The 144,179-nt window shown below is 36.4% G+C and overlaps 2 protein-coding genes across 12 annotated transcripts in view; one reads left to right on the plus strand and one right to left on the minus strand.

Moving 5' to 3' along the window:
* The window catches only part of LOC115410286 (NACHT, LRR and PYD domains-containing protein 3-like), a 41,842-nt gene extending 36,880 nt beyond the window's left edge, over positions 1-4,962 (minus strand). For all 10 annotated transcript variants that reach the window (XM_030121873.1, XM_030121879.1, XM_030121875.1 and 7 more), the window contains exon 1: positions 4,842-4,962. The gene's annotated coding sequence lies outside the window, so the exon portion shown is untranslated. The remainder of the gene's footprint in view (positions 1-4,841) is intronic.
* A 21,211-nt stretch (positions 4,963-26,173) lies between these two features.
* On the plus strand, positions 26,174-117,697 carry LOC115410671 (transcription factor COE3-like). 2 transcript variants are annotated; one of them, XM_030122415.1, is made up of 16 exons: positions 26,174-26,790; positions 28,809-28,965; positions 29,997-30,060; positions 30,138-30,193; positions 36,695-36,768; positions 37,830-37,898; positions 71,808-71,889; positions 75,992-76,109; positions 81,670-81,803; positions 82,996-83,122; positions 92,965-93,053; positions 104,350-104,415; positions 107,347-107,509; positions 108,515-108,718; positions 110,803-110,973; positions 116,041-117,697. In XM_030122415.1, the coding sequence occupies exons 1-16, from the start codon at positions 26,669-26,671 to the stop codon at positions 116,070-116,072; spliced, it is 1,728 nt and encodes a 575-aa protein (XP_029978275.1). In that variant the 5' UTR covers positions 26,174-26,668; the 3' UTR covers positions 116,073-117,697. The 2 variants fall into 2 exon arrangements, with proteins under 2 accessions (XP_029978275.1, XP_029978277.1); XM_030122417.1 differs by having other exon boundaries at positions 108,515-108,706.
* Positions 117,698-144,179: the final 26,482 nt, after the last annotated feature.

The raw sequence follows: 144,179 nt of genomic DNA on the forward strand, positions 1-144,179 counted from the left end.
TTGCAGATGAAGATAACCACTGCAGCTGTCGGTGGGATGGAGAATGTATGCTGGATGGTGATGACTGCAGACTCCTGAGGCGAGCGGGGTGCATGGTCCAAGCGGTGGAGGCTGAAGGATTGCAAGTGCAGCGTTTCCTGGACCCCATCGAGTCCCTGCGACCACTGAGAGAACCTCCAGAGTCATCGGGAGCCGAATGCAGCCGACGGGATGGACAGAGTGATCGAGGCAGCAGAGCGGAGACTCCATGATCGGGAACCAGAGTTGGAGCGGATGACACAGCGGGCATCACAGCAGGTACAGCTAGAGCAGCAGTTGGAGGAGCTTCAGGTGGCCCAGGAGGTGCCACCATCCATCCGATCATCCTGACCTGTTGCATCCACAGGCTCCACTGGACTCTGTCAGGTCTGACACAACCCAGCTGATGTGGTCTTCGATCGCCCCAGATTCCCCGGAGGGATAAGTATAACCTAGGAGCCCTTGACCTCTAGGAGGGGGTGTCAAGTTAGGCAGAGGTCAGGGCCCCACAGGTCACACCAGGCACCAGAAGGCCTCATAAAGAAGTGTAACACCCAGCATTTTAATCAATGTTAAAGTACAGCTTAGTATTAAAAAGATGATTTGAACTGATGTATTGCATTAAATTAGATATATGTAATGTGATCAATAAGTATAGCTAAGAAAAGAATGTTTAAATGAATGTTGATTCATTTGTGATTACTGTGTGTAGAGGAGACAAGTTGAGACATGTTAAAGCAGTGAAGGGGCATGTTAGGGCAAAATCCAGCAGAAAAGGAGAAGTAAAGTAAGCAGCACCGAGCCATCTGCAGCTGAAGCTAACTGATAACGTTAAGAAAAGAGAAGTGACATAAACAATAGGCTATTTTCTGCACCCAAAACTGGTCAAGACCAGTAAAAAAGGGAAGTTCTGCCAGAGGCATTTAGACATTACTCATCTATCAATGAAGTCAACTGTCTAGGCATCAATGAGGTAATGCCGAGAGTTTGGTTAAAAACCAGAACCGCTATTATAGCATTTTCAGAAGTGCGAGACGCTCTAAGAAGTTGCGTGCCCTACGTTGTAAAACGTAGAGAAGATAACTCTGAGCGATGCTCTTTTGAGACCCGAAAGGAGCGTGGCAGATTGGCTTCGGAGTTAATCTTACTTCTCAAATAATGCTGGAGGTTCATCTGATAGAATAACTTTGCATCGACGGATCGAACTTTTAAAAGCAAAGACCTATTTCTTCAGATGACAAAGCACCAAAGACTCTTAAAGGCAAGAATTGTATTTTAAGAGCTTTTACCACCTTTTGGGGAACATTTGCCGACGGACCATCTGTTTAACAGACTTTTGGTATTTTTCTCCACTTTGGCCCGGACTGGAAAAGAAGAAGAATTTTTACATTTTCTTATTTCTTTTCTTTTACCCAGTATTTTAAGACAAACTCGGCAGCCCTGATCAAGCTGTTGAGGTTGTCTTTGCAAATTAAATTAATTTTTACCTTTTGACTTTTTACAGTAATTAGATTAAATTTGGTTTTTGATTTTTCTACATTTATTCAATTTCTCTAACTTCTTGACTTTTTCCTATTTACGTTTTTGATATTGATTAAGTTTTAATTTTTGATTTTTATCCGAATTCTCCGGTTTTGTAACTTTTTCCGATTAATACTCGGTAAGTGATAATCCTATTTTTCTAAATTATACAATTGTTTATTTTTACTAGGTTAGACCTTTTTCTATATTTAGTTGTAATTACTATTTTTACATTTTCACTTATTGGACTCCTTTTCCAATTTTTCAATTCTTTATGAATTTGAACCTTTTTCAATAAGCTTTTAGAAGTCATTAGTTCTTATTTCCATTTATCCGATTTTTCTCGGTTATTGGATTGTCTACGAATTCAGTCTATTCAACTTGTTAATCTAGATTGATTTTTGGATTCTAGTTTTATAGTTTTACTTTTCCGATTTAACCGGATTTACAACACTTTCTAATTTTTGATCTTTTTATCATTTCGGGATTTTTCCTTTTACAGAAGTTAGAGAAATAATTATTTTCATTTGAGAACTTTTCCAATTTTGATTTTCTTTCAATTTTTGATTGAAGAAAAGAGACTTTCAACACCATTTTATTTTTATGTTTTTCTTCCCCTTGAGGAGATCAAGCGAGGCAACAATTAGGGACATTTTCACAAGGCTGAACTGTGGGTTGACAGATTACAACAGGGATTGCGTTGAAGTAAGGAAAATTGAGGACAGTTTAGGTTTAATAATCAGGATATTGATTTATGGTTTTAGAAGTTCAGTTTAATGATTTTATTAGGGATTAATTGATTGATGATTTATGTATATGCTTTGCTTTGCTAAAATTGCCTACAATAAATTTATAAAAAGTAAATTCTAAATTCTCCTTGAGTTATTTCCCTGTGTGGCATAATATGTTGGTGAATGTAAAACGTTAGGTTTATTGTGTGCATAACATCAAAAGTCTCAAAGGTATCTTGGCCTTTATCCACCTACTATTTTATGTCCCGAAAGCCTATTTTTCCTGGCTTTTAAATTATTACCTGTCATGTAACAAGTGCACTAATCCATGTGGAACAGCTACCAAAAACCAACTGGACTGGTATTATTACTGACCACAGACTGGGTTTCTTCTGGCAGTTCTGGTACCAGGGTTAGCGGGGCAGAGGTTGGGATTAAAGGTAGTTAGAAGACAGGCGAGTGTTCCAAAATAAGTTCAGCTGAGTAGTACCTCTTCGGGTTAGTTCGTGAGGGTAAGACCCCAGTTCAGACACGAGAGGTCAGGACCCTATTTAAACGGAGTGCTGAACCACGGTTAGTAGTACCGGAGGATTAACAATACGTACATTCATACATACATACATACATACATACATACATATGTACATACATACATACATACATACGTACATACATACATACATACATACATACATACATACATATGTACATACATACATACATACATACATACATACATACGTACGTACATACATACATACATACATACATACATACATACATACATACATACATACATATGTACATACATACATACATACATACATACATACGTACGTACGTACATACATACATACATACATACATACATACATACATACATACGTACGTACGTACATACATACATACATACATACATACATACATACATACATATGTACATACATACATACATACATACGTACGTACGTACATACATACATACATACATACATACATATGTACATACATACATACATACATACATACATACATATGTACATACATACATACATACATACATACGTACGTACATACATACATACATACATACATACATACATACATACATACATACATACATACATACGTACATACATACATACATACATACATACATACATATGTACATTCATACATACATACATACATACATACATACGTACGTACATACATACATACATACATACATACATACGTACATACATACGTACATACATACATACATACATACATACATACGTACGTACGTACATACGTACATACATACGTACATACATACGTACATACATACATACATACATATATACATACATGTACACGCACACACATTCATACACACACATACAACCATAAGATACAACATACTGTCTACATAACCTACTGTGTTTTCATGCATTCATACCATACGTTTGTGATCCACCATCAGATCAGAAAACATGACTAAAATGCAAAGCTAATCCGTTGGACTGCTTGGATACTGTCTGTCTCATCTGGCAGATTGGTTCCAAGTCCATCCCAATAAAAGATTTTCCCATCAACACGCTGTTTTAGACGATAGCAAAGACATGGTGTTCACAGGAGACAGAAGTGAGAGGCAACCTGAGTTGTTTACTTCCTAGTTGTCCATGAAATTTAATGCAAATCGCTCATTATCATTTAGCTGTCCTGTAGGTTTGCCTGCTCAAAACTAAGAGTTTTAAAAAGACTGTATTTAACGTTGGTGCATGAGGCAACAAAGGAAACAGTTTCTATAGAGTTTGAATGATTTTTTACTATATCATCATTCAAAGAAATCACACACAGCTTCTCAGTATTGATCAAAAACGAGATATTGGGGTCCGCTGAAGAATGATTCTAGAATAATTACAGTCTTGCTCTGAACTGCTCTAAAATGTTCCATATTTCTCTACTGATGAAGCTCTCCCAGTAAACTCATGGACGCCAGTACTGATCAGATTCATGGTCAGTTCTGTTCACTGAAGCAGATGTTGTGTCTACAGAAGCTAGGACCTCACATTCCAATAGATCCACATCTAAAACAACAGTCAGGACACTTTACGTAGCACATCCCAGCAACAAGATGTGGACTGACGGTTGGCAAGTCACGTCAACAGGTGAGGTCCAATCAGAGGACGGAGTCAGATGACGTTGTGAAGTCCAACCCATTGTTTTGGGGTGGAGTCACCCAAGAAGAGAACTGTCAAACCACACCCAGTATTCAGCGCTCTTTGACTGGAGTTCCTGCGGGAGCTTTTGTCCAGAGAGACCAGCACTGACTTTTATATTTCATGTGTGATCTGAATAAATTCTTAAACTGAGACATGAGACGTCTTTGGAGCTTCCAATCAACAAACCCCACCACCTATTACCTCCCTTTCTAAAATACTCTGAGGGTTGTGTTAAACCGGTCCAACCAGTTCAACACAACCTGCCGATGCATTCACTGACTCTGTACACAGACAAGACAAACATGTTCTGTCCTTCACTGACTTGTGCTGTTTTTAATTCCAGTCGTTTCCACTTCCTCACCTGCTGAAGTGTCTTCACGTCGTACATTCTTGTTGAGGGAAGAAGCTGCACATTGAGCCTGTTTCCTGCTTCTGTCTTTCCTTTAACTCAGTCCATACTCTCTCTCCCCTGCTCCCTCCCCCACCTGGCCACGCCCCCGCTCACCTGCACTTTTCCCTCCAGTCACAGCCCTGCTCTTATGTCACATGTCCACATCCACATCTCATACTTCAGCTCTTTTTCAGACTGTGAGGATTCTTCTTGTTTTAAAGTGTGTCTGACTCTATATTTTATGGGTTTAATTCAGTTCAACACCTGAACACTGAACATTCTAAAACTTCAGCCCAGACTTAAAGTTCGACGTAGATGAACCAGATTTGGTCGACACTCGTAACAGGTCCAGACGAATAAAAAAAAAACTCTTGTACTAAAACCCAAAACCAACAGAAGTCCAACATTTTTTTAATGAATTTAATTAAATTTTATTTTCAGTTACATACATCATATAATAAACAAATAAAGACAATTTCACAATCAGCATCAGAAATAAGGAACAGGCTTAAACACAAGACTTATTATTGTCTATCCTGTACCTTCCAATGAATAAACAGAAGTGTTTGTCAAATGAAAGTTTACACTGAACTTATTAACAATCAAGGACGTTAAAATCATTTTAGTTCAGATTCCACATACAGAACAATATGATCTAAAGTGGGTCAGAACCAATAAAATATTGTCATAATAACCTATAAATGACAACTGCAAAACTATCTCTTTGCTTTAGTGTAAAAGTAAAACTATACAAAGATGTTTAAATTTACAAACTATCCTTTCACAAAAAATGTGACTAATATGAAAAAATATGAACAACCTGAAATGTCTTCAGAAAAATCAGTGTAATTGTACCAATATTCTGTCTGTTATTAATGTTTGGTGTATTTGTAGATCCACTGTGATCTGTCACTTACAATGCACATGTGTAAATGATAACCTGACAGATAATATTGTTAAAATTATACTTATTTTTATTAAGAAATTCCATTTTTTTCATGTTTGTTCATGTTATGATTATTATTATTTTTGTAATAGGATAGTTTGTAAATGTAAACATTTTCATCATTTCACATTATTTATAATTTTTTTTTTTTTTTGGTTTGGTTAATTTTTTCATCTCTTTTCTTCTCTGTCGTCGTATTCAAATAAATCCCAGACAGGACTCTGCTGCTTTCTCCCAACTTTAGTCTCCATGTTTCCAGGTAGAGCGGGGACCAGAAGACGACTGGAAACCACAAGTGATGGACTATGAAGTGCTGTATGGTGCCACCAGCTGAAATTGCTTGAGTGAAACAAATCAATTTCATATCAATCCGACAATGATAAAAATGAAAACGAAGGGAATTTATCCATAATATTTATACGTTTTGTTAGTTTTGTAAACACACAATACAGTTTCAATTGGTTATCATTTTTTCTTTTAATTATGGTTTTATTTCAGTAAATGGAAATGTTTTTTCAATTCTAGTTTTTGTCATGTTGTTAGTTTTTGTTAATGATAATAACCTTGACATCAGCTGGATTGATGCCAAAATAAGCTGTAATATGTGTGAGGGATGGGGTTTGTTGTGCCTGGCACCACTTGTTCTTCTATTATTTTACTGGTCCAACTGTATTCAGCCTCTGAACTGGAATGAGTGTGACAGCTCTGTCCAACAGACTCCAAGTGCAGGAGAGTTTAAAGGTCAGGGTTTAAAGGTCACACAGAGACGCTGAAGAACCGAAGTACATGTAGCCCAGTGTGAACCTGAAGCCAGCAGACAGAGGTTGAGTCAATGTGGTGCTGAAGGTGTGGAGGTGGATCAGATCCTCAGTGGACACTCTGTAGAAGGACACACACCCAGCAGGACAGTCCACAAACAGCGCCACCTGTCCAGAGGCCCTGGACGTGGACTGATGGAGGTCCGTCTCTCTCTTATTGTGATGGACAGAGTAACCGTCTTCGGTGCAGTACGGACTCCAGGACCCATGGTTTTCTCCAAAGCCTCCAGCGCCCCCATGGTCAGGGGTAGATTACTGCACAAAGGGAGAGGTTCTTTTTCCTTGGTCAGGATATGTACAGTCAGTCCAACTGTGATTTGGATGAACTCTGAATTATGAAAGAGCTGCAGCATCTGAAACCGACCACGATGAACATTTGACACAGAAACAGAACCACAGAGAAGCAGAACCACAGAGGTTCAGTTTCAGCTTCACAGTTTGTCATGACCTTTATGTATTATGGTTGTCTCTGTCAACTCACCATATATTGTTTTTTTAAAATTTTAATCAATTTCTAGGAATTTCAAGTGACCCCATTTGAATTCCAGTCGACCCCATGTGGGGTCCTGACCCCAAGGTTGAAAAACACTGACTTAAGGAAACTGACAAAAATACATGAGTTAAAAAAAAGAAGTTATTTTACACAGTGAAGGATTCCCAGATGACCATGAAAACATTAACATAATAATAATAATAATAATAATAATAATAATAATAATAATAATAATAATAATAATACTGATATTTTTCTGGATTTTTCCTTCACTGGGAACAGCCCCGCCCCCTGGCCTGTCTCATCACTGTGACCTTCGAACTTTTAGGCGGGCTTTGGAAATAAAATAGCCGTCAAATTCTCGCAGAAATGGTCGGTGTAGCACTTCAAATATATTTTAAACCGTCTACAATAGGACAAGAGGAGCAACCACACCGAAAATGGACGTTACCGAGACTAATGGATGTTTCGTACCTCTTCCACTCCAAACAGTTTGGCGGCTAACAGCTCACAAAGAGTGGAGCTAACAGCTAGCATAGGACGGAGCTAGCGGATCTGCTAGCATTAGCATTAGCCTCGCTAATGCAGCTGTGGCATTAGTTGGGTGATTTTTCCGGAAAAGCGACAAAACGTTTTTAAGACTGGCTTTGTCTCATGGAGTTGGACGTTTTCATTCATCTGAAACAGGAGGAAGACGGATGGAATTTATGTACAAATGATGGTGAGTGATGCTTTTCATATCATTTTAGAAAGATTAAATTTCCCAGAAAAGGGATTTTACTTGTGATATTTTGTCATAATTTGTTGCGGACAGTCTCTAATGCCACTTTTACTGGTGTAAAAATAAAATAGCTCAAGAGTAAAAGTCATGAAACTTGACCAAATTTTAGTAATGGATTTTGAAATTTAGGATTATATGTTGGTTGGCTGTAGTTTCACAGATACAGTCTTAGGTCAAAATGTGAATTAGTGAAAGAATGGGTTTTACATCAAAGGAATGTTTGTCTCAAAGCTACAAGATCTACTTTCAAATGCTGTCTGCACTTTAAAATACTTAGACTTTATCCGTTCTATGTACTGGAACATTTAGAAATCGAATGGATACATGGACGTTTACCTTTATATATGTGTAATAACACTTTATTGTATATATTGAAATTGTCAGATAACCAGTTCTTTGGTCATTAGTTTTTTATTCATCTTATTAAAGTATTTGGCACATTTAATCTATGAGTAACATAATGTGTAGGTTGTGATCTGATGATAATGTGATCTTTTTACGGTCTGACTGGGCTAATTGTAGATGTTGAAACTTATGGTGGATAATTACTGCAGTGAGTAATATATCAGTTCTTTAACCCTTTAACTGATACAGTGAGGAGTTTCTCGTGCCTTAAACGACCATGAGTTTGTAGAGAACATTAAGGCTGGATTGTGTTTCAATGGAGAAAGCTCATGTGGTCTGATGAGTTCAGATTGATCCTGTTTGGGAGTGGGAAGAGAGGTGGATAAAATGGTACCCATCACACCTAGTACCAGTAGTATTAGCCTATGGGGACAGTGTTGTGATGTGACTTACTTTATTTGGTCAGGTCTAAGTTCATAATGTTATGCCTGTCAAATGTTGGAAATAAATATTATGACATAACATTATAAGACTAATTAAGTACATCTATCTGTCTGTCTGATACCACAGTGAGTAATTTAAGTCAATGAAGTCAGTTTGTGTTAAAGATGGTAAAGAAACATCATCTCCTCTATATTAAAATCCAGATCAGTATTTGACCCATGTTGTTAGCCAAGGCAAGAAATGAATAAAAAGATGGCATTAAACTCAAATTAACAGATCAATAAATGTAGAAATAAATATCAAATTAAATGTAAAAAATCAAGGAGGGAGCAACCTTTCTTCTTAAAGCATTGATTTACAGTTTACTGATCCTGACGGGGTGTAAAACGCCAGTTGATTGGGCTTACCCTATAAATACAGGTCTGAGGAAACAAACGGTTGATCACTTCCAGATCAATAACAGCCCATTATAAAACTGGAGTATGCTTCTGTTGGAGTCTGAATAGTTTTATCGTTTGACCAGCAGGTGGAGACAAAGTCCAGGATTCAAACCCCCGTGTGTCAGGCGTTCCTGACTTTGACAAAGTAAAACCTCAGTTAATTGGGTTAATTTGATATTGTTGAAACATAGTTTGAAAGGAAAAAGTTAAACTTAGCTTTACAGGAATATTTAGAATATATGCCAAAAATGGGAATTTCTGCTCATTTTTAAGTTATTTCAGAAAAGTAAAATAGTTTCAGATAATGATCTATGAAAATATTCACATCAGGAGATTATTTTGTTAAATTTTGTCCAATTCTTTTTCAAGATTCACTTTTATTGTCATTACATGTAGTGTGTACATGACATGAAATCAGTACTCAGGTCCAGCAATGAACATGGTAAAAATCCTGTAAAATGAATCCTATATTAAAGATAATAACAATAAAATCTGATAATAACAGTAAAACCTAAAAATAAATAATGAATAAATATACATAAATACTACCTTGCAGGATTAAAAATGAGCAGCATGTTACACCAGAATAAGAACAGCAGTGTATTTCAGTAGCAGCATGTTCAACAGTAGTGCATCAGTGTTCCATGGAGTTTCATTTTGCTGATTTAGTTCTAATCTTGTCACTGAACATTAACTCAAAATGAAAAAATCTGTAGAACTTGCTTATTGTTTTTATTTTCAGCTTCTTAGATGGGGGAATGAGTGGTGTAAATACTATCTGAGGAGACAAAATGTACTTCTGGTTTATTTTACCTGGTCTCTACACAAACCAGATCTATTGGATGTTTTCATCGTCACCTGAACAAACAGCTTGTTATGTGTCCATTTCACGTGATTTGGTTGAAAAAGTGAGACCAGATGAATTAGACCTTTGCCAGTCAAGTAAAACAATAAAAATGAAAAACATTTTGTTAGAACTAATCTTAATCATTAATTCAATATTAAGTTGAATTAATCATTTTTCAATAACTTTTTATATTAAATTTTCACCAGTTTCAGTAGAAAAAAATAACATAGTCAACTTTAGTAATTTAAAAAGTTAGAAAATCTTTTATATGGCTCAATGACAGATGTTACTGTGGAAATAAAATGTACTGATTTATTTAGTAAATCAAACCACTTTTTTAAACCAGTATCTGCCCTTCATTTTATTCTTTCCTCTTTCTTTGTTTTTTTTGTTTTCAGGTTCAGGTTTTCATTCTTTTATCTGAAATTCCACTTTCAGATTGAAATAGAAATAAAATTAATCGGAAAAAGGGATACTGGAGCATAAATATTTAAGTTCTGTTTTCAGTCTGATGTACACATTTTCTTATTTTAATGTTTAGGATGGAAGGTCTAAAATCTTTGAGAAGCGAAATAAACATTCTTCCACTAGGGGGCGATATATCTCCATGAAAACATGAACGAACATGGGCTCAGGATAGTTTGATATTAATCATATTTATTAGAAGAAATGAGGAAATAAAATGAATAAAATCAAACATTGGCAATGAATACATCTTGAATCTTCTCTTTATTAGAAACATGTAATAAATCACACCATCCTGAATTATTATTTTTTTCCTATTAAAAGTTTGTAATACTTTTAGTGTAGTGAAGGATCCGGATGATTTTTCTTTACCTTTAAGTTGAGTCTGTTAAATATGTCAGTGTTATGTTGGCTTGTGAAGACAAAAACCAACTAGAACAAGGTGAAGAAAGAGTAAATGATGATCTGGAGGGGAGTGGAAGTGTAATTAGTCTTTACAACATGTTGATTGTTGTTTATGTTCTTTACTTTTGGACGGTAATGATATGTCGGTGTAATCACTCATATCGGTTGTGTAAAAATAGTGATTTAGACGCATTTGACTCTTGATATTCATTCATCACTAATGCTGGTTCAGGTTCCTGAGCTGCTGAAATAAAGACTTAAAACAAAAAACCCAATGTCAAAAGCGTGCAAAATATCAGATGTAGATATTTTTAGGTTTCAAATGATTACAGAGGCTTTTAATTTGATATCTGAAGAGAGAAAATAAAGAAAAAGACAGAGATGAACTTAACTAATGTTTTAGTTAATACTAATCCTCAAAGACCAGAACAGCCCCCATCAACCAAAAGCATTGACTAAATTAAATGTTTAATACCTGTTGATCCATTAATCCTATTAATTCATGTAAGTAATTGGTGTAAAATACAGTTCTTCATCTTGTCATGGTCATCAGATATGACCCATGTGGACGTTCAGAGGCTCCGTAGTGAACGTGGAAACACTGTCATCTTCTCCAACATTGATTCACTAGTAAAACCCATGCAACTGGATCAATGACAGTAGATGGACACACTGGGTTTATGTTCAGTTGATGAGAGATTTTACTGAAAAAGATCCTATTTCTTAAATTTTCTCTGTTTTGATATAATAACCTTGAACTCATGAACATACATGATCAGTAAATTATCTATAGAGCAATACATGATTTACACTGAAAAATACAAAATGTTGAAGATAACATTATAATAAATGATGATAAAACACTTGGGAAAGGTTAAATGGTAGAAAAAAATTCATTTGTAGGTCACCACAGAAATAGATTTAGGTCTTCAAGGGTTAAATGTGTCATTCAGCTACAAGTAAACTAATCTAATTAAATTAATTTAGTTGACGTACAGTACATCTTATCTAGTAAATAGTTAAAACATGCATTAAGTGTAGTACATTTTCTATGATCTAATGAAAAGCTATTCATTAAATTAGATTATGTTTACATTTACATTACAGTAGCAAAACAACAATACAACAAAACCGCTCTTCATTGCAAAAAATAAAGAAAATCAAAACAGAAGAATTACTTTTATTGAGAATAATATTAACAATGGCTATTAATTACTTACTAATAACATAACCAAATGATTAACTGACTCATCAAAGAAATTATCCTGACAGTAATCGATAGGAGATTCATGGTTTGTTCCAGATCTTGTTTTATCGGAGTGTTTGTACTCGTGACCAAATGAGGCTGGTTGATTTTTCAGAATAAAAGTCGTGTGACTTTCCTGCGTCCTGTCCTGGAGGACAGATGTGAGGACAGATGTGAGGACGAGTCAGCAGATTAAAATCAGAGGACATGGCGTCTGGACATCTGGAGCCGCCAGTCAAACCCGCATTAATTAACCCCCTCTTTTAATTAATTACAGAGACGTCATGTTCAATTAGAAACAGTTAAAGAGCGGGGATGGTTTTAATCGACGCTGACGAAGCGTCATCGTCCTGTCAGACCAGACTGAGGGCAGCAGAGTCAGGTTTCAGAAAGGGACAATGAACTCATCCAGCAAACATCTGTTACTGCTTTTATTTATTTATTTAATTTAGTTTATTACATTGATTTTATGCATATGTATATCAGTGAAGATACAGGAATTCTAAACATTATAACGCATCAAACATATTGTGAAATACAAGATTCCTTATAAAATGAATAGTGAAGTTACATAACTGAATAATTGGTAATATTTAGGAAGAAAAGTTTCATCAGCATCACAACACTCATACAAACAAACAATAAACACGTTTGAATAAAACAAAAAATAATCACGAAGTAAAACAATAAATAGACATGAAATGGAACATTAAAAACATATGGAAGAATATGAAACACATGAAACAATAATATGAAATGACAAAACACATGAAATAAAACATTCAAAATTAATGGAGTGAAATAAAGACTTAAAAGAAAATTATACAACAGAATAAAATGCAAGAAATAAAACAATAAAACCCATGATAAAAAACCCCATGAAATAAAACAAAACACATGAAATAAAAGACAAAATAAAACAATAGAACAGAACAAAACACATGAAGCAAAAACAATAAAACTAAACAATCAAATACATGAAATAAAACAATACAATGAAAACCCATGAAATAAAACCCATGAACTACATCAAAATACATGAAACAAAACAATAGAAAGAGAACAAGCAAAAGACTAAAAACTGCAAAATAAAAGAGCAAATATATCGAATAAAACAAAAATCCACATAAAATTAAATAAGAGAAAATTAAAATGGTAAAAATGGTCAAAACACTTTAAATAAGCTCTCGATAAATAAGTAAAACAATAAAAAACGGAACATTATATAAAAACAGAAATTAAAACTAGAAACATTAAATAAAACAAATGCATGAAATAGAAAAATAATTATAACTGTAGAGACAGGTGAAATGTCCATGAGTGTTAGTAAAAAACAGCCGTAAAGCATTGACTAGTATTGATAAATAATGATCAGTCATTGATCACAGCCAATCTCCTTTGTCTCCTCTTGGTGTCACTCTTTCATTGTCTCCCGTTGCTGCTGGGACGATGGAATTCTCTGAACTGGAAAAATTGGGAAAACTGGGAAAACTGACTCTTCCAAACACACAGAAACACAGTAAATGACTGAATAAAATGAAGTAAAAATCAAACTGGAAATGATCAGAAAAACATGTAAAGACCAAAGAAAAAAATCTGTCACAATGAAATAATAATAAAACTGTAATAAAATGAAACTACATGTAATTCTACAGGTAATTCCGAGTGTTGTTGAAATCCAGACTTACCTCATGAATCCAGAAAACATTTATTTATTACATAGTTTCATTTTCCAAAATCGACTTCACTAAGTGAGCAGCATAGACACAGTTAAGGCAAAAAAATAAACATGTTACAAACACTTAAATACCCTGCAAATAAATCAATGTAATATGTAGTTATGTTCAATAAAAGCTATGCAATGATTAGGAAGAAGTTAGAATGCCTTTGGATACTTAGAAGTAGTCATCAGGATTATTTTTATCCTTTTCCACAGAGTTCAACTATTTTAGCGTCTGTAAAATAATTCAAACACATATGAGCAAAAGCCGTTTTAACTGACTCTGTGATCAACTCTGACCGGTGTAAAAACTTTCAAGATGAATATTTTTAAACAAAGCAGAATACTGGAATGAGTTTTACATCTTGGTGGAGACTTGGCAGATGCTCCCAGGTGGAACATAATGAAACAGACTAGAGGTAGACCAATATATCGGCCGGCCGATATATTGCTTAATTTCAATATCGGCCATCAGCCTTAATTTTTTTTGAAAGCCTATATTTGATCATTATTAAAAATGTTGTAAGATATTTGATCAGGCACCTGTGTTGGCAGCACTTGAAGATTAATAAATGTTTAAAGGGTATTATGTGTACATGTATTAATAATTTAATTTATATTACAGCATAAAAGTCTTAATTGTCTGAGTGTTTCAATTGTGTTTTATGGTCATTGTGCTTTTAAAAAAAAAAAAAAAAAAAAATCGGCCTTAAATACAGGCCTCAAAAATCGGCTGTAGATATTGGCCATCACCTGACCAAATTTTTAAAAATCGGCACCAGCCTTAGAAAAACCCATATCGGTTGACCTCTAAAACAGATCCACAGATCCATTAACCATTAACAAACCAACTGTTATTAATGAACAGTAAATAATGACAAGACGAATCAGAAGTAATAGTGTGGATGTAGCTCTGGATATGAGTGACTAAAGCAGAAACATAATCAGTTTGGACATTTTTCTTTGTTTCTGTTATTTAGTTTCAGCTCTGACTTGTTTCCATATCGGCACATTTTCATTTAACACTCAATCTGTCATAAGAGATGCACTGATAAATTGGCCAATATTTGGTCAATATTGGTGTTTTTTTACTCAGTTATGTTTTACTTAAGGTTTTGTGTTTGTTTTAATCTGTGTCCTTTCAAAGATAATGTCATGAAGGACTGAAAGACTTAAAAATAACAATGATTTTATATTTATAATGACGATTTTTTGTTAAGGGATTTAACACATGAATGTATGACAACAAAAGTCATCATAAACTGCCATAGACTAAACAACTTCCTGATTATCTGATAATAAAATTAGCAAAATCAACAGCACAGATATTAACAGTAAATGGGAACAGGAATTTAACTGTAAAAGTTCATATTTGCTGAATGTACGGTGACTTTTCACCACCTCATAATGAACGAATGATAAATAAAGGCATGTCTGAAATTATATTTGACTTGATAAAACAAAAGCGATTCATTTTTTACCATACAGAAAATTTGAATGTTGGATATTAGGTTGGGTAGTATAAGTGGTTAAAAAGATCTTTCCAGATTTAAAAAAAAATCTCAGGTTTATTTTTGGTTTTGGTTTTGAGGAGGAGATATCCCATCAGTCCTCTGGAATCTGTACTTATAATGGACTGTAGCACGCCTGTTTTTTGTGCATATATGTTGAAAAATAAGACATAAACTGCTCTTGAAGACATGTATATGTACTGTTCCCCATAAAGTTGGAATAATTTTTTTTTTGATACTTAGTTTTTATTAGTTATTTGTCATTTTGTCATACAGAATAAACAAACAACAATCGGTAACAGATAATAGTCACAAATAGGGATGTAACGATATGAAAATTTCATATCACGGTTATTGTGACTAAAATTATCATGGTTATCATTATTATCACGGTATTGTTGAAATGTGCCCAAAATGTTCAAAAAGTACTGATACACACACTAAAATAATTTAACCACGTTGTATTTTGAAAAAAAAAAACAACAACCAAAAACTAATAAAATAATAGGCACAATGTACTTTCTGTTTGCAAAAGCATTAGAATATTAACATGTAAACATCAAACGTACAATTGTGCATTAAAGATGGAACTGTATAGCCATTGTTTGACTATTTTCCATATCAAATTTGAGTTGTTTTAGTTTCTTTTTCATAGATAGTCTCTCTCTCTCTCTCTCTTTCTTTGTCTTTCAAAGTACGGTAATCAAACACAGTTATCATGATAATTAGAATTTAATTGGTAATATTAACCATTGGGAATTTTACCGCGGTTTATCGTTATACCGGTAATCGTTACATCCTTAATCACAATCTAATAGTAATGATAATTTAAGTTACAGTTGTGAAATAGCAATCAAGTTACTCAGTTAATTAAAGTTTTAGAGCAGCAGTTTATATAACAATTCGCAGGACTATGAGACAAAACACCCATTAATTGTTTTTAAAGAAACTAATCCATCTGCTTCACCTTCTCATATAAAGTTCAGTTTACAGCCTCAGCATAAATGTTCATCTCTCCATTTTGTGAATTTCATCAACAATTTTCATCCAGTCCTCCAGCACCGGTGGATCAAGTTGAAGCCATTTATGAGTGATTGGGTTTTTTTTTTTTCTGAAGCACCAAAGATTTTTAGTAGGAATTTATCATTAACTGTCAAACCATCAGGAAGATCTCCCAACAAAAATGGTAAAGACAGTTGCTGTAATTAAAAACCCAAAATCTGTTCTATTCCAATATTTTTCCAAAAAGTTGTACTTTTTATACAGGACCAAAAATGTGGGTGTGGTTTGCTTCTGGGAATAATTTAGTTTTCAGGTGCATTCCTCTTTTTATTCCTATTTCTGCGCATCAGTAATCACTTTTGACCCGTGGTAATGAGTCCCATTTACACTTTATCTACAAGAATAAATCACACTGTCACAGACATTTCATGAGAACTGGTGAAAATACTTTATTCCAACTTCATGGGCAGCAGTATATAAATACTGATGTGAATGTAAGCAGTCGATGGAGGAGTTCTACAACCAGTGAAAAAAGCTTGAAGGCATCATGAACAACTGGTTCAGGTCCAGGTGATTGGTAAAGGCTAAATTGGTGTAAACTATCAGGAAATCAGGTGTTTTTTCACATGGATGGAGGTGAAATCCTCAAAATGAGATTAGTCTGTAAACCAGGCCCTGGATGTGTGTATTAAAAGGTGAGTTCTGAATAATAACTAAACATCTGTAGGATGTGACCAGTTCAAATCCTGAACAGATTAGATCTAATGACGGCTGGAAAACCCTCTATTGAGGTTTGGAAAATTGCCTTAATTGCAAAATCCATATTATTCCTCTGGATACCTCTCTTGCTCAAGAAATACTCCAAATCCAACTTGAATGTTTCCTGTAATATATTAACTGTGAATGTGTTTCTACAGACATTTATTACATGGTTTTAATAAATGAAGACTATTTTTGAATCTTGTTTAGTCTTCAACTCATGAAACCAGAAAGCAACTGATTAATATCATAAATTGTCTATAACACCAGCTCTAGATCTAAGATTAAAACTCAATAAAAACTAAAACTATTCAAAACAAACTCAAAAGGCAAAACTTACTCAAATTGTTCGGAATGCAAACCCAAACTTAAAAAAAAAAAAAGAGCTCAGATTAGTAAATTTGTCAAGATAAAACACTACTAAATATGGAAATGTTTGCATTTACGAATTATTCTTTCACAAAAATGTGATTTAACTGAACAAATACGAACAACCTGAAATGTCTTAAGAGAAGTAATTGGAATTACTTCTTTAACCTGAATGGATGAATGAGTGAATGTTGTACAGTGTCAGTGCAGTGTGTATTTGTGTGCGTTTGTGTGACAGGCGCTCTGTGTGTCTTGTGGATGCTGTGACGTGGGAAACTTGCCGCCGTGAACGCAGTGTGATGTCGCCATTTAGATGTAAATGAGTGTGTGTGTGTGTCTCATGTTGTCACACACACATTCAGACAGAGCAAAACACAGAGAACGACAACTTCACACACTCAAATCCAACAGCAAATCAGATAAAATAAACATAAATGTGACTGAAAAAATGAAAATACAATTAAAAATGTTTAATCCCAATGTGTTAAGTGTATTTAAGATTTAATTTGATTTACTCTAGATTACTTTGATATTTATTATCATGCATTGTTAATTCAATAAGTCTTAACTATATAAAAGTCTTGATATCTGCTGCTCATTTCACTGTTGTAAATCCAACCACTGACATTTAATTACTGATTAATTAAAGTACTTAGACCACATCCCTAAACCGAAGACCACAAAAATATATTTGTAAAGAAACTAAAATTAAACCAATGAATAATAAACAACAATAACTTGAACAGGATTAGTAATGTAAGGATGTATTAATAAAGGTGAGTTATTACTAGTATTAATAAGCATTAATTAATGGTAACTAATAGGTAATGCTTGAATTTAGTCATTTTTATGTGTGAATGTTTCAACCAAAGAATTCATACATTATGGAATTTAGTTTAAATGTGATATTAACATAAGTTTATATTAGTGTACTGTTAATGATTTTTGCTACTTTGATTATATCGATACAGTAACAACCATTAAAAGCCAATATTTATTAGTCAGTATTCTCTAATTCTGCTATTCATTAAAGATGATAACATATCTTAATTAAATGTTTACTTAATGCTTATGCTAATTACTGTGTTAATAAATGTAAATTTTTTAAATGTTACCAATCAATAGAATTAGGCCCATTTTCAATACTTTATTCATCATATTTTGCTAATGTTTTATGCAAAGGGATTCAAAAGTATTTTTGTTCTAATCTGGACCCAGTGATTGGTTTGATTCTAACTGAGACGCAGTGATTGGTTTAATTGTAAATGGGACACAGTGATTGGCTGATCTTCAGGTCAGACTCGCCACACAGGACACCATGGCCACAGAGGAACCAAATCTGATGAATAAATGCAATAACTGAAGGAGAATCATTCATCACCTCGTCTCATTACGTCACATGAGGCTCTCACGATGGATCGCCTGCATCTGATTGGTCGTCTTTTAAAGACACTTTAACCTGGTTTGGCGTCATGTAAATGAGATCAGAAACAACGAACTGCAAAAAATATGATAAAAATACACATTTGTCCTTTTTCACCTCAAATGGCTCTAACTTTTGTATCATTTTAACATCTGTTTATCAGATTTTAACACTTGGATGTTTTGTCCCTTTTTCCCCGATAGAAAGTCAAAAATCACACATTTTCTTCTGACATCCAGTGAGTTTATGTGTCAGTTATTGATTGACCGGTCGACCCTGTTTAGTTTTATTGTATTGTATATTATTTAGTCATCAGTCTGAAGATCTTATCACTCTTTTCCCAGAATAATCATATTTTTAAAAGCTAAATGTGCATGAAAACTCACTAATCCTTGCACATGGATGTTAAATATTTATTTGGCTTAATATCATCAGCTATAAAATGTAAATGATCGGACCCAACATAAGGTTAAATAGACGCAGACCCTGGATTTGGTTGACATATCAGGTCCAGATGCACTAACAGGTCTCTTGGATCAAAATCCTAAACCCATCAATGAGTCCATCATTTTAGTTTAAGTATGTCATTTTTCCCCATACCCCCCTGAATATAACAGACTACTTTTATACAATAAACCTGAGCAACTTCACATTTGGTCTTTTTTTTTTTTAGATGGAAAATGTGATGGAAACTTATCAAAATGTTTTGGTTTTTTTTTTCTTTTTTTTAGCTGTACAACATTGACATGGTGGTAACAGAAATTTGGGGATTGCCATTTCTAATCATCTTTCTAATCTCTCTTTTCTGTATCTTAATTGCTAGTCCTCCCCTTGCAGTTGCTTTGGAAAAAAGCGTCTGCTACATGCATAAATGTAAATGTAATGCTGGGTTTGAGCGCTGTTTTTATCAGGAAATGCATGACAAAAATATGAGATGTGAATCCATTTTCTTCATTGAAATGTATTTTCTAGAAGACTATAAAAGCAAAAGAGAGGCCTAAAAACAACGTAAAAAGATTAAGTAAAAATGTTGACATGTATTACAACAGTTCATGATGTCATTATTTGGGTCCTGAGGAGATGGAATACATTTTGGATTCAGAATGAGTAACGGCCCACAATAGAAGCACTGTTCTCATATTATGTGAAGGTGCACAGCTCCAGTCTCAACCTCAGATTTTGTATTATTGTCAGGTACATAACATGCACTAGACACGACAAAACAGCTTTTCTCTGCCCTGTCTACAGTAATGCACTCGTTTTACTAAATATCTCTGTCTACGGGACAAAATAAACCGATTCTAAATGTTTCCGATGTCTAGTCCCGTCCATAGTTGTTGTTCAACCTGTGGACAGAGTCAGTGACATACAGAATAATGTTGGACGTAGCAGAGGTTTTAATCTGATTATTGATTAAAACCATCAGTCTGTGCAGGTTAAACATAGAACTAAATACATCCACAGTAATTAAAAAAACGAGAATAATTTTCACAGATATGGAAATAATTCTTGTGAAACTGTGAATTCAGGTTTTTCTTGTGCAAATTTGCAGCTGAAGACAGATCACAGGCTTATTTATAACCTAGAACTACCTTTGTGGCAACTTCCAAATGAATGTTATTCAACATTTAACCTTGATTTATCGCCATTTCTCATAGTAGTGTCCTTTACATTTTGCATTTTTCAGTGTAAATCTTTTATTTTCCTATATTTAATTCACTGATCATGTAGATATTCATTAAAGCTCAGAGTAAATTTAAAGGTTATTATATTAGAACAGGGAAAACTGCAGAAAAAGTGACTTTTTCAGTAAAATGCATCATTAACTGAGGATACAGTCATTAAAGATTTTAGATTAGTAGATGATTTAGGTGGATGTTTAGGTCTTTAAGGGTTAATAAAGAAGTAAGATGTGTTTTCTTAGTAACAAATCCTTAAATGTCCCGTCCACACGATCACAGATATTTAATTAACTAAACAGGTTCTTAGTTTTACTGAATATGTGTCCACACCTCAATGTAAACAGTCTCCAACCGTGTCCTCCATTTAGTAATGTCCATAGTTGTACTGGTCCAACCTGTGGACACCATGGATAATACTGTCCATAGTTGTTGCTGTCCAATCTGTGGACATCATGATAATATAGTTGTGTTTGTCCAACCTGTGGACACTGTGGATAATTCCGTCCATAGTTGTGGCTGTCCAACCTGTGGACACTGTGGATAATTCTGTCCATAGTTATGGTTGTCCTGTTTCAGGTGCAGATTTATGACACACACTCATTACAGACATGAACAGAATGGGCTGAGATGACATCGATTAACAATCTGTAAGTTTTCCATGAACACACAATGCAACCAGGGTTCAGAAAATCCCAGTTTTTGCGACTTAAAATGCTGTTTACATATAGACAAAAGGAACAATCAAAGACAAAAATATCTGCATTAGTGTGTATGGTGATTAGCCTAGACCAGGGGTCAGCAACCCTGGTCCTAGAGAGCCACTATCCTGTATGTTTTAGATGTATCCTTCTTCCAACACACCTGCTTCAAATGATCAGCCTATCATCAAGCTCTGCAGAAGCCTGATAATGACCGTCAGGTGTGCTGGAAGAGGGAAACATCTAAAACATGCAGGATCGTGGCTCTCTAGTACCAGGGTTGCTGACCCCTGGCCTAGACGAATAAAACTCATCACAGAAAAACACTCCTTCCTGAAGATTATCATCATCAACCAAAAAACAAAAAAATTCATTAGACGAGATTTTACCAAAATGTGTATTTCAACAGGACAGCAACACAGTTTATTTACAGTATGTCTTCATCTTAATTAAATATCATTACTGTCATTATAACAGATTTACACATTTTATAGAACGGTTTAAAACTGACAGAAGTAGAACTAACACAATACAAAGTACTGCTTTGATGAATGAGAATAAATGGTTCATAATGACTTATTAATGTCACTTTATAAATCCTTAATGAGCTTTTATAACACGTTTACTGTTACTGATCCTCCTTCATCTCCACCAGTTTCACTCAACATTTGTTAATAAGTTAAAACCAGTATTTAACCACCATTTACAGATGTTTAACAAAATTACTGCACTAATACCTGCACATGACCTAAAACATTCTGAAAAGTTGGAACAAATGCTATGAACTAAAATACTCTTTTAATAAACATTAATTTTATTTTAATAACTTTAGAAATTACTGTGCTAGATAGCGTTATTTATTTATCTACAACAGTAATGATACATAAATACATAATGTGTCCCTGCATGTGTCATTAAAGCCTAGAGATAATTTTTCATTTTCTTTTAATGGTAAATCAACCAAAATAAACAAAATAAATGTTTAATTGTTATTCTGAACTCAGAGAAGGCCTCAGACTTTTCTTTTTTATTGGACTTTTCTGATTAATTTTTCAGTTAAAACACTGAATATTAATGGTATTCATTTTTTGTCCATTTCTATTTGATTCATTTGGTTGATTATTTTGTTCATTTTTTGATGGTGATTTAAACAAAAAATGTTCCTTCAGTTTTTGTTGATTTTGAAAATGTTTTTTTAGTGTTCTTTACTGTTAATTTTTGTCAGTTTTTTTCATTTTTGTAATTGTCTTCCATTATGTTTATTGTCTGGTTCATATTTTGTTTATTTCTGTTCATTTTATTGACTTTTTTGTTTTTCTGGTTTGTCTTTATTCACATGTTCTTGTTGCTTATCTGTTAATTTTTGTTCAGTTTTATTCACTTCATTTATTATTTTGTCTACTTCTATTAATTTTTACCCTGCCCCCAAAGGGGAGGCAAGGGGTGTTGTTTTTGATTCGGTTTGTTTGTTTGTTTCTTTGTTTGTTTACACTTAAGCAGCAAAACTATTGGTTGAATTCATACTGAATTGGGTTCATAGATTGCCAGTGACCCAGAATAGATTTGATTATATTTTGGGAAGAGTGGGTCAAAGATCAAATTTCTTATTAATTTTTTAAAAATCTTTTCTTTTTTTTGCATTTACATATAATGAGCAAAATTTCAAATTGCTATAAAACTGTAAATTTTTTTTTTAACTCTATTTACTTAAAATGCAGAGATATAGAAATGAATTTTAGACATTGCTCTGCAAAATATCTAAGTGATAGCTTGTTTTTGAAATCTTTTTTTTCCTCCCATTTACTTGTAATGAGTGAAGTTTTAAATGTCTATAAAAAACAGTTTTGTTTCAATTTACTTACAAGTTGGCACATATATAATTTTTAAAAAAATATTTAATGAATATCGAATATGGATGAAAGAGTGGATCGATGCTAAAATAAGCTACATTATGTGTGAGGGGCAGGGTTTGTTGTGCATGGTGCCACTTGTTTGTTAATTTTTCCTGTGTGAATGTTTCCTGTGAATGTTTCATTCCTATGTTCTTATTACGTATTGTTCAGTGTTATTCATCTGGTTTGTAATTTTGTACTTTTTTTAAAAATTCAGTTTTACTCATTTTGTTGTTTAGTCAGTTAATTGTTGTTCCTTCTCTTCATTTTCTTTTTTTTTTTTTAAATCTTATTTTGTTTGTCTTTGTCCGTTTCACTGACTTTTCTTGCTCTTGAGATTTTTCTGGTTGGTTTTCTTTGTTTATGTTTGTTGTTTTTATTCATTTGGTTTGGAATTTTGTTCCTCTTTTGTTCATTTTTATTCAAGGTTTTTCATTATTCAGTTCATTATTATGCCTTTTTCTTAATTTTTCATTGATATTTTTTTTCTTTAATTTAGTTTTCTTTATTTTTTTTTCTTGTAATTTTTCTGGTTTGTCTTTATTCTTATGTTCTTGTGGCTTATCTGTTAATTTTTGTTTGATTTCATTCACTTTGTTTATTATTTTGTTCAATTTTATAAATTATTGGTTAATTTTTCCTGTTGGACAATGTGTCAAATGCTCTGCCATCCTGAACAAAGCAGGACTCGTGGTTTGTATATTTCCAAGGTTCTTCTATCTGTAAACAGAGTGAAAAATAAACGGTCCTTTCTGGTCTTAAAGCGGTAGAATGTGAAGCTGATCGGAGGCAGAGGACGAGCTCCGAAACCCTCCTCCTCCTCCTCCTCCTCTTGCAGGTCGGGGGTTTGTCCCAAAAGAACGCTGCCTCATTTGGAAACCAGATTGCAGTCTCCTCCCCCCTCCCCTCCTGTAGACCCCCTCCTCTAAACCCCCTCCAGCGCTCCACATCAGTCCTCCTTCACACCTTCACACAGCTCATTTATCCGTCCTTTTAAATTGAATTATCATCGTTTCATTACAAACAAAAACCTGCAGGCTGAAAAGCACTAGTTTTTATTAATAGCAATGATGTTATTGGTAAACGTAGTAATATTGGTATTGATCAGCTGGTCTAGGATTGATTGATTAGTAATTGAGGCTGAAAAAGTAATAAAATGAGTAGGATAAAAAATAAATAACAGGAGCTCACCATGTCTTTCTCTAAGATACTCCTCATGTTCTTCTTCTTTTCTTCTTTTTCTTGTTTTCTTCTCTGATAAATTTCCATAAGTCTCATTTTCTTCCTCCTCTTCATCATCCTCTTTTCCTTCTGCTTTCATTTTTCTTTTCGTCTTCTACATCCTCGTGCCTTAAAATTTACCTTCAGCTGTAAAATGTGTTTCTTTTCTTTCCATCCTCCCTTGAAGCTGGGCCCTCCTCCTCCTCCTCTTCCTCCTCCTCCTCCTCCTTCGTGATCCTTCAGTCCAGACTCGGTCCACCCCTCCGAGCCTCAGAGGCCTTCGTCCCCAGAAGGCAGGAGCGCTGTTACTCTGAAAAGCTGCGGCTCTATGCATGTCTGCGTTTTCTTTTCTCTCAACGCTCAGATTCAGTCTGCACTCAAATGCAGATGTTTTAATGAGGTTTCATACTAATGTCCTGAAACATGAAAACTGGAACCTCCTCAGTGGTAGTGATGCTCAGACTCAGACCCAGGTCAGATTTCTGGTCTGGTACTGTAACAGTGGAATCGGCATCTGTGTTCTGAGCTTTGGCTCTGCAGTTTGGTGACTGTTTCTTTGAATTTTTTTGTTGCAGTGAAACTTTGACTCATTGAGTTGTTACCTCTTCACTGTTTGACTCTTTATCTCAACTGTGTTCTCATTGACTCTTAATATCATTGATTTAAAAAATAGTCTCACTCTGTTTTTACCTCATTAACTCTATATCTTGTTGACTCTATCTTGTCGACTTCATATCTCTTGACTTTATCTCATTGATTACATATCTCATTAACTCTGAGCTTGATTCTTTATCATGTTGACTCTTTACGTTTGAGTCTTCATCTTTGACTACCATTTTGACGCTGTATCTAATTGACTCTGGCACTGACTGCGTTTGACTCTGGATCTCTTTGACGTTGATTCTATATTCTATCTATATTGTTGACTCTTTGTGTTTGACTGAATCTCCTTGACACTTTGAGTTTGACTCTGTGTCTCTTTGATGCTCTCGTTGATTCTGTGTCTCATTGACTATCGTTGACTCTGTGTTTGACGCTGTATCTCGTTAACTTTGTGTTTGATTTTGGATCTTGTTGACTCTTTGTGTTTGACTCTGTAACTCCTTGACTCTTTGTGATTGACTCTGTCTCTTTGATGCTGTCGTTGATTCTGTATCTCAGACTCTAAATCTTTGACTCTATCGTTGACTCTTTGTGTTTGACTCTGTATCTCGTTGACTCTTTGTGTTTGACTCTGTATCTCATTGACTCTTTGTGTTTGACTCTGTATTTGTGTGAGTGCTGGTGGTTAAACTCGTGCCCCTTCAACCTCTGAGCATCTGAACGATATAAAAGTCACATGGTTTGAGCAGATTGTTCTGATTGAATAATACTGAGACCTTCACACTGATGTCAGACCTGGAATTAAAAACTGAAGATGATGACGGCACACGGACACGCACGCACGCATGCACACACACACACACACACACACACACACACACACACACACACACACACACACACCGGGCGATCAAGGGCTCTCTCTCCTTCACACACACATTAAGCACACACACCTGCTGTCTCTCTCTCTGGTTGGTCGGTTCGAGTGCCCTCCTCTTCTTCCTCCTCCCTCCCCCTTTTCCCCTCTTTATCTCTCTTTCTTCCTCTCTCCTCACACACACACACACACACACACACTCCTTCCGTCCATATATGGTCAGGCTCCGCCCCCCACTGCCGTGGCGTCATCAGCTCGGAGGAAGACCCCGTGGGGTTTTTGGGTTTTGGCGTCCAGTCCTGTGGGGCCGCAGGGCTGAGAGTTTCTGCTCCTCATCCCTCCATCAGCGGCCCGCCTCCGCTCCACGCTCCTCTCCTCCTTCTCCTCCTTCTCCTCCTCTTTGGGGAAAAGAAAAAAGACACTTTGCTCGCGCTCGATTCGCTCGAGTCGGACCCGGCTCCGTCTGCGTTTTTTGTCCTCTGAGGATTTTATTTTTCTTTTTTTTTTTTCCTCTCTTCGTTCATTCATTTTTCCAACATGACATTTCTCCACATAGAGAATTTTTACCATAAAAAGTATTTTTTACACATTTATTTTCTCTTTTGTTGAATAATATTGAAAAATCTGAAAAGTTCCGAAAAACTTCTTGTGCTACAAACATTCATATCTTTTTTCTTTGTCAGCTGATTTCGGACTCGTCTGGAATCTCGATATATCCTTACTTTCCAGTTTTTTGCTTTCTTGTTATTTTTCTTCGTGTTTTTACGTGGCGGCGGCGGCGGCGACGGTCGGAGCACCGGGGCTCCGGAGATGTTCGGGATCCAGGACAACCTCCCCAGAGGGGCGACGGCGAGCATGAAGGAGGAGCCGCTGGCCGTTCGCTCCTGGATGCACTCGGCCGGCGTGGTGGACGCCAACACCGCTGCTCAGAGGTAAAGTCAGAGCTGCTGCCGCTGCTACCGGCTCCCTGAGGGATTGTGGGAAGTGTAGTCCCAGTGGACTGTCAAGCGGCAGCGGCGATCGGGAGGGGAGCGCTTTAAAATGTAAAATGTGTGAGGCGGCAAACAGAGGAAACCTTTAATGCCGCATGCGTTCGAGGACAAACTGTGATTGAATCTGATTTAAGTGTTTTTAAACCTTCACCAAATCAGACAAAAAGAAAAGAGAGGAGAACAGGGAAGTTAAAAATGTTCAAACTGAAACTTAAGATAAAAAAAAAAACATGTAAAACTCAGAGGAAAATTATTTATTAACTTGGGTGAGAGAAAAGAAAAGAGATACGTTTTATCATTTTACATAAATTTAGATTTTCTTCTTCAGTTGCATTTCAGAGGAAAAACCTTAATAAACTCACGAGAAAAAATAAAAGATGAAGTTTGAGATTTTTATATTTTCCTAAACATTTAACTATAAAACATTTTTAACCTTGAAATTAAGGCTCATTGTGTTCATTATACGATTCACATTTATGAACCAAAATGAAAATAACTATTTAAACCTTTTCACTTTAAATCAAAACTGATCTAATTTTTAATATTTCTCCTCCTTCAGGTCAGAAACAGATTTTTTTTTCCTTTAGAATTTGTCGACAACTCATGCGCAAGAATAAAAACTATAATCCTTGTCTTTTCCCAAGGTGTCGTCAGTGTTTTATGCCGTCGCAGAAGAAACTCAGACTACGATTGATTAATTTCATTTAACAAAACAGTTCTACTCTGTGTTAATATTTCACAGCTGCAGAAACGTTTAATGCAAACACTAAATGTAACTTAATGTGTTATTAATCCTGGAATCACTTTGAACCTTTTATTTCAGATGGAGACAAATCTGATTAAAACTGTTTTTATCATGAGTCAATGAAGGAGTGTAATATGAAACTGTCACATTAAATACTGAGTTTAGAATGTGATTATTTGAGAGAGGAATGTCTTTTATCATCTTTGTTAATTAAAAATGATTCAGAATGAAATAAAAATGATTTAAGTCAAACATATAGGTTCTTTTAACCTGATTTTAGACAAAAAATTATTCAATTAAAATAAAGCCAAACTAAAAAGTAGAGACACTATGAAGCTCACAACATTCACTTCTGTATTCTCATCAATTAAAACTCCAAAAATATTTCCCACCTGAACATTTAACTGTTAATTAAATGACTGTGCTTATTATTGTGAACATACAGTTTATGAAGTCAAATGCATCACTAAGTTTTATTAACATCAGTTTTCTGTCAGCATTTAGTTCAGTTAATTCAGTTTCTTGTTCTTCTTTTCTGAATGAACGTGTTCATTATTAGAGACGAGACCAGGAACAGATTTGAGCTGAGGTCAAGTTTCAGTTTGACTTTTTCGACATGAATATTTATACATATTTGTACACGAATGTGCGGTTCAGTGTTTTTTTTAAATTTTATTTTCAACAGCCTGAAGCTTCGTGTCACGTTTGACTCAAACATGTTTATTCATATTTTCTGCTGCTTCATTTTTACCTCAAATGATTTGTTGTCTTTCTGTCGTTTATGATGTGAAGGTCAAACGTCTTTGTAATAAATCTGTTTTGATTATTTATTTATTTCTGAGGACATTTTTATTCTACTCTGCATCTCTTTTTACAATTCTGCTTCAGCTCTAAAGCTGATCTGGGTTTATTTTCTGTATTTAATGTGATTTTTATTTGACTTCTCTGTATTTAAAGTCAGTTTTTCACTGAGGGGCGTTTGATTTAACCTTCAGTTCAACATTCAGGTCATTTCTGCAGCTTGAATTTATTCATGTGGAATATTTAAATAAAGTTCACGGCCGTCTCCTCTTGTGGAAATCATATTTATTCTGATTTGTAAAAAGCTGACTCCATACAACAGAAGAATCCTGGTTTGGCTTAATTCAGGTCAAACTAATGGTAGTGATTTTATTTTATTTTTTTCTCCTTTTTTTTCCTCCTCTCCCCTCAGTGGGGTCGGTTTAGCTCGTGCTCACTTTGAGAAGCAGCCGCCGTCCAACCTGAGGAAATCCAACTTCTTCCACTTCGTGTTGGCGCTTTATGATCGACAGGGTCAGCCGGTGGAGATCGAACGCACAGCGTACGTCGACTTCGTGGAGAAAGAGAAGGTGAGACTGGGAGATAATGGGAGGGATGGGAAATGTTTTAAAGAATAAAATCACCTTAACAAATTGTAATGCATATGTTATAAAGAATCATAATGTCTTATAGAATTATATCTGATAGAATAACATCTTTGAAAATTGTAACAAGCATTTATAGCAGTTTTGAGAATTGTAACATCACAAAGAAACATCTCAAAGGTTTAGAATATCTGAACCAATTTAAATGTTACCACTGTCAATATAAATGTTAACACCCTAAAAGAAATTGTAACTTTCATAACATAATTACAACTCGAAGAGTGAAATGTTTTAAAGAATGTTATAAAATCATCTTAACAAATTGTAATACATATGTTATAAAGAATCATAACACCTTAAAGATTCATATCTATAAAAGTTGTAATTTGAACAATTATAACATTTCTGAAAATTGTAGCATCACAAAGAAACATCTTAAAAATTTGTAATATCTTAACCAATTTAAATATTAAGAATGGTCACATTTTTAAGAATTGTAACAGTGTTTTAACATTGTAAAGTGAAAAAACCTTTACAACTGTACATTTAAGTAACTGTAACCTTGCAAACAGTTGCAACTTTTTATTAAATGTAACACTTTAATTATAGATATCAACATCCTAAAATCAATTTTAACTTTCATAACACAATCACAACTTGAAGAGTGTAGTGTTTTAAAGAATGTCGTAGCAAATTGTAAAGTTAAGAGTGACGTTTTCTACAAATTGTAACTTGACATAATGTACCAATAAACTGTAACTCCGTAAAGGATTGTAAAGCTGTAAAGAATCCTAATGTCATAAACAATCACGTCTTAAAGAACTGTAATATTTTAAAGTTCTGTTAAATTAAAGAATAAGAACATCTTGAAGAATGATATTTTTAAGAATACACTCAACCAGACCATCCCTACTTTCACTCACACCTGCTACATGTGTATGAACCAAACGCACCCACAGATTTAACATCGACTCATGCTTCTGTTGATCTCTGATTGAATACATTTTCCGGTTCAGGAGCCGACTGGAGAAAAAACCAACAATGGGATTCACTACAAACTACAGCTGCTGTACAGTAATGGTGGGTGCACTCGTTTTAGTCCACAGCAGAGCCCTCTGGGTAACCAACCTTAAACTAATGCAGCATTTGTGTTTTAGGAGTGAGGACGGAGCAGGACCTGTATGTCCGACTCATCGACTCCATGACCAAACAGGTAAGATTTGCCTTTTAATTATCATCAACCTGAGAATAAAAGGTTTCCTTTGATATGGTGTTAAGATCTTAATGTTAAGGTTTCATTTTCATGTTATTTCAGAGCAAAATGGAGCCACTTTATGGTGTTAATATAAATACAAAGCCTGAGTGAAAAGACAGAATGTATTAAAAACCACCTGTAAAATACTCTGTTATTTGCATAAGGTCTTAATTTGTTAGTTGATTACAGAACTTTAAAGAGCTGTCACGTAGTAAATCCTAACACCGTAATGTCATAAAAAATCATACAGTCTTAATGAATTGTAACATTTTAAATGATCTTTAATGTTTTAACAATTACAAAGAATTGTCTTATTTTTTTATGCTGCGTTGCTGTAAGGCAAGTCATTATTCTTTGGGATAATTTTTAAGAATTGTTTTCAGTAATTCTATCATCTAAAGGAATTTGAACATCTTAGCGAATTAGAATTTCTAGAATTGGAACTTATCCTGAAATATCTTTATTGTAGCTTCAAAATATTTTGGTTCAGATATTGCAGCGTTTTAAAGAATTGTAATGCATCTTAATCGTAATCTATAAATCACAACATCAAAAAGAGTTTTGACCTAAAGATTTTGTAAAATCTAAAAAAAAAAAAAAAGCCTCAAAACATCTTAAAGTGTCCAAATTCTAATAAATTGTAATACAATGAGAATTGTAACATGAAGAATCATATGTTAAACAATTATGAGATACAAGTTAAAGCTCAGTGGCTTCTTCATTTTGACACTAGGAGGCGACTTTTACCACTACAGGTCTAAAAATACACTCACAGTATATTAAACATCACAATTTAACAATAAAACATGTTCATTTAGTCGGGTGTCAACAGTCTTATGGTTGAAATTAGTGTTACTGAGGCGTTGGTTCATGTGGAAGTGTTTTCTATTACTTGAAAGTAGACAATCTATTGTCTGTGTAGGTTCTCATTGGCCCAGGTCATTGTTCTTCTTGGTAGTTCTTCGAGGTTCAACTGGACTGGTTTAACTCTTTTGAAAATGTTCCGTCTCTCATCCAAGAGACTTCTTCAGTTCTGAGACTGTGTCAGAACTCTCAGAACTGAGACCGTGCAGTTGAACCAGGAAGAACTACCGATAGACGATCTATCCGTCAATAATTCAAACTACAACTAAATATATTATGCAAATATATAAATGTTGTGTTTTCCAACTTTGTCATGTTACATTTCTTGAGAAAAGTTGGAATGTCCTACAAATTGCAAGAAAAAAATGTCCTTGTTCCATGTTGCCACCATTATGTATCTGAAAATGATGAATTTAACAGTTATGACACAGTTTAAAGATGGTCTCGATCATAAACAGTTCAAACGGGTGTGTGTTGCATTAATAAATCTAGTTAATGAACAGGTTTCAAAAACCTCTTGTCAAAGCTTCAGAATAAATCAGGCTGAATTGTTGGTCTTCGACAGTGGCTCCTCCTCCTCCTCCTCCTCCCCCTCCTATAACTTCCAGTGTTGTGGTCTCACTTCAGAACACATCATGAACTTTTATATCACGGTGGATTTATCGATCTCAGACGCCTCCGTCCGATCTGCTCCGTGTGTTTCCGGGTTTGTTTTTTATTGTCGGTCTGTTTGTGAGTCTGTGAGAGTAAATGTGTTGTTACAGACGAACACATGAGCCGTCAGCAGATCATAAATCAGACGCTGAAGAGTCTGTTGGACAGAAGCTGCGTCTCTTTTATCACCTGGAAACAGACGCTGAGCAGGTCGCCGTCTGTCAGCGCTGATGTTTCACCGACAACCGACACTTTAGATAGAATTTAACCACGACAACAGTAATGTGTTCAGACGACGGCTGTCAGAAAAACACGCTTAGTTTGATGAATAATGAAAAATTAATGCAGAGTAATCTCGTTCTATGAGCACTGGAAGGATGGAAAGCAGTACAATTATTTCATTACGGCACTTCAGTTGAGTGTCTCTGACTTTTTCTTTTTACTTACTACATTTAAAGACAATTATCTGCATTTTTTAAACCAAACATGTTCTAAAAGGCTTGAGTTTTAATGCATTTGCAGTGAATTACCCATTATTTTTATTGAGCATCACTGTGTGTGTCATTGCATCCAGACCAATTTAAACAGGTGAAACAATGAAGCAAAGATACGATATAACGGAAAGACAGACAAAATAGCATAAAAGTCACACCAAGATGAACAGTTGAAAAGTTGCCACAACGTGAAAGTTGTGCAAAAGTTGTAACAATATAAAACAGATGGAAAAGTCACTAGAGGGTGAAAATGGTGTAAAAGTCGCAGCAAGAGGGAAGCAAAAAGTCGCAACAAAACAAAAATTACATAAAAGTAGCAACAAGATAAAAGTGGCGTAAAAGTCACAAAAAGGTGAAAATGATGTCAAAGTTGTTGCGAGACAAAAACTAAAAGTTGCAACAAGATAAAATGATGGAGAAGTGAAAGTTACAAGATGGAAATGATGAAACAGTTACAATAAGACAAAAAGTACATGTTGTACAATATGAAAATGACGGAAATTTGAAACAAGATTAAAATGATAGAAGTCTCAAGATGAAAATGACAAAAGTATTAACAAGATAAAAAAATGTGAATTCACATCTCAGTGTTGAAATTTCAGGACAAAATGATGCAAAAGTCAAGTCACATTTAGAAAAAACCCCATAAGTTTCAACGAAGTTAAAATGACGTAAAAGTTGTAATGCGGCAACAACAACAAAAATAATGTAGAAGACATAATAAGATGAGAAAGATGAAAACTTTTCATCTTGTAAACAGCTGTTGTTTTACTTAAATGACATCATTATTTGAGACACCAGATACACAGTCATTATTTGACGACAGATTAATCACAGGTTGATTTTTGCTGGTTTCACTGGTGTGAATCTGCTCCTTTTGTCCCCTGGCCTTTGTTCAGACTCTTCAGTCTGACTGTAATGATGTCAGCCTCCTGCAGGGGGCGCTGACGGTGAGCGTCAGTCTGATCAGTGACACTAATGGAAACCAGCAGCATTTAAACCCGCTCATTCAATTAGGACGATTGTAAAGAGCGTGTCCGTCATGAGATGTGTGACGGAGGCGTTTCATCACTCGGTTCCAGCTCTTTGATGTCGACGAGTCAGAGGAACAAATGTTTGGTCCAACTAATCGCCAATAATAATAATGACCTCTAATTGATCCAAATGGAAAGGCGCCTTGACGGGTTTCATACATGGAGAACATGAGGAGGAAACGGAGCTGACGGGGGACTGAAGTGGGTCTGTGAACTGGGCTCTGAAAATGGGGCTCTGCAAACCGGGTTCTGTAAACTGGGTTCTGTAAACTGGGCTGTGTGAAAACAGGTTCTGTAAACCGGGCTCTGTGAACCAGGTTCTGTAAACGGGGCTCAGTGAATGGGGCTCTATGAACGGGACTCTGTGAACCGGGTCCTGTAGACTGGGCTTTGTGAACCATTCTCTGTGAACTGGACTCTGTGAACCAGGTTCTGTGAACCAGTTCTGTAAACTGGGCTCTGCAAACCGGGTTCTATAAACTGGGCTCTGTGAACCAGGTTCTATAAACTGGGCTCTGTAAACTGGGCCCTGTAAACTGGGTTCTGTAAACTGGGCTCTGTAAACTGGGTTCTGTAAACTGGGTTCTGTAAGATGGGCTTTGTAAACTGGGTTCTGTAAACCGGGTTCTGTAAACTAGGCTCTGTAAACTGGGCTCTGTAACCTGGGTTCTATAAACTGGGCTCTGTAAACTGGGTTCTATAAACTGGGCTCTGTAAACTGGGTTCTGTAAACTGGGTTCTGTAAGCTGGGCTTTGTAAACTGGGTTCTGTAAACCTGGATTCTGTAAACTGGCTCTGTAAACTGGGTTCTTTAAGCTGGGCTCTGTAAGCTGGGCTCTGTAAACCGGGTTCTGTAAACTGGGCTTTGTAAGCTGGGGTCTGTAAACTGGGTTCTGTAAACTGGGCTCTGTAAACTGGGCTCTGTAAACTGGGCTCTGTAAGATGGGCTCTGTAAACTGGGTTCTGTAAACCAGGCTCTGTAAACTGGATTCTGTAAACTGGGCTCTGTAAACTGGGCTCTGTAAACTGGTTCTATAAACTGGGTTCTGTAAACTGGGCTCTGTAAACTGGGTTCTGTAAGCTGGGTTCTGTAAACCGGGTTCTGTAAACTGGGTTCTGTAAACTGGGCTCTGTAAACTGGATTCTGTTCACTGGGTTCTGTAAACTGGGTTCTGTAAACTGGGCTCTGTAAACCGGGTTCTGTAGACTGGGTTCAGTAAACTGGGTTCAGTAAACTGGGCTCTGTAAACTGGGCTCTGTAAACCGGGTTCTGTAAACTGGGTTCAGTAAACTGGGTTCTGTAAACTGGGTTCTTTAAGGTGGGCTCTGTAAACTGGGTTCTGTAAACTGGGTTCTGTAAGCTGGGCTCTATAAACTGGGTTCTGTAAACTGGGCTCTGTGAACCAGGTTCTGTAAACTTGGCTCTGTAAACTGGGCTCTGTAAACTGGGTTCTGTAAACTGGGTTCTATTAACTGGGCTCTGTAAACTGGGTTCTGTAAACTGGGCTCTGTAAGCTGGGCTTTGTAAACTGGGTTCTGTAAACTGGGTTCTGTAAACTGGGCTCTGTAAACTGGGTTCTATAAACTGGGCTCTGTAAACTGGGTTCTGTAAACTGGGTTCTGTAAACTGGGTTCTGTAAACTGGGCTCTGTGAACCAGGTTCTGTAAACTGGGCTCTGTAAACTGGGCTCTGTAAACTGGGTTCCATTAACTGGGCTCTGTAAACTGGGTTCTGTAAACTGGGTTCTGTAAGCTGGGCTTTGTAAACTGGGTTCTGTAAACTGGGCTCTGTAAACTGGGCTCTGTAAACTGGGTTCTGTAAACTGGGTTCTGTAAGATGGGTTCTGTAAACCAGGCTCTGTAAACTGGGTTCTGTAAACTGGGCTCTGTAAACTGGGTTCTGTAAACTGGGTTCTGTAAACTGGGCTCTGTAAACTGGGTTCTGTAAGCTGGGTTCTGTAAACCGGGCTCTGTAAACTGGATTCTGTTCACTGGGTTCTGTAAACTGGGTTCAGTAAACTGGGTTCTGTAAACTGGGCTCTGTAAACTGGGTTCTGTAAACTGGGTTCAGTAAACTGGGTTCTGTAAGCTGGGCTCTGTAAACTGGGTTCTGTAAACTGGGTTCTGTAAACTGGGCTCTGTAAGATGGGCTCTGTAAACTGGGTTCTGTAAGCTGGGCTCTGTAAACTGGGTTCTGTAAACTGGGTTCTGTAAACTGGGCTCTGTAAACCGGGTTCTGTAAACTGGGCTCTGTAAACTGGGTTCTGTAAACTGGGTTCTGTAAGATGGGCTCTGTAAACCGGGTTCTGTAAACTGGGCTCTGTAACCTGGGCTCTGTAAACTGGGTTCTGTAAGCTGGGCTCTGTAAACTGGGTTCTGTAAACTGGGTTCTGTAAGCTGGGCTCTGTAAACTGGGTTCTGTAAACTGGGTTCTGTAAGTTGGGCTCTGTAAACTGGGTTCTGTAAGCTGGGCTCTGTAAACTGGGTTCTGTAAACTGGGTTCTGTAAACTGGGCTCTGTAAACCGGGTTCTGTAAACCGGGTTCTGTAAACTGGGCTCTGTAAACTGGATTCTGTAAGCTGGGCTCTGTAAACTGGGTTCTGTAAACTGGGTTCTGTAAACTGGGCTCTGTAAACTGGGTTCTGTAAACTGGGTTCTGTAATCTGGGCTCTGTAAACTGGGTTCTGTAAACTGGGTTCTGTAAACTGGGCTCTGTAAACTGGGCTCTGTAAACTGGGTTCTGTAAGATGGGCTCTGTAAACTGGGCTCTGTAATCTGGGCTCTGTAAACTGGGTTCTGTAAACTGGGTTCTGTAAGCTGGGCTCTGTAAACTGGGCTCTGTAAACTGGGCTCTGTAATCTGGGCTCTGTAAACTGGGCTCTGTAAACTGGGTTCTGTAAAATGGGTTCTGTAAACTGGGCTCTGTAAACTGGGCTCTGTAATCTGGGCTCTGTAAACTGGGTTCTGTAAAATGGGCTCTGTAAACTGGGCTCTGTAATCTGGGCTCTGTAAACTGGGTTCTGTAAACTGGGTTCTGTAAGCTGGGCTCTGTAAACTGGGCTCTGTAAACTGGGCTCTGTAATCTGGGCTCTGTAAACTGGGCTCTGTAAACTGGGTTCTGTAAGATGGGTTCTGTAAACTGGGCTCTGTAAACTGGGTTCTGTAAGATGGGTTCTGTAAACTGGGTTCTGTAAGGTGGGCTCTGTAAACTGGGTTCTGTAATCTGGGCTCTGTAAACTGGGCTCTGTAAACTGGGTTCTGTAAGATGGGTTCTGTAAACTGGGCTCTGTAAACTGGGTTCTGTAAGATGGGTTCTGTAAACTGGGTTCTGTAAGCTGGGCTCTGTAAACTGGGTTCTGTAAGCTGGGTTCTGTAAGCTGGGCTCTGTAAACCAGGTTGTGTTTGTGTTTCAGGCCATCATCTACGAAGGTCAGGACAAAAACCCAGAGATGTGTCGAGTCCTGCTGACGCATGAGATCATGTGCAGGTAAACATTCAGTGACAGATGGAATGAAAACGTCTGATAGGAGACGGTTTTATCCATTAGAACCACAACAGTAAAAACAGACCTGAACCCACAAACCAGATCCAGAAGAAAACCACGTAGACATGGTCTGAACCGTCCCATTTAGGTTTTCACACATCACATGGAGTCTGGTCTTAAACATGTGGTCCTGAATCAGATCCACAGTCTAATGAATGACGGCTCCAAACTGTTTTACTCAGTGTTCATTCATTTGAAATTTCACTTGGATCTGAGTTTTTCTTTTTGCTAGGGCTAGTGAGTTGTCCGTTTTGATGACTGTGCATTTTTGTTAATTTTTTCAGATGGTTTTGTTCATCATTATCATTTTATTGATTATTTTGCCCATTTTGTTCATTTTTTCGTGCCTTTTTGTCCAGTTTGTTAATGTTGTTCTTTTTTTTTTGCATTTTTGTCCATTTTGATGAGTGTTTTGTTAATTTTTTGCTCATTTTATTACATTTTTGCTAATTTTTGATTATTTTGTTCATTTTTTGTGCATTTTCTGTCTATTTTGTTGATTATTCTTATTCATTTTTTGTGCATTTTTGTTAATTTTTTTGTTTTTTTTGTTATTTTTATTTATTTTTTTATTTTTTTACAAATTGGTGTCTATTTTAAAAATTATGTTGCTAATTTTTGTCTATGGAATAAATGAGATACTACAGGAACATGTGGACTAGTGTTTACTTCACAGACAAAATAATATGGACTAATATGGACCAAAATGATGCACAAATACACAACTCAAATCATATACACACTAAACCTCCACTTAAACCCAGGAAACTACAGGGAAACTGGAGATAATTTGGATATATTCCATAGAACCAGGATTCAGAGCATAAATCACAGCTTTTTCTAATGTTACTAATTAAAAACATGCCTTTTCGGCCTTAACAATCGGAATATGTGCTGTAAAAACGTCCCGACCGGATCCATCCATCAAAACCAGATCAGAGTGTTTGTGTTGTTTTTTTTGTGTGTTCAGACTTCTTATTGTGGCGTTGTTGTGTTTCCGCCAGTCGCTGCTGTGATAAGAAGAGCTGTGGAAACCGAAACGAGACGCCGTCGGACCCCGTCATCATCGACAGGTAACACTCCCTCTGTTTTATCATGCGGCGTGTCGATCCGTCCTGCATGGATTTCACGCTCCCTCTCACACATGGTTTTATTAGACTCGTATATCTGACTGTGTGTGTTGTTATTATTCAGACAGGTGTGTAAATGTGACGTGTCCCAGTGTTTCCGTGCTGTCGGAGTACGGTACAGGTGTGTTAAACAGTGATTAGAAATGATCAGGTGTGTGTCCAGGTTAAAGCAAACTGATGGAAAACTAAACCACATGAACACTGGAACAAAATCTAAATCTTACCAAGATAATTTTCACTTGTTCCATTGGCAGATTTTTTTTGCGTAATTCAAGATTTTTTTTGTTTAATTGAAGCAAAAAATCAGCCAATGGAACAAGTGACAATTATCTTGGTAGGATTTCTTGAAATCAGATTTTCCAAATTTATTGTCTAAAAATCAGTTCCTATATCTCACTGAAAAGTTACTCTTTAGGTGAATCTGTCTTATTTTTAGTGTGATGAGATGTTTTGACTAGAAATGACAAAGACACACTTGGTAAGAGTTAGATGTTTTCCAGTGAACTGGGAGTTGTTTGAGTTGTTTGGACTTTGTAACACAGCACAAGTACTTCTTTAACCCTTCGCTGTCCCGCTCATAGAGACCCTTTAACCACCTGAAGTGTGTAATCTGCGCAGCGTCCGAGTAATGTCAGAAAGTTTTTGATATAGTTTGTTTTGAACTTGTTTAACATTTTTTTGTATTTCAACAATTTGAGCCATAAACTGAAATACCAGAAGCTCAAAAACCATCCTATTTTTTTACCCTTTAAAGGCCATGTTTGTAATGCAAGCAAACCATGTTTTTTAATGGAAAAAACAAACAACAAACTTTTTCTTTTTCTTTATTTAAACTTCTATTTATTCAAGTTTTCTGACAACTTTACCAACAATAAACAAACAAACAAACATAAAAAATAGTTAGTAACAATTTAAATTACAATGATGCTACAAGACTGTTTTATGTAGTATATGCTTGTGGAACATCGCTAACACATTGAGGTAGTGCATAGTGTTTGCACAATAGCTCATATCATATAGTAAAATAAAACACATAAATGTGTGAATGAATTTTTTTCTTTTTAATCAACCAAATTTTATTTATGTACCATCACATCATAACAAAAGCTATCTCATGACATTTTACATTTAGAGCTGCTCTTAAGCCAATTCACTGATGCAAATTTAAAAAAAAAAAAAAAAAAATTCAATACACTTCGTAAAAATTGGATTATTTATTTATTTATTTATTTATTTATTTATTTATTTATTCATCCATCCATCCATCCATCCATCCTGGCATATGTCAGTGATTAACAGTAGCATTGGTTATTATACATTATTATTTTTTGTGCTAGGTCAAATGTGTCCATGTGCATTTTTTACTCACGTGGTAGAAGGGTGTTAGTGTAGGAATTTAACTCTGTTTACAATGGGATGATTTTAGTGGATGGGTCAGAATTTAAAAAATCATGTAAAAATGAACAACTTTTGAATTCTGACCTAAAACTAATTGAAAAATAATATGATCTCTAATGACATGAAGTGCAAAGTGTGCATAATATGTTCACCTGGATACTGTGAGGTTAATGGACTTCACTTTTCTTTATCCTCACTACATTTTAACACAAATGTCTGTACGCTCTAAATCTTACAAACTGTTGAATCATCTATTTTTATTTTGCATCCCTCTACGTCTGAAACAAAAACACTTAGAAAAGATGATCCATGGGTGAACATCACACACAATGAATGGACAAAACAAGACAAGAAGTGACAAAACTGGACAAAGTCAGTGCCTAATGATCACATTTGTATCCAAGTTTATCTGCACCAACACAATTAACTCCGGTTAGCGTTAAAGTACTCTCAATTTTTCCTTCATATGTTTTTTTTTTTTTTTCAAAGCAGGTTTGGCAGCTCAGAGTTTAGTTCATTTCACGTTTCTGTCCATATGGATCACACATTTAAGCTGAATTTTCAGAAAATTTGCAAAAGGAAATGCAGATTTATGCACCTTTTCCTTCTACTTTATTTATTAATAATGCACTTTTCATACAAAATGCAGCTCTAAGTGTTTCACAAGATCAATATTAAACTCAATGAAGATTTTGTGAAACTTCAAAATTGTACAATACAGATAAATAGTCCAACAACGGAGTAAAATGAACACAAAGAAATGTAAAAAAAAACACAAGTGTGGAGAGTATTAATAGAGCTGTTGGACTGAATTTATACTGAAAGTCACAGATGGGATTATTGTAATTTACAGCTGTTTATTACTGTAATACATGATCCATATGAGGTTGTTTTCCATCTTCCTAATCTGATTTAGGACAATAAAGAACTGAAGTAAAGTAGAAAATGAAGTAGTGGAAATCTGACAAAGACACATGAAATGCAAATCCACTGCTGTATGTGAACATTGAGATCTGATTTGAACAACTATTGGCATCATCTCCAGTCCTCACTGATGTTTATGATCTTTAATACCTTCACACATACAATAGTTGACCAAGATTCATGTTCAGTTTTCCACTTTTTTGTAGGTATTAGTACTTTAATGCACATCTTAAGTTCAGTCAATATCAGTCGTTTCAGATAAAGTTAAAGATAATTGATTTCTTACAGTGTTTAATTTTTTACTCTGCCTTTTATCATCTGGTTAATTCATTTATTTGGCTTTTTGTGCTCCAAAACATTTATCACAGTTCATCTACCTTTATTTCCTTATTTCTCTTCATTCTACACTCTATTTTGTTACATTTGTTTTTTTTTATTATTTGGATAATTTTTGTTCATTTTATCAATTATTTTACTTACTTTAATGACTTTTTTCAGTGGGACGTACAAGATAAGATGAGTCATTGTTTAAAAATGTAAAAATGAAATACTGTTCAGCAGCTCTAATATGACAGTAAGTGTAAAAATATAAAAAAAAAAGAAATAAAAGTACATGAACAATACGACACAGTGACGTAAATAAGCATCAAATACAGCAATGCCTTTATTTCCAGGTTTATCTTCATTTTATTGATTATTTGGTAGTTTTGTTGTTTATTATTTGGCTCATTTTTGTTGATTTTGTCAGTTATTTTATTCATTTTATGGACTTGTTTTAGTGTGATGTACAAAAGGAAGTAATGTTCAGCAGCTCTAATATGACAGTAAGTGTAAAACTTAAAAAACAATAATTTAAAAAATTTAACTAACAAGATAATGATATAAATAGGCTCCAAATACAGTAACAATGTATCTAAATGGACAAAATCAGTTCAGTCTCTTCTTATCCTGCTCTGCTGTGTTCTTTTTAGTCTTTATTTTCATCCTCAAATCACAAAATGTAGTTATATTTTGAAGGCAGTACGACACATGCACACGTTCAGGAATATGTTTTATCATTAATGTGTTCTACCTCGACCTCACATATGAACAGACTCTTTGTTTTTTTTATTTGGTTCAGTCTGCACATAAACACATAATCGTGTCAAAACTTTTCTGAAGCGTTTTGAGTTTAATTGTAATTATCGTGTGATTCCTGGTGTTAATTTTTCTGTTGGATGTAAAATGCGACTGAAAACAGCTGGATGGAAACGCTCTTAGTGAGGAGTGAGCTGAGAAAGTCATCCCCTGTATTTTCCTCCTCCTCCCCCTCTGTCCCAGGAGGAATCACACACTCTCCTCTCCTCTTTTCACCTCCTCCTCCTCCTCGTCTCCTCTCGTCCTCCCCCTGAGTATTAATCTCATTCCCCCTCCCTCCCCTCTCTTCTCGGAGGCTGTGGGGGAGGAATCGGGGGGAGATGTGTGGTGGTGGGGGGGTATGGATGGATGGATGTGACTGCAGCAGCCTTTTGAAAAGAGAAGTGGTGATATTACAGCCGCTCTTTTTTCTTTCTTCTCCCCCCTGCCTGCTGCTGCCGCTGCTGAAATGCATGATGGGAAGGTCTCCTGTGTTTTTCGGCGGCGGCGTCCAGTGAACAGGAAACATGTCAGGGTCAGAGACTGCAGCTCGGCTCGGCTCGGATACAAACACTGAGCTGCAGATCTGCCTTTGTTTCAGCTCCGATCAGTAGAGCAAAGCTTTACCAAAGAACAGCCGAGAATGGAAAGTAAAATACTGAAATATACGACGTCAAGTAGACACAAATATACAAAGGAACGACGCAGAATGGAAAGTAAAATACTGAAATATACGACGTCAAGTAGACACAAATATACAAAGGAACGACGCAGAATGGAAAGTAAAATACTGAAATATACGACGTCAAGTAGACACAAATATACAAAGGAAGGACGCAGAATGGAAAGTAAAATACTGAAATATACGACGTCGAGTAGACACAAATATACAAAGGAAGGACGCAGAATGGAAAGTAAAATACTGAAATATACGACGTCAAGTAGACACAAATATACAAAGGAAGGACGCAGAATGGAAAGTAAAATACTGAAATATACGACGTCAAGTAGACACAAATATACAAAGGAAGGACGCAGAATGGAAAGTAAAATACTGAAATATACGACGTCGAGTAGACACAAATATACAAAGGAAGGACGCAGAATGGAAAGTAAAAATACTGAAATATACGACGTCGAGTAGACACAAATATACAAAGGAAGGACGCAGAATGGAAAGTAAAATACTGAAATATACGACGTCGAGTAGACACAAATATACAAAGGAAGGACGCAGAATGGAAAGTAAAATACTGAAATATACGACGTCAAGTAGACACAAATATACAAAGGAAGGACGCAGAATGGAAAGTAAAATACTGAAATATACGACGTCAAGTAGACACAAATATACAAAGGAAGGACGCAGAATGGAAAGTAAAATACTGAAATATACGACGTCAAGTAGACACAAATATACAAAGGAAGGACGCAGAATGGAAAGTAAAATACTGAAATATACGACGTCAAGTAGACACAAATATACAAAGGAAGGACGCAGAATGGAAAGTAAAATACTGAAATATACGACGTCAAGTAGACACAAATATACAAAGGAAGGACGCAGAATGGAAAGTAAAATACTGAAATATACGACATCAAGTAGACACAAATATACAAAGGAAGGACGCAGAATGGAAAGTAAAATACTGAAATATACGACGTCAAGTAGACACAAATATACAAAGGAAGGACGCAGAATGGAAAGTAAAATACTGAAATATACGACGTCAAGTAGACACAAATATACAAAGGAAGGACGCAGAATGGAAAGTAAAATACTGAAATATACGACGTCAAGTAGACACAAATATACAAAGGAAGGACGCAGAATGGAAAATAAAATACTGAAATATACGACGTCAAGTAGACACAAATATACAAAGGAAGGACGCAGAATGGAAAGTAAAATACTGAAATATACGACGTCAAGTAGACACAAATATACAAAGGAAGGACGCAGAATGGAAAGTAAAATACTGAAATATACGACGTCAAGTAGACACAAATATACAAAGGAAGGACGCAGAATGGAAAGTAAAATACTGAAATATACGACGTCAAGTAGACACAAATATACAAAGGAAGGACGCAGAATGGAAAGTAAAATACTGAAATATACGACGTCAAGTAGACACAAATATACAAAGGAAGGACGCAGAATGGAAAGTAAAATACTGAAATATACGACGTCAAGTAGACACAAATATACAAAGGAAGGACGCAGAATGGAAAGTAAAATACTGAAATATACGACGTCAAGTAGACACAAATATACAAAGGAAGGACGCAGAATGGAAAGTAAAATACTGAAATATACGACGTCAAGTAGACACAAATATACAAAGGAAGGACGCAGAATGGAAAGTAAAATACTGAAATATACGACGTCAAGTAGACACAAATATACAAAGGAAGGACGCAGAATGGAAAGTAAAATACTGAAATATACGACGTCAAGTAGACACAAATATACAAAGGAAGGACGCAGAATGGAAAGTAAAATACTGAAATATACGACGTCAAGTAGACACAAATATACAAAGGAAGGACGCAGAATGGAAAGTAAAATACTGAAATATACGACGTCAAGTAGACACAAATATACAAAGGAAGGACGCAGAATGGAAAGTAAAATACTGAAATATACGACGTCCAGTAGACACAAATATACAAAGGAAGGACGCAGAATGGAAAGTAAAATACTGAAATATACGACGTCGAGTAGACACAAATATACAAAGGAAGGACGCAGAATGGAAAGTAAAATACTGAAATATACGACGTCGAGTAGACACAAATATACAAAGGAAGGACGCAGAATGGAAAGTAAAATACTGAAATATACGACGTCGAGTAGACACAAATATACAAAGGAAGGACGCAGAATGGAAAGTAAAATACTGAAATATACGACGTCGAGTAGACACAAATATACAAAGGAAGGACGCAGAATGGAAAGTAAAATACTGAAATATACGACGTCGAGTAGACACAAATATACAAAGGAAGGACGCAGAATGGAAAGTAAAATACTGAAATATACGACGTCGAGTAGACACAAATATACAAAGGAAGGACGCAGAATGGAAAGTAAAATACTGAAATATACGACGTCGAGTAGACACAAATATACAAAGGAAGGACGCAGAATGGAAAGTAAAATACTGAAATATACGACGTCGAGTAGACACAAATATACAAAGGAAGGACGCAGAATGGAAAGTAAAATACTGAAATATACGACGTCGAGTAGACACAAATATACAAAGGAAGGACGCAGAATGGAAAGTAAAATACTGAAATATACGACGTCGAGTAGACACAAATATACAAAGGAAGGACGCAGAATGGAAAGTAAAATACTGAAATATACGACGTCGAGTAGACACAAATATACAAAGGAAGGACGCAGAATGGAAAGTAAAATACTGAAATATACGACGTCGAGTAGACACAAATATACAAAGGAAGGACGCAGAATGGAAAGTAAAATACTGAAATATACGACATCAAGTAGACACAAATATACAAAGGAAGGACGCAGAATGGAAAGTAAAATACTGAAATATACGACGTCAAGTAGACACAAATATACAAAGGAACGACGCAGAATGGAAAGTAAAATACTGAAATATACGACGTCAAGTAGACACAAATATACAAAGGAAGGACGCAGAATGGAAAGTAAAATACTGAAATATACGACGTCAAGTAGACACAAATATACAAAGGAAGGACGCAGAATGGAAAGTAAAATACTGAAATATACGACGTCAAGTAGACACAAATATACAAAAGAACGACGCAGAATGGAAAATAAAATACTGAAATATACGACGTCAAGTAGACACAAATATACAAAGGAAGGACGCAGAATGGAAAGTAAAATACTGAAATATACGACGTCAAGTAGACACAAATATACAAAGGAAGGACACAGAATGGAAAGTAAAATACTGAAATATACGACGTCAAGTAGACACAAATATACAAAAGAACGACGCAGAATGGAAAGTAAAATACTGAAATATACGACGTCAAGTAGACACAAATATACAAAGGAAGGACGCAGAATGGAAAGTAAAATACTGAAATATACGACGTCAAGTAGACACAAATATACAAAGGAAGGACGCAGAATGGAAAGTAAAATACTGAAATATACGACGTCAAGTAGACACAAATATACAAAGGAAGGACGCAGAATGGAAAGTAAAATACTGAAATATACGACGTCAAGTAGACACAAATATACAAAGGAAGGACGCAGAATGGAAAGTAAAATACTGAAATATACGACGTCAAGTAGACACAAATATACAAAGGAAGGACGCAGAATGGAAAGTAAAATACTGAAATATACGACGTCAAGTAGACACAAATATACAAAGGAAGGACGCAGAATGGAAAGTAAAATACTGAAATATACGACGTCAAGTAGACACAAATATACAAAGGAAGGACGCAGAATGGAAAGTAAAATACTGAAATATACGACGTCAAGTAGACACAAATATACAAAGGAAGGACGCAGAATGGAAAGTAAAATACTGAAATATACGACGTCAAGTAGACACAAATATACAAAGGAAGGACGCAGAATGGAAAGTAAAATACTGAAATATACGACGTCAAGTAGACACAAATATACAAAGGAAGGACGCAGAATGGAAAGTAAAATACTGAAATATACGACGTCAAGTAGACACAAATATACAAAGGAAGGACGCAGAATGGAAAGTAAAATACTGAAATATACGACGTCGAGTAGACACAAATATACAAAGGAAGGACGCAGAATGGAAAGTAAAATACTGAAATATACGACGTCGAGTAGACACAATATACAAAGGAAGGACGCAGAATGGAAAGTAAAATACTGAAATATACGACGTCGAGTAGACACAAATATACAAAGGAAGGACGCAGAATGGAAAGTAAAATACTGAAATATACGACGTCGAGTAGACACAAATATACAAAGGAAGGACGCAGAATGGAAAGTAAAATACTGAAATATACGACGTCGAGTAGACACAAATATACAAAGGAAGGACGCAGAATGGAAAGTAAAATACTGAAATATACGACGTCGAGTAGACACAAATATACAAAGGAAGGACGCAGAATGGAAAGTAAAATACTGAAATATACGACGTCGAGTAGACACAAATATACAAAGGAAGGACGCAGAATGGAAAGTAAAATACTGAAATATACGACGTCGAGTAGACACAAATATACAAAGGAAGGACGCAGAATGGAAAGTAAAATACTGAAATATACGACGTCAAGTAGACACAAATATACAAAGGAAGGACGCAGAATGGAAAGTAAAATACTGAAATATACGACGTCAAGTAGACACAAATATACAAAGGAAGGACGCAGAATGGAAAGTAAAATACTGAAATATACGACGTCAAGTAGACACAAATATACAAAGGAAGGACGCAGAATGGAAAGTAAAATACTGAAATATACGACGTCAAGTAGACACAAATATACAAAGGAAGGACGCAGAATGGAAAGTAAATACTGAAATATACGACGTCAAGTAGACACAAATATACAAAGGAAGGACGCAGAATGGAAAGTAAAATACTGAAATATACGACGTCAAGTAGACACAAATATACAAAGGAAGGACGCAGAATGGAAAGTAAAATACTGAAATATAGGACGTCAAGTAGACACAAATATACAAAGGAAGGACGCAGAATGGAAAGTAAAATACTGAAATATACGACGTCAAGTAGACACAAATATACAAAGGAAGGACGCAGAATGGAAAGTAAAATACTGAAATATACGACGTCAAGTAGACACAAATATACAAAGGAAGGACGCAGAATGGAAAGTAAAATACTGAAATATACGACGTCAAGTAGACACAAATATACAAAGGAAGGACGCAGAATGGAAAGTAAAATACTGAAATATACGACGTCAAGTAGACACAAATATACAAAGGAAGGACGCAGAATGGAAAGTAAAATACTGAAATATACGACGTCAAGTAGACACAAATATACAAAGGAAGGACGCAGAATGGAAAGTAAAATACTGAAATATACGACGTCAAGTAGACACAAATATACAAAGGAAGGACGCAGAATGGAAAGTAAAATACTGAAATATACGACGTCAAGTAGACACAAATATACAAAGGAAGGACGCAGAATGGAAAGTAAAATACTGAAATACACAGTGTAAATAGACTGCGCATTTACAAAACAATAACAATTAAATTTTTTTTTCTTTTTTTTTTTCTTCTTTTTCTCCTTTTTATGGGCTCAGCTGGCTGACAGGCAGCTGTCTGTACCGATAAGGCAGCAGCTGAAACCAACTGTACTCCCAGTCATCACTGCCCATTTTTCTGACACCTTTGCTTGTGTATCCTCTTTTATTTGGACATTTTACCAGGGAGTATCTCACACTACTTTTTTTTTTTTTTTTCTTTCTACTTGTCTTGTCCACCGTCCGAACAGCAGAATGGTAGTCTGGTTCCTTTTGGTGCAGAACAAATTTGCTTTGCCAAGGGTAACTTCATAAAGTATATGAAGCGCCCTTTGATATTCTACTGTGTTTATTATGAGTTTAGTTGAACCACATTTCGATGCCGAACCTGACATGGAGGGTGGGGGGGGGGGGGGGGGGGGGTAGAAGAAGGGGAGAGAACAAGAGAAAAGGTGGCGAAGACCCTCACAAGAAAGTATCAACAATACAAACAGTAACAACCATGGAGACAATTATAATAGAAACAGTAACTACAATCAGAACTGTGTAAACGAGAGAAGAAGAGAGAGAGAAAAAAACAAAACAAACAAAACTACAGAAAAAAAAAAAACAGTAGTGAAATACAGAAGACCTGTGAAATGATGAATATAAGAAAAGAAAGCATGAACAAAATATCGTATACCACGTTCGCACAAATAATACCTATAACAAATAATACCAGTAACAAATCCACACATCAGTTCTTCACAACAATAACAATTTAAAATGAAATACTTAAAAATGTGATATAAAGTAGAACCACGCAGAATGTAAAATGAGATACTGAAAAAATACCATGTAAAGTAGACTACAGCTTCACATCAAAACATCACAGAGTATAAAGTAAAATACTAACATATACAATGAAGTGGAACCAGGTGGAATGTAAAATGAAACACTTAAATATGTGATGTAAAGTAGAACCATGCAGTGTAAAAAGACAAAAGTGAACTAAAAAGAGAATGTAAAAGATGCAACCAAATGAATATCATGTGAAAGACACAACAAAACTACGTATGAGACAAAAGTCCATAAAAGAAGGATGGACAAGAAAGAAAACACTGAAAACATTTTTGGAATAACTTATTTTACATCTTGTTGCGTTTGTTGTGTGTGATTTTCACCCACGGATTCACCAACAGATCGTTTTTTCCGTTTTTTGTTTTAAGCGTTTAGGGACTGATGTGCACTGATTGAAAAATTCTTGATCGGTGCCAATACTGATGTTAGTTTATTTGTTGTTTTTTTATCCTCTGGTTAAGAAAGAAATGTTCATTAGCACTAATTGAAAATAGATAATATTATAACATCTGTCAGACCTTCATCAAAGCATCTATGAATGAACCCAGATCAAAACATACACATTCATGGAAAAAACAAAAACACTTTAATAGAACATGACCCTGACATGAAAACACATCTGATATGACCATACCCATATCAGTTTATATCTGCGTCATATAGTGGTGCATCTATTATTGTTTCATCAATTCAGGTTTAATAAATAGTAAAAGTATCAGATAATTCACTTAAAACACATTAAACTAAAGTTAAGTTTGGGTTAAAGTGGAAAGTACAGATACTTGAAGGTCCAGTTTAAGGCGGTATTAGTCTGTGTTAAAACGCTCGACACTGAAACTCTTTAGTTTTTCATTTTCATTTTTAATGTTTTCCATTGATTTTTATCATCATTCACCACCCGACCCGCTGAACGGTTTGCACAGTTCAGGTTATGTGCTTCACCGCACCTGCAGATTTAGCATTTTTTAGTATGTTTTACTGTATTTTTTAGTGTATTTTAACATATTTTTTTTCACATTTTTATGTATTTTTGTATGTTTTAGTGCATTTTTTGTGTGTATTTTTTGTGTATTTTAACACATTTTAGTGTATTTTAACTTTTTTTTTTTTTTTTGCATATTTTAGTGTATTTTAACATGTTTTTAGCATTTTTGTGTATTTTTGTATAGTTTAGTGTATTTGTGTACATTGGTGAATAATAACTATGAGGCCTGTTGGATTGTTATTTATGTGAATGGAAGGTCTGAAATTTGACCAAATATGACGAGAAAAACATCTTAAAAAGACAGAAATTCAGCTTCATCATACCTGCAGATACCCTAATTTAGCATTATTTGCACATTTTAGTGTATTTTTGTATATTTCATTGTATTTTTGTGTATTCTGTGTTTATTTTAACATTTTTAGCGCATTTTACTGTATTTATGTATATTTTAGTGCATTTTTTATGTATTTTAACATAGTTTTGGCATGTTTTAGTGGATTTTAACATGTTTTTAGTATTTTTTGTGTATTTTTGTATAGTTTACTGTATTTGTGTATGTTGGTGAATAATAACTGAGGCCTGTTGGACTGTTGTTTATGTGAATGGAAGGTCTGAGATTTGACCAAATACATCGAGAAAAACATCTTAAAAAGTCAGAAATTCGGCTTCATCATACCTGCAGATACCCTAATTTAGCATTTTTTTTGTGCATTTTAGTGTATTTTTGTATATTTTATTGCATTTTTTGTGTATTTCAACGTATTTTTTGCATATTTTAGTGTATTTTAACATATTTTTTAGCATTTTTTGTGTATTTTTGTATAGTTTAGTGTATTTGTTTATGTCGGTTAATAATAACCATGAGGCCTGTTGGACTGTTACTCATATGAATGGAAGGTCTGAAATTTGACCAAAGACAACAAGAAATACAGCTTAAGAAGTCAGGAATTCAGCTTCATCATACCTGAAGATACCCTAATTTAGCATTTTTCGCACATTTCAGTGTATTTTTGTATCTTTCAGTGCATTTTTTGTGTATTTCAACATATTTTTAGTGTATGTTAGTGTGTTGTTTTGTTTGTTTTTTGTGCATGTTGGTGTATAATGATTATTAGGCCAGTTAGACTGTTATTAATGTGAATGTAAGGTTTGAAATTTGACCAAAGATAACTTGAAAACCATCTTAAAAAGTCAGAAATTCATCTTAAAGCTGCAGATAACCTGTATCACATCTGGACCATCTGGGTCAAACCTCACATCAGGGCTGATCTTTCATCTCTGTGGACACTGGACATTGTTGGCCAGTTATGATGCCAGTGTTTTATCAAAAAATTAAACTTTAAGAAGCAAAATAATAATCTCAACAACATACGCAGATGATATTTCAGTCGACATAAGGATCGACGTGTTACTGAGCTGACAAATCTTGACACGAACTCAATGAAACGTCAATGAAAAGAAAGTAAATAATGTGTTTTCCTTTAAAACAAGTGAAAGGGTTTCATTTACTTGAACATGGGTTATATTGGAGTGTCAGGGTGAGGTGCATGATGGGACGGTGCTTTAACGCGCTGATCTCCGTCTGTCTTTAAACGCTCATGTGAGATTTGATTGTGTCTTTGCGGCTGGTTTGTACTGAGGATGATGGTGATGATGATGGTGCTGATGATGAAGATGATGGGACCGGCTCTCATCTTTTCACGCCTCGCTCTGAATACCAGATGTGAGAGTTTTTTGGAGGGGGTACAATCTCCTGTCTGCGAGCGTCTCTGGTGTCTTCAGTGTGGGATTATGGGAGGACGACGCGCTGTCAATCATTTAGCGGGCGTAGGTGTGATTTCCCTCTCATGCTGCAGGTTGGTTTTGGATGGAATCTCATTACTGGCCGTGTTTCAGGGTGACTGACAGCAGAATAATGTTTGGGGCCCCAGAGGGCCCGAGCCAGCTAAATGTTAAATGTATGAATGCATGGGAGTCAATGGAGAGATGAAGTGGAGCTGAATATTTTTTCTTCCTGGGAAACAGTCGCACGGTGAGGAGAGTGACCCTGAACACACCGTCTGCTGCTGCAACACAACGCCAACCTTCAGACAACGTTTCACATGAAACACTCGACAGAGGGGGGCTAAAAGGCTTTATTTAAGGAGGAAGGACCACAGCGCGCCTTTATCTGCCGTCGAAATGTAACAGGATAATATTTAATTAACCCATAAAAACCCAGACATCCACCATCGAGCAAAACTGTCTACTGATCTAAAGTGTTGATCCACTACCCCTACTAATACATGTAAATAATTGGTGTAAAATGCAGTTTTACCTCAAATATTCATAGAGTAAAATGTAGGAAAACTTGTAAAATGAGCAAAATATTTGAAAAATATGAAAAAAATTTACCAAAAAACCTGGAAATATGGCATAAAAGTGAAGAAATACTTCTAAAGTGAGGAGAAAATGAGCAAAATACTTGAAAAATTAAGAAAACTTATCATTTCATAACATTAACAAATTTTTATTTAGTCAAACACTCAAAGACCAAACCATCCACTGATGAAACTGTTTAATACCTGATCCACTAATCTCATCAATTCATGTAAACAGTTGGTGTAAAATACAGTTCTTCATCTTTTCATGGTCATCAGATATGACCATATTTGGACGTTCAGAGGCTCCGTAGTGAATGCGGAAACTGAACGAAATTGAAGAAAAACATAATAAATTTGGCAACAAAATTAAAAACAAATAATTTACAAGTAAAATGAAGAAAAATGAAGAAAAATGAATAAGAAAGTTCACAAAATAATAAATAACATGGAAGAAAATGAACAAAAAGTGAAACGGTTTAATTGACTTGAACACAAATATTACATATGATTTCAACCCAGTTTGAAAAAAAATTAAATCTGCAGTTTCTTCATAAATTAAATTTGTCACAATATACATATAATGCATGCTTTTATTTATTTGCACTGAATTGTGGTGTGTTTAGTTCCTCAAAAGGAGCAGATGCTTTCTTCACTTAAATGCTCCTCAGTCTGTTTGTATGTCTATATTTGTGTGCACATGAGTGGACTGCCCACATCGAGGCCTTGGGAGCCCGTTGGACTTTGTGTCTGTGTTGTGCAGTGCAGAGGTGAGCTATTGATCGTGTTCATCATTAGACATCAGACGATCAGACGGGGCAGACAGACTTTACAGCGAGTATCTGCTCTGCTCTTTAACCGATAAAAGCCCACACGGACAAAGGAACGCCTGCACACCGATTTAGATTTTCACCAAGTCTGAGCTATTTCTGAAAGTCACTTTGAAACGCCGTACGTCTTTAGATTCAGGGGAAGCTTTTATTCTACTGCAATTTAAAGATACAGATACAGATCAGAGTTAGTAATTCATCGGGTTCACAACACTGACTTTATGTAACCAAAGCATTTTACATAAAAAAACAGAACACAAACAGCCTGAGAAAATAACCATATTTACCATAGTAACACCATTTCAACCTGTGAAGGGAGAGGTTGGATGTAGGTGTTATAGATCCATGTGAAGACAAATATAGTTTTTACTCAGTGAATTTAAAGCTGCTGGAGACGTTCGTGACCAATTTTTCATCAAACCTGTCAAACCTCAGTCATATGTTAAGCATCACGAATCTGTTTGTCTGTCATTACTCACCTGAATGTCTTGCATTACGGTGAACAATTTCAAAGTGTCATCCACCATAAACAAACCGTGTGTTTACAAACAGAACTCGGCCATCTTCGGAATTTTGTGCGTTGCGGGAAAGGGAGGTTTGCGCAGCCACCTGACAGCAGCAGTGCAACCATATGATATTACTGTACTTTCTATAAGGTGCACCGGAATATAAGCCGCACCTTACTTTAAGTCGTACCTGACGATAAGCCGCAGGTGTCCACGTTGTGACATTAGATATTTCCACAGATAGATGGTAAACGGACAGATTATTTAAATGTTTATTTCCATCCTTCACTGCTTTTTTCCACACAGTGTCTGGAACACGGCAGTAAACGGCAGGAACAGGCTGGTTCAAAAACCCACAAAAGTCATTCATCCGTATCTTCCTCTTCTTCTGCTCATTAAACCACTGCAGTCGTCTTCTTCAGTGTTCTTCAGTTGAACATCCTCAAAGGCTCCGTCACACTCCTTCTACGTCTCTCCTCTGTTGTTGCTCAATGGCACTTCGATGCTGCAGCTCTATTTCCTTCTTGGACAGACACATCGATTGCTTTTAACTTAAAAGCTGCAAAATATGCATTTCTTCATGTGTTTTCCATGATGAGGGTTTGTGCATGACACACAAAATGATTGTTAAAAGTTCAGATTCAAACTTCCCCTCTTCATCACCTCTTCTACCTGTCTGTCTCACTTTTGTGCTTCCTGCTAGAGCGCCCCCTGGAGGCTGTTAGCCTGTAAAAATCTATACTCAAGCTGCATCGCTGTATAAGCCACGGAGTTCAAAACGAGAAAAAAGTAGCGGCTTATAGTCCGGAAAGTACAGTATATGGATGAAACAAACACGCGGAAACGTCTGAAATGCGGAAACGACTGGAGGAATATGCATAGAGGGAAGGGAGCTCCTGACGTTTCCGCGTTGTGTCTGTTCCAGCTGCCGCTGTCAGGTGGCTGCGCGAGCCTCCATTTCCCACAATGCATGTTGTGACAAAATTCCTCAGATGCCTGAGTGACCTACTGGCTCTGAATGTAAACACACGTTTTGTTTCTGGTAGATGGAACTAAGAAACTGCACACCGTGATGCAAGACATTCAGGTGAGTAATCACATACAGACTAACAGATTCACGATACTGAGGATATGACTAAGTTTTGATGGATTTGATGAAAAATTGGTCACGAAAGACTTTAGCACCTTTAAGTTCAGTGAGTTTACCAAACTAAAGCCCTAGTGGAATCAAAAACAGCATTAACAATACAACAAAAACCGACCAAAGTTCTGTCAGATTTCACTGCATCATAGGTAGGGCTGTAAGAAAATATCGGTTCTGCAATATATTGTGATATTTCATTTCATGATACTGTATCAATATTAAAAAGCACTGTATCGATATTTTTAGGTATTTATTCAAATGCAGATATAGCGGAGGTTCCTGTTTTTGTTTTTTGTGTTTCCTTTCTTTTTATTTTCACATGGGTATTTTGCTCTGTTGTTCGTACTAAAACAGTAGTATTGTGATATTGCAGGTCATGCATGTAGTTTTTTTAAACTGATAACACTGTTTTGTTAAATAATGGTTATTTCAATCATCCTAAAAGCACTTTTTACTGTCTGAGAGGCAGATGTTAATTTCTTTGCTGGGATCGCACAAAAATAATGTTATGATGTTGGATGATTCAGGGACTGAGCACTAGGCATTCTGTTCACAACTAATAGAATATGAACATTTGAGCAGGATCTGAAACTGGAATGTCTGTAAACATCATTTTATTTATTTATTTATTGGTGTTATTTATAACAACATTTTGTTTTTACTGAGGAAAGTTTAGTGATATAGTATTAAATCATGTTCTAATCAAATAATATTTAGTTTAGTATTTTTGCATATTTCTGGTATAATTAAACTTTTCCAGGAATTATTCTCTTAGAAGAAGAAACGGAACAAACAAAAAATATTGCCTTGTTAACAGTATCTTGATATATTGTGATGTATCGTATTGTGGTCCTAATATTGTGGTTTGTGTCTTATCACCCGATTCTTATGATACACAGCCCTAATCATAGGGTGAATTCACACCTGGACAGTCCTTTGGTCCGCTTATTTGGTTCCAAATGCACACTTTAGTTTTTTCGTTGGGGTCGCATTCTCATTGCACTTTTTGCTAGTGGACCAGAATTTGTAAACAGAAGCAAGCCTGTGACGAACTACGCTGGTGTTGGACAGACAAGTTGGGGGCGGGGTGAGTCAGAGAGGGCGGGTGTTGATGAAAACAAACATGGAGGTCCTACGTGACCATTGACCAAATGTCCATGAGACATTCAGTGTCCTCGTTGCTCCACGTCTGTCCACGGCTCGTGGTTGCTGCTGTTAGCTCTGGCTACCCATGAGGCTTGGCTTCTTCCACAATGTTGTTTACCCACAATGCCACGCGGCTACGGTGGCTCGTCAAGCTCATAAAAGGGCCTGATTCCTGGGTTTGGGGCTGGTTATATTCCATTGGGAAACCGCTTTTTTGGTTTAATTCAGAGTTCGCATGTTTGTATTCACACCTAAAAAAAAAAAAATCTGGACTTTTCGGGGAAACAAACTCTGGTCCGTTTTAAATGGACCAAACATAGTAGGTGTGAATGCACTCATAATCTGTTCATGCAGTTCTTTGAAATACCAGAAATGTGGTCAATAAACTTTTGACCTTTGACCACCAAAATCCACTCAGTTCATCACTGAGTCCAAGTGTTGAACAATAAAATGAGGACAAAAACTTCAGTCAGATATGTCCAATGTCCTTGCATCATGTTTTGTTCGTGCAGTTCTTTCAGATACTAAAAATGTAGTCAATATAACTTTTGACCTTTGACCTCCAAAATCTACTGAGTTCATCACTGAGTCCAAGTGTTGAACAATAAAATGTGGACAGAAGGTTTAGTCAGATATGTCCAATATCCTTGCATCATGTTCTGATCGTGCAGTTCATTCACTTACCAGAATTCTGGTCGCAGTAACCTTTGACCTTTGGCCCCCAAAATCTAATGAGTTCATTGTTGAGTCCCAGGGAAACTTTGTTACATGCTCATAAGAATGGAAAGACATGAGGTGACACTGCCTTTGACCTTTGACCTTTTTGGTTGGTGATTCGTGCGCTGCATTAACGTGAACATTCCGTTTTGGAGGTGATAATTGACATTATTTTCTGAACCTGGATTAGAAAGAGAAGTGTGTTTATTCAGGATTGTTTTGACTGTTGAAGAATTAAATAAATATTGTAGTTGTGGCAGAAATTTGGAGGTTTTTGGGTCTGAAGTTGAAAACAGGAACTCTTCAGACAGGAGTCATGTGAGTCCAGTCCTGGTTTTTCCTCCGGTGTGGTGTTTAACTGTGTGTATTGATCACCAGTGAGCTTTGCTAATGAATCGTTATTGAACAGTGATTAAGCAGCAGGTAGAGGTGTGTGTCTGTGTGTGTCTGTGTTGCGTTTCATGATTGGGTTTGTCGTTGCATCACACGTCGCCTCATTAAACTCAGCCTGTTTGAGTGACAGCTGTGTTTACATGTTTAGTTTAGTTGTTTGTTTGTCGTCGAGGACGTTTTGTTAACAAGGCGTTCAGCTCAAAGTGCAATGCACAACAAACAGCAGTCGCCACGGTAACGGATCAGCTGTCTGTCAGCTGACATCTGTCTGCGTTTAACCTCCTGTGATGATGTGATTGATTTTACCTCCTGATGGTTATTTGTACGTTTTCAAACCCATGAAGCAGACGAACGAACTGAGGAGCCTCTGTCTGAAGTCTAAACACTACCTTCAACACACTCCTCTACTCCTCCTATGTGTTCATTCCTTCTTTCTTGTCCTTTTCATCCTCCTCTTCTTTCTTCTTCCTTCTTCCTCTTCTCCTTCTCTTTTCCTCCTCCTCCTCTTCTCTTTTTTCTTTGTCTTTTCCTCCTCTTCTTCCTCCTCTTTTCTTTTCCTTCTTTCTCCTCTTTCCCTCCTCTTCCTCTTCATCTTCCTCCTACTCTTCCTCTTACTATTATTCTTCCTCTTCTTTCTCCTCTTTTCCTCTCTTCTTCCTCCTCTTTTTCTTCTTTCTCCTCTTTTCCTCCTCTTCCTCCTCCTCTTTTCTTTTCCTTCTTTCACCTCTTTTCCTCCTTTTTCTTCAGCTTCTTCCTACTCTTCCTCCTCTTTTCTTTTTCTTCTTCCTCTTCTCCTCCTTTCTCCTCTTTTCCTCCTCTTCCTCCTCTTTTCTTTTCCTTCTTTCTCCTCTTTCCCTCCTCTTCCTCTTCATCCTCTTTTTTGTTTTTCTTCTTTCTCCTCTTTTCCTCCTATTCTTCCTCTTTTCTTTCTTCTTTTTCCTCTTTTTCTCCTCTTCCTCCTCTTTTCCTTCTTTCTCCTCTTTTCCTCCTCTTCCTCCTCATCTTTTCTTTTCCTTTCTCCTCTTTTCCTCCTCTTCCTCATGTTTTCTTGTCCTTCTTTCCCTTTTCCTCCTCTTCTCCTGCTCTTCTGTTCTTCTCTGCTGTAAATTAAACTTTGACATGTTTTAAATTTGCTTTTCATTTCCGTCACTTGGAGTCTGAACTCTTAATGAGAATCTGTCTTAACAAGGAGGAACACTTAACGAGAATCTGTAATGAGATGAAAAACTCTTGCACAGCGACACCACTCTCTGATTGGTCCGTCTGCAGGGCTGGCCTGTGATTGGTCAGAGCCTCAGGCCGGAAGACGAAGCCTGAGAGATGGCAGATAAATGCTAATTATGTTAATTAAATATGTAAATGAGCTCTGCCATCCAGTTGAGTCACTCCAGTCAAACGTCTAATGAGTTTTAGATTTTAGCACAATTTTTAGAAAATTGTCAGAAGAAAATTATCCAGCGTATATCGCAAAATGGAAAATGTTTTGTTTCAGTTGAATTCTGTAGTGAAAATTCAGTGTTTCTAATTGTTTTCCATTTATTTTGTCATCTTGTTGTGTCTTCAGTCATTTTCATCTTGTTTTGTCTTTTTCAAATTTTTGTCATGTTTTTATTCTGTTTTATAATTTTTTGTTGTGCACGTTTTGCTGCATTTTCATTATTTCATCATCTTTGTCTTAGTCTGTACACATTTTTGTCATCCTGTTTCATCTTGCATTATTCACACCTTATCGTGTGTTTTGTGTTTTTTTGCATATTTTACTTTGTCTTTGTCCCTTTGCATCTTTTGTTTAATTTTCTTATTCATTCTTTTGCATTGTTTTTGGTGCTTTTTTTTTTTTTTCATTTTTAAACATTTCATCAGTTTGTTGTGGGTTTTATGTTGTTTTTGCATGTGGTTTTTTGCGTCATTGTCAAAGTTTCATCTTCATCTTACATAGTTTTCAGCATCATTTGTTGTTTTTACCCTGCCCCGAAGGGGAGGCAAGGGTATTGTTTTTGGTTTATTTGTTTAACACTTTAGCAGCAAAACTGTTGGTTGAATTCATACCAAATTGGGTTTATAAATTGCCAGTGACCCAGAATAGATGTCATGCCATTTTAGGAAAAGTAGGTCAAAGTTCCATTTTTTTTTTTTTTTTTGATTTTTAAAAAATCTTCCCATTTACTTATAATGGTTGAAATATGTGCGAGGGGTGGGGTTTGTTGTACCTTGCAACACTTGTTTCACTTTGTGTTTTTATACCATTTCCATCATGTCGTTCATTCTTCGTTATTTCTTATGTGTGCATTTTATGCTGAGTCAATTTATTTGTCTTGGTGAATGTTCATTTTCTGTCAGTTGTTGAAGTTATTTCACCAGTGCTGGTTTAATGCTGCCTTCAGGCGCTTATCGGGAAGATGATCCTTTCCACTTGTGAATGCAAAATTATGAATGTGTTTTGTTTAAAGCAGCGTATGACTTTCATCACAAATTTTTTTTCAAATTTGTAAAACTCGAGTGATATCTAAATTATCACTTATCCATTAGTCTTTCCATGCTTCTGCACCTGAATCACTTCCCTCACAGTGAACAACTTCAATTGCGTTGTGGGAATGGCGACCAAGTGAAAGCGGTTTCTCACAGATTCAGGTAGAAAACAAGCCAGTTTGCCGCTACATAAACTTCTCCAGTCCATCAAGGTTATTTTACAGAATGAGTCTAGTCGGTGGATGGAGGTAAAGGACACATTTGGGTTCAGCACTCATGAAGAGACAGACAGACTGCAGCTGTGTGGAATTCCCATTCCCACAATGCACTTCGTGACAAAATTTCCGAAAATGGCCCAGTGACGTTTGGGTTTGTTATGTAACCAAGTGGACTGTGTTTATGATGGAGTCATCTATGAAGGTGTTCATTGTGAGGGAAGTGATTCAGATGGGTAAGCATAGAAAGACTAATGGATTAGTGATAATTAGGATCTGACTGGGGTTGGACACATTTGAACAAACATCTGGGATCAAAGTCAGATGACCTGATACTTGAGTAAAACAGTTTTGAATGTGTAAATTCATCTGATGCAACATTTTTTTTTTTTGGTAAAATAAATTTTTTTGCAAATCGTGTATGCTATAAATGTGCAGAATCCTCAGCTAACAACAGCAGCAGAACGTTGATAATAACATTGTTTTTCAATCGCCGTGAATGCCTTTCTCTCCCATGTTGAAAAGGTCAAAGGTTATTTTCATCATGTGGATCATTTTTTTCCCCCAGTTCTCCAGTGGAAAATACGACGTGAGGGGGCGTTCATGTGCAATTTTCGAGTTTGTAACTAGTATTTACCATAATTCCCATAGCACGTGAAGGCAGCATGAGTCTCTGGTGAACACTAACCCTCCAGGTCCTGTTAAAGACTAGCAGAAGAAGAGGAGGAGGAGGAGGAGGAGGAGAGTTGTCTGTTTTCATTTTGTGTAACATGATGAGACACGGAGACGATGGACTCTTCATTATCACCTCACTTTAATTTAATTGTCTCCTCCACCTCCTCCATCTTCTCCATACATCACAGCAGTGTGTGTCTGTGTGTGTCTGTGTAACTGTTGTGTGTCTTTGTGCGTATGTATGAACAGTGATTGGCAGCTGACATTCACTTGTTTAGCAGTAAAATGTCAGAGTCTGAATATTCCTGTGGTCGTTTTTGACCCCGTCTGTCTGCCATAGGAGGAGCTCCTGCCTCCTGCCGTCACATGGTCATGTTGAGTGACCACATGTATGTTTTTAATCTGTTTCTCCCTCACCGATCACTGATATTTAATCAATACAGGAGTCGCTTGGACAGGTTCAGAGTGTGATGCTTTATATGTCACATCTACCATATATGGACAAAAGTCTGTGGACACGTTGAATCCAGGTGTTTCTTTTCTAACAGGGGTCTGGGATCCAAAACAATATCAACTAATGTTAGAATAGAGTTTTATATTATGGGATAAATGTCATTGAATTGCATTGATTTGTTTGGTATAAATTGCCATCTTTGTTTCCAGAATGCCTCAGAGATGGTTTTTACTTAATTTCTCTCAACATTGATTTTGTTTTGTTTCTTTTTTTAAAGAAAACATTGATATTTGTAAACTATGTGGACATAAATATTGGGACACATGTTCGTGATGATTTGAGATAAAAACATCAACATTTCCTTAAACTTTAATGGTAGATGTTTCTTCCTCACTGAGATGTGAAGAAAGTAGATGGTTAGTTGTGGTAGAAAATTATTACTTACAGTTAGAGCATGAAAAATATTATAGAAATTTAGAGGAAGAACTTTTAAAATCAGTCATGGTGTATTTATGGGTCACTAACTCCTTGTCAGGAACCTTGTGTTTCTTCTTTGTTGTTGCTGTTACTTATATCAACATAAATTTCCTTTATTTATTGACCTCAAAAAGTAAAATGCCTCAGTATGTAGGATATTAGGACTGCATGATATTGGAAAAAACTGACATTGTGATTTTTTTTAACCCTGCGATATACATTGCAATATGAAAAAATACTCAGGAGGATATAATAGCTGTGTGGTGCCGACATAAATGGTCAAACAAATTAGTTGTGTTACCTCTTGTTGTGTCATGTGTTTCAGTTTCATTCTTCTTGTTGCCAAAATAATTCCAGATAACTGATGTTGCTTTTCTTTTTGGCACCAAGTCTTTGTTTTCAAGGATTTTCTCTTGTTTGTTGCTCATTTTTTATTGTTGTTGCCAGCGACTCACTCCATGTGCAGGGGGCGTGGTCTACTTCAGCTAACTGAATAAGAACGATTGCGATTGGTGGATCTCTGCATGCAGTGTGTGTCAGTCAGGTACCCTCGAAATTAGATGAGAACACGTTGAGTTCATTTGGCTCCTACATCGCAGGACCTGTGATGTGACGATTGCGCACATGTACATCACGATGATGGTGCTCAAACGATTTGCCATGCATCTCTGTAGGATATGCAGCATTCTTTTCTTCCCACAAAAAAAAAAAAAAAAATCCTGAAAAATAAATGATATCGAACTTTTTTGGGATCATTCACTAAAATAAAACTTGTACCTCATCAACCTGTAGGATTGTAAAATGAGAAATTTACTGTTAGTCTATTATTAGCAAATATCCAACACATTTACCAACAAACTAGTCAAAAATAATAGTTAAGTTTAATATTTCTAACAAACAATTGTATTGTAAACGTGTTGTGAAAATTTAATCTAGTAGTGAACTTATCATAGGCTATTATAGAGTAAACCTGTATTTTTGTATGGGTTTTTGTTGAAGCCGAACATCCACTGGGTGACATTGTTCGACTGTGACATCTTCAATCTGAAGCTGTGTGTGGGTTGGTGAAATGCACCCTGGGAGTTGTAGTCTACCTCTGTCCGTCAGTGTGTTTGACAGATATTTCCTAATACACCTGTTCATGAGAATTTGTGTCACTTATTGAGTCTGTGGGAACATGAACTGTTATCACACACAGCGCTGTCATTTTATGGATCACACACAAACACAAATAGACAACATAGGTGTGTGTGTACATGTGTGTGTCTGAGTGTGTCTTAATGGCTGTTAATTAGCTCCATGTTGAAACCAGCCACAGACACTAATTAACAGGAAACCTGTCCAGCATTTGGTGTTAATTAGAACAACAGGCCTGAACACATCTGATGACAGACACACACACACACACACACACACACACACACCAGTCGAGATGATCTGATTGGTCAGGGCGGACTGCTGTGGTTGGTTAACTCTGTTGTTGTCTTTTCTTGTTGTTTGTTTTTCGTTGTGGATCCATTAATTAACATTGGAAATAACATGAGCAGCGAATGAAGAACACGCAGAGAACATGATTAGAACACGCAGAGGTCATACAGAGAACACACAATTAAAACTCAGAGAACACACGACTCACACTGGGACAACGGGTAACGAATAAACAACAAAACATGAACTCAGAAGATGAAGGGAAACAAACGTTCAAAGAGCGTGTGAAGGGGAACACGCCAAGGACGCGTTCAGAGAACACGCTAAAAGACGAACACGCCGCCGTCTGACAGCTCCTCTGTTCCACGGTTACAGTCGGTTCTTAAAATGTAAAACCAGGACTCAGTCTAACCCCTCTTCTCACACTGTAATACATACTGTCAGATCATGAGTTGTTGTCAGATATTATATATAGTACTTGGTGCATGATCTATGATGAATTCTCTGTTTATAAACCCTGTACCCTTCAATTATAAAGTGGACTCTCAGATTGTAAACCATAGTCTCAAACTGTCATACATACCCTCAGATTGTGATGTGTACTGTCAGATTATGAACCTTCCTCTAAAATTATAAACTGCGCTGTTACATTACAAGCTGTACTATCAGTTTGTAAACCAGACTTTCAGATTATTCTCAGATTACAAATCAAACTGTCAGTATAGAATCTGTACTCTATATTTATAACCTGCTCTCTGAGGTCATCATCTGTGTTCTCATATTATATTCCATTTCAGGGCTCGTGACTGCGACTGAATTACGGTCGCATGCGCCTGAGAATTTCGGTAGTGCGACTGTTTTTGAGATTACGATCGCACGGTGCGCCAATAAAAAAATGAGCGAAAATTAGTACGTGCGCCTAGAATAATGGCTGCAGAAGTAACTCGTCAGCTGAAAATAAACAAGCTCCACGCCCCGCTGACTGAAGCGGAAAATCTAGTCCCCGCCCCCTCGCGTGCGCAGGCAGCATAAACAAAGGGATCAAATAACTCCACCGACGTTTGAAACAATCTCCCGCCAAACCCGGTTTGTAGCGCTGGCGTTGTTCCAAGTATTTTCCCATGACGTAATGTATCCTGCAAGTCAGATGATCATGTTGCGCGAATCAACTTGCTACACGATCAGCTGACCGTAAAGGCGTCCATACACTGTGCGATTATTTCGATCGTTGCACGCAGCTCCATCTCAAACTGTGCGAATCAGTCGTACATTCAGGCTCACGATTCCTGTTCTCACACTGTACGGACCGACGCTCGTATGCGACCTGACTGCTCACACTGTAGGACCATACACCACAGGACGCGCCACACGTTCGAGTGTTGTATCCGGAAATACAACGTTAAAATATCAAGGAATCCGTAAAAGCGCATAGACGATTGTGCATTGGCGTGAGCCACGAAATGGTAGTGCTAAACAAAAACCAACGAGCTGCTTTGGTAATATGTGCCATTACCTGTGAGGAATCAAAAAAGAAGAAAAGACAACGATGTGTTTGGTGCAGGCATTGGTTGTCCAGACGTGGACAGTATGGGCTGTCATCCTACAGCAAAGAGAACTAGAGGTAAGCTGCAACAGCTAAACTGCACTAGGACAACAGCCAGCTACTGTTAGCTTGTACACTACTGTACGCGTCTGTGTTCACACATGCTCAGTGTGAGAATTTGCGGCACATCGGTTCGTGGCACTGCTTTGACAGTACGATACACTCACGAGGAGCGAGTAGGATTTCAAACAGCTCCGTTTTCCTTGCGAACACACGATTGCTGGTTGTGAGGTGGTCGTGAGGTGCTAATCGCTTCTCTTTACCCCATGTACACTGCACGAAGCACGACACACGATTAGAGGCACATCTGGCCCGATCCCAGAAATAGTCGCACGAGTGAGAAATTGTCTCTAAACTCGCACAGTGTAAGGCCGCCTTAACCAGCGAATCGAGGGGCTAATGAATAAACAACAAGCGGTATCCAGACGTGTACATGATTCGTCAAAAGTTTGACTTGACTTCAGGCGTGGTGTAGACCACAGTGACTAAGGGCCTTTAGGCCATGAAATAAAAAAGTTGGTTGTTGCAAATAATGGTGTGATTCGTCTTTCTTCTCCAAGAACCAACTAAAGTATATACCACACATTGACAATTGTTTTGCACCTGTGTTAATGTAAGCTTTTTCTTTCATACTCTATTCAAATACTTTATTCTAGGTTGTTAACATTGCTTAAATACATATAGGAATATTACTTGGTATGGCCAAGAGTTTTGCTTGTTCTCCAAATTTTTTATATAATAGTGGTGCGCCTAGATTTTAGCCTGTGCTCCTAACTTTTAGGGTTAGGAGCACAGTGCTCCTAGGTCAAAAAGTTAATTTTGAGCCCTGCATTTACACAGATTATCAACTAGTGATGTCCCGATCTGAATTTTTTTGCTTCCGATCAAATTTTTTTTAGGATTAGTTTTACAGATACTGATCCAACACTGACTTTTTACAATGAAGTTTTGATTTAAATTTGGAGTCATTATTTATAGGTTATTATACTATTATTAAACTGTAGATCACAATTGGGCTGAATATGGAACCTGAACTTAAACAGCTATGGCAGCTTTAACTCTTAATAACTTGACTATAATTTTTGCACTTTTTAAATTCTGGCCCGTGGACCATATGTTTGCCACTGCTATAGCACGTCTATGAACAGGTATATATACATTATATACAGTATATACATGATATACATTATATGGGGATGAGTTCTGCGCCGTACAGTAGTGATACACACATCAGTGGGTTAATCGTGGCTCGGGTTGGGGTGGGTCAAAAGAATGTCAGTGTATATGCAGGGTGGGTTGGGTTCGGGTCAGATAATTCCACAAAAGCCCCACAGGTCAAAAAACACCCGATTCACACATCACGTTAAAGTGAAACCTATAGACGTTTTATGAATTTCTCTAAGCTTCCTGCTTTTGTGTAGCTAATTTTCCTTTTTCCTGCCTTTGGAAACTTTAATTTGAGGGAGCAGGATGTGGTCAGGATCAGGAGGATCAGCAGTCGATATTGATCTGTAGATCGGATTGGGACATCCTTATTATAAACAGGAGTGTCAGATTATAATTTATACCCACAGATTGTAATACATACTCTCTGATTATAAACCAGACTCTCTATGTAGAATCTATATTCTGAATCTGTAATTTATTGTTTTATATTATAATCTTTGATCTCAGTTTATGATCCGGACTCTCCAGACACTAATATTTTAATCTGTACTCTCAGATTATAACCTACACTCATATTATCAACTGAACTTTCAGATTACAAACCATATCCTCAGTTTGTAGCCTGTTCTCTCAGATTATAAACCAGACTCTCAGATTATGAAGCAGACTCTTCTGAACCAGAGTCTATAGATCAGTATGTGATCTATACTGAAAAATTATCTGTTCACTCAGATTATAATCTGCATTCTCAATTTATAAACCAGACTGAGAGATGTGCTCAAAGATTAAAATCTGAGACTCACATATGTAAACTGTAGTTTTGTAGTAGAATCCATACACTCAGATTGTAATATATTCTTAAATTATAATATAATAACTATAATAATCCACAAACTCAGGTTATAATTCACAAATTTTGATGATAAAGTGGACTCTCAGATTATCTTCAGTACTGTCAGATTCTCGAACAGTACATTCAGATCTTTTATGAACCAGTATATATAATCTGGACTCTTACTCTGTAATCTATACTGTAAAATTATCTGTTCTCTCAGATTATAATCTGTATTCCAAATTCATAAACCAGACTCTTAGATTATAAACTATAGCTTCATAGTCGGAGCCATACTCTTAGACTGTAGTGCGTATTTTAAGATTATAAAACAGACTCAGATTATGAACCATACTGTCAGATTTGAAGTCTCATAGTTTATATTCAGTGATCTCAGATTCTCGGCTGTACACTCAGATTATAATCTGTGCTCCTGGTTATTAACTGTTCCTCTGTGGTTTTAGACGAAGGTAAAACACCATTAATCCCCTGACATGTCATGGTTCTGATACTTTAAACCGCTCCATCCTCGTCCTCATCCATCGCTTCGTTAATCGGCCTCTGATCGATGGCTGTGATTGATTAGTGGCGGCGGCGGAGCGTCTGTTAGCGGCAGGTGAACAGTCAGCTAACGTTTGAAGTGAAACAGCTGCTGAAAAGTAAAGACGAACGCGCACCTGCAGCGGCGTCAATGACTCGCATCAGATGAAGAGGCAGCGCTGCCAACAGCACGTAAATCACACGGAATAAAACGCACACGCCCACACGCAAACGCACACGCCGACACACACACCGACACACACTGATCCTGGGCAGTACATTACCGTCAGTATAATTCCTCCTCACACTGTGACTACATTTTCTACCTCATAGAGCATATTAACTCTGACACAGCCAGGGTGTGTGTGTTTAATAGAGGCTGTGTGTTTTATTCCGGCCGTGGTTGTGTGTTCAGAGTGTGTGCGACATCCATTCTTCCCGGAGATAAATTTGCGATGCGTCCTAATTTCCTGCTCGTAAATATGAGCAGTAATACAGTGTGTGTGTCTGAGTGTGTGTGTGTGTGTGTGTGTGTGTGTGTGTGTGTGTGTGTGTGGTCCCTGCTTATCACATAACAAATTGAAAGCCTAATCTGTTCTGGTGCAGATTTACAGCCTCGATCGCAGGCAGGAGGAGAGTAAAGGAGTCAGCGGTGAGGAAGTACCACGTCCTGTACTCCACTAGAAGTACATAAATACACAACATATCACAAAACGTCAAATAGTGATGTCCTGATCTGGATTTTTTTTTGCTTCCAATCCAATTTTTTTTAGGATTAGTTTTGCTGATACTGATCCGATACCGACTTTTTACAATGGAATTTTGATTTAAATTTGGAGTCATTATTTAAGGGCTATTATAGTATTCTTTTACTGTACATCCCAGTTGGTCTGAATGTGGAACCTGAACTATAACCCCTTTGACTCTGAAGAACTTTAGGATCATTTTTGCACTTTCCAAATTCATACTGTGGGACAAATTCGAACCTTTGGCGGGCTGGTTTTGGCCCACGGGCTGTATGTTTACCACTGCTGTCATGTGTCTATAAACAGGTCTGTTTAGGGATTATATGGGGGTGCGTTCCATGCTGTATGTTAGTGATGATCAGCGGGTTACTCACAGGTTGGGTTGGGTCAAATAATTCCACAAAAGCCCCATGGGTTGAAAAAAACCCGACTCGCCCATCACTACCGGACCTTAAAGTGAAATTTTAAAAATGCTTTACTAATTCCTCTAACCGTCCTGCTGATGTGCAGCTGATTTTCCTTTTCCCTACCTTCGGAAACTTTTATGTGAGGGGGCAGGACGTATGTAAATAAACCCCCCCACCCCGCAGACCTGGGCCCAGATCGTTACTAAATCCGATCCAGTCTTCTAAAAAAATGCCAGATCGGCAGCAGATACTGATCTTTAGATTGGATCGGGACATCCCTAACATGAACACAAGGGTTCATTCAACGCTGTGGGACACATTCAGAGGGAAGGACTGACTGATTAACATCGCATTCTGGTGGATTCTACTAATGAATTTACACTTTTACTTTACAGTGGAAATGTCAAACACAAATTCAGGTCCGAAGTAATGGAGTGTACAGAGATTTCAGATATCTACAGCCCTAAAAACATCAAAAATGTGGCTCCAAAAAGCATCCATACAGGTCATTTTTGTTAGTTTAGTGGTATACAGCCACTGTTAAAGAGCTCTGACCTCTGACCTCTTACACAGCAGAGACTTATGGGAAAAAAAATCCACTGTCGTTGCATTCTCTAATAACAAAAAAAGTGTTTTTAAGTTTCACATTCCACCCTAACAACTGATATTTTTTATTCTATTTTATTTATATGAATTTCTGTATGTAGCCTCGATAAACAATGAAACTCAAGTATTAAACTCTCAACAAGTGACATGGTGGGAGTTTATCTGCTGTTCTGAACCAGTTAACAAGGTTTAATGGACTGGTGACCGAATTAGATTAGTTATAAAAAAAGCAAACAAACAGCACTGACAACAGTGAAGCAGAAAAACAATTATGACTCCTCAAACACAGGCCGAGGAAAAACAGAACTGGATAAACATCTGGTTTCTGTCATGTTGAGCTGCCACTTAAACTAAATGTTGACCATTACAGGTTTGATTATAAATATTCAACAACATAATCCAGGTGTTTTCAGCACTTGGTGGTTCTAGATCATTATCTGAAGTGTTATCGTCTGGTTTCGGTCACTGCAGGTGTGTGTGTTTCAAATTTTCAGTCAAACTGTTATTTATAGAAACAAACACCACAATAAAAGCTCTGGGAACCAATGAATGGTTTCTGTCCTCTTAAATATCCAGGGCTTTTATTTTGAAACGGGAAAAGGAATAGTTACATTTTTATAAAAGCACATTGTAGGAGTAGATGAAAATGAGGTTTTATTCTAAATATGATCACTTATACTTATTAAGATTAGATGAAATTATTCTGAATATAATACAAACCTCAAAGGCCTGGTACCATCTGCAGCACAAACTATATTTGAGCAAATATTTGTAATGTTATGTTTTCAAAGTAAAAATCCACTTGTTTTATGTTTTTAATCGAGGGTTCAAATGTGATTGGCATAAATATCACAATCTATACCTAAGCATGTAATTAATAAAGCTCCAATACAAGCAAAAATACTGTATAAAAAAACAGATTCTGAAAAGTACAAATATATATAACATCAGCATTTTTTTAACTAAAAATGCTTTTCATGTCAGCTATTTTCTCTGGAGTCTTTATTGCCATCAATTCTTAAATGACCTTTAATCTTACAAATAAATGATGTGTTTATTGTATATTTATCACATTTCTGCAGACTTGTTCTTTATTAAAACCAAACCCTGATCTCGTTCCTTAAACCAAACCATAAAAATCATTAAATATGAACATAAACATCATGAGGTCAATATGGAAATAAGAGACAGAATGAAAAACGCTGCTGTTCAATTTCAATGCAATAATTTAAATATACTTCTGTTCAAGTAATAGTTGGAAAATATCCTACCAGTCAAGGAAAAGTTGAACCCTATCCGACCTCTGCTGCTGTACGAAGCTCCTAACATGATGATCTGGTTAAAGCTGAATCATGTCTGTGAACTGGTATGAAACGGGTCGATAACCTCTGTTTAATGGTACTTAGATGAACACGCCATACGCCTGCAGATGAGTCTGTGTGACTGAAGATAAGATGACGATCAGCTGAGGCTGAGTGGTTTCCACGGCGATAAGACTCTGTGTGGGGGTCAGAGGTCACGCCGACTCCTTCAGGTTATCTTCAGATAAACATCACCCGCTCAGACAGACATCCCGCTGCCGTTCAGAGTCACATGATCACATGATGACGGCGTTAACGTCCATGTGTCTGTGTCAGTAACTTTACATCCACTCGTTCTGTTCAGAGAAAACACAGATACATGAGTTTTTATCAGTCGTATGTTGTTGAACCGTCCTCAGAAAAGGATCAGCTCAAAGAAATCAGAGAAAGTCTAACATTAACATGACCTTCATGTCCATTTGATGAGTGGGTGTAAACTTCAGACTGACGCTGGAGGACAGTCCCTCTCAAGGTCGAGACCCAAAGTTAAACCTGTATTTATTTATTTTTTTCCAGAGCTCTGAACACAACTCTCCACTATAATGCTATTTAGTATTGATAAGTGATTGTAACTGCACCTGTATTGAAAGTGTACCATAATGAAAAACAGCATAAAAAATGTAACAAAAGGCAATAAGAGGCATGATGTAAAAGACACAATGAGACAAAGACAATGAAAAAGATGCAGAAGACACAATCAGGCAAAGACGTGTGTCCGTATTGATCAGTGATTTTAACTGTTTGTTGAGTTGATGTTGATATTTTTGTCGAAGCGGCCGATTTGTTTACAGAACATCTGTTGTGTGTCTGTGATTTAATGTGTGTTTGTGTTTTCTCTGTGTGTGTGTGTCAGCACTTTGTCCTTCTGTAGCCTCATTAGAGTTGAGCAGCAGAGAATGCTGGGTAATCAATACTGCAGAGACCCTCTGAGACCGAGTGTGTCGCCTGAGAGGGAGTTTTGTCTCTTTTGTCCTTCTCTGTGTGTGTTTACAGCCCGTTACCATGGAAACAGCTGTGATGTTGTGCGACTGTACATCACGCGGCTCTGAGTCTTCGTAACTCTGACATTTTCGAACTAAAGGCCTGGTAGAACACTGACAGTAGAATAAGATTATCAGTGAAACTCTAGGATGTGATACTTGGAAATAGACAATTTTAATTATGTATATTTAAGAGTATTTAGCAATGAATTTATTTAAGTAGTACAAAGATTTATTAGTGTGAAATAAAGATTAAAAGTGACTTGACAGTAGCTTTCTTTTTTTCCGTACAAACGCCCTCATGTGCTGCAACAACGGCATTGTACGATAGCATGAGAGGCTAAAATCTCCCAGCATACCTCACAACATTTGAATACAGACATGAAATTGTGCCTAGTAGATAGTCAGGTAATATTTGTATTCATTTGGTGAGTTTGGCGGCGTTTGGGCATGTGAAGGCTGAGGAAAATCCGTACAAACACCCTCCTGTGCTGCAACATCGATCGGACGGACACAGAACGTACATTATATAGTAGGATAGGATAAACTACATTTATTCCAAATACACTGATATTTGATTATTATATTATTTGTCATATTGTAAACACAGTGTTTAAAAGTAATAAATACATATATCTCTGCAAAATACATGTGAATATGATATTAATATTCTTTGTATGTTGTAAATATAAATAAATGTGTATGATATAGATAATTCAAATAAAAAATGTTTAATTTGATATTTACTTTTGTTGTCCATCCGTGACCCTGCCATTTATCAAAACCCTTGCTATTTAGGTATGATAAAAATTTTTTTTCCTCTAACCAATTATTGGGTTGTAAAATAGAGGGTTTAAGGTTTACACTGACTACATTTGAGGATGAAAATGTCAGAGGAACTTCACTTTGGAGAACTTTAAAATTCTTGCAAAAAATAGACGTTAATTTTTTGTGTATCCGTGACGCAGCAGTTTTTGATATTTTTCATTTAAAAATATTTGAAATTAATTTTGCTGTTGAGTCTGTTTCACATGGCATTTAGACCTTTACAATTCTGTGGAATATTTGTCTGAAAGTGGTCTGGTTCAAAAGTTATGAATCAAACAGTAGTGGGCGGTCCATCTGTGACACCCTTGACCCCACCCTGCAGTAGAGTCAGTACTTCTACTTTTACCACATCATTGTTTTTAGCCACCTCTAGATTTATTTTCCATAATAAATCATATGTGATGATTGATTTCTGGTATTGACAGTGTTATTCATGATGTCAATATGTTTGTGTCTTTGCAGGTTCTTCCTCAAGTTCTTCCTGAAGTGTAACCAGAACTGTCTGAAAAATGCAGGAAACCCCCGAGACATGAGGAGGTTCCAGGTAAAACGCACACAGACACACAAAGATGAATTCATTTCCCTAAAGGGCAGGACACGGCTTTGGAGGACCCACTGTTCCCATCATGCATTGCAGGAGGGTGGCCTGAGGCTTATTGCTTTGCAGATATAATATAAGAGGTCACCAGTGTCTGAATGTTCCTTCATTTTGCTGAATATGAATTATATATTTTGTGTTTTTTGGTTGTAAACTGCTGCATCGTGGGCATCATTGTTTGGGTTAAACATGAATAAAATAGTAAACTTGATGTGATTGATATTTGTCAGACAAATGGAATGAAACCCTTTTAAAAATACTTATTATCTACTTTTAGTTCATGTCCACAACCAGGTTTATCTGGCCCATGGTGCTGAGTAGTGTCTCACATCTAAAAACACAACAGAAAATGCAGAATGACAGCCCTCTGCTATTTGTTGAAACCTAATTTGAGATAATAGCAAATATCATAAATATATAAAATATCACATTAATGTTCATTCCTTTGGTTTATTGATAAGTGGTATCATTTACAAAGGAACGCAATAAGAAAAAAAACATTAAAGAGGCAGCTTGGTGAAACCAATGTCATAAATGCATCAAAATGTCAACTTTAGAGGATGCAACTAGTTGAATAAAGGTAAAAAAAGAAAAAAAAAATCAGCAAGAGAAAAATATCAGTGACATAGCGAGAAAACTATTATATATGTGTCATTTAAAAAAAAGAAACAAGTAAAAGTGGTTATATTTCAGAATATTTGGAGTCTTACTTGTGACTTAATGCTACAGAAAGTTCAAGCAAAACAAACTAAATATTTTGTTACAGACATTAGATCCTAAAACCCGACTGTGCTCCGATTGGCCAGCTGTTCCAAGGTCTGCCTAGCAACTGCAGACTGTTCTTGTAAGCCCTGCCTCCTTCCACCGACTTGGAAACAAACAGCAGAAGAAGAATGTGACTTCTGGTTCTGTTTTTTCACAACCTGGAACGTTAAAAAAGGACTTTCAAGGAAGTAAAATGTCTTTAATTTTGATCTTTTTTATTTGAAAAGCGGAACATTTATTTAAAGAAAATTTTAGTGACTTGTTTATGTTTCTTCTACTTCGTAACTAACATTTGTTGAAGTGCACTGTGGTTTTTCAGTGGCTAAATATTTATTCTAATTCTAACATGTTATTTTAGAATATTTTCCTTCTGTGTTTTGGTTGAGATCAAAAAGCTTTAAAAGAAACTCAAATGGTTTTTTCGTCCTGTTCAGTTTGAAGCTTCTCTGATCTAATTGATTTAATTCAAGTTAAATTACAAGTGAAGGCAGATGTTCTTCTTTGTGTGGGTTCTGTCGTTTTTAACCCTTTAAGCTCCGAGATGTGAGAGACTTTAAATGAAACGAGACACTAAACGGCCTCTCGCGTTCAAGTGGCTTCATTCATCAGACACTTAACAAGAAGAAGCAGCGACGGCTTATCAGTGACACCGAGTCCTCGAGTTATTGATCAGCTGAGTGATCACATTACTGTCTGCACGAGAGGAGGAAAGGAAGAGATGGAAAAGGAAAATAATGAAGACGGAAACAGGGAAGATGAGGCTCTGAAAGACAAGGGGGGGAAAATGAAAATGGAAGGATTGTGTCAAAAACAATATAAATGAAAACACGGAATGAAGAAAGTTAAAGAACAGAAAAGGAAACAAAAGGAAGAGAAAAAAGAAGAAATGAACATGATAAAAAAATAACACAGAAGTGAAGGAAATCAGAAAGATAAAGCTCTGAAAGATCGGAAACAATAAAAAAGAGAGTAGGAAAGCAAAGTGAAAATGGAAGGATTGTCTCAAAAAGAAGAAGAAAGTTGAAGGTTTGACGGACAGAAAAGGAAATAAAATGAAGAGAAAAGAGAAGAAATGAAGGTGATGAACAAAGTGAGAATAAATCAAAGCAAAGAGCGAAATAACTCAGGGTGAGCAGACACCGACACGACGTCCAGTTCAACCAGTTCAACCAGTGAAACCACAGACAGGTGAAGTCAGGTGGAGCCTTGGGCCTCGGAGGCGGTCGTCGTGGCGACCGTCAGCAGGGTGAAGGATGTGCTGGTTAGTAACCGTGGCGACAGAGAGGACGCCTCGACTTGCTCTCCGCGTGACCTTCTGCTCCGTTGCCATGGATCAACGACAACAGCCTCGCCACGGCAACGGGCCGCAGATGATGAACGACCAGCTGTCAGCGGCCAATCAGAGGCGGGCTGTGACATCACGGAGGCGGGGCTGGAGTGGACAGTGATGGTCATTTTGTTCAGTTTCATGAGAAAGAAAACATAAATCTGATTTATAAGAAGAGGTCGTAATGAAAATATCAAGATTTACAGTAGAATAGAATACAGTAGGAAACATTTACAATAATAATTAAAAAATAGTAAAAACAAATTAAATCAAGACTCAAAGGAAAAACACGGCATCAATTAAACAGTTAAGACCAAAGTTTGAATGATGGTAAAATTCTAAATAATAATTGTGTAAAAAGCAAATAGTTGTTTAATTTACAATTTCATCAATTTCTCCATCACAAAAAAACAAAACTTTGAAGTCATTCTGTCTGAACATCCGCCTCTTGGTAATAAATATATAAGTGAATAAATCAAAGTGAAACTAAGCATCAAATTGTAAAAAAACTGATTTGAGGTGTTTATTTCCCAGTTCAGACGCTGAATCTTAACTGCTGTTGACTTTATAAAACGTCCTGTCAGTGCACAGTAGTCCATTTTTACTTCAGAAAGATTAAAGTTAGAATAAACATTTAGTTCATGAAATTACTGTTATTTCTATTAGATGAATGTGTTCACAGCGGGTGGAATCACTTTGTTCAGTCTATTCACAGCATAAATACAGCATGAAATAAATAACAAGGCTCAGATTATTTAAAGTTCAGGACGTAAATAAATAAATACAGCAAAAAAAGACTAAAACAAAACAGAAATAAAGTCCAATACATCCAATTCAAGGCATAAAACACAGACAAAATCATTCTAAAACCTACTTAAAATGTAATTAAAATTAAGTATAAAAGTGGGTTTCAGTACACCTCTGATAAATCTTGATTGATTCCAAAGTCTGATTTTCACGGTTACCGAGTTCCATCTGAAATTGATCTTTAACCTGTTTCCCACAAAAAATTTACTCCCCGCTGGTTACCTTCATGGCAAAAATGTACACGCACAAAAAACTGCTATAAAATCATTATACATCAGTATTTTTTTTTTTTTTAACTTTTTTTTTGCTTTTTTTCCCCAAAAAATCTCTTGAACGTCAGCCCTGCTCAAAACTACCAAACATTCAACAACTTTCAGGATTTTAACCCTTCAAATGAATTGAATTATGACTTGATTTATTACAAAAAAAAAAGGGATATTTTCTGTATAATAAATAGTAGGTGGATCGGACATTGGTGATGATTAGAGTCTTGGATATGTCAAAGATTATCAACAAAACTGATTTGATGTCATTAGTATTTTTTTTGTAGTGTCAGATTGTCCCTCTGCTTTCCCTCATTGACTTCCATTATAAAAACATTTTTTAATCTCACTGCCTTTACATTGTATAACCATATGATCTCTAATATCAACATTTAATTTGGAAGAAAACTTGTGATATTTGTCATTTTTACTGTATTCCACCAGTTCTTACCAGTTTCCCATTGTAGGCTGATGCATGAAGACATTTTGTAAGAGATTTATGAAAAAAGGCAAAAAAAAAAAAAATGCATGATGTATGATGATTTTATAGCAGTTTTTCGTTCATGTAAATTTTTGTCATGAAGGTAACCAGAGGGAGCAAAATGCATCATGGGAGTATAAAACACACGTAAGAGTAAAAGATGCTGGATTTCAAAAATAGAACTAAAAAGAAAAGTTTTTGCAAATAAAATCTGCAACACAGACAAAATTATCAACAAATGAAAAGGAAAATGTACCAAAATACCTGGAGAGGCAATATGGGTTAAGTTTCCAGTGAAATATTCATTAGATGAGTCTGTAGTTTGTTTTTTCGTGATGATCTGACATGTTGAAGCCTAAGAATCTAGATCTAGTATTCTCCTTTTTTTTCATCGTTTGTTTGCAGGTCGTGGTTTCGACGACGGTCAACGTGGACGGACACGTTCTCGCCGTGTCCGACAACATGTTCGTCCACAATAACTCCAAACATGGCCGCCGAGCCCGGAGACTGGACCCGTCTGAAGGTAGGACGTTAAAGGGTTTGTTTGTTTCTTTGTTTATTTCGAATTTGCATTAAAACCAAACAACAAAACGATTATATAAAAGAAAGTCCAACATTCGAAAAGGAGCGGGATGAAGTTTAATTTATAATCTCCCACCCATTTACCCCATCCTTCAACCTACCCTAAACTCCTCCACAAAACACAAAATTACTGAACATATCAAGGATAGACTGTCCATTTTTTGTCATTTGTGGTCAAATTTCAGACCTTCCATTCACTGGCCTCAATTATATACACACTGTATGATAACAATAATGAAATCTGTTAAATCTCTGAATGGAATGAAACAGTTTAGTTCCTCGCACACATCTAAAAGTAAATAAGTTAATTAAACCAGTTAATTTATTTGGCATTCTCTATTTTACATGTTTTTAAACTTGTTATTTTTCTCTTTTAAAAACCCTTAAAGATGGATTTTTTGGTTGTTTTTTTTGGTTTGAAACAGATTAATTATATTTCATTTAATTTCAATGGGGAAAATTGATTTGTAAAACCAGTAAATTGCAAAACGAGGTTAGTCATGGAACTAATTAAACACATACTGTGAGGTTCTGCTGTAGTTCATTTTGATGCACATGCTGTCGTCCTGTAAAATGTACACAAAATGTGCATTTAATTAGAGTTTTTAGTTCATAAAAATTACTGTTATGTCGACACTCAAAGCATTTTCTGTGGTTTGAAATGATTTTGTGCATCGTTTTTACATGTACAATTTTGAGGGATAGAGCTATGACCTTTCAGTATTTAGAAAAATATACGTATTAAACTTTTTTTTTTCATTGTTTATGGTGGACTTTTTAGCAAATTATTTAGACAGTATGGACTTATTACATCCATATTAAAATTTGGTATAGAATTGTTGTATTGATGAATAGCAAATTAAGATGGAAGACTATAATGGGTTATAGCAAAGGTAAGTTATTTCAAGAAATGAATTGAAATATTTGGATGGTAGTTCTGGACCTGGTTGGTGTGGTCCCCAGTTCCAAGGATCCTGAACCTGAATCTTAACCCTCTAAACACAGGCTGAATGTGTTGGAATGTATTCGTTTATTTCCTGTTTGGTTGCTCTTCAGTTCTTTCCTCATTAAACGTCCCCGTCCTCGTGTAGAAGCTGATAATTCATCTTGAATCTGGAGCTGAAACACGCGGAACACGAACCACAGAACCCGAACGCACAAACTCAGGACCGTAATCTGGTCTTTGAAGAGAAATCGCCCCAGTGGCTTGTGGGTAGGAAGACCAGACGCCTCGGTGTCCCCAGAGAGGACGGAGAGTGTGTGTCTGTTCGCGGGCCGCTCAACCTCTTTAATTGCCCTCCTAATTAAAGACGGTAACCACGGTAACCACCCCTCCCGTCACAGCACGGTTCAGTCCCGTGGGTTTGAGTCCGTTCTCTGGGTTTACTACGATGTCGGGCTGGTGGTGGGTTTTCAACACATCCACTCGGCTCCGGAAAGACCTTAAGACGATATGTTTGAAATCAGTTATTTCCAGTCAGATGGAATTAAAATGGGCACCGGATCCCGATCAAATTTAACATCAATTAAACATTTAACATCAATGAAATCGATTGAGTCTGTGGTGATGTTCAAATGACCACGACTCCCATTGACAAAATCCAAACGTCATCTTTTATCTGAGTTTGGGTCCTTTCTATTGGTCTAGAACACATTAGGGTAGAGGTCTGCATTGGCTGAGGGGGATGGGTGGAAGTGGGTGGGGCATAGAGCAGCAGAGTGCAGTCTGTGAGAGAGAGATGGAAGATTTTTACAACTTTTAGCAGCGTTTTAGTGAGGTTTTAGCTGTGAATTCATGTAAATAATGGTATATAATAGTGATAGTGTTGTTTTGGAGAGTTCTACTAGTGAGTTTTGACATGTTTTTGTCAAGTACAGCTGGGCCTTTTATTGTCTTTTAATCATTGGGCTTATCCGTATTTTTGTGATTTGTATTGTTTTTTACAATCTAGACAAACTCAAATGTTTGAACACATGGAAAATAGTTGAGAATTTATTTCTATAATCTCATAAAATTTCATTATGAACATTTACAGTTCTTCATTATAAATACGGTAAAAAATTCAAGTCAGTTTTTTTATTTTTTGCTTTAAGACACTGCTTTAAGCATTTGTTACATGTAATAATGATAATTAATGGCCAGATATTGACAGTTAAGTTCTTCCTGAAATAAGGTACAAAAAACTGGCAAAAAAAGACAGACATTTTCTGACACTTTTATTCCAAAAACAACATAAACAAGTGGTTCCAGACACAACAAACCCCGCCCCTCGCATGTATTGTATCTTATTTTGGCATCGATCCAGCTGATGTCATTATATCTATGTGTGTGCTGATGTCAGCATAGATAAATTTTGGCCATTATAAGTAAATGGGAAAAAAAGATTTTAAAAATTCATAAAATATTTTAACTTTGACCTGCTTTTCCCAAAATATAATCGCATGTATTCTGGTTCACTGGCAATGTATAAACCCAATCTGGTATGAATTCAACCAGTAGTTTTGCTGCTAAAGTGCAAACAAACAAACAAACAAACCCAAACCAAACCAAACCAAACCGAAAACAATAGCCCTTGTCTCCTCTTTGGGGGGCAGGGTCGTACATCTAGGCCTGTTCTAATGATAGTCCTTAAAGGGATAATAGATATTTAAATTCAGATTGGTTCCGAATTCACAACATGGAAAATATCAGAAACAAACATGTGACTCACATATTCAGAGTGAACGACTTCCTGTTGGGTTTAAAGTTTGACTACATGGCGGTTTTTGAAGAGTCTGGACTCAATAAAATTTGTGAACGTGTATAGAACCAAATCACATCTCAGCGCCCAAGTTTGGAAATATTGTGTGGACGCCATTCAACCATATTTATTTTATTAGTATTTTATTAACCTTTATTTTAACCAGGAAAAAAAATCTACTGAGATTCATACCCTCTGTCCTGTAGAATATTTTACACCATGTCTACAAGACATGAGAAGATTTATGAGTATTTGGGATGGTTAGAATAAAATAATATGGAAACACCAATAAATAGTCTGATGTTCGTAGACTTTAATAGTCAGTCAGACTTTTATTTTGTAACACCGACCTTAGAAAAAAAGAAAAAAAAAGAAAAAAGAGAACGATGTACTTTATTCCAGTGATGTGTGTAATATGTTATGAGACTGTTTTAAATAAAAATTTGAATTAAAAAAATAAATAAAAAATGCCCTGTCCCACTGAGGGTGGGGGTATTTTATATATATATATATATATATATATATATATATATATATATATACACACACACACACACACACATATAGATAGATAGATAGATAGATAGATAGATAGATAGATAGATAGATAGATAGATAGATAGATAGATAGATAGAGAGATAGATAGACCAGGAATTCTGTCCGACCATCCGAGATTTTTGTCCAACTGATTTCTCAGATTATTTATAATTATATATTACTTATTAGACATTATTTCTCTTATTCACCCAATTCTTTTCAAATTTCACAGATGTTCTTTTCATGTTCTTTTCTCTCAATTTTTTCATCGTTTACAAATTTTTGAAAAGTGAAGACTCACCATCAGTCCCTGACTAGACAGGATAGCAGTGAGCAACTTAATTTTGTAAATGAGAGAAATTCCACTGGTTTAAAACAAATTATGAAAAAATAGGAAAAACATAATGTGGCGTATATAACACTCACTTTAGGTGATCAAATATAAAAGAAATGTTTTTAATCTTAGTAGGCTGAATATCTTTACAGATGGATGATGTAGAAATAGATTTAGGTTTACAGTGTTAAAAAAAATAATGGTTGATTGAGTTATTCCTTTGGATGTGTGAAGTTTTAAGTCAAAGCCACAAATAAAGAGGCTGAAGGACCACATTTAACACTGGTGGAAGAATATTTGACATTTTATTTCACATGGAACATTTTTCAACAAATCTGACACAACTTAACTTAAGAGAAATGAGATTAATGTGGGGATTGAAAGTCTGCCAAGAAAAGAAAAGAAAAGAAAAGAAAAGAAAAAAGAAAAGAAACAGAATACAATGGAGTAAAATGGAATACAATATAAATAGATTGGAATAGAATAGAAAAGAAGTACAAAAGAATAGAATGGAAATAGGATAGAATAGAAACTCAAAGCAACAGAATAGATGAGCACAATAGAATGATATAGTGTTGGATTAAATTAAATTGAATAGAAAAGTAACAGATTAGAATTCAGTGGTGTAAAATAGAAAAGAAACAATAGAATGGATTTAAGTTGAATAGAATAGAATAGAATAGAATAGAATAGAATAGAATAGAATAGAAGGAGCAGAGGTCGGGCGTTGTAACATCATCTTAAGTCTTCAATGATGAGATTAGCGGTGGACACACACACACACACACACACACTCTGCTTTCATTTCACTTTATAATTAATCTGCAGACGCACTTGAAAGAAGAGAGAGAAGCCGTCATTACCGACTGAGTGTGTGTTCAACTTAAAGAGGATAAAAGCCACGACCCAATTAAATCACCTTCTGTGCATGAATGTGTGTGTGTGACCTTCAGTACTACTGCAGTACTACACAGGAAACCTACTGTATTGCAGTACTACACAGGAAACCTACTGTACTGCAGTACTACACAGCTGCAGTACTACGCAGGAAACCTACTGTACTGCAGTACTACACAGCTGCAGTACTACGCAGGAAACCTACTGTACTGCAGTACTACACAGGAAACCTACTGTACTGCAGTACTACACAGCTGCAGTACTACACAGGAAACCTAGTGTACTGCAGTACTGCACAGGAAACCTACTGTACTGCAGTACTACACAGTAAACCTTAGCCTTTTTTCCACTGTTTTTATCTGTATTTTTTGGTTTGTATAGGTCATTGGTAGTTGTATTTTATCTGTAAATATTCTATAAATGTCTGTATATTATTTGTATAAATCTCTGTGCAGATCTCTCCAGTTCATAGACAGATCCAGTGTGTGTATTTGAATCAGTTGATGGATGTTTTTGTCAGTGAAATGAGGGGCTCTGTCTACAACTAGACACAAAGTGAACACAGACTATCAACAGTATCCAAATGACACCAACGAACCAAAAAGAACAAGAAGAACATGGACACAATGATCTAGAACAACTACAATGTTTGAGCACAGGGGAAATAGTTTTGTTCTGCACATTTACAATAGTTTTTCATCATAAATAGGATAAAAAATGCTATTTTTGCTACAACACTGTTTTAAGTATTTATTACATCTAATAATGATAATTAATGGACAGATACTAAAAGTTAAGTTCTTACTGAAAAAAGGTGCAAAAGAATTAGTAAAAAAAGACTTTCTGACAATTTTATTGCAAAAACAACATGACTGAATGTAGGCCTGTTCTAATGGTAGTCTTAGTGTTTCTTTTCAGTGTTGTGTTGTACTGTGTGTTGGTTGATGTGAACACTGATGGTGAACCTGACCCGTCTGCGTTTGTCGTCCAGCAGCCACTCCCTGTATCAAAGCCATCAGCCCCAGTGAAGGCTGGACGACGGGTGGAGCCACCGTCATCCTCATCGGGGACAACTTCTTCGACGGCCTCCAGGTCGTCTTCGGCACTATGTTGGTGTGGAGCGAGGTAACGAACATGACACACTTCTGTGTCTGAGTGGTGTTTTACAAGCTTTGAACAGCCTTAGAGTGATGTTTGGTAGATTTTATGTCCATATACTTGTCCCTTGGTTTTTTTGTAAAGCGTCTTTGAGTACTTAGAAAAGCGCTATATAAAACTGATGTATTATTATTATTATTATTATTACTAAGTATCCCATGATGCTTTGGGTCACGGGTGTGGTTTTCAGTGGAACATTAGTGGATTAGAGTTAGGTCAGGTTCCTCTTCAAGGTCATTTGAATGTCAAACACTGACCCTGGTGTTTTTTAGGCATTGATTCATGTCATTTTCACCTACGTTTATGGTGGAAAAGTCATTATTCTGCTCTATGTCCCCCGAGATAGTGCCCCCTATGAAATTCTGTAACTTGAACCCCTCCAGAAGATTTGTAGATCCTAAGAAAAATCTGAACCCAACCAGAAGTTTAACATTTTTGGGATGAGATTTTTTTCCCAACAATGTGCAGTAGTTGTACAGTTCCATTAAGGAAGTAATACTTTAATTATGTTGTGTTTTTCCAAATACAAAGTATTTTACAAGGTAGAACTGGACACCACAGAAGAAGACAAGCTACTTCACAGCATGAATACAGCACTAAATCCAGAGTTAGAATCATCTTCTTTTAAACCGCTTAGTCCTCAGAGGGTTGTGGGGGTGCTGGAGCCTATCCCAGGTACCTGTGAGTGAAGGCGGGGTGCACCCTGGATGTGTTGACCGTTGATCGCAGGGCCGACATGTAGAGACGAACAACTAATCACACTTACGTTCACACCTGTGGGCAATTTGGATTAACCAATTAACCTATTAGTTTAACTCCACACAGAAAGGTCCCCCCGGGGAATGGAACTCACAACCTTCTTGCTATGAGGCGACAGTACTAACCACTGCACCACCGTTACTACTGTGTTTTTACCGAAACATAGTTAAATCTTCATAAAACACTTATTTACACTGATACTAGGCCTGAAGAACATCTGGTCAGTTATCTGTTTATAAGATGAAAAATGACAATGAAAAAATGTGCTGATGTTTGGTCTGAACTGGACTTCACTGTGACTCGACTTAAGATTAAGCCTCTCTCTCTCTCTCTCTCTCTCTCTCTCTCTCTCTCTCTCTCTCTCTCTCTCTCTCTCTCTCTCTCTCTTTCTCTCTGTCAGCTGATCACCCCTCATGCCATCCGGGTTCAGACTCCGCCTCGTCACATCCCTGGGGTCGTCGAGGTCACACTGTCCTACAAGTCCAAACAGTTCTGTAAGGGAGCGCCGGGACGCTTCGTCTACACAGGTAACACACACCTGTACAAACATGACATTAACGCAATCCTAAATCAGAACACAGAGCATCGACTAAATGATTTCTACTGGATCTAATGGGTGTAAATAGTCTCTTTTCCATTGGACATCTGCACAAAACTTTACTGATATTTACTAAATGTTGAAAAAACAGAAGTGTGTAATGTCGGTTTTTCCATTAAATCACAAATGTGATGATTTGTTTATTTATTATTGCAAAATGACACAAGAAGTCATTCCATAAACATGGAGATGAATGTAAATATGGTGATTTACAGATATATTCATTATTATTATATATTTCCCCTCTATCCCGTACTAAATTCTAAAATGAATGGGTTTCCTGGTGTGTAAGTGGTGTGTTTGTTGTAACGTCCGTCAACATCCATTTTTAAAAAATTTTTTTTATTCATGTGACTCTAGTTGTGGTAAAACGTCTTTCCATTCCAGTTTTGCATGATATACTAATTGTGCTACGTCCAAAAAAAACACCTCTTGCCAGTGCAAAAACTTGTAATCGAAAACAAAAGTTTTGGCGAAATTGTTGTTTTTCCATTAGGTAAATTTTTATGTGCAAGTTATATTTGTGCAATTTGAGGGTCAGTGGAAAAGTGACAAGTGATGCACGGTGGAGTCTGTAAGTTGTGTTTTTAAGCTTTTTTGATCTTGTTTATCTGCTCTAATTGTTGTACACAAATATGAAAATAATGAGAAAAAAATGAGAAAAACTGAGTGTAAAAGAACCTTATGTCCTGAATAAAGTAATGGAGAAATGGTACGACTGAAAACACTGCACCTCTGAAACCCGGTAAAACTGTGATATTGTGCGATTAACTCAGGATGTCCTTGAACTCAACTCAACTTTATTTATAAAGCACTGTAAGAACAACCACTGCTGAAACAAAGTGCTGTTCATCAATCATAAAAACACAACTGTAAAACAAACGATATACATTTTGAGTTAGAAACATCAATATTTCCTTAAAGTTTAATGGTAGATTTTTCTTCCTCAGTGAAATGTGAAGAAAGTAGATGGTTAGATGTGGAAGAAAATTACTATTTACAGTCAGAGCAGGAAAAATATTTTAGAAATTTAGAGGAAGGACATTTAAAATCATTGACATGCATTAAAAAAGAAACCCAAAATGAATCTTGGGAGAAATGAAGTCCAAACCATGAGTCTGAGTCATTTTAGAAGCAAAGATAATAATTGAACCCAAACGAACCAATGCACTGATATCTATCCCATAATATGAAACTATATTCTGATATTAGTCCTTATTGTTTTGGATCCCAGACCCCTGTTAGAAAACAAACACCTGAATTCAATGCGTCCACATACTTTTGTCCATGTAGTGGATCACCCTGTTACTGAGCGTATATTTTATTAATCAGCGTCTGGCGTCTGCCTTCGGTTCCAGTATTTTCGTGTTGTACGGTGAAACATGGCAGCTGTCGTTAATAACTGTCAGCGTCTTGCCGTTGGTCAGTTGGAGGACATTTTTATTCTCGGCCTCCATCTGTTGCGTTACTTCTATCTTTGTGTTTGTGCTCAGTAATTACACACATTTAAATCCCATTAGCGGGACGCCATCGGTCACATGACCTTCAGCTCGGTACAGGAGCCGCCGTCACACCTCAGCGCTTCCACCCTGATCCCAGCATGCTTTGCACCTCATGGAAGGTGGACAGTGATGATGGGACATGGCTTTAAAGAGGAAAGAGTGAGAATGAAGTGGAAAAGGTTTCTGTATTTTAAGATGAAAGACGTTGAAGCCTAAAGTTCACTTTTTTTTACTGCATCAGGAGGTAAATATCACTTCCTGTGTCCTGGAATCAATAAAAACTGGACAAAAACTCTATATAACAGTCCAAAATGGTGGACTTCCTGTTGGGTTTAGGGTTTTTTCCTGTGTGTGGACCTGGTAAATATATAAACCACATTTTGGAGCTTTAGATGAAATCTGAACGACTTCATAAATGACATTTTATAAAGTAAACACCACTCGTCAATCATCAAAATTTACATTATGATGCCAACGTTGCTCAACAAAAACAACACTCAACACTTTGATAGCAAAGGTTTTTGGATGGAACTGACCACATTTTAAGCTGCTTGGGTTAAGTGTCCAAGTGACTGGAAATGACACAAAAACGGCATATTTATTCAAAATTGGAGTACAAAGGCTGAAAGTGGTGAAAAAGGGGTGAAAGTTGGATATATAATCCAACATGGTGGACTTCCTGTTGGGTTGAAGGTTTGGATCCAGAGGCTTTTTTGTTTATCTGGATCTGATACATGTTTCTACCAAACTTATTACATTTGGGACATTTCTGAAAACTTCCAGAAGCCACTTTTGAGCCACTTTTACACGCTGATCCCCAACTTCAGTAAAATATAGAATGTTGCTCTGATGACAAAAGTTGTGAGTTTTCAGCATCTTTTGCCTCAAAAAACAATAACTCTAGGGAAAAAAGTTAAAAGAGAACCTTCACACTTCATTCTGTTGAAATACAACAGGTGGAAATGGAAAAAACAAGGCTGAATGATGTATTTGCAATTTTTCTAGATTGCTTTGATGCAGTAGTCAACTCACATTCCGTATTTTCTAAACACTTAACACAAGTTGCTTTTCTATTGACCCTCAAATTGCGTGAATCTAACTTGCGAATCTAAATTTGCCTGGTGGAAAAACGACAGTATCGCCAAAACTCTCCCTGGCAAGAGGTGGTTTTTCGGGCATAGTACAAATGGTGTATCACGCAAAACTACGATGGAAAGACCATTTTCTGGAGTCAGGTGAAAGAAAACCAAAATGGATGTTGACGGACGTTACAACAAGCAAAGAAGAGTTTGGACACACTGGGTTTATGTTCAGTTCATGCTAGATTTTGCTGAAAAAGTAATTTTTTCCTCAGTTTTCTCCATTTTTGATATAATAATCTTCAACTTTACTCTGAGCTTTTATGAACATATGCATGATTAGTAAATTAAATGTTGGAAAATACTTATTTTTTACTGAACAAAAAAAGAAAAAAAAATACAGAAGATAATACAAATAAATGGTGATAAACCACTTAAGGATGGTTCATTTTAGAGGACAAATTCATTTGAGAACTGCCTCAAATGTCACACTGGGTCTTTATGGGTTAAGCAGGTCAGAGCAAGCAGGACAAACTGTAATCCAGCGTGGGAAAATGAGCGACTTCCTGTTGGGTTTGAGGTTTGGCATTAAGAGGCATTTTGTGCATCTGGACCTGATGCATGAATCAACCAAATCTGATACGTTTTAGTTTTTTTCAGGAGGTGACATTGAGACATTTCTGTTGAAGCATGAAAAACTGATTTTGATAACTTTACATCACTGGAATAAAAGGAGAGTTTCTTCTCAGAGTAATTCTGTAGGAGGAGCTCAAGCTGAAAATAGCAAATAATGGGACAAAGGTTGCACATGCATGTTGGATTTAGGTTTGTTGAAATTCTCCAGTGAAACATACAAAGATTCAGGAGTTCATAGTATGTTACTCCTGTAAAATGTGATTAAATAATAGAGTTAAAATACATGCAGAGGAAACCTGGTTGAGAACGGTCACTGTTTTAATGTAAATCTAATGGAAGGTATTTGTGCAGGAGTCGCTGTGTTCGTCCTCATGCAGACAGACCGTGTCGTTCAACTCTCATGAAATTTCGATGAGTATTGATCGGAGTGTATTGATCGCTCTGACACCTCCTGTCTGACCCGCCTTCAGATTTTCATTTCCTCACACACACACACTCTGGGTTAAAGTGTGTGTTTTTTTCGTGACAGAATCCGAGCCGAGCGAACACATGTGGATTGTTTTCTCCTCTAATCTGTATCGACGTCCTGTTCTGTCAGACTGTAAAAACACTCATATGCATAGTGAAATAAACCACACCGTCAGCTCCGTACTACATTACCCATCATCCTCTTCAGTATTACCATCAGGACTGGAGTCAACTCTTTAGGGGCACGTTTACTATTGATTTTCCAATCATTTTGTCTGTGAAATTTTTAAGGGTGTAATTTCTTGCAGTTTTAATGGATTGTAAAGTAAAGCTGCTATTGATTAATCACTGATTCAGCTCAATAAAGACACTGACATGGATGGTATGATGTGGAGAAACAAACTCATAAACTTTATTCACTTTAACACAACGACACTGACGCCAACTAAGTTGTTTTCTTCCAGATTCAGCAACTTTTCAGACCTATGTTCCCCCAAAGCAGGCATGCATTTCCTCCATAAATACAGGATTTATTCTGACTAGATTACACCTCTTTTTAAGGAGCTGATTTTTAATTTTGTAGGGAAAAATTTTGTCACTAAGGTCTTTAGATGAAACTGAGGAAACGTACAGTCAGTTAGGTTAAATTAAAGATCGTTTTGGTTAAATTTATGTGGTTGAACATTGCAAAAACAGGACAAAAAAGTTCATATTAAAACCAAACTCACAAAAACAGTCTTTATTTGTCAAGTAGGTAAACGCATACAAGGACTTCTTTCTAGTATAGATAAATACAAAATGTGAGAAAAAATCTTAGAAAAAGTAAAATACGTAAAAATCTACTTGTATAGAGCTTAAGGTTAGGTTAAGTGTATGACTCCATCAGGATTATTTAGGAATTTGGGCTGTGATAAATGTTTCTAGTGAATTTTTAGGTCTAGGCCAGTCCTCACACTATAGTTAATTAACCCTATAAGGATTAGAACAGGCCTAGATTTATTTATGATATTTTTTCAATAAAAGTGTCAGAAAATGTTTTTTTTGCCAAATCTTTTGCAACTTTTTTCAGGAAGAACTTAACTTTAAATATCATTAACTATCATTATTATATGTAATACATGCGTTAAACAGTATGTTAAAGAAAAAAATAAAAAATGGACTTGAATTTTTTATCATATTTATGATGGAAAAACAACTGTAAATGTGCGTAATGATACTTTATGAAATCATAGAAATTAACTTTCAACTCTTCTCCATGTATTGATCCATTGTAGTTGTTCTAGATCATTGTGTCCATGTTCTTCTTGTTGTTTTTGGTTCTTTGGTATCATTTGGATCCAGTTGATAGTCTGTGTCTAGTTATAGACAGAGCCCCTCATTTCACTGACAAAAACATCCATCAGCTGATTCAAATACACACACTGTATCGGTCTATGAACTGGACAGATCTGACTATAGATTTACACATATATACAAATATACAGACATTTGTAGAAGATTTACAGATAAAATACAAACATCAATGAACTATACAAACTGGAAAATACAGATAATAATAGTAAAAGTTGACTAAAACATCAAAACACACTAGTAGAACACACCAAAACGGCACCATCACTATTATATACAATTATTTACAAGAATTCACCACTAAAACCTTGCTAAAATGCTGCTTAAAGTCATAAAAATCTTCCATCTCTCTCTCACCAACTGCACTCTGCTGCTGTATGCTCCGCCCACTTCCACCCCTCCCCCTCAGCCAATGCAGACCTCTACCCTAATGTGTTCTAGACCAATATAAAGAACCCAAACTGAGGTAAAATATAACGTTTGGATTTTGTCAATAGGACGGTTCAGGAGTTACAGTCATTTGAATGAACAAATCGTGTTTTAAATTTTAATTTGATTTTCAAAAAATTTACATTTTTGACCATTTCTACCCATTATTTCATCGAAACCTTTCTGACTTTTAATCCTGATGAATACAGAATAAAAAATAAATAGACTGAAACTGGAACTCATTAAAGTAAAACAAACTCAACTAATAAACCTGCCTGAAAAATCAAAAAACATCCTGTATTTGATCCGTGTCCGTTGACTAAAACTGATCCCTTTGCTTCCTGTGACGTCTTCATCCGATTGGGTAATTGGCTGCGATGAAGCCCTAATGGACATAAATACCACCGCAGCCCGATCAATACGCTGTGACAACGTGTCGCCGTGGTAACCACAGCCGGGAGGTTCCTGATAAAGACCTGATCGGTTCATATTGATCCGACACACGGAGGCTTCATCATCCTGATCAGTGTCAGAAAACAGACTGAAAGCGTTTTATGTGTTAATCAATAAACACAATATTGATCCAGTTAAACACATTTAGACTAATTTAGATGATAAAATAAACCAAAGCCCTGGACTGTGTCGATGTAGAAAGGAGGTTCAGTGTTTTTATTAATGGTCAAATCATCTTTTATTAGAACCTGGTGAAAAGTCTCATAATTATTATTTTTCCAAAGTGATAGATTTTTTGAGAGGCTTTACAAAAAGACAAACATCTGCAAATAGAATATGTTCACAAGTGGCCTTATTTTAATGTTATTTTAAAAAAATTTTTTGGTGCTCCTGAAGGATATTTCACATCAAGGTTCAGTAAAAACTCCAAAAACCTTGTAGAACCCAAACCCTAATCCAACAGGAAGTCAGCCGTTTTGGTTTGAACATCCAAGGTTTGGCCTTTTTTTTTTTTTTTTTTTTTTTTTTTTACCATTTACAGCTGTTTTAACAAAATCCCCTGGGGGTGGAAGTGGGCGGAGCTGAGAGCAGCAGAGTGCAGTTGGTGAGAGAGAAATGGAAGATTTTTAAATACTTTTGTTAGCATTTTAGTGAGGTTTTATTTGTGTTTTAACGTTAAATTCTTATAAATAACTATATAGTACTATTTTTATATATATATATATATATATATATATATATATATATATATATATATATATATATATATATATATATATATGTATGTATATATATATATATATAAAATAGTTATAGTGCTGTTTTGGAGTGTTCTACTAGTGTGTATGTGTTTTTTTTGTTTTTTTTTTTTTTTTTTTTGTTTATATATATATAATAATATATAATATATATATATATAATATATATATGTTTAATATATTTATTAAATGTAAATTTTACAAAACTGCTCAGCACCACAGTCAAAACAAAAATAGAGACTTACAGTCAGCAGAGACAGATTCCCATCACATTCATATTTGTATAATATAATAAGAGTCCATTTAAGAGCAGATGAAAAATCGAGACAGAATTGCAGACACGTTTCCTTCAGTATCGTCCAAGAAGGGTTTCCAAATCCGGTTGAATATGCTGATCTGAAAATGAGCAAACTACTAGTGTGTTCTGCCATGTTTTTGTCAAGTTTCGCTTTTTATTTTTGCCTTTTTTCACTGTTTTTATTTGTATTTTTGTGGTTTGTATAGTTCATTGATAGTTGTATTTTACCTGTAAATATATAAATGTATGTGTATTTTTAAGTAAATACATATGCAGAGAGATACATTTTTGTTATAACACAGTTTTCAGCATTTATTATATATAGTAAAGATAATTAATGACCAGATGTTAAAAGTTAAGTGCAAAAGAATTGGCAAAAAAGACATTTTCTGAGACTGTTAATACAAAAACAACATAAATAAATGTAGGCGTCCTGTTCTAATGGTAGTCCTTTTAGGGTTAAGACACACTTTCTTTTGTTACTTTATTGAAAACTCAGTGAATAATTGTGATGCATTCGATGTCCTGTAAAACAGACTCACATTGAGGACCGTGACCCAGATTTACATCTTTGTATTTAATCTATTAAAAATCTAGGCATTGATCCTTTAAGGGTAAAGTTAAAGGGATAGTGACGATAAATTTAGTTTTGATCCATAAAGAGTCTTTACAGGAGAAAAGAAAGACACACAGGTGATAATAAACCAAACAACAGTCAACAACACAAGGTCAGGAGACAACGCAGACGTCTACGCGGTCCTATTACCGCCGCTGGTTACGCCCCGTAAGCCCTCAAGGACTGAACATGGGCTGTGATGTATAGGAGAGTCGGCCTAAAGCTTGTTAAACGCAGCAGGATTATGATACACACACACACACACACACACACACACACACACACACCGCTCTGCTGCGTTCACTGACGCTCTGATTTATCACCTCCCCCTCGGTTTAAACTGGAAATAATGCAGGAGAAGAAAACAGATCAGATCACAGTTGGACGGAACTGGAGTCTAGTCTGTTTAGGACAGGGGTGTCAAACATACGGCCCGTAGACCAAAACCGGCCGCCCAAAGGGTTCTATACGGCCCATAGGATGAATGTGTTGCACTGAAGATGTTAACAATCAGTGATGTTTGATTTGATTGATTGATGTATTTATTTCGAACATGCAAAGAAACAAAATAAAACAAAACAAAGCAAATTAAGACAAAAACAAAATGACATTTAAATGAACAGAATCTATCTTCAGCACGTACAAGTCTGAATATTGCAAAAGGAGTAGGAAGAAGAATAAACTGATGTCATCCAACCCCTCAGTGCTTTTACACCTTTAGCACTAACTTAATACAACAAACTATACTATTTTTCTAATTTTAGCGTCGAACCACAACAAATCCATCCTGCAGTAACTGAATTACACACACCAGTCTGTTCATGTCAGTGCAGTCGTACAAACAGACTCAACAGTTCAACCATTTTCTTCACTAATTCCAGCAGATTTATCAGTACAGCATCATCCAGAAACAAACAGGCCTCGTTGTCTTTATTAAATACTGGACCTCTCAAGAATCAATTTTTTATATCTTTTTTTAAACTGAATTCTGTTTGATATTTGTTTTATCTCCACACACAGTTTTCCTCCACAGATGGTCATACAGGAACTTTTTAACCTAGTGTGTACTTTATGAATCTGTAAATTAATTTTCCCCTTAAATCATAGCCTCTCTCTCTTTCACTAAACATTTCTTGAATATTGCCAGACAGTAAGTAATTCTTTGCTTTATACATTATTTGAATAGTTTTGAACTCCACAAGGTCAATGAGTTTTAAAGTTTTAGATAAAGGTAAAAATAGTGGATTTGTGTGTTCATGAAAACCAACATTGTGAACAATTCTTATTGCTCTTTTTTGCAGTAGAAAAAGTCTTTGGAATGAACTGGTGTATGTATTTCCCCATACCTCCAAACAGTCACTTAAATAATGTTAATGTTAGAATCATTTAAAATTAGTTTCTACATATAAACCAATATGACATAAAGTAAAATAAAGCTTAATAACATATAAATAATGACACCTCCAAACTTTCTCCTTGGTTTAAAGGTGGGGTAGGAGATGTTTTCCCTCAGCATTTTTTCTATATTGCTTAAAATCCCCTTCACACCCTGATTGCCAACAATTAATTAAATTAACACAAAAATTAACACAGAAATGATGACAAAAAATTGAAATGAAAAGATGTTTTGGTTTGATTTGTTGATTATTTTGTTAATTTTGTTAGTTAATTTTATTAAGTGATTGGTTCATTTTTTTTCCCACTTTGTTTCTTTTGCTCATTTTTGTCTAATTGTTTGATTAGTTTTGTTGTTTTTTTGTTGATTATTAAGTTTATTTTGTGATTCATTTGTCAACTTTTGTTTTGTTTTGGGATGTTGATTATTTTGTAAATTTTTGTTCTTTTTAATTACTTTACTCCTTTTGGGGTTTTTTTTTTCTCATTTTTGTTAATTTTGTTGATTATTTAGTTAACTTTTGCTCATTCTTTAAATTATTTTGTTCATTTTGTTGATTTTGTGATTAGTTAATTTTTGTTCATTTTGTTTGTTTTGTTATTTTGTTCACTTTGTTGATTATTTTGTTATTTTTAGTTTTTTGTTGTTTTTTTCATTTTTATTCATTATTTTGGTAATTTTTGTTCATTTTGTGGGTTTTTTTTTCTGTTTATTTTTGCTTCATTTGTATTTGTACTGTGTTACTTCTCATCTGTTTATGGAGTCGTTCCTCGACTTTGTTTTCAGCGTTGAATGAACCCACCATCGACTACGGCTTCCAGAGGTTACAGAAGGTCATTCCTCGTCACCCCGGAGACCCCGAGAGACTGCCCAAGGTAACACACATTTTTATACATATATATATATATATATATATATATATATATATATATATATATATATATATATATATATATATATATATATATATATATGTATATATATATATATATGTATGAACACACACACAGCCTGTCAGACAAACACACAGAATAAGTGATGATTGTTGGTGTTTTTTTCAATCAGTCTGTGTTCTGGTCGGCTGATCACAGTCAGATATTCATCAGCTGAATCTACTGTTTGACTTCCTGTCTGTGTGTGTGTTTCCTCGCCAAACACGCTTTATTTATTTTTATTAAAGCTGTGTCTTTGGTTTGGATGTTTGCTGTGGTGTCGTTCATGAATCCACCCGTTCGTCCTCTTCACATCTGTCCCGTTAACGCGTCCGTTCTGTTTTCGCTCGCTGTGTTTTTCCGCCGCGTGTTCTGATGTGAACTGACATGCTGTTAGCTCCATAATGAAAACCACATCCCACCACGTCTTTAATAATTCATCTGTAATGGTTTTATTCAATTACCCACGCTGCCGTGTGCTCGGCGTGCAGCGGAGCGGCTGCAGACTCTAATAACCGCAGATAATCCCGGAGCTTTGACGTGAACTGAGGCCGCTGATCCATGAAGGACTGGATTTACACGCCACTCCGGTATCCAGATCCTGATCCGGTTATGGGTTTACACATGTAAACATCGCATCCTGTCTCGGAATCCGCGAAAAGCCGCAGAGTTCTGAACCTAAATCCACACCAAGAGAAGCATCTGTGACTGATTTAGTCTGAAACATGTTCATTTAGTGTCTGAGGTGAACGTCTGTCCTCAAACAGCCTCAAACACAGGCGGACTAAAGGAAAAACAACCAGAATATTGATAGAAAAATCAGTGTTTGACCCTTTCCTGCCTAGTGTTCAGTCCAGTGTTCATCTGTTCTCCAGCTGTTCTCTTATATATTCATGGGTTTGGTTGTTTTAGTTCCATATCAGCCAACACAGTGGACACTTGTGCTTCATCCCAAACACTGACACCTTTTTTTTTTTTTTGGTCTTCGATGTCATATCTGTCCTTTTAATCTTCATCATCTCGTCACATTGTTGCATCTTTTACACCATCTTCATTTCTTTTGCATTTTTTATCCTGTTGCATCTTTAATATTGAACGTCGTATATATTTAACTACTCTCTTTCCACTCTTGTAAAAGATATATTTAATCTCACTGAGTCTTTCCTGGTTAAATAATAGCTGAAGAAGAATATTATTCCATTATTGAACGTCCACACTTTCACAGTGACGTAGACGGTGTCCTTTAAGGGACATTTTTCAGTGCATGTGATCGTTCTACAGATGGTCTTAGAATGACAAGTTTACGCTTTTCTTAGGTTTAGTCAGAAAAAAAACGCTTGGTCTAATGGTTTTAGTCTGGTTTCATGGTTCCAGTCTAGTTTAACGGTTTTAGTCTGGTTTAAGGGTTTTAGTCTGATTTAACAGTTTTAGTCTGGTTTAGTGGTTTTAGTCTTGTTTAGTGGTTTTAGTCTTGTTTAGTGGTTCCAGTCTAGTTTAACGGTTCCAGTCTGGTTTAACAGCTCTAGTCTGGTTTAATGGTTTTAGTGTGGTTTAACAGATTTAGTGTGGTTTAATGGTTTTAGTTAGTTTAATGGTTCCTGCCTGGTTTAACAGTTTTAGTCTAGTTTAACAGTTTTAGTCTGGTTTAACAGATTTAGTGTGGTTTAATGGTTTTAGTGTGGTTTAATGGTTCCTGCCTGGTTTAACAGTTTTAGTCTAGTTTAACAGTTTTAGTCTGGTTTAACAGATTTAGTGTGGTTTAATGGTTTTAGTGTGGTTTAATGGTTCCTGCCTGGTTTAACAGTTTTAGTCTAGTTTAACAGTTTTAGTCTGGTTTAACAGATTTAGTCTGGTTTAAGGGTGTTTTGTCTAGTATGTGGACTCATTCCTGTACAGTGTTAGAGTTCAAATGGAAAAGAAACTGATAAAAATCATCATCATTGTATTTTTTCTTCACTATCACAATATCCAGTGATGATGGTGTGCAGCTTAGAAGATCATCATCAGCCCAGTGGTGATTTTCAGTGGAAGTGGTTGTTGAGAAAAGGGTTTCCTGTTGTCATTATTGTAAATACAGCTTGTTTCTCTAATATTTTTTTTGAAGCAGGCCTGATGTCTTTACAGGTCAAACTAGAAAATACTCATGTTTCACTTTGTTACAGTGGAACAGCATTTATTTATGAAGCTACACAAATCAACAAATGTTCATACAAAACATATTTATGTTTCAAAAGCATTCAGATTTTATTCAGCTCTAGTTGACAGAATTGTACCGAAGCAGCGTTTAACTCATGGCTGTTGTTTGTAGGGATATAACGATCTGAAAGTTTCATATCACGGTTATTGTGACCAAAATTATCACGGTTATCATTATTATTGGAGTATTGTTGAAATTGTGCTCAAAATGTTCAAAAAGTACCAATACACACACAGAAATAACTGAATCAAGTTGTATTTTGGAAAACCAAACCAAAACAAAAAACAACCAAAAAACCAAATGCAATAACAGTCCCAATGTCCCTTCTGTGTCAGAAACATTCAAATATTAACCCTCAGTGGTCTGAGTCTATTTTGTCCGTTTTTCAGTCCTTTTGATTTTGCCTTTATATACTATAGAAACAAATGTTTACTATACCCATGTTTGGGATCTGTTTTTTCAGCACAACTTCATCTATATCATTTGTCTATTATTTTTTCACTTTAACCTACTATAAAAACATAAAAGGACAGAAAACACAAAAAAATATATAAAATCTGATTTGAAAAATGTATATACTTTATTGCATAAATAACACACAGATGCTTAACGAACCTTTTCAAAGACTTTAAAAGTGAATATTGGTTCCAAATATTAGGTATAGAAAATTAAAATTGTAATAAATTCAAACTATACTCAAATATTTGACATAAAAGCAGATCTGCACATCGGCGCTTTTTCCCCTAAAAGTGTGGTAATCAGATACAGTTATCATGAGAATTAGAATTTAAACGGTAAAACTAACTGTCGGCAATTTTTACCGCCGTTTATTGTTATACCAATAATCATTACATCCCTAGTTGTGATTGACGTCCACTGCAGCCAATCACAGGCTTGTGTTGGTGTGATGTCATGCAGAGAAGTGGAGATAGACTTCAGACTGTTTGTATGTAAATGAACTGAGACGACATTCATCACTGTTAGAGAAAACCACACAGGTTCACCTTTTATTCACTCCACTCTGTGTGTGTATGTTATTGTGTGTACTGTTGTGTGTTAATGTGTGTTACTGTGTGAGTCAGTGTGTGTGTAAAGCCCATTGGCAAACAGTGAGGTTGAAACAGTCAAATCAGGTAATCAGCGAGTGCAGCCATGTGGCAAGAAAGGAGATTGGCACACACACAACTACACACAACTGCACACACAGACGCACAACTGCAACCACACACACACACACACACACACACACACACACACACACACTCTCAGCCTGTCTGTTATCTGATTTATAAAATAACTTGTTTTAGTTTTTCTTGTTAGTGTCGACATCTCTGTCCATGCTTCATCTCTTCTTCTTCTGACTTCAGGTCATGGTGTTTGTCATCATCATCATCATCATCATCTTCACGCTGTAGTCAGATCTAGAATACATCAGCTGATTGGTTGTCTCCAGTCTGACATTTCTTAATTATTGCTCAGACTTTGTAATTTGCTCCTTTGTGGTTCAATTTGTCTATTTTCATTCATTCATTCATTCATTCATCCTGTTTTGGAGTTCTTTTTTTTTCTAGTTAAAGCTGCAGTTCATCTATAATCCCCTTTCATTTTATTCTAATTTAACCTGCAATGACCCACATATTCACCATCAACTTAAGTTATCTATTGATTGGAACAGTTTAATACCTGTTGAGCCATTAATTCTATCAATCCAAGTAAATAATTGGTGTAAAACACAGTTAATCTGTTCATAGTTGTCAGATATGACCCATTTGGATGTTCAGAGGCTCTGTAGTTACCGTGGAAACACCGTCATCTTCTACAACATTGATTCACCAGTAAAACACATGGAGTTGGATCAATGGCAGTGGATGGACACAATGGATTTATGGTGAATAATAACTGAAATAAATAAAAACTTTACAAAATCCTAAATATCATGAAAAAACAGGCAAATACTAAAATTAAGTAAAAAAAAAAATAAAAGAAAGAATAAAATAAGCAACAAGATGTAGAAAAACAGCCAAAGTGATCAATAAAATGAACAAAAATATATAATAAACCAATGAAATAGTCAGTAACTTGAGCAAAATAAGCCACAAACTGAACAAAATTGAAAAAAAAATATATAGGCAACAAAATGAAAGCAGTGAAAGTAATCAATAAAATGAACAAAATAAATAAAGAAAATAAGCCACAAACTGAACAAAATTGTAGAAAAACTAATAAACCCATGCAATTTGAGAAATGACAGTGGATAGACACTTGGTTTATGTTCAGTTCATGATAGATTTTACTGATAAAAGTCACTTTTTCTTCAGTTTTCACTGTTTTGATATAAGAACCTTTAATTTATTCTGAGCTATAATTAACATCTACATGATCAGTGAATTGAATATAGAAAATACACGATTTTACACTGAAAAATGCAAAATACAAAGGATAATATAATAAATGATAATAAATGACTTGTAAAGGTTAAATGTAGAGAAAAAATTTGCACTTTTTCTGATACTTTTACTCATAAGATTGCAGTAATGTTAACATTCACATTAACATTAGCATCAAACAGCTTTGATTCTGTTTTTCCTTTATTCAGAAATAGAAATTACCACAAACAGCTTTTGGGTACGTTGTCAAAAATGGTACATTATAAAAGGTAAAACGACCCCGGCTTTACCCTTTTTTTTTTCGGAAACCTTTACTTATAAGATTGCAGTTGCATTGGCATTAGCATCAAACGGCTTCGACTCTACTGAATTCTGCTTTTGGCTCAGTTTGTCCTTAAACAGAACTTGTTATCACCTACAGCTTTTGGGTTTGTCGTCAAAAATTGTTCTTAATAAAACATAAATTTGACTTCAGCTGTACCCTTTTTCTGATACTTGTACTTGTTACAGCATTAGCATTAGCATCAGATGACTTGGATTCTGTTGAACTCTGCTTTTGGCTCTGTGTTTTATTCAGAAACAGAAACTTCTTATCACGTACGTCATCAAAAATTGTAGATAATATAATGTAAAATGACCCTGACTATCTTTTTTTCTGAAACTTTTACTCATAGGATTGCAGTAGCATTAGCATCATACGGCTTCGATTGTATTGAATTCTGCTTTTGGCTCAGTTTGTCCTTTATTCAGAAACAGAACTTCTTATCACCTACAGCTTTTGGGTACGTCGTCAAAATTTGTACTTTATTGAACGTAAAGTGATGCCAGCCGTAGCCTTTTTCTGATACTTTTACCTCAGAAGATTGCAGTAACATTAGCATTAGCATCAAATACTTTGATTCCATTGAATTCTTCCTTTGGCCCAGTTTGTCCTTGATTGATTGACCTGCAGCTTTTGGATTCGTCGTCAAACACTGCACTTAATAGAACAAAAAATGATGTGAGCTGTACCCTTTTTCTGATACGTTTGATCATAAGATTACATTAGCATTAGCATCAAACGGCTTTGATTCCATTTGTTCTTTATTCAGAAACAGAAATTACCAGTGACAGCTTGAGAGTACGTTGTCAAAAAATGTACTTTATAGAACGTAAAATGACCCTGGCTGTACCCTTTTTTCAGAAACTTTTACTCACAAGATCGCAGTAGCATTAGCATCAAACGGCCTTGAATCCACTGAATTCTGCTTTTGGCCCAGTTTGTCCTTTATTTTAACTATTAAATGACAGTAATGGAGGTTAACCAATAACAAACCGGGTCATCATAGTGTGTGAACGCAGCCTCGTCCTCGTGTCATCGATCTGTTCTGATGTGATTTTATTCATGATGATGTTCCAGGTTCATTTCCTGCTGCTAAGGCTTAAACCCAGTGTGTGTGTGTGTGTGTGTGTGTGTGTGTGTGTGTTCATCTGGGTTTAACAGAATAATTGGTTTCCTCCTCAGCGATGACATCCCAACCTCCAGCTCTATCGCCGTGGTAACCTTGTTAATGTGTGTGGGAGACGGAGAGAGGTGCTTGTCATCTCAGCGCGTAACAAAGAAACACTTGTAATAATAAGGCTTTCATTTGTCACTATAAACACTGTGTGCGCGCGAATAAATCTCCGCGGTTGAACGTCGCTCTGCATAAACGAGCAGATTAAAGACGAAACGAACGCTACTTCACACAAATGACTTCCCTCTGCCTCCGAGTGTCGGCTTTATCAGTCATGAGCTCACGGCGAGTGGTGTTGAGGAGCGGCTGTAAATCACAGATCATAAGATTTTCCTGTTATCGGAGAATTGTATTTGATGATGTGGAGACTCGGGAAGGAAAGGGGAGAGGGAAAAAAAAGAAGAAGAAGAAGGTGTGGGAAAAACAGCAGGAAAAAGGAAAAAAACCGAAGGAAATGAAAATGGATGAAAGGAAAAAGAAAGACGTTAGAAAGATAAAAAAAAATGTTCAGGAAAAGAAAATGATAGAAGAGACAGACAAAAAGGGAAGGAGGAAGGAAATGAAAACAGATGGAAGAAAAAGAAAGACATTAAAAACATAAAGAGAATGTGCAAGAAAAGATGACAGGCTAAAAGGAAGAAGGAAGGAAATGTTTATTTGGTTAGAGAAAAACAAATAAAATATGATAAAGAAGAATGAATGAAAGAAAAAGGAGATGATAGAGAAAGACAAAAATGAAAGAAAAGGAAGAAGAGAAAAGCAAATAAGGAAGGAAACAACAGAAATATACAAACAGGTTAAAGAAAACCCAATGAAATATGGAAAAGTTAGAATATATATAGAGAGAAAAAATTAAAAGAATGTAGAAGAGGAAGATGGAAAAAAAACTGGTGAAAAGAAACAAAATGAAATGGAAAAAATGAGAGAAAAGAAACAGTAAGGTGTAATTATAAAAACAAAAGGAAAGAAGATGCAAGAAAAATAAAAAGGAAGAAGGAAAGGTTATGGAAAGAAAAGTGAAGAAGAACCACGAAGGTAATTTTACTTTATTAGTTTAGATCCAAGTTAATGTGTTAAAAGTTACATTTTGTTTAAAAATTCTTTGAAAATTTGTTTAATGCGCTCATAAAACAGAACCGGATGAAAAAACAAGCATCAAAACATTTGATTTAATAAATACTGGACTAGATATGAATGTATGAACACCAGTAAAGTCTGAATGATGGTGAAATGTTTAGTTTAAATCATGTTTCTGAGTTCAAGTCTGACAAAGTAATTTAGCTTCATTAACAGTGGGTTTGATTATTTTCCTTAAATCTGCTTAATGTTAATAAAACGGACATTTAACAGTCAACCACAACCATTTAGACACTTATTGAACTAAAATATAATCAGTACCAAACAGAAATTATATGGCATTTAAGTAACTCACTGCAATATTTATTTACTTTATTTTAGTGGTTTATTTAATAGGGTCCGTGCACATTTATGAACACTGCCGTATAAGAAATACACCGATGTAAATATGCCAGAATTTGTAAAAATAACTACTTTTCATCTGCTGTCCCTATATGAAAACATATATATAATATAAAACTCTATTCTGACATTAGTCATTATTGTTTTATTTCAGACCCCTGTTAGAAAAGAAACACCTGGATTCAATGGGTCCGCAGACTTTTGTCCATATAGTGGATTTCTGTGTTAGTCGGGAACTCTTGTCATATTCTACCGTTGGTTTCTTAGGCCCAATCCCAGTTCACACTTTAGCCCCTCCCTCTTACCCCTCCCACTTGGCCCTTGCACTTGGCACTACCCCTTGAAACGGAGTTGCAAGGGTTAGTAGTTGAAACACTGTCCTCTGAAATGGTTCAACCCTTCCAGACCTGTGACATCATCATCAGTCATCAATGATGCTATAAACACAAGTTTCATGGGCTTTGGTCATTTATTTATGACTATCAATCCCAAACTGCAGGAATGCGATCTATAACACATTGAAATAGCATTAAACGGACGATCAAATGATTTTAAGTTGTTTACAAAGAAAATCCGTACATTTGTGTGTTTCTTTCATCACTGCTGCACTTTTTAGCTGTGTTTACCTCCATCTTGCCAATGATTCGAACAGAATTATGAGAGTTTTCTCATACCCCTCCATTAAATAATAATAATAATAGTAATAATAGTAATAATAATAATAATAATAATAGTAATAATAATAATAATAATAATAATAATAATAGTAAATGTCATTTGTAAGGGCCTTTCGGGACACCCAAGGACATTGTACAACAAGATAAAACAGAAAATGCATAAAATACAAAGAAGTAAACAAACAGATAAAAGAATAATTACGATACATAGAAATTAAGGTGTAAAATGGAGAGTAAAACTTAGGGTGGGTAGGCTACTCTGAAGTGGGGAGTTTTGAGTCTGGATTTGTAGGCCCCTCCCCCTTAGCTCCTCCCCTCCAACTCATCGAGAATCGGGACACCCCTACCCCTTCACATGAACACGCAAAATGAAGGGGGAGGGGCCAAGGGGTGATATGGGATTGGGCCTTAGTATTTGTTCCAGTTTCTTCTTTGACACTTTCCTGTAAATAAAGTATCTATTTAAAGTCGCAACAGGATGAAAACAGGGTAAAATGATACGTAACAAGACAAGATAAAAACAGTAAACTGATCCAAAAGACAGTTATTTGTAGTTGAACATCACAATATACAAGTGAAATTAAGTGTTTTAACGGAGCGTGAACAGGATAAAGTAAATTAAGTAAAACTGTATGTTCTGATATGAAACCCTAATGCAGCCGGTTGTTGTTTTGTGGCCCAGCCTTCGGACTGGTGCGTTAAACCGATAAGTGTTCCACAGCCCGACCCATAGGAACTGTGGGTGCAGCTGAAGTTGTGTGTTTGTGGGAGGTTTTAAAGCCTTTTTTTCTTCTAATCGGAGCTCAGTTACACCTCAGAGAACGCACTCAGAGCCACTGCGCTGTTTGTCGGCCGGTGTTTTAACGCTCACAGCTCATTGAAGTGAAGTGGTTTAATGTTAAAGAGGCTCGCAGTGTTTGTGTGTGTGTGTGTGTGTGCGCGTGTGTGTGTGTGTGTGTCTGCGTGTGAGTGTGTAATCAGGCGGTGGCAGAACAATGCTTCATTTAGCCTTTATCTTAATTAAACACTCTCTCTGTTAATCTGCTGCTTTTCATTACAAACTTCTTCAGGAGGGTTTTCAATTAACCCCGCCCCCTCAGTCCTCCAACACTCTGTCTGTCCGTCTGCTCATCTGTCTGTCGCGTTTTAAAGGGATAGTGCGGATTTTCTAAAGGTTTTTTGAGGTGCTCGATATTACTCTATGGTTACTTTACAGTATTCTTCTTTGTCACATATCCAGCAGTGATTCTCATCCCACAAATTACACAGCAATCTGGAAATCAGATATGACGCCGCATAACATTTTGTCCCAATATGAGCAACTATTGGACCAGAATTTGCAGAAAAGCTGAGGACAAAATATCCCATTTACTCCAGTAGGAAGATGAGATGAAAATAATCAAACCCACAACCCTTTGGAGCTGCGTCACTTCATCAGATTTAAACATAGAAATATGGTTCAAGCCTTAAACATTTCAACACATTCTACAATATAATCCTCATATTTGAACACTTTGTTGTTCTAGAAGATAGGGGCTGGTGTCGGTCACTGCAGGTGTGTGTATTAGTCATTCTCAAAAGAATGCATGTACCAGAGGAGCAACAACATTTACACAATAAAAGCTGTGTTTAACTGATGACTGAGTCCTGTCCACTGTGGGCAATGAGAGTGCATACCTTCGAAACATCAGGTTTCACAATAAATTGGACCAGTTCTACTTATTATAGAGAAGAAATTAGAATTAAAGGCCTGGCTCTAATACAAACCTTCTAATACAGGCCTGGTACCATCTGAAGGTGACGTAAATGAAGACCTGGATCCAAACAGAGTATCATTTAAAAACAAGTGATGCTGTATATGTTTTCTTTGTAATATGATGAAGTATTGGATCAAAAATTGGGTTAAAAGCTCTGGAAAAAATGTCCCAATTATTCAATGAGAAGACACGATGAAAATGATCAAACCCACTCGTTGCTTCATACTTAAACATAAAAACTTGGTTCAAACTTTAAACCTTTCACCAGACTAATCAGTGTTTGGATATATCTAGTCCAGTATGTATGCAATTGCTCTTTAACTTGACAGCTTTTTTGTGTTTAGGTCTGATTTATGAGTATTTATTGTTGTGTGTTAGTGGTGGGAATCTCCATAGTAACCACAGATAACGTGGTGGGAATCTTCATAGTAACCACAGATAACGTGGTGGGAATCTCCATAGTAACCACAGATAACGTGGTGGGAATCTCCATAGTAACCACAGATAACATGGTGGGAATCACCATAGTAACCACAGATAACGTGGTGGGAATCACCATAGTAACCACAGACAACGTGGTGGGAATCACCATAGTAACCACAGACAACGTGGTGGGAATAACCACAGAAACCACAGATAACGTGGTGGGAATCACCATAGTAACCACAGATAACGTGGTGGGAATCACCATAGTAACTACAGATAACGTGGTGGGAATCACCATAGTAACCACAGATAACGTGGTGAGAATCACCATAGTAACCACAGATAACGTGGTGGGAATCACCATAGTAACTACAGATAACGTGGTGGGAATCTCCATAGTAACCACAGATAACGTGGTGGGAATCACCATAGTAACCAGTTAAGGATACACTATGTTGTTATCCCTATTAGTTTAATGAATCTTTCTCTTGTTAACTATAAGAACTGTCCGACATTTTTGAGGAGAAATTCACAAGCAAGAATTTTTCTACAAATTTTCTAGTAAACTCACCGTTGATTTATGAAAAAAAACCAAAGTTTGATGGTTTTTTTGTGTCTATTTCTAATATGCCCTGCGCCGCCTTAGAGTGGATGATGTCACCTGATAAAAGTTGTGGGAATCACCATAGCAACTACACACAGACAAAAACAAACCCACTAAACTCTTCCTTCTTTCTTCAGGTGTGATACTTTTTTAGTGTTAAGTCGACTATGGTACCGTTCTCCTGACTTCCTCCTCCTCTTCTTCTATGGTGTGTAGGAGGTGTTGTTGAAGAGAGCAGCTGACCTGGTGGAGGCGCTCTATGGGATGCCTCATAACAACCAGGTAACGTCCTCACCTGATCGCTCTGCTTCACTCTGAAGTTCATGTAGTTGGCAAAAGTTCTTATGGTTCGCAAATCTTTCTGTTTGGTTTTTGTTTTCAGTTTAGTTCGATGTAGTTTTACAAATTTTACAAGCAGCTTGTTAAGAAAAATTAAGTTTTAGTGTTAGTCTCTTGTAATTACACTCAACAAAAATATAAACGCACCACTTTTGTTTTTGCTCCCATTTTTCATGAGCTGAACTCAAAGATCTAAAACTTTTTCTACGTACACAAAAGGCCTATTTCTCTCAAATATTGTTCATAAATTTGTCTAAATCTGTGTTAGTGAGCACTTCTCCTTTGTCCTTTGCTGAGATAATCCATCCACCTCACAGGTGTGGCATATCAAGATGCTGATTAGACAGCAGGATTATTGCACAGGTGTGACTTAGGCTGGCCACAATAAAAGGCCACTCTAAAATGTGCATTTTTACTGTATTTGGTGGTCCAGGGGGGTCAGAAAACCAGTCAGTATTTGGTGTGACCACCATTTTCCACGCACAGTCTTCTTCATGAATTCTCTGAAACAGCTTTGGAGATGGCTTATGGTAGAGAAATGAACATTCAATTCACAGGCAGAAGCTCTGGTGGAGATTCCTGAAGTCACATGACCAGTGCACATTCCCTCAAAACTTGTGACATCTGTGGTATTGTGCTGTGTGATAAAACTGCACATTTTGGAGTGGCCTTTTATTGTGGCCAGCCTAAGGCACACCTGTGCAAAAATCCTGCTGTCTAATCAGCATCTTGATATGCCACACCTGTGAGGTGGATGGATTATCTCAGCAAAGAAGAAGTGTTCACTAACACAAATTTAGACAGATTTGTGAACAATATTTGAGAGAAATAAACCTTGTGTGTACACAGAAAAAGTTTTAGATCTTTGAGTTCAGCTCATGACAAATGGGAGCAAAAACAAAAGTGGTGCGTTTATATTTTTGTTGAGTGTATATATACTTAATGTGTTGTCCATTTTGCTTCATGTGGCTGTTAGTTTTAATATCTATAGTTTTCAGTAACTATAGTAACCCCGGGTCCAATAAATTAAAAGCAAAATTAAAATCAAATCAAATTTTATTTATACAGTCGTGGAAAAAATTCTTCACCCACCCTTGTTTTCTTCAGTTTCTTGTTCATTTTAATGCCTGGTCCAACTAAAGGTCCATTTGTTTGGACAAATATAATGAGAACAAAAATATCTCATAGTCGTTTAATTTCAGAGCTGATATCTATCCATTTAACATGTTTTCTTGATAAAAACCAAAATCACCTCAGTTTTTCCATCAGTATCTGTGTCATTGTACTGACAAAAACAGTGCTTTCATTCATTCCATGTTTTCTGTTCTGTCTGTTTTAGTCACATGACACACACAGGAGTTAGGACTGGATTGCAGAACCATTGTTTTTGATGACTTTGGATGGTCCAATAATTTTTTCTGTGACTGTATAGCACCACATCATAACATTCCCAACCTGTGGGTCAGGGGCTTCGGAGGCCTCCACCAAATCCATATACATAGTTTATTTATTCATGACCTCATTGTCTTTACATTTAGATTATAGCATTTCCTTAAATAAAATCAAAAAATGTGTTAGATTTTGAGTCTGTAATATGTAATAATAGACTCAAAATGGACTCTCAAATACAGGCCATTTACACAATAATGTGACAAACTTCTAATGTCTATCATATGTTGTACTTGTAATTTAACCCAATGCTCAATTCTGCAAATTTAATTCAGTACATTCAGCAGTATAATAATGACATTTTTAATAGTTTTTTGCTCTCAATGTTACTCTCCGATGTCGGTCACTGCAGGTGTGTGTCTTAATTATTAAAAAAAAAAAAAAAAATGCAGTACAGAAACATCAACATTTACACAATTAAAGCTCTGTTTCAGCGATGAACTAGAGTGATTTAGTTTTCTAAGAGTTAAGGAGGTGAGGGAGTGTGCAGATCAAATTAATGTTTCGTACTAAATTGTACCATTTTTACGGAATTGCGAGTAAAGGCCTGGCTCTAGTACACACTTCCTTCTACTAAAGGCCTGGTACCGTCTGCACATGAAATAAATAAAAGCCTGGACACTATTAGGGGAAATTCAAACACTGATCATTATTTAAATAGAAATGAATAGAAACAATTTACCCATGATGCTCAGCTGCCAGCCGTAGAAGCCCGCTGGAGGAGGGGAGCTGCTTCATATTCACTGCTTCATCCCCTGACTCGGTCTCCGACACGCTTCTCCACACGCCAGTTAATCACGCCAAACACACACACATTAGACACACACCGGTTGGAAATGAAAGAGTAACCTTGAGCAGAGAGCAGAGGTAAACCAATGTAAATTCAACTGTAGTAATAATACACCACAGAGTATGTGATCAACTACCACACAAACATCACACAACAGTTCAGGTTCCCTCAGTACAAGTTCATCTTTTACACTGGTTTCACATTGTTGTAATTGTTGAATGTGATTTTCACCAAGGGAATGGTCTTTTCTAGGTGTTTCATTCAAGTTGAAATCAGTCTTGATGTTATAAGATAAGATGAAGTTTTGTTGATCCCACAAAGGAGAAATTTACTGATTAAAACAGCAACAGGATAAAGTGTCAGAAATCAGCAAATAATGTAAAAAAAAAAAAAAATAGTAATAAAAACTCTATAGGTCATATACATATATGAACACAAAGTAGAACTGCAGCTGTATAGTGAAAAAACAAATGGATAATCAGTGTCAAATGCATTAAAACTAAAGCATATTTTGAAAATAAATGGAAATATTAAACAGTCAAGCAAAGTACTGATACTGAAAACCCTGTTAAAGTGCAACAATGAAGTATTTGTACTCACGTACGTCCATCCCTTTTGTGTTTTTCCGTCTGTAGGAGATCATCCTGAAGCGAGCAGCCGACATCGCAGAGGCTCTCTACAGCGTTCCCAGGAATCACAACCAGATCCCATCGCTAGGCAACACTGCCTCCCATGGCATGATGGGAGTTAACTCCTTCAGCGGGCAGCTAGCTGTTAACGTCTCTGAGACGACACAAGGTACGAGGAGTAGGAGGAGGACAACACTGAAGCTGAAAACACAAGGAGAGGATTCAGAACAGAACAGACCTCTCAGCTTACTACTTAAAAACTACAATACCCATGATTCCTGGCACCAGTCACTGTTTCACAGCTGTAAACAGATGTTCTGGCCCAGTGTTTAACCCAATGATCAGATTTGCAAATTTAATTCAATAGTTTTTAATAGTTTGTTGCACTCAATGTTATTCTCTGATGTCGGTCACTGCAGGTGTGTGTCTTTATCACTCAACAGAAAATAGAAGCGCCACAGAAACACCAACATTTATACAATTAAAGCTTTGTTTTAGCGACAAACTAGATTTAGTTTTCTTAGAGTTAAGGAAGTGTTGTATGTGTGGGCGGTCATTGCATAACTTTTAGCAGATGAAAGGGGTGTTTCGAACTAAACTGGACCATTTTTACTTATTAAAGGGAAAAAATTGCAAATAAAGGCCTGGCTCTGATACAAACCTCCTGCTAATAAAGGCCTGGTACCATCTGCAGATGAAATAAATAAAATCCTGGACACTATTAGAAACATCCAAACACTGAGCATCATTTAAATAGAAATAAATGCAAACAGTTTACCCATGATGCTCAGCTGCTGATCGCAGGAAGTATTGTATGTGTGGGCGGTCATTGCATAAGTTTTATATGAGTAAATCAAATAGCTAGCTAGGTAGCTGGGAACCTGCTGCCTGACTTTCAGTTTTCATAATTGTATTTATTTATTTAGTGTTTGTACATTACAGTAGGAGGGCTAGTGCTATTTATTGTTAAGTATTTTTATTGTTGCTGTGATTGTTATTGTTACTTGTGTATTTATTTTTCAATATTGGGCGGACAGAGAGCCAGGGCACACTGTGTTTCATTGCCATGGTTATTGTACCTGAATGCACATGACGAATAAACTTGAACTTGAAATAGTTGTTTCGAAGCTGTAGCGTATTGATGTTCTAACCGGTAGACGTTGTCGTTTTACAGTTGGCTACAGCCGTAACACCAGCAGCGTGTCGCCGCGGGGGTATGTCCCAAGCTCCACCCCCCAACAGAGTAACTATGGCAACACTGTTAGCAACAGTATGAACGGCTACGGAAACACCGGCATGCCAAACCTCGGAGTGGCGACGTCTCCGGGATTCCTGAACGGGTCGTCTGCAAACTCGCCCTACGGCAGTAAGTATCAAGGTAAATACTAGAACTACTACAACTATACTGCAAATAGTACTACAGTGTGTTTACTCGAAGCAGAACAAACAGAACACAGTGGAAGGTCCAGTCCTCCAGCAGGGAGGACAGAGAAAGGATCTGGGTTTAGATCTTTGAAAAGGGTTCAGATCTGGATGGATTTCAGGGTGTAAAGGGTTCAAGCCTTTACTGATCCTTTAAACGACATTGAACCAGAACCATTGTCCATCTAGACCTGATTAAACCACATGGATCAGGGTTGCAGTGAAGAACCTTAGTCCAGATCTAGAACACAGAGGTACAGATGTAAAGAACCAACCAGTGATCCAAAATGAAGCTGGATGCTAACTGAGTCCAGACCTGGTGTGGACTTCTCTGGATTCTGGTTCATCTGGGATGAACCAGGACTCAGCAGACCATCCAGAGTGGTACCAGCAACAAGACCAGTAGCCAGGGTCAAAGGTCACTGAGGTTTTAGACCAACATATGCTGCTTCAAGACCATGACATCCATGCAGGTTTCAACCAGACCATGTACAACCGCTTTCCAAAGACCTGGTGAGGCAGAGGAGGGTGCTGGTCCTGGACTGGCCTGATGTGGTCCACATGGGTCCACAATGGTGAATGTGTGACACATCTGGAAACATAAAATGAGACCATGAAGTCTCTGAACTGTTGAACACCTTCAGAATGAGACTAAATGCAGTAGCGAAAAAAAAAAAAAAACGTTTCGTACACCCCAACAGTTTTACACAATCTCAGATTTTATCATAAAATATTTGCTGAAAAATCTTCGTGTTTCTAAAGGTGTGGCGACATCAGACACAAATGCACATGACCAAAACTAAACTAACTAATCAAACTAAACTGTTGACAGTTTGAACATGTCATGTCCTGGATGCGTTTCATTATCAGCTGAAACATCCAGTTTGGACCTTGATGGAACTGAGCATGTGCAGAAGGACCCTGTGGGTTTAATGGAACGGTCTGGGCACAGTCTAATGACTGAACAGGGATTCTTACTGTAATAAATCACAAATGCAGGCAGTACTTTTTTCCACTACTGTTTTCAGTCAGTAGCAAAGATTATCATGAACCTTTTGGGTTTTTTTTCTAGTGTTTTTTTAATATTTGTTTATTTATCCAATAAAACCCAAAATATGTCAGTGTTTTATTGTTTAGAATTAAATTTTGTTGAGGAAGATCTCAGACTAAACTCATTTTCTTTATCAAAATTCACACAGCACAAGAGATGACAGATGTTCTCTTCATGATATGTGTGGGTTTTGACACATTTTTCTTTTGTTTTCATCGTACACAAATTATGTAACTGTCTGGTTTCCTCATAGCATAATCACCTAAGTCATATTTTTAATCAAACTGTGGTATCTGCATAAAATGAATCAGCAGTGTTAGGAGAGTCACATTTTGGCCAAAAAAAAAAAAAAGTTAAGACAGTTATGCTACGAGATAATACACCACAAATTATTTGATTCCTACCAAGATAAAAAAAAATCTTAGATTTAGAAGCGTTAGATAATTTATCTTGTTTTAAGTGTTAATTTCTTATTTTAAGTGTTCATACATCTGTAGATATGTTTATTTCTAGATTTAACAATCTGAATTCAATAAATCTTGTCAAGTGACATTATCATGGTGCATGGACAGATATTTCACTTGTTTTAGGACCTTTTTCCTCAGATTTAGTGTTTTTGTCTTGTTTTTTGACACTCCTTTTTTGCAGTGTGTAAGTACAAATATACAGAAGGAGCACGTGGGTTTGGAGAATGGAACAATACTGGGCACAGTTCTATGACGTAACAGTGATTATTAATACAGTAAATCACAAATGCATGGGGTGAACATAAACCTTTTCCACTGAAAGCCCGAAACACTTCATCTCTTGTTGTCTTCAGTCTTAAAATACTTAGAAAAGAAAGTGGTAAAAGTTCAGAGCAGATTCAGTCTTGGACTCGTTTTCAGCTGAAGATAATCTACTAATCAGTCCTTTCAGTTTTAAGTGATTCATTGAGTTTTAATTGATGACTCCACTGTTAAAGCTGTTCAAACCGGCCTGTGTTTCAGTCGTCCCGTCCAGTCCGACCATGGCCGTCTCCAACTGTAACTCCTCCCATGGCGTCTTCTCCTTTTCGGCCGCCGTCAAACAGAAAAGCGCCTTCGCTCCCGTCGTCAGGCCGACCGCCTCTCCGCCGCCTCCTCCCAACTGCTCCGCCAACAACGCCAACGGGCTTCAAGGTAACGCTGCTCCTCCTTTTACTCCTCCTCCTCCTTTAACCACCGTCTGTTTTACCTCCACCATCAGTCTCATGGTTCACACACATTTCTGTCATAAACATCTCACTAGTTTGGTCATTGCTGTCATTCCATGCTTCTGTTAAACGTACGGCCCAAGGGCCAAAACCGACTGCCAAAGGGTCCAATTTGTCCTGTGGGAGGAATTTATGAAATGCAAAAATGACACTGAAGATATTAAGATAAGATTAGATTAAGTTAGACGTTATTGATCCCACCGTGGAGAAATGCACAGTTGACAGCAGCAAATACAAAATTAAAGTGCAGGGAAGACAGAAAACAGAAAATGTGCACTTGTGAAACATAAAATATAACAAAATGAAGAGAAGAAATTAAAAAAAGGCTTTTTATATGACTTTTTAATATAAATATTGGTTTAAATTTAAGTATTATATACATAGTGTGCAAATGTACATTAACAGTCATTGGTGTTAAAATAATTTTGGTTCCGGTTCCGCATTCAGACCAGTATGATCTAAGGTGGATCAGACCAGCAAAACAATAACAGAATAACCTATAAATAAGGACAACTAAAAACTTATCTCTTTGTTTCAGTGTAAAAAAAGTCAAATTACCTGAAAATATTTACATTTACAAACTATCCTTTGACAAAAAAATTGGAATAATATGAACAACCTGAAATGCCTTAAGAAAAATCAGTGTAATTGTACCAATATTCTGCCTGTTATTAAATGTTTAGTGTATTTGTAGATCCACTATGATCTGTAAGTTTTAATGAACATGTGTCAATGATAAACGGAGGCATGACATTGTCAAAATTGCACTTATTTTCCTCAGTAAATTTCAGGGTCTTCATGGTTGTTTACATTTTTTTAAAGGACTGTTTGTAGATGTAAACATTTTCATTATGAAATGTTCTTTTTCTGCACTAAAACAACAGTATGTAATGTATTTATGGGTTATTCTGTTATTATTTTACTGGTTTGACTCACTTTAGGTCACATTGGTCTGAATGTGGAACCTGAACTAAAATGGGTTTGACCCCTGTTTTAGAGGGTTAGAGGAGAATTCTGCTGTTCTCTACATTTACTGTATGAAATGGACCTTTACACTGAACCCATGACAGTATCTAATGTCTGAGCAAATGAGTTTCACTGAAAACAACACAACCGCCTGCATACGCACAAATAGACACACATTAGCGTCAGCTTCATGGGGGGGTTTGGGGTGGGGGGGTAACCTGAGCGCTGTTAGTACCGCATGCAGAGTGACAGGCCGAGCCATGTTTTATTCACTCCAACCTACAGATACATGTTCTAAACACACACACACATTAAACTGACAGAGCAGCCGCTGTGTGATGTCAGTGTTTCTGACAGAGAGCTTTGTCGAGTGTTAAATATTCATGGCGTTCTCCGCCTTCGCCGAGGCAGAGAGGCCACGCCGTGTGTGTGTTTGCCATCGCTGCAGATGAATAAATACAGTTTGAGTGTTATTAATAGTCGTAGATGCAGCCGTTCCGCCTGTCGGCCGAACGCCGCCACAACCAGAGTCAAATAAAACTCAATTTCCACTTGTTTACAGTCGTTTTCACACTCGCCTCATGTCCAACGCTTTTCATTTCAGAACAGGGAGTGAAATATTAGACTAGAACTGCAAATCTACAACTGATCCAACCTGTTCAACCTCTGGAGCAGATCTACATTTATCCAGTACAGACATAATCTGGGAAGCAGAAGAACAGTGTTAGTGTTTACAGAACTGTACATGAGCGACTGAAGTAAAAGTACACACACTGTCCTTCCACCGCTGTTCAAGTCACATTTTAATCAGATGTTCACGTAAAACATATTTGAACTTAAACTGTAGTTGTATTAAAGTACAATTCACATTTTTTTTTAAATTATCTTTTTATTAGAAAGGCAAATGTCCATCACATACACCAATCACAGCTCTAATCATTCAAGAAAACACAGTAGGATGGATACAGAAAGTTTTGATTATATCCATATTGTCCTTCCATAATTTCTTTTTATGGACTACTAATTACAGTTGAAACATTAATACAAAAAACAGAACAGGGGAGCGCACCACCTCACACAATCACAACCTTGCATAAAAGCAGATAGATTCACACAAAGCACAAATACAATCAAATGAAATCAGATCTGATTGGTTTTACTTACTCAGTCCATTTGGACCAGATATTATAATTTTTTTCTTTTTCAACTCTGAAGGAAAAGGATATCTTCTCCATAACATAAATCTCAGACAATTCCAATCCATTCATCAATACTGGGTGGTTCTACTTTTAACCATTTCCTTGTATCAGATTTCTTACTGGCTACAATTTACATTTTAACATTTTCAGTGACATTTTAATAAGGTTTTTGTGTATTTAAGAACTAGTTTAATACATTTGAGCCACATTTTACTCATATTTTATACATTTTAACCACTGCTTAATCAGATTTTAACCACATTTTAGTTACATTTCAACATTTTTAATGTATATTTTAACAAACTTTTACTACATTTTAACTATCATCATATTGTAGCACAATGCAGCATCATATTTTAACATGTAACATATTTTAACCCTTTCATGCACTGTCCGCTCCAGTGGACAGTTCTTCTCCAGCTGTTCTCTTGTATATTAATGGGTTTTGTTGTTTTAGTTCCATATCAGCCAACACAGTGGACACTTATGCACCATCCCATACACTGTAATTCAGATCATTACTGTAACTTTACTGTTCTTGATAAACCTGATCTGCACTAACATGTTTGAGTGTATATCAATTGTTATTTGTTAGACAAGAAGGTTTTTTTTTTTTGCATATTATCTCCATGAAGTGAGTAATTACTAGCATTAGCATATGTTAAAATATGAGAAGACATCAGATTAGCAGCATTAAAAATGTTTTTATTTCATTGTTTTCATATCACTCTCTGATATTGGGTTTTAAACACGTTTCTTTACTTCAAAAATTAAATGCATGGATATTTTTGTAACTCCATAGAAAAAAAAAACTCGATCGCATTGTGTTTTTCATGGCTAAACACTGACGAAAAAAATCTTGACTAAGGTTCTCATAATTCGTGCATGAAAGGGTTAATCACAACTTCATCACACCTTTTAGTTGAATTTTTAGTCACATTTTAGCTCAATGTAACGTTTTAACCACATTTTAGTTACATTTTAATATTTTTCTTAGTTTTGTACATTTTAACGACCAATTTAATCTTATAAAGTTCAAAATTTGTCTCATTTCATTCATATTTTTAACACGTAACATGATTTTAACCACATTTAGTGACATTTGCATAAAATTTCCTATTTAACACAGTTTTCATTTGTCAAGTTTAAGTGCATATTTTATATATATATTTTTTACATTTCTAAAAGGTTAAAGTTTAGAATTTAATATTTTTTAAACCCTGACTGAAATATACAGCTTTAAGAGTGGAAAATATCCACCAATTATCTATATTTTGTCATTAAACACACACATTTCAATGTGTATTATACTAGAATGTGTAGATAATCAGCCTGCAGTCGAACAAACTGAATAAAGTTGAATAATAATCAGTGTCAGTGAATTTTTTCCACCTGATCTACATTTAGTTCATTTTTATCTGATGTTGAACAGATGATCTCAGCGTCTCATAATGTGGGAACATCTCAGTGTTTAGACCCTCATGTTCTTTTACAGACTCCAGGTTTGACAACATTAAACACACTGTTGTGTAATGTGTGTGTGTGTGTGTATGTAATGAGCTGGTAAATTAAACTACATGTGTTGTCATTAACAGGAAGTTAATGAGGAATGACCATCACAACATGTGTTTAATTTAATCCACTGTTGTTGTTTCAGTTCAGATTCTTTCAGTTGAATTAAATGGATTCAATTCAAGAAAATCAAACAGTAACAATAATAAAATAATCTGAACAGCAGCTGGTACTTTATACATAATATTAGTTCAAATCATCATGGTTACACAATGTTTGATACATTTTTTTTCTCGTTGCTATTTGACTGGTAACTTTTTCACATTTTCGTCATCATAGTCTCAATGTAGAAACATGAAAAACCATATCCTCACTTGTCGACACCTGTGATTCACTGACAAATGTGGCGGGAATCACCATAGCAACCATTTGTTTAGAGGCGGGAATCACCATAGCAACCCTAGACAAGCCAACCCCGACTGTTAAACTGATATTTGTCTTTGTATAGATGTTAAAATGTCATTTTTTGAGGCAAAGAGGGAGGTTTTTCATCTTTTTTTAAAATCTTTTTTTCTGGTTTTCAACGTCTTCTGAGGTTCTTCTTTGCATTTGTGTATCTTTCATCTTCCATTTCACATTTCTGCATCGTTTGTCTTCTTGTTTCATCTTAACCAAGGATGCACTGATTGGAAAACTCTTGGCCGATACCGACATCTGTGTTACTTTCAGTTTCTTGTTGTCATTTATCCCCTTAACAAATAAATCTTCATTCTAAATATGTAAATCATTCTTATTTTCAAGTCTTTCATCCCATTCTTCTTCATCACATTGTTTCATCCTTGATCTGAACTCATTCTTCAGTTCATCCGTCATCTGAACGTACACGTGACCGTCTGTTTGTGTCGGTGTTGTGTGTTGTTGCCTGTCGTTGTCAGAAACAACACATGCTCATTTCGCTGTCCTCCATCCCATCGTCTTCGTCCTTGTTCCCGCTGTCATGACAACCTCCTCTCTCTGGATACTGCAACATGACTTCATGTATCAGGACGACGCGACAACACGGAGAAACGTGAACGGAACGGGCCACAGCGTCGCACAACTGACGTCTAAGAGATCAGACAAACTGACCGACAACAGGAACCAGGAGGGATTCATGACTCCGTTTGAACCTGTTCATCTGAGGAGCGTCACCTTTCAGTCCATGACCATCTTGTCTCATCGTGTTTCATCTTCAGTTTCGTCATTTTCGTCTGGTGTTTGTCGTTGCTTTTGCGTTGACAGATCAATCTGAACCTGTGCCGTCTGTTTCTCTGCAGCCATGTCCGGCCTCGTTGTTCCTCCGATGTAAAACCCTTCCTCCTACGCCTACTACTCCTCCTCCTCCTCTTCCTTGTCTTGCCCCTCCCCCTCGGCCACGAGCACCAATCACCTCAAAGGAGGAGGGGCCCGGGCCTCGGGAGGCGGGGCCTCTGGCACCAGCTGACCAGTCAGGACAGAGCGTTGCTGCTGCCGTCGCTCTGATTGGACGAAGCTTTTCCGTCTGTAAGAAGAAAACGCAGAGGACTTTTTGTACAGCTGTTTGCAGCTCCGTGTTATTCTGATGTTTATTCTTTGTTTGGGGGCGTGGCCTGTGGATGTACAGACTGTGATGTCACAGCGGTCATGTGGCATCAAAACAGATCCTCAGACTGTGGATGTTCGACGACAGGAACAGGACGGTTCACTCTGATTGGTCGTCAGCAGAGTCAGGTGTCGGAGCTGGAATGACCTCATTCAGTTTAAACAAGACAAAAAACCAAATGTAAAACACTCGTAGATGCGTTCAGACAGTTTTTAACAGCCGTATTTTACACATGCAGCAGGTAAACACGTAGAGGTTGGACAGAACTGACTGAGTCAGGCTTCAAACAAATGAAAACCATCTGACTTTAAAACTGTCAATCATCTGTCAAAGCTTCAGAAAGTCTCTAAACATTGTCTTGTGAGAAAAGAAGGTAAACCAATAAAAAGATGGAAAAGAAATGCATATTTGGTTCAAAAACACTGGCATTATCAATACCTTACACCTTCAAAAACATCTGGTCTGTATTTGCCGCTGTCGACCAATCAGATTGCGATTCGTGATGTAAACGGAGTGTAACTTTTCCTTTGCCTTTTGAGTAACCTTTTCATTGGCCACGCCCACCTGGTTAATAGCACAAAGAATTCTGGGACTTTGACTCCTCTGTGAAAGCACACGAAAGAAAAAAAAAAAGAATAAAATGAGCTTTCTCTTTCTTCTCCAGCCCCGCCCCTTTTCTTATGTCAGCCCCGCCCCTCTCTTCCGTTAGCCCCACCCCTGCCTGTCTGTGTCTTATTTTTTTATGCTCGCACTGTAACAAAAAAAACCAAAAAAAAAACAATCCTGCATCCTGATAGGCTAATGTGACTGTTCGTCTTCTTGTTGTCTTTTTAATCCCCACCCACCTCATGCACACGAGCCCCGCCCCAAATCACCCACCCACCTCCCGAAGCCCCACCCCCTTGTGTTTGTTTTTCCGTGTTTTCTGTGGTTTTGGCCAAAGTCGTAGCTCGCTGAATATTTACACGTCACTGTGGTTGATCACGCGTCGCCGCCATCACGAGCTTCACCGAGGGGACGTCCTTTTGTAACATACAAATTATAAATAGTGTATTTATATGGCAGATTGTTTTGTATAAATGGATGTTGAGTCATGTCGTCTTCATGGGGTTTTAGACATGTATGTGTACGTGGTGATAACACACGGAAACATCGTTTTGTATCAAAAAAATTTAAAAAAAGACAAAGTCGAACATTTAACGTCTTCACACATTTCTAGCGCTGTCAATCAAAGCTGATGTGACCAATCAGCTCCACTGTTTGGGTTTTTATTATTGTAACTCCTGTTTTAACTGTTTGGCTGTAATAAGATGATTTCTCACCGTGAATAAAATCAGCAGGTCGCTCTGAAATGTCTCAAGACTGTTCTTAAACATTTAACCGCAGTTTAGTCCATTTTTAACACATTTTTAACAAGATTTAACACGTTTTAACCAGAGCTTTGTCGGACTTTATACAAACGTTAGTCACTAGGACTGTGTATTGGCAAGAATTAGGTGATACGATACAAATCACAATACTAGGATCACAATACAATATATCATGATATATCATGATACTGTTAAAAAGGCATTTTTTTATTGGTTTTGTTTCTTTTTTTAAATGATTATTTCCTGGAAGAATTGAATTCCAGCAGAAATCTGCACAAATCCTAAACACATTTGTATTTGATCCCAACAGGATCTAATGTTCTATCACCAAATGTTCAAACTGTGTTCAAACTGAAATTCTGTTTTACAGACATTCCAGTTTCAGATCCTGTTCAAATGTTCAGATTCTATTAGTTCACAACTAACATCAGAACAGGATTTGAGTTCAATCCAAACAAAGGAACCAACATTATTGAATAAAAGAGTGTGAAATAATAAGTAATATAAACAAAGGAGAAAAACAAAAAAACTAAAGTGAACCTCCACAATATCTATATTTGAATATATAGCTAACAATATCGATACAGTATCATGAAATGAAATATTGCGATATATTGCAGAACAGATATTTTCTTACACCCTTATTAGTTACATTATAGCACAATTCAGTTTTAACCATTTTTTAGTCACAATTTAATCATATTTCGACGTATAGCATAATTTAACCACAGCTTATTCAGTTAGTAATCATATTTGATTAAAATTGGAACATTTTAAATGACATTTTAGCAGGTTTTTTTGGTACATTTTAACCACCAGTTCAATCAATTTGTCACATTTAAATTATATTTTGTCATATAACTTATTTTAACCACAGCTTAATCACATTTTAATCACATTTTAGTCACATTTTAGTCACATTTTAATACTTTGTAGTACATTTTGACAGGATTTTTGGGGATTTTATTGACCAGTTTGATCAATTTTAGCGACTTTTCTATCCATATTTTGACCACATTTGAATCAGAGGTTTACCACGTTTTTGTTACATTTTCATTGTTTCATTCTTAACTTTTTCCTTCATTTTAACTGTCATCACATTTTAGCTCAGTGCTTCTCCAGTTTTACTCATACTAATTCAGACGAACAGCTGGTATTGTATTAATCTTATTCACTCTAGTTCAGGAACACATGAACCATGTGTTAGTGACCAGTATTTAATCAGTTTCAGTAATTATTAATATTAATAGATTTAGTTCAACTCCTGGTTTAGTTTAACATCTGGGTAACGTACACCATCATGTGGCTGTGAACAGATGTACCTCGACTTGTAAATGCAGTTAATTTAACACTTTCCTAAAGATTTACAAGACGAGAAAACATTTTACATCACAGGTCGGAGCCTCTGAAGCCTGTCCATCTGTGTTGCCATGGAAACCGCTACATGATGCTTATACCAATATGCACGTTCTGTGATCAAAATAAATAAATAAAATCTCAATAAAACCAGTTGTTAGAAAACAAAACACAACTCCAACAACAAGCCGTTTTAACCCTTAGTGGTCTGAGCCTTTTTTGTCCGTTTTTCAGTCCTTTTGATTTTGCCTTTATATACTATAGAAACAAATGTTTACTTTACCCATGTTTGGGATCTGTTTTTTCAGCACAACTTCATCTATATCATCTGTCTATTATTTTCACTTTAACCTACTATAAAAACATAAAAGGACTGAAAACACAAAAAATACACAAAAATATATAAAATCTGATTTGAAAATGTATATAATTTATTGCGTAAATAACACACAGAGGCTTAACGAACCTTTTCACAGACTTTAAAAGTGAATATTGGTTCCAAATATTAGGTATAGAAAATTAAAATTGTACTAAATTAAAACTATACTCACATATTTGACATAAGCAGATCTGTACATACTGTATATTTATAGTGAGTCGGTCTCACTTCTGCTCTGTGTTTTACCTCCCATTCCACAGGCAGTGGGGGGGGGGGGTGAACTGAGCATGCTCAGATGTCTATGGAAAGAACAAGGTCTATTCTATCAGCATGTTTTGAAATTTTTCCAATTGAGCAAACGGTTGAATTTATATGAATATTTAAAGTAACTCAGATTCAGAACGTGTCACCACAGACGCGTCAGGGGTTAAAGGGGTACGAGTAAAGCGACGCTAACCCCGGTCATGTGACTCGTACAGATCCATAACACGACTTGTTTTCTTCGGTGGAGTTTTTGTTTAACAGAGTAAATCATGTGACTGTTATCGTCCGATTCCGTATCTGCCCATTTCTTTTCTTTCATTCTGTGATTATTATTAAAGTGTGTTTTTGTGGCCGACGCCGAACGCTGTTAATGAACTTTTATTAAACGCTCTGTTCTCTCAGCGGACACAAAAGCACAAACAGGATTTGATTAAGATAAAGTGCTGATAACCTCAAACCTCATTATGACACACACCTTTATTTATTTCTGTCTGATTCTCCACTTTTTCACTCAGTCGGGTTGTTTTTATTCAGCGCCCATCTATTCGATCTCCTGTTTCTCTTTAATAACGTCTGTTCATTAATCTGTACATTTGATTAAAACACAGGAGGGAACCAGTACTTCAACACTGTACCACTGTTTTCACTGGATCTACTTTAGTTTATCAAGGTTTTTTTTTTTTTTTTTTTACATTTTATCACAAATATCTGAACTTTCTTTTCCCTAAAGTATTAATTCTTTTTATTGGCATCATCCAGCGTCATCACATCATTAATAAAACACATAAAAGAAGATCCATCGGTGAATATTACACATGAAAAGCATAACAAAGTGAAAATGACGTGAAAAAGATGTAAAAAAAATTAAATGAGTTATACATGTAGCTAAAGTTTAACTGAAATAAAAAGCATAATGAGAAACAAGCCGTCGCAAGAAGAAAATAATATGAAAGACCTGAAAGTGGTAAAAAAACAACAGATGAGAAAAAAATGAAATGAAAGAATCACATAGAGACACGTGAAAAAGACAAAAACGACAAAAAACAAACAATGAAGTCAAGAAAGAAACGAAACGGGACAAAATAGTGAACCTAAGTTGTGGTGTCTTTTGTTGTCTTTTTGTCTTTTTTTGTCATTTTCAGGTGCCTTTTTGACTTATGTTTTTGTTACTTTTGTGTGTTTTGTTACATTATTTTTGTCCATTTTTTCTTTCTTTCTTGATTTTGTCATTTTCGTGCCTTTGTGCATTTTTTTTGTCTTTCTTTTGGTTCTTTTAGTGTGTTTGTTTTTTTTGTCTTTCTTTTTTGTCATTTTCAGGTGTCCTTTTGTCTTGTTTTTGTCATTTTCAGGTGACTTTTTGTGTCGTTTTTGTCATTGTCACGTGTCTTTTTCTGTTTCTTTTTTGTTACTTGTGTGTGTTGTTACATTATTTTTGTCCACTTTTTCTTTCCTTCTTGATTTTGTCATTTTCGTGCCTTTTTGCATTTTTTGTCTTTCTTTTGGTTCTTTTAGTGTCTTTGTCTTTTTTGTCATTTCCAGGTGTCCTTTTGTCTTTTTTTTGTCATTTTCAGGTGTCTGTCTTGTTGTCTTTTTCTGTCATTTTCAGGTATCTTTTTGTCTTTTTGTCTTTTTTTGTCATTGTCAGGTGTCTTTTTCTGTTACTTTTTTGTTACTTTTGTGTGTTTTGTTACATTATATTTGTCCAGATCTTTTTCTTTCTTGATTTTCTCATTTTTGTGTCTTTTTGCGTCAGTATTTTTTGTCCTGGTTTTGGTCTTTTTTTTTCCTCCTTTTTTTCTGTGTTTGTCTTTTTTCTTTTGTCATTGTCAGGTGTCTTTTTGTGTCTTTTTTGTTCCATCTTTTACTTCATTTTATCTTATTTTATTTAAATCCTTTTCATCGTCACATCCTTTTCAGGTCATTTTTACCTTGTTTCCTCTACATTGTATTTGTTTTTTAAATTGATTTATTTTACATTTTTGCCTCATCATTTTCCTCATGTTTCATTATTTTCATGACATTTTCACTTTGTTTCTTCTATGTCATTTTTGCTTTTTCACCATTGAATCTTTTACACAATTAGTGTTTTATGTTTCATGATTTTCATCCTGTTTCATTTTTTCCGTAATGTTTTGCCTGTTTGTGTGGTTTTTTTTGTAATTTTCACGTCCTCTTTTTTTTTTTTTTGTCTACCTCATGTTTGTTGTTTCTTGTTTTTTTGTATCATTTTCATTTCATCACGTTTTCAGATCATTTTCATCTTGTTTCTTCTTCTACATTGTTGTCATTTTATTGTGACTTTTAATCTTTTTATATTTTCACCTTTTGTTGTGTTTAAATCCCAAATAAGACGAAGAAAGATAAAAATGAAAACATTGCAACAAGGTGACAATGATGTAGAAGAAACAAGATGAAAATGACCTGAAAACAATGTGACAAGATGAAAATGATTAAAAAAAAAAAAAAAAGAAAGAAACGAGAAAAAATATGTAAAAGATGCAAAATGATGAAAAAGTCACGAGATAAAAACAACATAAAAAAATGAAACAAAAAGACAGAGACGATGCGCGCCGTCTGTTTTTCCACGTCTAACTCTTCTTCTACTGCATTAAACCGTGCAGACTGTTCATCCTCTGACCCGACCGCCGTTTCCTCTGAGATGAAGTCACGTGACCATCCGAGGCCCCGCCCCCTTTAACTCACAGGTCACTTTACTTCAGACGACCTCGCTCCTGTTTCATGTTCTTCTGAGCGGGTCGGCGTCAGGGTCAGGTGCATTGTGGGTAACGTGTGTGCTTGTTTGATCTTCCGCTGCCGTGGTTACGCCGACCCCGGGGAGTGACCTTTGACCTTTGGCTTAATGGAGGACTCTACATTTAAGGAGATCCTGATGTTGAACCAGTTCTTTAAAACACTTACAGTTTGTGTGTGTGTGTGTGTGTGTGTGTGTGTGTGTGTGTGTGTGTGTGTGTGTCGGCGTGTGTCCCTCAGGACTCGGTTGCCGTGGCAGCAGCAGCTCCCCTCCTCCATCTCCATGGTTTTGTCTTTTTCCTGTTCTGTCTCCTTTGTTGTCCTCTCTCTCTCTTGCTCTCTCTCTCTCTCTCTCTCTCTGTGCTTTAACTCGATGTCTCTCAACCAAAGTGTTACAATAAAACCTAAAACGAAGGTCGTGAATAGGAAACCTTCATCGGCAAACTCCTCATCCTCACGCCATGTCAGACTCAGGCCGCCGCTGCCTGACCGCGGTTAACCCACTTACATCAGAGGAAACAGTATCATTCAACTAAAAGTAGAAGTTAATTGTAAATATCTTCAGATGAACAAAATCTGAAGCAAAGTTATTATCGGTAACGAAAACTAACGAAATGACAAAAACTAGAATTGTCAAAACATTTTCCTTAACTGAAATAAATAAAAACTATAATTAAAAGAAAAAAAGCATAACTAACTGAAACTGTATTGTGTGTTTATAAAACTAACTAAAACTGATAAAAATTCTGGATAAAATTCCCTTCGTTTTCGTCTTTGTCAATGTCAGATTGATACGAAATCGATTTATTTCGCTCGAGTAATTTTCTGTGCTGTCTCCATACGACACTTTATGCTCCGTCACTTGTGTTCACTTGTGGTTTCCAGTCGTCTTCTGGTCCCCACTCTACCTGGAAACATGGAGACTAAAGCAGCAGAGTCCTGTCTGGGATTGATTTGAATAGGAGCACAGAGAAGAAGAGAAAAGAGACCACTGAACTACAACTGAACTACAACTGAACTACAACTGAACTACAACTAAACTTTAACTAAAGTAAAACTAAACTACAACTAAACTACAAGTGAACTACAACTAAACTACAACTGAACTACAACTGAACTACAACTAAACTACAACTGAACTACAACTGAACTACAACTAAACTACAACTGAACTCCAACTGAACTACAACTAAACTAAAATTAAACTAAAACTATGCATTTAGAAGAAAAGGAAAACTAATAAAAACTATCAAACCTGCTCTAAAAATGAATTAAAACGAACTGAATTAGAGAAAAAAAAGTCCAAATTAAATAAAACTAAGCTAGAATGAAAAATCCAAAACTATTCGAACCTTGGTCTGGAGTTGACTGGGTTCATGTTTCAGCTTTAAACCTTTTATGATGATTGTTCTATTGACCGTCATCTTTTATCTCAGATTGGGTTCTTCTATTGGTCTAGAACACATTGGGGTAGAGGCCTGCATTGGCTGAGGGGGAGAGGTGGAAGTGGGCGGAGCTGAGAGCAGCAGAGTGCAGTCGGTGAGAGAGAGATGGAAGATTTTTATGACTTGTAGCAGCATTTTAGCAAGGTTTTAACAGTGAATTCTGGTAAATACAGGGTTTCATTCAAAAGCATTTAGTCATTAAATAGATTTTGTGAAAATGAAGGCCTTAAATGGCATTAAAAAGTATTAAATTCAAATTAAATACACTTGATGAAAAAAGCATGGTTATTCATGATTAATTTTGATGATATAAACATTTAATAATTTTGATCAGAAGTATAGTGGGATGATTGACAGGTGGAATTCCTTTAATTGTCTATTGTTTATGGTAGACACATAAAGTCCCAACAGCGGATCCTTGGAATGAAAGGTGCTGTGAGCGTGTTCATACTGTGGTGAAAGAGCAGAGGGAATATTAGCAAATGTGGGAAAAATGGGAAAATGTACGTTTGAGCAGAAGTGATAGGAGGAGGAACTGTTCAGAACCTGGTTAAAGCCCGTGGACGGTAAACTGTCATAAAACTGGGGGTGGGCGATATCGACAAAAAAAAATCTTGATAACTTTTTAAAATTTCTGGATAGCAATAATCTGATGATATCCTTTAAAATGTGAATTTCTTTCTTTTTTTTTTTTTTTTGCAAGAAATGCTGTAAAACTCTACTTGCTTACCAGGACATCTATGGATAGACACAGTGTTTCAGAACAACAGCTCTTGCTTGTTTTTTAAGTGCTTCATACATCTAATGCAAAACGTGTGTGTGTGTGTGGGGGGGGGCAGTAGTTATATACTTGGGCGTGCGGTCCATACCTAATGTAACTAATGCTGGGGTGAAACGAAAGTGAAACTTTACATGCTTTCAACGTCCGACTCCCGGCTTCTTTGCCTCTATTAAACAGCAGATCTTACAGAAAATTTTCACAACTTCTAACCTGTATCCAGTGGACCCCCTCCACATAAATTTGTCATGTTTAACCCCCCCCCCCCCCCCCCCCATGGGATCTGGTCAAAACTGAACCATTTCCAGGCTAGTGATGTGGACCCACGTCTGCTATGAAATCCTGCACTCAGACGGTGGACTCCTGCAGACTTCCTCCATGTCAGACCATGTTGTGTTTTGGCTCCGCCCAGTCACCACCAGACTGAACTGTGTCCGCTGATTGGCTTCTGAGGCACACATTCAGTCAATGAAACCTGTCATGCACCTCTCCTTTACCGTCTATGCACCGTCCATTTGTTTTCATTTCAGGACAGTATGAACACTCCATAATGTAACATTGCACATCGTCAAATCAACATTCTTGATATTATCGTAGGCGATATATATCACCCACCTCTACATCAAACTATATATAAAACTGTATCTGCAGTTGGACATTAAATGTGTTTAAAGTGACATTAAAAAGGGCATTAAAAAGCATTAAATTAGATTTGCTGATAGCTGCAGAAACCCGAAATAATTGTATGTAATAGTGATGGGGCTATTTTGGAGTGTTCTACTAGTGTGTTTTAATGTGTTTTTGTCAAGTATTGCAGTTTTTTTCACTGTTTTTATCTGTATTTTTTATTCATTCGATGAAGAAAATTAACGAAGAAAAAGAAGCAGAAAAAGTAGAAGAAAAAGAAAAAGAGGAAAAAGAAGAAGAAAAAGAGGAACAAAACAGGAAAAAGTAGAAGAAAAAGAAGTAGAAGAGGAACAAGAAAAAAGGGAAAAAGTAGAAGAAAAAGCAGAAAAAGAGAAGTAGAAGAAAGAGGAAAAAGGAAAAGAAGAAAAAGTAGAAGAAAAAGAAGTAGAAGAAAAAGTACAAGAAAAAGAGGAACAAGAAAAAGAGGAAGAAGACAAACCTGCTCCTCTCCTCAGATCAAAGTGAAGCTGATTCTCTTCTTTCTCCGTTTCTCTTAAACTGAATCAAACGTCTCTAACTGTGTTGACGCTGATCAATGAATGTGATCTGGGATGGGCGTGTGGCGTGCGGTGGTGGTGGTGGTGGTGGTGGCGGCGGTGCCGTCCTCTCAGACTGATGTTCTCCATTACGGCCCATCCATAGACGACCTATTGATCGGCCTGGTATCGATCCCAACACATCGACACGCTCCTCCGCCGTGTGTGTGCGCGACCCGTCTCACCTTCTGGAACCGTCCAATCAGCCGCCGTCTCCGCCGGCAGCGTGGTCACGTCCGCCTCGTTAACCCGCCCGTGTCCTCGTTAGCCAACCGATGGGATCGTTGGAGTCAGGTGACCTCACCTTAACGACAGGAAAGTTTCCTCAGTTGGATCCAAGTCCAATCCATCGGGTTTGTGGATTTCTTTGTTGTAAACACAGTGTAGTGTTTACGAGTCAGTTTTAACGTGAAATAGAAGAAAAAAAAACTGACGGGAAAACAAGAAGTGAGATGATGAAGCAGAAAAACAGACCAGCAGCAAACTGGAAGGTTTGAATGGATGGATTTACTTTAAAGTATGTGAATAAATGTCTGTGAATGAAGTACAAATATTTCAGTAGAGCTTTTAGATAATTGTACGTTACTGTTTATTCTTCTGACAACCTATTCTATATATATAATAAATGTATTCATTTACATCTTAATCATTTTGTGTTTCATTTTATGTTATAGTTTCTTTTACTGTAATTTTCATTTGATGCGTCTTCCACCTCGTTGCATCTTTCATGTCGGAATTTTCATACTTTCATGTAGTTTTTATTGTATCTTTTACATAGTTTTACCTTTTTATTTTATCTTATTTAGTTGTATTTTTTTGCACCTTTCATGACATTTTTGTCTTGTTACCTTTTGTATATTTTAATTTTGTTGCATTTTGTTGGATTTTTTACCATTTTATTTTATCGAGGCTTTTATGTAGTTTTAATTACTTCTTTTTTGGAATCATGATTTTTTTTGTGTTGTACATTTGAATTGGTTTGTATCTTATACGTTTTGATTTTGTCTTGTACGTAATTTTATTTTATTGCACCTCTCATGACATTTTTTTCTTGTTGCGTTTTGTAGATTTTAATTTTGTTGCATTTTGTCACATTTTTTACCGTTTTAATTTTGTCGAGGCTTTTACGCAGTTTTAATTACTACTTTTTTGTTGACATAAATTTGTTGCATTATACAGTTGAGTTGGTTTGGATCTTTTATGTTTTAATTTTATTGCATCTTTCATGAAGTTTTTGTCTTGTTGCATCTTTGGTGTTTTTTTCTTTTCTAGTTTTTATCATGTTTTTTTTAAACATTGTTTTAGTCTTTAATGAAATTTCTATCGTTTCCTCTTACATTTTCATTTTTTTGTACATTTTCATTTTATTTCATGTAGTTTTCATTTTTTTTTAAACTAGATGATGTTTTGTATTTTTTTTGCGCCTTTCATGACATTTTTGTCTTGTTGCTTTTTGTAGATTTTAATTTTGATGCATTTTGTTGCATTTTTTACCGTTGTAATTTTCTTGAGGCTTTTACGTAGTTTTAATCACATTTTTTGTAGTCATAATTTGTTGCGTTGTTCATTTGAATTGTTTTGCATCTTTTATGTTTTAATTTTGTCTTGTACATAATTTTAATTTTATTGCATCTTTTGTGAAGTTTTTGTCCCTTTGATGTTTTTTTGTTTCTTTTCTAGTTTTTACTGTTTTTTTTTTTTTTTACATGTTTTAATATTGTCTTGTCTATTGTGAAGTTGTTTTTATCTTGTTTCCTCTTATGTTTTAATTTTTATGTTATTTTATGACATTTTCATCTTATTTCATCTAGTTTTATTTTGTTTTATTGTAATTTTCTTGCACCTTTCATGACATTTTTGTTTTGTTGCCTTTTGCACATTTTAATTTTTGTAGCATTTTGTTGCATTTTTTTTACCGTTTTGATTTTGTCGCGTTTTTTACATAGTGTTTAATTTCATTGTGTTGTTGATGAAGGTTTTGTCTTGTCACCTTTATATATGTTTAAATTTTTTATGTTTTCTGACATTTTGACCTCGTTGCGATTGTGGTTTGTGATATTTCGGATTAATTTGTCGTATTTTGTTTCATCAGTGAAACTGATCATAATACGGTGACACACACTGATGTAAAACACTTAAAAACTAAATATAATGACAATAAAATACAGATATTTCAGCTAAATAGTTTTTAGAAAACAGTAAAAGTTCATGATGTGTTTTCCTCAGGACAGTGAATGCATCACAGTAACCTGCTGCTGTGATGCGTTTAAGTGACATAGTTTTCATGTCTGTAAAAGATCAAACGGTCTGATGAGGTCTGACCGTCCACCAATCACTGAGCTCTGTGTCACCAGGTCTCCATGGCGACCTGCCGTCCGTGACCCTCAGACGATGAAGAGGAGGACGCGCTTTTCCCATCAGCCCTCTCTCACCTCTGGACCGGATGGGTATCGATCTGCAGCTGCTGCCATGGCAACAGATCACAGCCGCCCGGGGTCAGAGGTCACGCAGTTTCCACTTAGAGTTGTGACTGACAGGATGGGAGGCGGGGCTTACCTTGCAGAGGGGGAGTGGAAATAAAGGTGAGTGAAAACCAGTTCTGCCTCCAGTTTTCTTCCACAGGTGAACTCCGGCCTCCGTCTGTGCCGCAATCAGCCAATCGGTTTGGCCCGAGCCTCGTCGCCACAGTGACGGGCGGCTGTAAACACGGCGGGGTCTCCGGAGGGCGGCCATGTTTGTTGATTAAACTGAAACAAGACAAACAATGAGACAAAACAAACTAATTACCTGCAAACAAAGCGTCGGCCCGGGTTCGCTAACGAGGCTTAACGAGGTCACCGCGTGTTGACAGAGGGCGAAGGGGCGGGGCCACAGATAACGATCCCACACACACACAAACGCGCGCACACACACACACACACACACAGAGCGGCGTATCAGCGCACACTGGTCAATAATGGATGTGAAGCTAAAACCACGTGTGTGTGTGTTGAATTAAATATCAGTCGTCATGTCGACAGATGAATTATGAATCCACGCATTACAGAGCCTCGCCATCGGACGCACAAACGCACACTTTGACCCACAAACCTGCTTTTTAGGACGAAAACACAGGAACGTGGACGAAGCAAACAGGAAGGAACAAAGCGTTTACGAGTCGGCTTTAATATTAAATATTAGAAAATAAAACCCAAAGTAAAACGACTGAACCTGAACAGAACACTGACAGATATAAAAGATTTAATTCAGCTGTACTTTAAAATACCTGAGTACACAGAGCACTGAAGTACAAATACTTCACTAGAGACATGTTACATTTTAATTGTCTCATCTTTTTAGTCGTTTAATTTTGTCTTCCACATAGTTTTTGTTGCATCTTTCCTGAAGTTTTTGTCTTGTTGCTTTAATATTTTTTGATGTTTATTTCTCTTTTTTGTAGATTTTATTTTTTGTCTTTTTCTGAAATTTTTGTCTTGTTGCCTGTTATGTTTTTTTTTCATTCAAATTTTTATTCAGAACAGTCTCATAAGATATTATATAGGACATCAATGATGTAAAGTACGCTGTTCTTTTTTTTTTTTTTGAGAAGAAAAAAGTGTATCAATAATGTTCACTGAAAGGAAGAAAAAGAAGGTAATATAAGTAAATTAAATAAGTATGTAAAAAATGGATAATAATAATAATATTAACAAGTTTGTACACATAGCCGACCTCACTTCTAGGAAATAAAACAAAGAAAATTATGCATAAATGCATATATATGTACACTCACAAAATGTTTTTAATTTTTAATTTTTTTTTTTAATGAAATTTTCACCTTATTTCATCCAGTTTTCATTTTGTCACATTTTATTTAGTTTTCATTTTCTTGTGATTTTTAAAAAAAATTATGTCGTGTCTTTTATAGAGTTTTCCTGAAAAGATGACAAACTGCCTTTTAACCCCAATATTTCCATGTATTGATAGGATCAGTGGATCATCACAGATTAAACATTTTACGTCAGTAGATGGTTTTTGTTGCTGAGGGTTTATTCATTTGATTTTTTTTTTTTTTTAAGTTTTGTGAATAATAACACATTTTAAAGGAAACGTGACTCCACCATTCTCTTCATATGAACGTCATAAATTACTTTTTTACATGAATATTTGTGGTTGTGATGTCACACATCCATGGTGCGTTCAGGAACCCACTGAGGTTCACTGTGTGTTTGAGTTTCACTGGGTTTGAATATGATCCATGTCTGTTGTCACGGTGATGTGTGAGCGGTTATCACCTTTTTAATATCACACACATGGAGTTCAGGTAAATCTGATGGAGATGATGTAAGGAGGTAAAAAAAACAACAAATGCACACAACCTGAAGGAAAACACAACATGAGGAAAAAAACACATCATATCCTGGTTCGACTGTGGAATTAGTTAAATAATACAGTTGAGCTCAAGTGTTTTATTGGAATGAACTAGTTTTAATGGAGTATTTCCGCATTTTCACAGTTTTTTCATGTACTTTCATTCTTTTTTGCTGTTGTCTGTATATAATCTTGTGTTTGTAGTTTCTGTTTAATTTTTATGCTTCTTAATGTTTTTTTTGGTTGTTTTTATTTAGTCTTTGTTTCATTGTAATTTTTGTTTGTATTTTTTTGTACTTGTGTATGTTTTCTTGATTTCTGTCCTAAATTTCACAAGTGTTTTATTTCTGATTGTTTTCCGTCATTTTTTTCACTTACTTTTTTGCAGTTTTTTCATCCAAGTTTTCATTTATTTAATTTAAAAAAAATGTATTTTTCATTTTTTTTTTTTTTTTTTTTTTTTTTTTTTTTTTTTTTTTTTTTTCATTTTTGGTGTTTTTTGGCTGTCGTTTTCATTTTCTTTTTACCGTTTTTTCTTGTAGTATCACTTTTGCTGCTTTTTCATCATAGTTTTAATTTCTTTTTCCATTTTTTTTCTTTTTTAAATTTCTTTTTGCTTTGTTGTTTTAATTTTCTGTTATTTTTGGTGTTTTTACATCCTAGTTTTCATTTATTTTGTGTTTTTTCATTGTATTTTTTTCATGTATTTTTTCTGTGTTTGGTTTTGTTTTATTTTTGGTGTTTTTTGGCTGTCATTTTCATTTTCTTTTTAGTCTTTTTTCGTTGTATTTGTTATTACTTTTGCTGCTTTTTCCATCATTGTTTTAATTTCTTTTTGCATTTTTTTCTTAGTTTTATTTCTTTTTGCTTTTTGTTTTAATTTTGTTTTAATTTATTTTTGGTGATTTTGTTGTTTTTTTTCGTTATATTTTTATGTACTTTTGCTGTGTTTTTTTGTTTTGTTTCATTTTTGGCATTTTTGTTGTTTTTGTGTGTTTTTTCTGTATATTTTTTCTGTATTTTTGCTGTGATTTGTTTTGTTTTATTTTTGGTGTTTTTTCATTTAATTCTGTTTTTTAATCCTCGTCTTTATTTCCTCTCGTCGCCATGCAGACGGGCAGGTCGTGAGTTTTATCTAATGGATTTCCTGTGAATAGAAAGCAATTAAAACTCAACATCAACACCATTAACCCCAAACACACTCACAGTGAAATCCTGTGTGTGCGTCAGATGCTGCTAATCCTGGTTAAATTAATGAAGAAAGTTAATTTGTGGTTTTGACCCTTTTCTGCTTAGAAAAAGGATTACATACAACACACATTTACACAACAACGCAACACACACACACACACATCAACACATGACGGCGAATGGACAGACGGACGGACTCGCAGCAGGAGGTGCCAGCGAGTTCATGGAGGTCGATAAAAGGTCCTGTTATTAAATTAATCTCTCATTAAGTTTGACCCTCTGGGCTCCTGTACATGTATGGAAATGAACATGGAAATGAACACAAGCAGCTGGAGTCGCATCGCACGGGAGGCAGTGGTGGGAAAACGGACAAAGAAACAGAGAGAGACGCAAAAACAGACGCAAAAATAGACGCAAAAACACGTTAAATAGACACAAAAACAGACAATAAAACAGACATTAAAGTAGATGCAAAAACAGACGTTAAAATATACGTTAAAAAAGATGAGAAAACAGACACAAAAGCATGCTAAATAGACGTAAAAACATGTTAAAATATACGTTAAAAAATGTAAAATAGACGCTAAAACAGATGTAAAAATAAATGTAAGATTGATGCTAAAACAGTAAAACATGCAAAAACACATTGAAATAGACACAAAAACAGATGTAAAATAGATGCTGAAACTGATGTAAAATAGATGCTTAAATGGATGTAAAAGACGCTAAAACACAAAAATATATGTAAAAACATGTAAAACTAGATGCAGAAACTGATGGAAAATAGACGTAAAACAGACGTAAAATAGATGCTAAAACCAATGTAAAATAGATGCTAAAACGGGCGGAAAATAGACGCTAAAACAGATGTAAAAATAAACGTATAAACATGTGAAACTTGATGCAAAAACTGATGGAAAATAGATGTGAAAACAGACGTAAAATAGGCACTAAAACAGGCTAAAACAGATGTAAAAATAAATGTAAAAACATGTAAAACTAGACGCAAAAACTGATGTACAATAGATGTAGAAACAGGTATAAAATCCTCGTTTTGCTTCACTAAAATGACCAGGTCTGTGTTTTTTTTTTTATGGAAACAGTGTGTTTTTCATCGGTGTAAACTGGTGTAAGTGTTATTTTTTAGTTGTAATTTCTTCCATTTCACCAAAATGGATCAAACAGAAAACTGGTCAAACCAAACTGTCCCCAAATTGTCCTGAATTCATCTGTAAACATGGTCCAAACCAGTCTACTGCCAGTCCTCCACCACTCTTCAACATGTCTCCAAACTGTCCTGAATATGTCCTCAACTGGTCCTCAACCGGTCCTTCACCTGTCCCCATTATGTCCTCAATCCATTTTGGACCCGTCTAACTGACCTGGATCTGTCCCTTCCCCATCTACTACCAGTCCCCAACCCATCCCCAAAATGTCCCCAACTGTCCTGAATCTGTCCACAACCTGTCCCCTGTCCATCCCCAACCTGCCGTTCACCCTGTCCTCAAACTGTCCTGAATACATCCCCAAACATGTTCCAAACCAACTACCCGTCCTCAACCTGTCCCAACCCGTCCCTAAAGTGTCCTGAATCAGTCCACAACCTGTCCTCAATTTGTCCCCAACCCATCCACAACTGGTCCTCAACCTGTCCTCAGCCCACCCTTTCCTCATATTTAACCCTTTCCTAACCTGTCCTCAGCCTGTCCATAAACTGTCCTCAACCTTTCCTCAGTAAACATGGTCCAAACCAGTCCGATACCAGTCCTCCACCACTCTTCAACATGTCCCCAAACTGTACTGCATCAGTCCATAATCTGTCCTCAATCTGCAGTTAACCTGTCCTCAGTCTGTCCCCGACCGTTCCTCAACCCCTTCTTAACCTGTCCCCAAACTGTCCTGAGTCTGTCCCCTGGTTTTGGACAGTTTTCATGTAAAGTCAAGTTCTCTCCAATTTATCCCCCAACTGGTTCTAAACTTATCCTCAGTCCATCCACAAACCAAACCTGTCCCTGTCCAACATCAGTCAGTCTTCAAATGATCCTTAACATGTCCCCTATCTGTCCCCTATTTGTCCCGTATCTGTCCCCTGTTTGTCCCGTATTTGTCCCGTTTGTCCCGTATCTGTCCCCTGTTTGTCCCGTATTTGTCCCGTTTGTCCCGTATCTGTCCCCTATTTGTCCCCTGTTTGTCCCGTATTTGTCCCGTTTGTCCCGTATCTGTCCCCTGTTTGTCCCGTATTTGTCCCGTTTGTCCCGTATCTGTCCCCTATCTGTCCCCTATTTGTCCCGTATCTGTCCCCTGTTTGTCCCGTATTTGTCCCGTTTGTCCCGTATCTGTCCCCTATTTGTCCCCTGTTTGTCCCGTATTTGTCCCGTTTGTCCCGTATCTGTCCCGTATCTGTCCCCTATTTGTCCCGTATTTGTCCCCTGTTTGTCCCGTATCTGTCCCCTATTTGTCCCGTATTTGTCCCCTTTTTGTCCCGTATCTGTCCTGTATCTGTCCCCTATTTGTCCCATATCTGTCCTGTATCTGTCCCCTATTTGTCCCCTTTTGTCCCCTATCTGTCCCCTATCTGTCCCCTATTTGTCCCGGATCTGTCCCGTATCTGTCCCCTATTTGTCCCGTATCTGTCCCGTATTTGTCCCGTATCTGTCCCCTATCTGTCCCGTATCTGTCCCCTGTTTGTCCCCTATCTGTCCCCTGTCTGTCTTGACTTCATCTTTAACCCGTTGTTTATCCTGAGTCTGTCCTGAACTCAGTTTTAAACCCGTCTTAAGCCTCATATTTTTCAGGTTTTCTGTCCTCATTGACTGAAGTCGTTCTTTTCCAGTTGAGGTTTGAAACGCTGCTGAATCAAAACGTCAAACACCTAGACAGACAGACAGACACCTGTACACTGTTAAAGACAGACAGACAGACAGACAGACAGACAGACACCTGTACACTGTTAAAGACAGACAGACAGACAGACACCTGTACACTGTTAAAGACAGACAGACAGACAGACAGACAGACACCTGTACACTGTTAAAGACAGACAGACAGACAGACAGACAGACACCTGTACACTGTTAAAGACAGACAGACAGACAGACAGACACCTGTACACTGTTAAAGACAGACAGACAGACAGACAGACAGACACCTGTACACTGTTAAAGACAGACAGACAGACAGACAGACAGACACCTGTACACTGTTAAAGACAGACAGACAGACAGACAGACAGACAGACACCTGTACACTGTTAAAGACAGACAGACAGACAGACAGACAGACACCTGTACACTGTTAAAGACAGACAGACAGACACCTGTACACTGTTAAAGACAGACAGACAGACAGACAGACAGACAGACAGACAGACACCTGTACACTGTTAAAGACAGACAGACAGACAGACAGACAGACACCTGTACACTGTTAAAGACAGACAGACAGACACCTGTACACTGTTAAAGACAGACAGACAGACAGACAGACACCTGTACACTGTTAAAGACAGACAGACAGACAGACAGACACCTGTACACTGTTAAAGACAGACAGACAGACAGACGTGTCCTCTAATTAAACCCCCGTAGGATTCAACTCACTGTGTGTTCTTCAGTGTGTATTTTTGTGTTTTCTCCGTTGAGCTGCTGTTAAAACTCCAACATGCATTTCCATAAAACCCAAACAGGCGGAATGATGGGCGTTTGGTTTCATCTCCGGGGTAACCCAGAGGGGCGGAGCTAACAAAACGACCGATCGAATATTATCAGCCGTTAGTGTTAATGTCCAGACATGTTTCACTGTGTTTATTTTCTATGAAAATGAGTTAAAACACATTTTTAACAGCTCGACATGAATGTAAAACTCAGTGAATAATCAGACGCACAGAGAAAAAAACAGGAAAAACAGCTGTAATTAAACATGAAATATGGAAATAAAAGGCACACAGGGGCTGACAGACGCCGTCTCTGGAGGCTTTAACACAAAATAACACAAAATAACACAATGAGATAATAACACAATGATAATAGCGCAGTCTGTAAATGAAGACGGCTGACAGTTTAAGTCCCCCAAGACAAAACAAAACACTGTCATACATGTTATTTTTACCACTTTAAATACAACAAAATATGGATTCAGCTCAACATATTAGTACATGTACAAATACTGTCCAGTACAAACACTGTACAGAAAAGTTAGGACATTTTCTAGAACAATAACAACTAAATTAACCTTTATTTAACCGACAAAAGCACAAAGAAAATGATATTAATGAAAACTTAATGATACAGATGCTGGTGAAACCCCAGAACACAGACTAGTTTAATTGAAGTTTTTTTTTATTTATGTGGTTTTTTCGGGATTTTTTTTGGTGTTAATTCAGGTTTTGTGTTTTGTTTTTCCTTTTTATGTAATTTTGTTTTTTATTATAGTTTTTTTTTTTTTTTACTCATCATGTTTATGTGTTTTTCTTTTGGGCATTTATTTATTCATTTATTTCCCAAAATTAGTTTTTTATGGCTTTCTTTTCTTTTACATTCTGTTTTATTGACATTTTTCTTATATTTTTATATTTTTCATGTTTTTTTCGTTTTTTTTTCTTTCATATATATTTTTTTTCCAATGTAGTTTTTTTTTCTCTTGTTAATGTGTTTGTCTTTTGAGCTTTTAATTATTTTCCACGTTTTTTCAAGTTTTTTATGGCTTTGTTACCTCCGCCAGGAGGTATTGTGATCGCTTTGTTTTGTGTGTTTGCGTGTGTGCGTGTAACGTCATCAGTTGTGTTTTCATCGGGGTTTGTTTGTTTGTTTGTTTGTTTGTTAGCAAGATAACTCAAAAAGTTAAGGACGGATTTTCATGAAATTTTCAGGAAATGTTGATACTGGCAGTATGAAGAAATTATCACATTTTGGTGGTGATCGGGGGTGGGGTGGAGCCACGGGGGCCCACTGATCTGCCTTGGCGGAGGTCTGCGCTCTCCAAGGGCTTCTCTTGTTTTCATTTAAATTCTGTTTTATTGACATTGTTCTAATGTTTTTGTTATTCATGTTTTTTCCTTTTATATATCTTTTTTTCAATGTAGTTTTTTTTTTCTTGTTAATGCATTTTTCTTTTGAGTTTTTATTCATTTATTTTCCACATTTTTCAACTTTTTTGTGGCTTTGTGTTTTCATTCAGATTCAGTTTTTAGTGTGCTTCTGTATTTTTCATGTTTTTGTTTTTGGGTTTTATCCTCTATTGTTTTAATTTTGTTTACATTTTTTCCTGGTTTTTGTTTAATATCTGTTATTTCACCGTAATTTGAATTTAGTTGCTGATTTTTCCTATTTTTACTTTAACGTCTGTTGTTGTCATATTTATTTTATTATGTTTCTTGCGTATGTTTTTACGTTAAATCAGAAACAGATACAATAAAACATCAAAATTAACTTGTGATTTAATAAATACTGGACCAGACATCCACACACTGATGGACATGAAAAAGTCTGAAACATGTTTCTACGTTAAACTATGATGAAATGATGACGATGTAAAGATGAGGGAGTGACTGTTTTCATGTCATCTTCCTCTGAATTGTAATTTTTTTGTCAAATCACTCATTACTCATTAAGTTTTCATTATTTTTTTCGTTGTCATTGTGGTGATTTCCCTCTGATCATTAACTCTTCGTGTTCGTATCGGTTTAACATGTTTAATATCTTTACACCAAATGTTTTTCTCTGCTTTTCCAACCGACCTGTCAGTCCATCATTCAGAGAGAGAGAGGCCTGTGTTTAATTCATGGCGAACCTCGATCGTCCGCTGTCGGTGAAACACACTAAAGTGACTCATGTGTTATTGATGGAGGTGAACACCACCCGGATAATGGAGCTCTCACTGTGTGTGCCTCGACAATAGCCTTTTAGCAGAACATGCTAACCAAAATGTCTCCTGATGTGTTTTTAAAGCCACATGTCTGTGTCCTGTCACTTCCTGTTAGTGCCGCTTCGCTGCCTCCTCTTCCTCCTCTTCCTCATCCATCATCATCCTCACATCCTCATCTTCAGTATCTTCATATCACGTTAGGACTAAATAAATAGACATGAACCATAAAATCTGTTCAGGAACGTGTGGACAAATAAAACAAAATTCTGTTTCTTCTCACTAATGATGAAGATTCATGATGATGATGATGAAGATGAAATCGACTCGTTGCTGAGTTGTGTCGTTTTGTTTCTTAACAGATGAAAACAGTGAGAATCTGCATCTGGAGCAGATTTGATCTGAATACACAAAACGTCCTGAATATTTTCATGTTGATTTCTTTTGTAATTTTCCTCTTGTTTTTTTTTTTTTCATTTTCTTTTTCATTTTCTTCTTATATTTTTAAATTTATATATTTAGTGTATTTGTAGATCCACTGTGATCTGGAAGGTGTAATGCACATGTGTAAATGATAAACTGAGGCAGAGAAATTTCAGGTTTTTCTTATTTTTTAAAGGATAGTTTGTAGACTTAATATTTTCCTTGATGTAATTTTACTTTTTTCACTCAAAAAATGGGTAAAAGTTTGTAGTAGGGATGTAATGATTACCCATGTTTGATTACCGCACTTTTAACTCAAACTTGATCTGGAAAATGGTCAAACAATGGCCATAAGGTTCCATCTTTAAAGCACAATTGTATGTTTGATGTGTACATGTTAAAATTTGAATGTTTCTGCCAACAGAAAGTACATTATGCCTATCATTTTATTTGATTTTTTTTTCCCAAAACACAACTTGGTTCAATTATTTCACTGTGTGTATCAGTACTTTTTGAACATTCTGAGCACAGTTTCAACAATACCATGATAATAATGATAACTGTGATAATTTTGGTCCAATAACCATGACATGAAATTTTCATATGGTTCCATCCCTAGTTTGTAGTTATTGTTATGTTATTATTTTACTGGTTCTGATCCACTGTAGATCATACTGGGCTGAATGTGGAACCTGAACTAAAACGAGTTGGACAGCCCTGGTCTACAGTCACATCCTTCATCTTCATCATCCTCGTCTTCCTCATGTTCAGTTTTCAGTTTGTGAACATTCACCTGGTCTGTTTCCGTCCGTCCGTCCATCTGCAGATTCGATGATATTTCCTTCTATAATTCGTGCTGTCAGAAGGCCGGCCGTCCACCCTCCTCCTCCTCCTCCTCCTCCTCTTCCTCCTCCTCGCTGGGTCATTTGTCATGGAGGAAATCACCGCTCAAATCTTCCACGGCGGTAATATCTCTGTCATTCAGCCTCCTCACTTTTCCTCCCCCTCTCATCTGTGCGATGCTATCGAGGCGTCGAGGTGACACCTCCTCTCTGCTCCGCCGATAACTCTCAGTGCTTATAATGTTAAGAAGATGATAAGAAATAATAGTCTTTCTTTTTTCATGTAGCGGTCGGCGGTGAGTCCCGAGGCCGAGGAGCCGACATCCATCACCTGCTATTTATCAGCGTCAGCCGCAGAAAAGTTTTATAGCACAGAGAGAAAAATAATAACTGCAGCAGAAACAATTTGAGGCTCATCAGATGGATGAGAGGATTAAAACTGCACCGACTCCTCACATGAACATTTTATCTGCTCAATGTGTCCAGAAACATCGCAGCGTGATGGCGTCGCAGATTAACAGTTTGTAATTTCACAGAAAAAGAGAGCGAACGCCATCCGCAAAAAACATCAAATCAGCAGCTTTTCCTTCAGTGGTCTTCAGCAGGTTGGATGTAAGGACCAGAGGTTCAGGAAAACTAGGATCCAGACCACGGCCCAGGTCATCAGGGCCGGAAACCTCTGCATTCTAAAGGGCCGTTTAAGGACAGAAATACAGAAAAAAAACCTGTCTGGGACCAAGGTTAGAATAGTGTGGGATTTTTCATTATAGTTTAGTTCCCTCCGCCAAGTGAAACTGTGGAGGTTATGTTTTCACCAGGGTTTGTTTGTTTGTTTGTTGGTTAATTAGCAACACAACTCAAAAAGTTCTGGACGGATTTGGATGAAATTTTCAGTAAATGTTGATACTGGCACAAGGAACAAATGATTAGATTTTGGTGGTGATGGGGGGGTGGGGTGATCTGCCTTGGCGAAGGTCTGCGCTCTCCGAGTGCTTCTCTAGTTTTATTTAGTTTGGACTTTTTTTCTCTAATTCAGTTCATTTTAATTCGTTTTTAGAGCAGGTTTGATAGTTTTTATTAGTTTTCATTTTTTCTAAATGCTTAGTTGTAGTTTAGTTGCAGTTTAGTTGTAGTTTAGTCGTCTCTTTTCTCTTCTTCTCTGTGGTCGTATTCAAATAAATCCCAGACAGGACTCTGCTGCTTTAGTCTCCATGTTTCCAGGTAGAGTGGGGACCAGAAGACGACTGGAAACCACAAGTGACTGCTGAAAACTGCATCCCCAGCCCAGGGTGATGTAGTTTTCGGCAGTATCTGTTTTTATTGTTATATATATATTTGTTTGTTTTCTATTCAAGACTTAACGTTTTAAAGTTTTATTTACCTTACAGTTTGCATGTTCTTTAATATTAAACAGATAAAAAATGTAACTAGTATCTTACAGTATTATTAATTAATTGCTACACAGCTACAATAGTGTTCATAGGATGAATAATTCACAATTAATTTTATACCCTAGAGTCAAAAAAGAGAAAAAATTAATTGTGAAAATTAACTAAAGTGAATTTGGTGCACATTGTCCTCTTCATGGCTGACTTAGGAAGGGGGAGCAGTTTAGGCAGGGAGTAGAATTAGGCACAACAACGACAAGTGACGGACCGTTAAATATCATATGGTGTTGGTAGCTAAAATAGCTAGAGCGAAATAAATCACTTTCGTATCAATCCGACATTGACAAAGACGAAAACGAAGGGAATTTTATCCATAGTTTTTATCCGTTTTAGTTAGTTTTGTAAACACACAATACAGTTTCAGTTAGTTATGTTTTTTTTTTCTTTTAATTATAGTTTTTATTTATTTCAGTTAACGAAAATGTTTTTACAATTCTAGTTTTTGTTATTTTGTTAGTTTTTGTTAACGATAATAACCTTGTCTGGAACCAAAAGATAAACTTATATGTTTTCCCTGAAAGTAGTTTAAGAAACTCTTTAGGGTTAGTTTGTGCAGAAAATATACAGAAGAAATGTATGTGTCAGTGCATTTACAGAAGTCATCCCACAGGAGAGAGTGGGACAACTGCTGCATGCAAGTATAAGAAGAACATATGTGTATGTAAATTATTAATATTATCATACTATAACACAGTTAGAGAAAGCAGTTTGAGCAGGAGTCTGTGTACCAGTCCAGGGGTGGACAGCCTGTGGCTCCTGGACCACACTGGGCTCTGGACCCTTTTCAAGAGGCTCAACACTCTTTTTTTTTTCTTTTTTTTTTTTTTTTTTTGCACATTTTTGCAATTGCATTGCATATTACTGTGTGTGTTACAGTGTCTATTTGTGTGTATTGCTGTGTGTATTACATTGTGTATTTGTGTGTGTTACAGTCTTTATTTGTGTGTATTTGTATTACTGTGTGAGTGGAGGCCAAACATTGTGTATATGGTACTGTGTGGGTCTCTGTATTGATGTGTGTATTACAGTGTGTATTACAGTTTGTACTTGTGTATTACAGTGTGTATTCCAGTGTGTATTTGTACTCCAGTGTGAGTGCAGGCCAATGGCTGTGTTAAGTCCATCATGTGTTTCAGTGTGTACTTGTGTGTATTACAGTGTGTATTTCTCTGTTAAACTGTGTATTTGTGTGTACTTGTGTGTATTACAGTGTGTATTTCTCTGTTAAACTGTGTATTTGTGTGTACTTGTGTGTATTACAGTGTGTATTTCTCTGTTAAACTGTGTATTTGTGTGTACTTGTGTGTATTACAGTGTGTATTTCTCTGTTAAACTGTGTATTTGTGTGTACTTGCGTGTATTACAGTGTGTATTACAGTTTGTACTTGTGTATAGTTGTGTGTACTTGTACTGTAGTGTGAGTGCAGGCCAATGGCTGTGTTTAAGGCCATCATGTCTTCCAGTGCGTACTTGTGTGTATTAATGTGTACTTGTACTCCAGTGTGAGTGCAGGCCAATGGCTGTGTTTAAGTCCATCATGTGTTCCAGTGCGTACTTGTGTGTATTATTGTGTACTTGTACTCCAGTGTGAGTGCAGGCCAATGGCTGTGTTTAAGTCCATCATGTGTTCCAGTGCGTACTTGTGTGTATTATTGTGTACTTGTACTCCAGTGTGAGTGCAGGCCAATGGCTGTGTTTAAGTCCATCATGTGTTCCAGTGCGTACTTGTGTGTATTATTGTGTACTTGTACTCCAGTGTGAGTGCAGGCCAATGGCTGTGTTTAAGTCCATCATGTGTTCCAGTGCGTACTTGTGTGTATTATTGTGTACTTGTACTCCAGTGTGAGTGCAGGCCAATGGCTGTGTTTAAGTCCATCATGTCTTCCAGTGCGTACTTGTGTGTATTAATGTGTACTTGTACTCCAGTGTGAGTGCAGGCCAATGGCTGTGTTTAAGTCCATCATGTGTTCCAGTGTGTACTTGTGTGTATTTGTGTGTACTTGTACTCCGGTGTGAGTGCAGGCCAATGGCTGTGTTTAAGTCCATCATGTGTTCCAGTGTGTACTTGTGTGTATTTGTGTGTACTTGTACTCCAGTGTGTGTGCAGGCCAATGGCTGTGTTTAAGTCCATCATGTGTTCCAGTGTGTACTTGTGTGTATTTGTGTGTACTTGTACTCCGGTGTGAGTGCAGGCCAATGGCTGTGTTTAAGTCCATCATGTGTTCCAGTGTGTATTTGTGTGTATTAATGTGTACTTGTACTCCAGTGTGTGTGCAGGCCAATGGCTGTGTTTAAGTCCATCATGTGTTCCAGTGTGTACTTGTGTGTATTTGTGTGTACTTGTACTCCGGTGTGAGTGCAGGCCAATGGCTGTGTTTAAGTCCATCATGTGTTCCAGTGTGTACTTGTGTGTATTTGTGTGTACTTGTACTCCAGTGTGTGTGCAGGCCAATGGCTGTGTTTAAGTCCATCATGTGTTCCAGTGTGTACTTGTGTGTATTTGTGTGTACTTGTACTCCGGTGTGAGTGCAGGCCAATGGCTGTGTTTAAGTCCATCATGTGTTCCAGTGTGTACTTGTGTGTATTTGTGTGTACTTGTACTCCGGTGTGAGTGCAGGCCAATGGCTGTGTTTAAGTCCATCATCCAGCTCATTATGTCTCATTGAGTCTCAATATTCAACAAATCAAACTGTGTAAATGATGCATAAGCCCCGCCCCCTCATGAATAATGCGTCCAATAGGAGCGCGGGCGGCGTCCCGCTGAGTGCAGATAAATCAGAGTGTGAGACGTGATGGCGTGCGACAGGACATCCCGCCTCATTAATGATGGACGAGACTCGCTGTTAACGGATGAGACGCACGTTAATATTAGATGATGACAGCGATCAGCGTCCAATCAGATTACATCAACCGGACGAGCGCCGTCGCTTCCAGTTTCAGTCACCACGAGAATCACACTTTATCTGGAAAAACATCTGGTAAAACACACGTACAGATTAATACGTAACAGCGGAAGGAAAACATGGCATCGCACTGACAGGAAGTAAAATAAAATGTCAATGAAGATTAAAAAAAAATGGAGAAATCCCTTAAATACTTAAATATGAACGAGTAAAAACCATAGAAGTCCATCATGTATCTAAGCCCACATGTGACAACGTATTAATATTAATGTTTCATGTGTTTCTTATGGTTTTTCCTCCATTTAAACGTTTCCTGAAACTTGTTCTGAAGCAACAAAATAAAGAAACGTGTTCGACTAAAGGACAAATCATTGAAATGGTGGAACCCAGTCGATACTTCATTGTACGTGAATGTAGTGACGTGGTCCAACCTTTAAACTCATCAGTACCAGATTTCTAGTCCAGTGTTCATGGAGCGTCTGTTTAAAGAAGTTTACAAAGAGGATTAAGTTGCTCTGTTTTAACCGAGAACGTCTTATTGTATGGTGGAAAAGTGCAGTTTTATTTTGACACAGCTGGGTTCATTTTTCTGAGTTTTTGCTGTTCAATAAGCCATGTGTGTAATATTTTATTAATATTTTTATTTATTTTATTCACATATTATTTCATTGAGGATGATTTTGATTTTATTCACTAATATTTAATATGAAACAGATATGTCCTGGCTAACTGTTGGAATGTTAAGACTGCATTTACAAATGTTTCTAAACTTATATTAAATCAATGTTAGCTTATTTTTATGTTGTTAAAAGAACTTTAGCTAATGTTCATGAAGTTATAATAAATCAGTACTAGCTGATGTTCATAAACTTTTATTAAATCAGCGTTAACTAATGTTTGTAAAGTGTTAATAAATCAGTGCTAGCTAATTTGTAAAGTTATGCTAAATTAGCGTTAGCATAACTTTATAAACATGTTAACATCAGACAGTTGATTTCAATCATTCTGTTTAATATAAAGCCCGTAAATAACACATATAATGAAGAACGACATATGGACCATCACATGGCTTCATCTTCCTCAGACTCAAAACATCACTGTTTGTGTCGTAATAAATTACATCATGATTTTTCTTCCATGAGAAAAACAAGTGGAGTGAAACTTTGGTCACATGGAGTCGGGTCTCCAGCATCACAAAGGTTCTCGTGTTTGTAAAGGTCAAAGGTCAACTCACTTTATCGTCCCTGTAGGG

Source organism: Sphaeramia orbicularis, chromosome 19 (genome assembly GCF_902148855.1).
Source record: "Sphaeramia orbicularis chromosome 19, fSphaOr1.1, whole genome shotgun sequence".
In the NCBI taxonomy this organism is placed as follows: domain Eukaryota; kingdom Metazoa; phylum Chordata; class Actinopteri; order Kurtiformes; family Apogonidae; genus Sphaeramia; species Sphaeramia orbicularis.

Bases quoted from the DNA above. Each gene is read 5' to 3' on its own strand.
- LOC115410671 (XM_030122415.1), top strand. From the start codon at position 26,669: ATGTTCGGGATCCAGGACAACCTCCCCAGAGGGGCGACGGCGAGCATG. The intron at 71,890-75,991 runs GTAAAACGCACA...GTTTGTTTGCAG, and splicing joins GAGACATGAGGAGGTTCCAG to GTCGTGGTTTCGACGACGGT. The intron at 76,110-81,669 runs GTAGGACGTTAA...TTTGTCGTCCAG, and splicing joins GAGACTGGACCCGTCTGAAG to CAGCCACTCCCTGTATCAAA.